Source organism: Macrosteles quadrilineatus, unplaced genomic scaffold (assembly GCF_028750875.1).
Source record: "Macrosteles quadrilineatus isolate MER2022 unplaced genomic scaffold, UCM_ALF_1.0 Scaffold_4__1_contigs__length_99947679, whole genome shotgun sequence".
NCBI lineage: Eukaryota > Metazoa > Arthropoda > Insecta > Hemiptera > Cicadellidae > Macrosteles > Macrosteles quadrilineatus.
The window spans coordinates 58,322,834-58,467,012 of NW_026542597.1; the positions used below are offsets into that span (position 1 = coordinate 58,322,834).

The 144,179-nt window shown below is 35.2% G+C and overlaps 5 protein-coding genes across 7 annotated transcripts; all 5 read right to left on the reverse strand.

The window, feature by feature from the left end:
• Positions 1-519: 519 nt before the first annotated feature.
• LOC128993624 (uncharacterized) lies at positions 520-36,365 on the reverse strand. Of its 2 annotated transcripts, XM_054417645.1 has the most exons (4): positions 36,292-36,365; positions 30,080-30,231; positions 15,584-15,806; positions 520-2,357 (listed from the first exon to the last, which is right to left on the reverse strand). In XM_054417645.1, exons 2-4 carry the CDS (start codon positions 30,227-30,229, stop codon positions 2,053-2,055), a joined length of 678 nt encoding a protein of 225 aa, XP_054273620.1. In that variant the 5' UTR covers positions 30,230-30,231; positions 36,292-36,365; the 3' UTR covers positions 520-2,052. The 2 variants fall into 2 exon arrangements, with proteins under 2 accessions (XP_054273620.1, XP_054273621.1); XM_054417646.1 differs by lacking the exons at positions 30,080-30,231; positions 36,292-36,365 and adding an exon at positions 25,604-25,916.
• Positions 36,366-41,838: 5,473 nt separating this feature from the next.
• On the reverse strand, positions 41,839-52,166 carry LOC128992219 (uncharacterized). Its single transcript, XM_054415685.1, has 5 exons — positions 51,847-52,166; positions 47,086-47,220; positions 44,895-45,030; positions 43,546-43,694; positions 41,839-42,076 (listed from the first exon to the last, which is right to left on the reverse strand). Exons 1-5 carry the CDS (start codon positions 52,105-52,107, stop codon positions 41,936-41,938), a joined length of 822 nt encoding a protein of 273 aa, XP_054271660.1. The 5' UTR covers positions 52,108-52,166; the 3' UTR covers positions 41,839-41,935.
• A 2,966-nt stretch (positions 52,167-55,132) lies between these two features.
• On the reverse strand, positions 55,133-66,992 carry LOC128993302 (uncharacterized). Its single transcript, XM_054417108.1, has 6 exons — positions 66,921-66,992; positions 65,370-65,537; positions 62,971-63,111; positions 61,657-61,759; positions 60,683-60,831; positions 55,133-55,576 (listed from the first exon to the last, which is right to left on the reverse strand). The coding sequence occupies exons 2-6, from the start codon at positions 65,523-65,525 to the stop codon at positions 55,430-55,432; spliced, it is 696 nt and encodes a 231-aa protein (XP_054273083.1). The 5' UTR covers positions 65,526-65,537; positions 66,921-66,992; the 3' UTR covers positions 55,133-55,429.
• Positions 66,993-75,093: 8,101 nt separating this feature from the next.
• LOC128992011 (uncharacterized) lies at positions 75,094-122,918 on the reverse strand. The gene is made up of 4 exons (XM_054415343.1): positions 122,754-122,918; positions 79,529-79,684; positions 76,847-77,069; positions 75,094-76,099 (listed from the first exon to the last, which is right to left on the reverse strand). Exons 2-4 carry the CDS (start codon positions 79,682-79,684, stop codon positions 75,783-75,785), a joined length of 696 nt encoding a protein of 231 aa, XP_054271318.1. The 5' UTR covers positions 122,754-122,918; the 3' UTR covers positions 75,094-75,782.
• A 4,331-nt stretch (positions 122,919-127,249) lies between these two features.
• LOC128993288 (ragulator complex protein LAMTOR4-like) lies at positions 127,250-143,494 on the reverse strand. Of its 2 annotated transcripts, none has more exons than XM_054417081.1 (4): positions 143,351-143,494; positions 141,325-141,422; positions 138,523-138,631; positions 127,250-127,502 (listed from the first exon to the last, which is right to left on the reverse strand). In XM_054417081.1, the coding sequence occupies exons 2-4, from the start codon at positions 141,394-141,396 to the stop codon at positions 127,348-127,350; spliced, it is 336 nt and encodes a 111-aa protein (XP_054273056.1). In that variant the 5' UTR covers positions 141,397-141,422; positions 143,351-143,494; the 3' UTR covers positions 127,250-127,347. The 2 variants fall into 2 exon arrangements, with proteins under 2 accessions (XP_054273056.1, XP_054273057.1); XM_054417082.1 differs by having other exon boundaries at positions 143,403-143,425.
• Positions 143,495-144,179: the final 685 nt, after the last annotated feature.

Sequence of the window (144,179 nt, forward strand, 5' to 3'; positions counted from 1 at the left end):
TCTTAGGGTGGTAGCTTTAGCAGGTCAGTTGTTTTTCTAACATGCAAACACACAGAAGGACATCATCAGATTTTATAATAATATAGATTATAGGACTACTTATGGCCATTGCAGTACATAAAGAGTAAAAACAGTCTCTCAAAACTTTCAAGTAGTTCTCAGTAACAAATTACCAAAAATAAAACATTTATCTTTTATGTTTGCAATAGTTGTTCCAAGCAGTTTAAAGCTTCCAGCATCAACTTTCTTGTTGGCAAAACCAAAATGGCGTATAATGGATAAGTCTCTTCTCTTCTTGTCTCTTCCTCATATAAGAGGGTTATCTTTATTTGTTTTTTATGTAGGTAACATCAGCTTAAGGTGAGCTTTGGACCACCATTCCAAAACGTTATACAATAGCCCAAAACATTGGCTAGTATTGATCACATGTATCCAGGGCTAAAGCCTTCCTACATCCTTAACACCAGCCAACCTTTGTTTTTAATAACGTTGAAGTACAAAGGACATGAAAAATACGTCTATCTAAAAAGTATAAGTTTATTTATAAAAAGCTGTTCGTACAACCTTTTAAGTTTTACATATACGTAAATGCTAATAAAACTTTTACTTATTTACATACAATGGTTTTGGTCCATCAACCACACTTTTAAGGTAGCATCACTCTAGATATAATATTTTAAGAAAATCCTTCATATTTTAAATATTTGAAAAGTGCAGGCAAACGGAATGGGTGTTCAAGCGTCCAAATCATTAATGCAAAGCGTTACATCTTACCAAAATAAGTATTTGATTGAACAAATTGATTGATTTAGTTCGAAGGAGAAAACAGTTTACATAAATAAATACATTTGTGCTTTAGTAGTTTCCAGTTATAAAAGCAATATAAATACATAACTGAAGGTGGGTCAAGCTTTAGTAACTATTAGCTTTTAGCTGCTAAGGCTCCCTGAAAGACTTCTGTAGCAGAGATATAACAAATCGGGCAATAACAATTAACATTATACAGGTAACTTTTACAACACTCAGTAACATTTCGTAAGGTATTCGTCTAAACAATATAAGTTTTACTTGATCTATAAACAGAATTAGAAATAATCAACAACGATGGTGGATGTTTTTTTTACACCACCATTCCTTTGGTAGCTATTTTGGCACATTTTTAACATTGGTTAGCAACATAACAAGATTATAATGTATTTTTGCAATATCTTAGCATTATTTAGTCCATTATTTTGGTTATTATAGTCGAAAGTTCCCTATAAGGTAAAAATTATCATTCATAGTTCAATTAACAAAACAAATAACATAATAAAATATAGAATTGTAGAAAATAGTAGCATACTAAATAAAACTTGTTATAATGTAAACATATAAGACTGAAACTCCCTTATATTGTCATGGGGGGTAATCTATACACTATATTTATTTTTTACATTCTTAAAATCATTAATTGAAATATTTTGAACATCTTATCGCTCTATACTCTATACTCGAAACTAGTTCAATTAAAGATCTAACAAAATATAAGAGATAATTTCATATTTAACTCCTAGTCTATAAGTTTAATTCTTCTATATACACAGTATAACTACATCAATAAATATAATTTTTTAGTCTTCAAATGCAAACGTCTAAATAATACGAGTAAAATGATTATTTAGTCCATAGACAGCCAAATGATTGTGTCCAAAACTTTGTGAGTAATTAATAAGTAAGTAATTGTGAAAAATAACAGTCTTTTTTGAATATTTTAAAAATTAGTTTTGTTTTTATAAAAAGGGTTCATCATCAAAAAGGGAGCTTACTCAAATGTTATCAATAAAATTAGTTATAAATTACTATTTGTTGGCTTATGTTTAATTTTGACACTTTCACATATATATGTCATGATGATTTAGTACAGTTAAAACTCCTTTCATAACATTCGCTTTCCTTACTGTTTTAGCAGTTTCAACCACACGTTATGACTATTCTCAGTACCTACCAACTTGGTCAATTCACGAGTTTACCAAATTGAACCTAAAACTTCACTTGCAACTAAGATTTCACACGTCAGTAGATACTCCGACTGATCAACATGACCACTCCCGACAACAACACAAGTACAACTGTAGGGCCAGCCAGAGGGGCGGAGTCCTTGCAGGTCTCTCGGATGCCAACCTGAGGCAGCCCCCGGCGTCCCAGGAGGTTCCTGACTCCTCTGATGTCCGCCATGCCCAGACGGTTGTTCCTGGCCAGGATGATGGTGTAGTGGCTCTGGTTGGGAGAGCAGAAGGTAAGCACCATGTGGGTTTGGACTGCCTTCATCACTTGAACAGTCCCTGCAAACTGCTGGTAGGGCTTGCTCAGCATGGAGCCTGGAACAATTACAGGGTCTTTTTACTATTTTAATGATTAAGCCATTGTATAATAAGATAAATAGGTATGACATAGGTATTCAAGATTGGCATTAAAAAATGTGGTGGGTTTGCTTCCTAAGCCTAAGCAATGGGGTTAAAAAGTGTGGTCAATGCGAAGAAATTATACGTGGTTTCGATAAGTTAGTTTCTAAATTTGGAAATATTTTGTAACTATAATCGAACTATTGGTTTGGAATAATGAAGTAGGTGGCCTCAGTCGAAGCACCAAATGTCTCAGATGAGTAATTTAGTTTTGGTGATTAACCTCATGACTCGAAATGTAAAGTCATTGAATGAGTCAATTTTAATTTGCTTAACATCTTTGTGGGAATATGGACATAGATGTCAATGGAAACAAATAGTTTACCATCGATTCTTGGTTATGCTGTAGTTACCGACTTTGTATGATAAAGGAAAGTTAGCATAAACGATAACTCTAACAAGTCTAAGAAACTTTCTAAAATAATCTTGATCACAAAGTAGGACGTAGGAGCAATAAAAAGTCTTCTGTAAGAAAATTGTTTGTCTTATAAATTTAGTTGGTGGTGGAATAGTTGTTTGTAAATATTATGAATTTTATATGTTCGAGTAATTACGTTTTAAATCAAGTTTCCATTAAATATCTTAAATTGAAAAATGAATTATTTTTGCAAATACTTGGTTAAACGTCAATTGTATTAAATCTCAATTATTAAGAAACTAAATAAAATCGACGTTTCCTTAAAACGATTTCAAATATTCCTTGGAAACTATTTAAATACTTGTATGGTTGCAGGAATTTGGAAATTTGGAAAGGTTTGGGAACATCTATCTATATCTAATCTAATATATAAAATTCTCGTGTCACAGTGTTTGTCTGCAAACTCCTCCGGAACGACTTCACCGATCGTTATGAAATTTGGTGTGTAAATTCTGTAGGTATGCGAATAGGAAGTAAACTATTTCCCGTTTCGAAATTCTTAAAAGGGCTCCGCCCCAGTGGCTCTGGAGTTTCCCATGTTAACCTTATGAGAAATGGAATTAATGAATCTTAACAGCTGTTTCAATTAAACAAGTTGGTTCTGTTCTATGATGTTCAATAGCATTAATGTTACAAGGATTACCAACAGGGTGCAGCACTATTATTTCTTGTTTGTATTCCACTATACAACAGCTAATTTGCAACCAAAAGGTGAGTGAGCGTAGCGAACGAACTTCAACCTGGAAGCGAGTTAGCGTAGCGAACGAGCTAACCTGAAGGCAAGTGAGCGCAGCGAACGAGCTCCAACCTAAAGGTGAGTGAGCGTAGCGAACGAGCTCCAACCCAAAGGTGAGTGAGCGTAGCGAACGAACTTCAACCAGGACGTGATTGAGCGATGCGAACATCTAACCTGAAGGCAAGTGAGCGCAGCGAACGAGCTCCAACCTAAAGGTGAGTGAGCGTAGCGAACGAGCTCCAACCCAAAGGTGAGTGAGCGTAGCGAACGAACTTCAACCAGGACGTGGTTGAGCGATGCGAACGAGATCATCTTGAAAATTAAACGTAACGGTACTTAAATTAAAAATAGTCAAAGGCAAGACAACAGACAACGTCTGCCGGGTTTTCCATCGGTCTGTCTTAGGGGAAACCTATAACTTAGGCGATACGAAGTTCGCCGGGTCAGCTAGTCTATATATATAATACGCTAAGCCGATTTTTGTGAACAGAACTCCTCCCTCATTTTTGGACCGATTTTGATGATTAAAGTGTCAAAAAAGTTGCCCTGATCTGTAGTTTTGCAAAGTGTTTTTCGTTTTTTGATATCTTTATTAGTTTGGGCAGGATCTTCCATCAAAGTTGGTTTTTCTCCCTATATATATAATACGCTAAGCCGATTTTTGTGAACAGAACTCCTCCCTCATTTTTGGACCGATTTTGATGATTAAAGTGTCAAAAAAGTTGCCCTGATCTGTAGTTTTGCAAAGTGTTTTTCGTTTTTTGATATCTTTATTAGTTTGGGCAGGATCTTCCATCAAAGTTGGTTTTTCTCCCATAAGATTAACATGGGGGAATCTATATATTAATTTGAAACTGTTTTTCTTTGTCACAGCTATTTTGAGAGAACGGCTTGGCGTAGAAACTCGGTAGAGGTGTCTAAAGAAAGGTCCTGGTCTGTAGATGAGCCATCAAAAGAGAAACATGGAGAATTCCCTCGGGGCTCTGCCCCAGTGGCCTTTAAATTCCCATCCCATGTTATTCTTATGGAGGAAAACGAGGTTTTTGTCACAGCTAATTTGAGAGAACGGCTGGCCGTAGAAGCTTGGTAGGGGTGTCTAAAGAAAGGTATTGGTCTGTAGATGAGCCATCAAAAGAGAAACAAGGTAAATTTCCTTGGGGCTCTGCCTCAGAGGCCTTTAAAGTTCACTCTGTAATTTTGTTTACATTTCGAGCATATGGATAATTTTACACTACTTTTAATGAACCAGCTGTTATATTTAAATTGTGATTTATTGAATTTGTCAAAATGAAGTACAGTATTTGCAATGGGTTTTTCTGATTTTAAAATTGATTTCCTTCTGCATCGTGTCATGTTTTGCATAATGTTCTATTACCAAATCAGTGGAAAATCCTAATATCACAGTAACTTTTAAAATGATTTCTTATGGAGTTAACTTATATCTATTGTATGGGTTGGTTTCTGCCTTTTTTACCACTTCTTGGAGATTGTACGTAGGTGATATTCTTTGGCATATTGCATATGTAGACAAAACTTGGGTTAATGTAATTATTACAATGGAAAAGAGCGAGAAATCCTGGACAGTTTGATATAGGCTAAAAATAAAACTGAATTAACACTGTGCTACATTTCTTGAGCAATCATTGAAATACCGATTTGCAAACAATGGAAACATAGAAAAAGTCATAGAACAGAACCAAGTAGAAGAAATAGAAATGTTATTTTTACACTAAAAACAATGAAAAAACAAGATCAGCTTTTTGAAAAAAGATAAGATATTTACAAAAGATTTTGATTATATCTAACTGTTGTGTAGATCGTGAGTATTTTCATAATCTTTGAGTCGCCTGTAATGCTTCGCAATTGCTCGAATTCGAGCAACAGGTACACTAGTACTTATTTAATACGCAAGCACGATTTTAGTGACAATTACTCCTCCGAAACTACTGAACCGATTGACGTGTTTTTGGTGTCATTGGAAAGACCGTAACGTGAAGTTGTGCAGGAAACTTTCTTTTTAGGGAAATAATAAGAGAGTGAGGCCCTGAAGCCCTTTAAAGTTTCGTATTTCTCCATAAGATTAACATGGGAACCAAAATTGTTATGAAACTCCAGCTGTTGTCAGAAATTAAAAGTGAGAAGAAGAACATATGTTAATTGTAAAAAGTCAATAAGTTTGTGAATTTAACAGTTTGCTACAAACATTTACTGACTTGCTTGAAATAAAATATTTACTATGTCAATTTGGGTTGGCGTAAGTATTACATTGGAAAAAAACGAAAGAGCCCAGATAATTTTATATACTAAAAAGAAAACTGAATTAACACTGTGCTGCATATCTTAGTAATCATTGAAAGAGCCGATTTGCAAACTATGGAAACATAGGAAAGTCATAGAACACACCCAAGGAGAAGAAATGAAAATAATATTTTTTTTATAATCATAATTATGGACAACCTAATGCGGCTATGAGTAAGGCTATTTGTAGAAAACACTAAAAAACAAGATCAGCTTTTGAAAAATAATAAGATATTTACAAGAAATGTTGATTATATCGATCTTTAATGTACATCTTGAGTATTTCCATAATCTTTGAGTCGATTTTTTTAGAGTCATCAGAAATTATGACTGTTATTCGTTTTATAATAACGCCTGTAGTACTTAGCAATTGCTCGAATTCGAGCAACAGGGACACTAGTACTTATTTAATACGCAAGCAGGTTTTTTGTGACAATTACTCCTCTGAAACTACTGAACCGATTGACATGTTTTTGGTGTCATTGGAAAGAGGGTAACGTGAAGTTGTGCAGGAAACTTTCTTTTTAGGGAAATAATGAGAGATTGAGGCCCTGGAGCCCTTTAAAGTTTTGTATTTCTCCATAAGGATAACCTGGGAGATAATTTTTATTTACAGAAACATATGTTTGTTACTTGAAAATAGTCAAAGTCTACTACATAATAATTTCTGTGTATTATGACTCTTAATGTATACCTACTACATTTCAATCAAGGATTGTGTACCTTAAGGTTTACCCATAATGGATCTTACTACTTTATTTTAATGCTGGGAATAGTAAAATTTAGTGGAGAATAAGTTACCATGATTTAGAAAACTTTACTATAATAATTTATGTATTTAAATCACAAATCTTTGACATTATTAATTAATTTGAAACTAAACAGCTGATCGACAAATCAAACAAATCATCTACTTCATGTGAATAATGTTATTACACAAACATAGTTTTTTTTTAACCAATATCTTGATTCTTTTTTACTTGTGGGTGTATTTTGAGTTTGCAGTTATGAAAGCACCAAGCCAAGTAACTTTTATCTCATTTTCTTTATAAACTAACAGTATTAATGAATTACTACATGAACTTGACAAGTCAGGTAATTAATTGTCAGTATACCAAGGGGAAGAAGAGTGGGTCCTTGAAAACAGACGAAGGCGGAGACACCCATCTAGAAAATCCAACTGAGTTTTTAAATATAGAGGTCAGTGGATTGCCAAGACACAGATTAGACTAATAAAAGGGGGCAGTGGTTTTATTGATGAGGAATATTAATACATCAAAAAGGGCCTTATTAATGGCACAAGGCTTCATGTGATCAGAATGGTAACAACTTAATAGAATGTAAAGTCTTAACCAGAACAAGTGAGTGGGGTCGTATTTTGATTTCGATGATAAAAATTTACCCGTCTGAAACAAACTTACCTTTTAAAATGGAAAGATGCTAATTTCTGTTACCTTTGGCATTTGCAGCGCTGTTCTTACCCAGACCAATTTCAGTCATGAGCAACTATATTATATGTTGTTTTAAGTAAGGCTACATCTTTTAATAGGATATACGCATATTCGTTACGGAAAACTCTGGCCAGGGTAATCTTCCTGAAGATAACTTTAAGGCTAAAATCGTAGTATTCATGGAAGTGCTTTTGTAATAGAAATATTGTTTTTTAGTGTTTATTTTTAAAAGTGTGTTTTCTTCAAGCAGCATTTTTATGACCCTCAAAATATGCTACATAGTCCTATGGTTTGATATGATAAAACGTTTTGTTAAATGTGTTTTAAAAATCTTTAAAAAATAACTACCCGATAACCTTGCTCACTGCCTATAACATACTTGAACTTGAACACTTATTAATTTACTAAATATAATACACATAACAGCTAGAAAATGGGTGGACTGCTTCCCTTCCAAGGCTTCATTATTAGGCTACTGTTTAATTTTCGTCGTCGAGACAATATATTATACGATGAATTTGTTTTATACATTCATATGTTATTTTGCGGGGCATTGAGCCGCACAGGTTCACTAGTTAAGATAATTACTTTTGAAAACACCATATTTTCTCCACGTGTTTTATTACGTCATCATTAAATAATAGGAACAGATTATAAGAAAGTTACTAAAATAGGCTATTTAATCTCCCAATGGATGCGAATGTACGCCCTCAAATTTTATTTTACCTAAACCTCAACGACAGGACTGTAAAAGATTTAACATCTCTCTCAACAACACCCGTTAAATCGTCCTACTTCTCACAAATAGTGGAACATAAATCTGTTTGTGCGACTCTAACGTTTAATACTTCAGGGAAATTTGATATGGGTTAAGCTCTCGTTAAGTACCGATTAACATATCTTCCAAGGTATGTACAATTAACATGTTTCAAGGGTTTTAAACACACAGAACCTCGCATAAAACGTTAAACTGGTAAAGTTTTTTTTTTATTTTGATAGAGCTCAAAATCCAATTGAAGTAGAAAGTGTGTTTTCTAAAGATAGTTTTCTAAAACATGTTTAGCCTTTTAGCGAATTTCCCTACCTATAGGGAATAAGCTATTACCGTAGTATTCATGGTAAGACCTGGACCCGGGACCGATTTATTTTTTTAGTTTTGAGGTCCCTAGAGGCCAAAAACACCATCCGTTCAAATTCATATATAGGCTATGTATGTATTTATATATGTGTCCGTTAGTGCGATAATTCAAGCAAAAATCATCTGATTTTGATGAAATTTGGTACAAACGTGTAAACCTACGTTTATTCAAACGAGTTCGCGAACCAGCATGATCAGACTATGGGAACAGGGGTTTATGGGGTAAACATTGGTTTTTCCCATTTTGACCCTAATAACTTAAAATTTAGCATTTTCTTTCCAAACTATTTTAAGTTTAAAAATTAAATTATCATTAAATTTAAAATTCCCATGTCATTCTTATGGAGAATAAGTAAACTGTTGTAGTTTGCTTGTTTATGAACATATTTTGATCAAATTTGGAAAATGCATTAATTTCATACTAAGCCATAACATTTTACAAAAAAAAAAAAAAAAAAAAAAAAAAAACACCCCTCTTTACCCTCCCTGTTGCAGCAAACCTAAGTACTTATTTAACTAATGTTATTTAAAAAGGGAATAAATGTGATATTTTAAAGGAGACATTTTAGTGCAAATCCAATCAGGCAAATAGAAATTCGCTTAGTCTGCAGGTTTGCTGCGGCGGGGGTATTTTTACATACTGTATCATAAAAAATCATGAGGAAAATGTTTACAGAATAGAGGGAAAGCAACAATAAAGTTAAACCGGCATTAATTGGTAAAACTGTTAATTGATAAAGCATGAACTGTTGCTGTTGTGTTTAATGAATACAGGATAATTTTGTTTATAGTTTAAGTAGCATATAAAAACACCAATTAAAAATATACCATACGTTTTTACTGTTATTGGTCAATACGTGTTTTGGTGATTACGTTTAAACCTGACTCAGCCACGATTCTAACACAAAGAAAGATTAAAATGCGATACACTGAGGAAGACAAAAGCCCCGCCAAAATGCCAATGAACTGAAAGCAGCGTTCTGCTCCAATCAAAATAAAAGCATCCTTTACGACGTAATCCATTCCAGAATGACGGACGGCTCGTCCTCGTCCACCGCTGTAAAACCGGGGTCTTCCGCAGATCGGGGCTAAGCTGGTCAACAAACATGCCACAGGGCAGCTGGCAACATCATGACTCTTACAACTAGGTCAGATAAATTAATTGAGAAAATAAACAGAAGTCGTACTAACCCTCGTATTTTCATTAGAACACATACTGGGGAGGTGTCAAGAATGTTAAATTTGACACGGTTTCGTCTTAGGGTAATATTAGACATACTATTTTTAATTTATATTGGTCTAAATACTTAATTTCGTAATTGATGTGCACATATTTACAGTGAGATTTCGTAAAAAAACCCCTTTCTTTCCGTACTAATCGGATAGCGGTGATCAAACGACGGAAGAAATATTGCTACTTGGAGAGCTAGTTCCTATTTATTTCTAATTAATTATGTATATGCAAATTTACACTCCAACATTATTGTATAAGTTTACCAACACCATTACCAGTGAAAAAACCTTTCGAGTTATATGTTTCAATAATCGCTATTTTAATCCAACCGTTCTTATGACCTTCTATTAAAGATTCTCAAACTAATAATTTTCGTCGATAATATCCTAGGCATATTCGTTAAGAACATAACCTTGACAAAGTCTGCAAGATGGACAATTTCCATAGAGTAAAGCGATAGTCTCGGATATGGAGTAAGTTGGGGGTTGGATATCGACTGTCCGATGTCCGTGTGTCATACAACAAACGTATTCCGCCTTATCAATCAGGGGGTAATCAGACCGTGACACGCCCCCCTTCCCCTTCTCCTCTTCTCACCCCTTACAACCCTCACAATCACAACAGTGGACAGAGAAGTACTGCAAAAACTACAAGAGATGAAATGTCCAAGCAATCCCGCTAAAATGTTTTGACCATTAGGCAAAAGAAATAACTATTTGAGCAGGAAAAGATAACTTCAGCTTTTATGGCGTTGGTCTAAATGCATTAGAGGCAATCATGTTTCATATTATAGTTTTGTTTAAATGAAGGAGGTTTTTTGTCTACAGGTAATGAAATCAGTATAGGAAGATTCCAACACAGGCATAAATTGTATCGGAAATGGTAATACACGATGACGCAAATCGGAACGTTAAGGGTCGAATAGTATCAATGTGTTGGGTAAGAACCCTTAAAAATTTTGTGTACAAACTACGACGCAATTCCAAGCGGTACTTTGGTATTGTACGGACCACACCGATGAATCGACTTCCAAATAAGATTTTAAATATTAGTTTAAAAATACAAATGCTCTAGGTTATAATTATTATTTATGGTTGGTACGAGTACCTTTTAAGCAATATAATATTGCACGATTTTTTTATTTTACCTCGTCAATAAGTTTTACCTGTTTTGCAAAGCACAATTGAAAGTTACCCCACTAGTAAACAACTACTTCCCTTACATTTAACGTTGAGCCCTTATGAGTAACCCCGAAGTTGATAAGGTTAGTAATTAACGTTGCATTGCAGCTGGTAGCGGACAGCCCAATTATAACTAGTAACAATCAAGTAGTTATTGTAGTTGCGTGAGACCCGGCCTCACCCACACACGAACAGAGGCAATTCAACTGGGACAATGGTACAATAGCCTGACTGTTGGCGCAGAAAACTAACCAGCCAGACAGGACTGTACTATTGACATTTGGAGAGGTACTGATGTATACTGTTTGGACCAGAGGTATTAAATTTTATATTCAAGAACATAATTGGATGGGCCATCCCATAGCTACCATAAAAAATTCGTTTGTTTCACTAAGGTGTTGTTACTGTGATAGTGGCATAGGATGCTACATTGTACAATAAATGCTGTACGTTTAGTTTGATTTGATAAAAAGTTGGCGTATTTGACATAAATCAGCAATTAACATATTGCTATTTTTTTGCTATTTTATTGGTATTTTTTTTTCTTAAGCTGGCCTCTAAGGCTGTAGTTCTAATTCTTGTTATGGTGCAATGTTTTTTTTAGGTATTATTTTTTAAATAGGAAGATACTCCTTTTAGGCGTATCGTCCTTATGTATAAGCTAAAGATAATCTGTCTAAGGCATGCTTCTCTCCGGGAAGGTATGGGGGTTTTAGTGAGTGGGAGAAAATTTCGCGCCGTTCCGGCCAAACCTCGCATGCGGGGTTGGTTCGGCAGATTGGCCACAACCTAAACCCCAACTCTCACTTGTTAGCTGCGGAGAGCTACCTTCTGCCACTGGGTGTTGGTCCACCTACAGAACCAAGTGAGGGGGGCCCTAGACTAAGGTGTAATGCGATCCGTGCCAAGAGTCTTGTGGCACTGGGGGCCTAATATTCAGTGTCTTAACGGAGCCTTCTGGGAACCAGGGGTAACCCAGTCGTACACACCCCTTACCTCTCTAATCGGGTCACTGGGGAGGTGGACTTAAATACCCGGTATTCGTGAGAACAATGTAGACAGTCTGACCCAAATGGAGGAGGAAGGTCTACTGAAATGTGACGATGACGACAAGCTCGCAGAAACCGGAAAGGAACGAAAAACGACTTTCCAGGGGCGAGTTGCAAAGATGGAGGATAGCGGATGCTTTAGCCAAAGGCGAAAAGGTGCTATCCAGAAGTGAGAGGAGTCTGGTGTGGGCTGCCAAGCACCCTAACTCTGCTGCCTGCAAAGCCAGTTCCTCCGGGAACTAGGATGCTGGGGAAAAGCAGAGTAAGGGTGGTATCCCCAAAGCTGACCCTAATGAAGTCTCCAGGAAGAAAGGTGGAGGCTGTGCTGACGCAGCCACAAAGGATTGGCTGGTCAAGCAAGTTCAGGAGCTGACACCTTTCAGGGAAATCTCGCTACGGCTTGCCCCAGCCAGAGACCTTGTGAAAGCTGTGAAGGTATATTTATGTGCCCAGCCCTACAAGGTCTGCGTATGAGATCCCTCGTACGAAAAACGACTTTCCAGGGGTGAGTTGCAAAGACGGAGGATAGCGGATGCTTTAGCCAAAGGCGAAAAGGTGCTATCCAGAAGTGAGAGGAGGCTGGTGTGGGCTGCCAAGCACCCTAACTCTGCTGCCTGCAAAGCCAGTTCCTCCGGGAACTAGGATGCTGGGGAAAAGCAGGGCAAGGGTGGTACCCCCAAAGCTGACTCTAATGAAGCCTCCAGGAAGAAGGTGGAGGCTGTGCTGACGCAGCCACAAAGGATTGGCTGGTCAAGCAAGTTCAGGAGCTGAGTCCTCTCAGGGAAATCTCGCTACGGCTTGCCCCAGCCAGAGACCTTGTGAAAGCTGTGAAGGTATATTTAGGTGCCCAGCCCTACAAGGTCTGCGTATGAGATCCCTTGGCCTATTGATGGGAGATCAAAGGGAAGAACAGGTCACCATAGTCAAGAGGCTCTCGCGGTTCACCAAGGACCTGGGATTTTACGGAGAATGAGGACCTGTGAACGAGGGTGCACAATAAGCTGTTCTAGCTGCGATGCAATCCCATGGTAGCTTGTAAGCCTGGCCCTCTGTTAAAAAAAAAAAAAAAAAAAAAATGCTTCTCTCCGGGTTATGTAGAATGCATTTTGATAATCGGCGTCCATCTAACTTTTCCCTAAGGGGGCTGGTGGATCTGGGAGTAAATAACTCCCAGTAAAGAGGGAGGTCCGGGCATAATAGTCCTCGCCCGAATAATGGTTAAAGGTACAAAATGTTTGATTTTACACATTTCTTACCTAAACTAACAGAATTACTTCTTCGTATGCGTGAATTACTAACTTTTATGTTTTCACTGTACAACCTAAAAAAAGGTAGTTAGCTAATTAACTTGATTACTTCTAGAGGGAGGTCGAGCCCTCACCAATTAATTGATGGATGCCCATGATTGTATGTTTATTTGTTGTTGTAGTAAACCTTAAGTTATTAATTACGAATAGAGTTGTTCATTTGACAACCGTGACTAGCAATCTGGTGTTATCATGAAAGAATAAAGAATCGCCATAAAATAGAGGCGACCCCTAAAATAGAGGCGACTTCATACTTTACAGGTTTCACCAAACTGTATTTTAATAAAATATATCGATCTCCTCTATTATTGCCTTTTCTCAGGCACTGTGGATGCGATACTCCCTGGTGTGGATTAACGTCCACACGAGTGAGTACTACGACTATCCGCAGTAATATCGTAATACTTAGACCAATTCGTATATGCCAAGACAAAAATGTGGTTCGGATTCCACTATAAACTGTAGGTCCCTTAGTTGCCATTAGCTGTATGTGCTATTAATTAACAGCTGTGTCTAAGGAATATGTCGGCCTTAGTCACTAACAAGACTACAAGATCGCGCCACTCATCCTACACTCATCTCCATTCATACTTGGCTTAAAATACCGACTTTGTATGGTCGACATTTCATTGAAAAATTAAAAGTAAAGTAATAGCTAACAAAAGGTCGACGATAAACAAGACCAGTGTTTGGACCGTTACTTTACAAAAACGTAAAAACATGTTGGGTTGGAAACACAAATAAAAGATGAAGCAATTTCTGTAAAAGAGTCTAGACTGAGACTGCACTTCGAGGATGCGAACTGTGAAGCTGCCAATTGTGGCAATAACCGCCTTCGTATGTCAGAGGATTGCCAACTTTAGCGGCCATACGTCATCCTACATTGCATCTAAACTGGTTGTCCTAGTCCTGGCCAACATTGTCTTGCCTTTCTATGTACGCCTCTGCAAATGTGAAAATTGCTTCAATGTTATGAGATAATAGGTTCAGTTGTGATTGTTTAGTTTGGTTCCATGTATATTTATAGAGAATCATGTTAAGATAGTGTTTAATAAATGAACAAGTGAATTTGGAATCCGGAATTCCGCTAACACTGCGAACTCTGATAATTCTGTTTCTCGGAGTTTTTTTTTAATGCTGGTGAAGAGCAAACAAGGACTATTAGTTATAACATTCTCTCTGTTGAAATTACACTTTATGATAAACAGTGTAACTGGTTGGAATCGATCACAATTATTGTAAAAGAGTTTTTATAAATATATCTATCGTCTTATTTTATAGTGTAAATACGAGTATATCGTGGTCGAAGATTTTTTTATTCCATTCGCCTTTAGCTAAGTTATAGCTGTAATAGTACATGTTGTTTGTTAGGTTTTCTTATAACCAACAATTTGTAATACTTTCTTTTACTCTTAACTTCCCAACATAGTCTACAGGCCTATAAGTTGATCTAAGAGAGTTTTGTATCTGGATATATCCATATACCCGGAAGGTCAGTGGTAAAATCTTGCCTTGAATAATCTAACACCAACAAGTTAAGTGAAAATTGTCAAAAGTCAGTCTTTTTATAACCGAAGTACCATTTTAAAGTAACATGTATGGTATATGTACTTACGTACACTTTGGCAAGTTAACAGAACATTGGTTTTGTTTGTCCACTTAAAGTAAATGGCGAAAACAATTTCATAACTCTTATGGTCTGTTTTCTTAATGCAAGGAGACAATTTATAACACTAACAAAAAGTCGGAAACGTTTTACGTATTTATATGTTATGTTATGTGTTGAAGACTTAGAATATGAGTGAACTGAGATGGGAAGAGGCATTAGTAGAATAGTTGGAAATCCATCCCTGCATATCATACGATATGATAATGGGCATGTAAGGTCTAAAATATTTTTGGCAGGTTGTTCTGTTGGTGAAGAAAATAGGAAATAGAAGACTTTCAAGTTAAGATGATTCAGAGGATACTATGACGTGTAACAGACGCTTTAATTTTGATCGTATTAAAAACTGACAAAACATGTAAAATGGAGGTTCACCTTTTGACCGACGAGCGAAAATGTCGGTCAAATGACCTGTCGACCAAGTGACTTTGACGGTCAAATGGTGGTCCTGTTAAAATAGTTATCATTATTCATAGTTATTTCATACATAAACCTTTGCTTGATTTTTTTAAAAGGTTGGATCAATGACTTCTATGGCAAATGAGACGACAACTTGACAAACGTATAAGTATAATAACTTAGAAAAGAGCCTTATTTTTTTAAAGAAATGCTCATCTACTCATTTTTTTACCTCAAAATGGAAAGGAAGATAACACACACTTACCATTCTGTGGACCCCACGACAGCCAGAAGCCAGGGTTTGACTCATCAGTGATCCTGAACCTGTACTCGACGTAGCCTGCAGGCTCGTGCCACAGCATCTTGAGATCAGTAGAGCTGGTCTGTGATAGATGGACCATGGGACAAGTGTCTGTCACCTGGACCCCTCTGAACCTCTGCTCGTCTCTGTGTTGTATGATCTCCACAGTGTGCCACAGTCCCATCAGCTGTAACAGAAACAAGGAATTGAAATATCAAGTAGAGGTAAATAAATATAAATATCTGCTTTTATTATTTGTTCCTTAAGTCTGACATTGGACCCCTTAAAATCCTCTGGGGTGGAGCCCTTTTGACGGATCTGCACCAAACTTCACACAAACTATCCTTGAATAATGCTTAATGCCTGAAAGTTTCATTACAATCTGTCAAGGGGTTTCGGAGTCCATAGGGCATATACATGCATGCATACATGCATACATGCTATCTACTTCTTCTTTATAGATGCATACGTCATCATAGAATAAAAATGTGAGTAACATTTCAATGTTTTTTTTCCATTTTTTAAATTTTTTATTTGCCTACATAGAATCGTATCATGAAGGAACGGTTATTGAGTCAGTCGCGGCTTTAACGTATTTTCCTCAGAATCAGCTAAGCTATGTCGTGTAATGCCAAGCGTAGTTCCCGTTTACACATGCAAAACCTATAAATATCAATGACTGGTTCGGCCTTACACATGTAAGGGAGCCTTCTGTTGCATAACATTGGTTTCTCTTATTGTAAGACTACTGTAGTGTGAGTACAATTATTGTTTGATTTTTACTAACTAGGTCTTAAGATATATGCCCTAAAAATATGTCCTAATATGTAGATGTAAAGCAAGAAACCCTATATCTAAATAATCGTTACCAAATGCGAGACAAACTTTAAGCTTTACAATAAAATGCAAGGTCTGCATGTACTACTTTAAGTACGATCTAATATTTTGGAATGCCCTAAGGGACGACAACAATATCATATCCACTCAGCAAATCATAAACAATTGACTTAACTAAAAATGTCTAGGCACCAACGATTTCTACATAGAAAGTCGTACAAGTACTGTATAAACAAGTTAATGTTCTTCTTTTTGATACATTAGGATTTAACGCGCTTCAACTTCTTTATGATCGCCATTACAACCCTCCGCGTCAACAGCCACGCGAGTTAGCAATCGCGCGTTTTTGCAAGCGTAACCCAGATAAGAGCTATTGACTCGGCCAGGGGCTGGGCCCAGTCGGGGCGGCGGGATCCAAATTCGGAAGTGTCGAATCGATGTGGCGGCGACCGACTGGCGGGCTCCTCCGCGGGCGATGCGCCAGGTGCCCCCCAAAAATACTCCCCTAAATCCCACCCCATGTAGTACACCCTTGTATATACCCCTCCCGATGAGGGTCACTAGAGTGGAAAATGGTATACATAGTATTCTCGAATGGGAATTGGTTGATTAACTTTAACTTGTGTTTTGGTAGAATTATTTCTGGGTTGTTGAATCCTCAACGTAAGAAACCTAATATACGATGCACAATGGACGTAGGAAACTAGGAATGTCATGTAGTTTATAATGGACGATAGATGTGTGAATAAAAATTGTGACCAATTAGTAAAAAAAATTGAATAAGTGACCATTGTTGCTGCAGAATGTCTGCATTGTAGTCGTCTCTTGTTATGTTTTTAGTGTCTTCTAGTACATGTACAATTGTATGAACAAATGTCAAGGCAGTATAAATTACATATATGCTTTGCAGCTGCCCTTTTTAAATTAAAACAGTTTAATCCTTGATGGTTTGTGAAATATATTTAGTGAGGTGACTGAGCTAACTCAAATATGAGTGAAAGACTACGTATAAATGGAATGAGATGTAGAAAGAAGTAGTAGAATGAGTGTGAACGATTTGCACATTTCCACAGGCTAATTAGGAGCTGTTCAATAAATGAGGTTTTTTCAGCAAAGAGATTAATTAAAAACCAAATTATTAAGGATGTCTGCTTGAACCATCAAAAAGCCATAGCCTTCAGGGTCCATCCGGTGACATTATCTTTTTAGGCGAGCCCTACAACCACTCAAATACCCAGTAAAATAGTATAAAGTTTCCTCAGTATTTACAAAACTGTGTGGGTTCTTCTGTCAACTACCATATTTAATCAAAAATTGCAAACAAACTCAAATGATCAATATTTATAGACTACTTATTTTTATGTTCGTTATCATCACCATATCAATTGTATATAAGTAATCCAGAGGCTAAAATGATTGTTCAAATTCTATTGCAAGTTAGTGCTATGTATCTTTAGTAAATAAGATAAGTTACTTTAATAATCCTATACGTTCAGTGGTATGTTTTGGATGTTATCATTAATCTGATTTAATCTGACATCTAACTAAGTCTAATATTGCAGTTTGGTTTATTTACTTAAATAATACATTTGGGTGATTAACAAAGTACTGTATGACCGAAGGAAGAGACTTTTCGCTCTAAGAGGTTTTAAGGCTGCAACTTCATAACTGGCTGCGCTACACTGCTTTCAGACGGAGCACATTGATCTCAAAACAATGCCATTGGTATGGAATTGTAAAAGGAAATTTAAAACAGTAAACAGGGCACACTTGTGTTAAATAAATTTAACTTAACGAAAGTAAACTTAATACGGTCTTCATAGATAGGCTCAGAACTTTGACTATATTATACTATCGTGCAGCAGCCATACCTTTTCCAGGATCAAGCTCTAGAAGTTCGTAAAAACTACTTCTTGTCACATTGTCCTTCAAAATTAAATAGCCAACCACCACAATCTTATGCAGAAGTGTGCACTGCGTTCGCCCAACCTCTATTGTATTAATTATTGTTTTTAATGTCAGACGACTTTGCAGTTCACTATTTGGTTTATTGTGATAATTTCCTGCTTTGACTTGGCTTGTGTTTTATTTATATTCTCACTTGATCACGAGATCAGAATCCAGTTAACGAATCATAAAAACTCATTTTCGTGGCAGTAAATTCCGAAACAATCCCTCAAACATAAACTTATCAAAACCAAAAACTTCAAAGGATTCCAGTGTGTTTGATAATGCGGTATTTGCAAAAATCCCGAACACATGTCACCGACTGTCCAGTGTCCGTGGTAATCTCTGGGACATTTGTCTCCCGTTGACAATGTTGGACCAGTCCCAAGCCAAGGGTGCCAAACAACACCCCCCCCCTCGGGGGACAGGGGTGTGACCACAGCCAGCCTTGGACACAGCTTAATGTGACCGATCAACACTTCTTTCATTGCCAGTGGAATACTTTTGTTTTCGATAATAATTGTTTTATCACTACATTGAATATAACTTTCGTGGTTTAGCCAGTAGCGAACTGTATGCAGTATTTGTGGTTATTACATAAATAAATAGATGTAGCATGGGTTGTACGCCTACTTTTACAAGTTTTGATTTGTAAATTAATTTTATGGTTAGCTAGCCATCTATGAAATGAAACTTTCAAAGTTTTGTAAATCAGAAATATGTATAAGTACTTTGTTTGAATTTAGTATTTGACGATGAGTTCCAGATCCCTCAACGTCGTGATATAGCTTGAACTTTAAACCTAAAAAACCAAAACCAATCATAACTTAATTTTAAAAGCGATTTTGAAACCAACAGCAAATAAACTAGCATAGAAGTAAAATCACCCAATGCGTTGAATTGCTTCTATGAAAACATTTCCGAAAAATACATTTGTATTTATTTATCTTTTTAAAAGAGCCACTATGACGAATATATTAAAATACATTTCACCACTACGGCGTAAAGTGACTCTTTTTGACCCGAGCTCAAGTTTTACGATCCAGCAAAGCAGAGGTCGGAAAATGAGTGAGGGTTGAAAAGAAACTTTTGTTCGTTATATTCCAACATGTTTTAATCAAACTTCGTTAAAAAATGACAATTCTACTTACTACTATTGAACTTCCCATGTAAAAGATAACCTCTTACAACTTCCAACTTGTTTTTTTTTATTTTTCAAATGTAAACAAGCAGCATTGTTTAAATTTTTTATACATTTAAGTATATTATTATTTTTATAAGTAAGTGATTTTTTTTCGTCTGTTACGTTTGTGTAAGTGTATATTATACTTTCGATATTTCGAGTCGAACTATTGACAAGAAGGCAGCAATAAAATACAATCTACTTAACAATCGATACCTACTTTTGATACATGCGATTCTTTACAATTCGAAATTTACATATGAGTTTACAACAGCTGTTTTTTACTCCCTAGGGGCTAAACACTATTTTTACACCCTAGAGAGTAAAATGCTACTTTAGGCCAGCAAAATATGCATTTAAAACGGCTGTTTTTGCTGCAATATGACAAAAATATTTTTCATCATATAAAATATTAAAAAATAGTTAAAATAGTTCTATATTAATTACTATTTCATCTTATATTATCTGGGACGAAACTTACTGTTTCATTTCGTCAAAAACGTCCAAGCTTTAGTGGTAAGCATGATGAATGGCCGAAATGTTACTTGAAATACCGTAAGATTTGAAGGCAAAATCTACAAAACAGCTGCAACCTGAAAGCTGTCTACCTACAGAACGCTTACAAATTAGTGACTTAGGTTTTTGTTTCTATCAGTAAAGGCAAAAACGTAACGTTAAACAGCGTAGCAAGAAGAATTTTGTCATGTTGGTCTGTCGTAAGTAAAACAAGTAAAGCTTGCGTGCAATCAGGACACGCAATTAGTAATTACTGTAAAAACACGCATATTGCAAACATAAGAACTCACGACTTGAGCGCGCAGTAAACCTGGAAAAATCATTCCTCTCTGCATCGACGATAAGGTTTGAACTGCAGGTTTGTTCCTTGGCGATTGCAAGTATCAGCTGTTATTTTGGCTCAAGAATAATGTAAATGAAAAATAGTGAAGACCTACCATCAAATAAGAAATTAGTTACGTTATTTTAAATCAATATATTTTCCATATAAAATTTCATTTAAACCGTCACTACGAGCTAAGATTTGAAATGTACTAAAAATATATCACGTATATTCATCGTATATATCACGTATCATTAAATCGTTTTAAAAATTGTCCCTGTAAAATTACATTTAAAATTTGTAACAGTATCAGGCATAGTTTATGGCCTAGAAAACAAAATGTAAAACGAAATAGAATGTTTGTAAAACAAAATGAAGTGTATGTATTTTAATTTTAATAATAACTAGCTGTGTATGTATTTTAATTTTAATGATAATTAATATAACAAAATATTGATAATGATTACCTTACAAATAAGGACATACACAATAAGCTACTGGAGATTTATGTAAAAGGTAGTGAAAAAATTTTAAATTCAAGAAGTTGAACACTAACGCTGCCCTACAACTCTCCATTGAACTCAACGAATGAGAGCTTAGCAGAGTACCATACGTTGTAGAGTCTACAAAGTACATTTTGGTACTCTACTATTTTTCTGTTATACAACGAAATAGGTTTATTTCAATTATAAGTCAGCCTGGTGCTAGCAAATAGATGCTAACTTGTTGGTTTTCATTTTGGAATAGGTGTACACACCACCGAAAGTTAAGATGCACATGGTTTTATTTAATTACTTGTGTTAATTACTTGAATTTAAAAATACCCCCGCCGCAGCAAACCTGCAGACTAAGCGAATTTCCAATTGCCTGATTGGATTTACACTAAATTGTCTCCTTAAAAATATTGCATTTATTCCCTATTTAAATAGAATCAGTTTAACACATACTTAGGTTTGCTGCAACAGGGGGGTAAAAGTGTTTTTTATGTATAATGTCAATAGTTAGTAAGAAATAAAAACATTTTCCAAATTTGGGCAAAATATGTCAATAAACAAGCAAACTACAACAGTTTACTTATTCTCCATAAGAATAACATGGGAATTTTAAATTTACAATTTTTTGGAATTTTCTCCGTAACCATTAGGCGCATTATTACGCTTCAATATACTAAATTATTTGTTTTTTTAAGCTCTACAAAATAGTTTAGAAAGAATTTGCAAAATTCTATGTTTTTTGGGTCAAAAATGGGAAAAACCCATTTTTACCCCATAAAAGCCCCCATAAACCCCCGTTCCCATGGTCCGATCATGCTGGTTCGCGAACTCGTTCGAATAAACGTAGGTTTACACGTTTGTACCAAATTTCATCGAAATCGGATCATTTTTGCTCGAGTTATCGCGTTAACGGACACATATATATATTTGATTATACATATATAACAATTCGACCTGTAGTAAACTTCATAAATTCACCTTCATACAAACTATCAAAATACTTAAACAACAAAATAAAAAATAATGTAAATTTAGAATCTGATTCTTCATTGAAAAACACCCAAGATCTTATCAACAAAATTAAAGATATAGATATTCCTAGCGATGTTTTACTCTTATCTTTCGATGTAAACAATATGTATACGAATATTCCAACCAAAGAAACATTATATATATTGAAAAGAAACATAATAAACCAAAACAAATTGAAAATAAATGAAATAAATGATATTATCAAACTTACAGAGGTAACTGTTAAGCAAAATTACTTTAGTTATGATTCGTCTTTCTATCTTCAAGAAGATGGTCTACCAATGGGATCTCCCCTTTCAGGACTTTTATCAGAAATCTTTATGACAGAAATGGAAAAATCCAAAATTATTAATATATATATATATATATAAATATATATATATATGAATTTGAACGGATGGTATTTTTGGCCTCTAGGGACTTCAAAACGAAAAAAAAAATTGGTCCCGTGTCCAGGTCTTACCATGAGTACTACGGTAATAGCTTATTCCCTATATGGGAAATTCGCTAAAATGAATTAACACAAAATCATCTTTAACCATTTTACATTAACATAGGCCTAGGTACTTTGAATATTTATGAGACGAACCCCTGAAGGTGTACAGCTAAAAATGGAACGTTAAGAAAGCAATGCGTTATTTCATTTTTAAGTCTCAATAAATTACTTAAATTACACAGATAGATATGGCATTCAAACTGAAAACAACTTAAAACCCAATAAATCATGTGAATAAACGAAACAAGTGACAGTTATGCCACGACTAGATATGTGTGACTGGGGGCGTAACCGGGATCGAGTTAAATAATAAAAATACTTTGGTGAGAGGAAATTTAAATCAGTTTGTATACATTTCAAGTCAAGTCTGGATTTTGTTGCTACAAAGCTAAAACGAAAAGGAGATGCACTGTGCAGAACATTGTTTTGTCTAATTAATTAACAGTTAATTGAGTTTCCCTACGTATTGGAGCGTTGTTGTGCCAGTGACCTGCTAGGAAGCAGATTATCCATGGGGTGCCAGGTGGTAATTAAAAGTGACTTAGGAGACAGCCTGGCCTAGATAACATGCGATATATTGCCCAACACAACCCTACTGCAGGGGTCTCCCTTATTGTTCTATAACTAGAGGCACTTTATGGCATATTTTACTGAACAATAGAACATCCTATATTGCTGTACTAGTGACGTTATTTGTGATAGGTTGAACTTTATGGTAGATGGTAAACATAGAGTAATTAGATGGAGGTATTTGAATTGAATTATGCTCTTGTAAGTATAGTCATCTCATGTAAGTTGATTTCTTTTAAAATTTTAAAAACTGTAAGTGTATTACTGAATTCATATCTCGGTTTTCCTAAATAGGCTTTCCTCTACCCTATTAGAGTGCTAGCTATATGATTGATGAAATGGAGCTCGTTAATGTGATAATAGGATAAGGATTAAAATATGAGAAAATTCCCAAAATACAAATTAATTACGATATGACTTTTTGTTGTTATTGATAACTTGATTAATTAATACTCTAATAATCCCAAATAGTCATTTCTGGTACCACTTATGATTTTTCTTCATTAAACGTGCGCTTTTAAAATTAATTTTTATAACAATTTCTAGATAATTACCATTCAAAAATATAACAACATGAAGCTGAAATTAATATTATTTGAGTCACAAATTAATGCTTACACTACAAGTGTACAAGCTGTCGCCCGTCGGCTTCGCCTGACATTCTTTTTTTACGGAGCGACTCTCTAGAACAACCTGCATAATGTTTTCCCTAAAAATGCTATCCCTGTTCCATCTCCTTTACTCATAATTATACCCTAAACCAAATTCACCAATGATACAGTTGGTTTTCTCACAACTTTATTAAAAAGTATCGGATAGTCTATCTTAAAGTAACATTAGGTAACACCATTGACTATGCATAGAAACACTGAAACTATATTGACATAATGTTCTCTGCCACGTTGTTCTTTATACATTTTTATATAATTTCAAATTTATATAAGTAGGTTTTCAGGAATTCATTCTATTTCATTTGTTTCAAACTCGCACCAGTATTGTATGAAATCATTGACTAAGGAAATAAAAGTTGTTTCCTTTGTTTCCCTTGTCTGTGATGAAATTTAATTTTACTTGTTGTAATGTTGTTTTCAAGATAGTAAGTACAATCTGATGTAAGTTCAATAAACACGTAAATATGGAGAATTGCATTTGCCATTAATTACCCAGTTTTATATGATATTCTGTAAATTTCCATAAAATACAAGACTTTTATAACTTTTATTGAGATTAAATAAAATTTTTGTGTAACTATGATTGCATCAAAACAAAGCACATATTTTTTGTATAATTGTCCGTGTTTCAAATCCAAACGATGAGCTCTCTTTATCATATTCCGGATTGATATCTGACTCAGTTTACTACTTAGGACTTAGTCCGCCTATTTAGAGATAAGTAGGAGAGATTTAACTTGCATCATAGTTTTATTTACTTTGAAGTATTGTTAGAGCCCAACCTAGAGTAATCGGTTTTACGAATGAATTCCATATTACTTACATAAATTGTTACTAACCATGAAACTTTTACCTACAGCAGTTTAAACAGTTGTTTCAAATTGTAGACCCCTAATTTCTCGCATGATTTTAGATTTGTGATATTAACTAAAAGAGCCCTTTAAAATGACACGTTAGCTATCTTTTATAGTGCATGTGCCAAATCTCGCTTAAATTTTTAGACTTGTCGTAATGGGTTGTTCGGTTGTTTTAGGATTTTAACCAAGGGGTCTGATATATACCTTATTGTTAGAGGCTAGTTTCGACAAACATTTACTGTTAGGGTATCCATATCATGTTTAGGAGTTCATGAACATTACAGTGAAGTAGGCCTAGGTACAGAAAAATAGATCTATAACGTCCTTGTAAGCAAATTTCTTTTAGGTTATAATAATTTTATTAAAATAATCATTGATATCATTTTCACCCACTGATTAGTGCGGAAAATGTTCGCAATAATTGTTTGGACATCATCCAACTGTATCTGCTATCAAAAATTTGAATTTCACAGAGTAACAATTGCATTTAGTTTTAGCCTTTTTTTCAAATAAAATGTCTCTTCTGCTTTAAAATCACCAGCATTCAAAACGGGTTCTAAAAATCAGAGGATATAGAAAAAAACTAAAAATACCGGTACATGGTACTAAACTATCATTTCATATGTTAGTACCATGAATAAAGAGGCCAGATTGAGCCCTTGTACCGCAGTTTAAGTTCTTCAAACGTCATTGGTCATGGGTCCATACTTGATTTATTGGGCTCAATCAATCAGTCATGCTCAATGAAATAAATAAGCAATGAAATAAATGAGCAATGTATGGAACTATCCCTTGAAAAAAATCGGAGAAATGTCAATTTCTGAAACACATACAAAATTAAATCGTGTCTTCCTACACTAAGTACTGAGACTCATCTCCTCATGTTTGTTATATTCTAAATTCTTTTGTAAATTTATTTTGAACACGGCATATTAATTGGTTTTTTTTTAGGTTAACCGAAAGAAAGGCCCACGAGGTTCACCTCATTATTGAAATTTTTCATATTATTTATCATTATTTTTCATTTAACATGCAAAAATTGATATCTGAATTCATTACCGATTCAATGCTCCCAATGACGTTGCGGGTAGGGTGCATGTTGCACACGTTGGGATCAACGGCACCCTTCTCCTCCGATCCATTCCACTCCTGGGCACCACAAGACACCACGAATAGCACAAACACCTTCCACCACATTCCGGACACACAACACACCACAAACACAAACACGCGTTTGTAACAATAGACGCTATCTCGCGGAGGTTATCTATGAATAACGACTTGTATGATTAGTTCGGTTGTTTTCAGGCCTCGAATGAAGATAATAGAATATTAGCTGAGAGCGGGAGGCGGTTCAAAGTCACTCCGAGCAGTCGGTCGCTTCTCAACTAAATTAAATCGACCTTAACCTCGCATTAACCAATGGACATCATTCCGTCTGATAGTGGGGAGGCGAATGGCCAAAATTCCAAAGTTGGCTCACCCCGAAAGGTAACCGGTGAACACTATGCTAGATGATATTGTATAGTAGTAGAGATGATATTTTGACCGGTGTTCACACTGTATGAGTGGGACTCTCTTTTCTGGACGCCTTTTTCCAAAATGGCGGATGTCAATGTTTCATCTTTGTATAACTCGAGCAAAAATTATCCGATTTTGATGAAATTTGGTATAAACGTTTAAAATGACATTTATTCAAACGAGTTCGGGAACCAGCGTGATCGGACCATGGAAGCGGGGGTTTATGGAGTGTTTATGGGGGGTTTTATGGGGTCAAAATGGGATTTTCTTATTTTTTGCCTCCAAAGCACAACATTTTCCAATTTCTCTCTAAACCATTTTAAAGAACTTAAAAAAACAAATAATTAAGTATATTAAAGTTTTTTTGTACCCTTATTGGTTACGGAGAAAATTCAAAAAGTGTTAATTTAAAATTCCCATGTTATTCTTATGGAGGATATTGTCAACTCTTGTTGTTTGTTTATGGATATATTTTGATCAAACTTGGTAAACTTTTTTATTTATACTAATCTAATAATATTCCTCAACATTAACACTTTATTAGCCTCCCTGTAGCAGCAAACCTAAGTACTCGTTAAACCTAATGTCATTTAAATTGAATTTATTTAAAAACAAATCAGAATTGATGTTGTCTTTGATAGCTATAAAAATAATTCAATTAAATCTGCGACTAGGACCAAACGTAAAATCAAGAGCAACCCCTTATAAGACGTGACATACGAGATAGAAACGTACCCTTGCCACAGAACTGGAATGGATTTATTAAATCTTCTTGAGAATAAAAAATCTTTAACTAACTTCCTCTAAAACAAATTTGCTGGATGTATCCTCTAAGAAAGTAAACCCAAGCAAGATTATAGTGACAGCTGGTGGCTACGAACAATGTGATAAGGCTACTTCCACATCTGGGGTTCCGTTAGATTCATTATTTTCAAACCACGAAAAAGCAGATACGAGGATCTTGCTCCATGAAAAATATGCCGCTAATAATAATGGTACAGTCGGATAGTTGTACAATGCAAAGATACAGGTTCGCTAGTTTTGCTATTGAGCATGTCTCAAGAAATTAACGTAGATGAAATATGGATGTCACAAGGAACATCATCTAACAAAATATTTGTCCCTGTGCATACAATATTCTCCAACTGATGTCCGAGAATCTATTATTGGTTTTCACTCGATAACTACTGGTTGTAACAAAACCAGTCAACCAAACGGCATAGGCAAGAATACTGCATGAGAGGTTTATCTGAAAAATCCTAAATTGCTTGCAGAAAATGGAGTTGGAACATTATCAGATAATATTATGTTATTAATCAATTTATGTTAATTGGTGTTATTAATGTTAAGATCAATTGACAATCAGATCGGCTGAAGATTTTTTTATTCAAATTTACTCACGTCCTCTCCATAATACAGAAACCTTTAAATCAATCAATGAACTTTGAAAATTACAGTTTGGAAAGAAAACACCAGCAATGCCCCCCCCCCCCCTACAAATGCTTCATTGAAGCTACACATCCAACGTGCACATGAGTGTGGAAGAAAGCACTGGAGGCTTAGCCTGTGTTGCCTGATGTACTTGATTGCGGATGGTACGACGATAATGGTGAACTAAAACCTTCCATTTACACCTAAAAGATCCGTTTACATCCACATACAAACAGCTCTTGCAGTGCGGATGTACTACAGATGGTTCTCGATCTAATTGTGTGTACAGTAAACAAGCTACCATTTCTCAAAGCAGGGTGACCACATTCTGGAAAGTCAGGGATAGTCATGGAAAAAAATTCTGGTCATTGAAAGTAATGGAAATAGGCAAAAGGTCATGGAAAGTCAGGGAAATCCCCAATGATGGATGGATTTGAGGGAACTTTTCAATGCTCCTGTCGGCCGTAACCCCAACTATTTCAGCATTTTTCAGGATTTCTCACAAATGTATGACAACTCAATTTATTACAGTTGTATTAGTTTATGCTTTTTGAAAAAATGACAAAGGATAGAGAACTTGGCCAGCTATGGGGACGGCGAAGTATGGGCTTTCTTTTTTCCTTCCATACTTTGAAGGCCATATTTTTAGCAAAATGTATTACTCCATTGCTTTCTGTTAATACATATTTCAGTATATTCTGTGAAATAGCTTGTTTAGTCAGTATTATTCGTGTGTGTATGAATATTATAATTTTCAAGTAAAGTTCGTGAGTTATGGAAATTGATGGTAAATAGTCATGGATAGTCATGGAAATGAATGACAAATTTTCTGTGGACACCCTGCAAAGTGTGTGGATGTTCTCTTGAGAAATGTAAGAACATATATTCAAACAAGGACGATGAGGAGGTAACAGTATAACTCTTGAATATATATTCTCTTGAATGTATACTAAAAGGTGAGTTAGACCGTGCACAAAGAACCTTTTACTAGTGTTTTTCATGTTTAATAAGAAGAAATATCATTATCTATGTTTAAAGAAATATTATTGTAAATAACTAATTATAATTTAAAAAAATTTATTTAATGTCACATTGTATTGGGGTCCATTATTTTAAAAATAGACGATACATTTGATATTATAGAAAAGTACAACGACCCAACGGGATACATTAGGGTGGCAGTTAAAACGGATTAATTTATTTGTCATGGAGAAAACCCCAACTTAAACTGCTTATATCTCCTGAACCACTAGGTTAAGGAAGAAATGTCAAGAATAAATACCCCCGTCACAGCAAACCTACAGACTAAGCGTATTTCCATTTGCCTGATTGGTTTTTAAATTAATTCAATTTAAATAACATTAGATTTAACGAGTACCTAGGTTTGCTGCTACAGGGAGGCTAATAAAGTGTGAATATTAATAGAACATTAATAGCTTAGTATAAATAAATAGGTTTGCCAAGTTTGATCAAAATATATCCATAAACAAGCAAACTACAAGAGTTGACAATATCCTCCATAAGAATAACATGGGAATTTTAAATTAACACTTTTTGAATTTTCTCCGTAACCAATAAGGGTACAAAAAAAATTTAATATACTTAATTATTTGTTTTTTTAAGTTCTTTAAAATGGTTTAGAGAGAAATGGAAATTTTTTTTGCTTTGGGGGCAAAAAATTTGAAATTCCCATTTTGACCCCATAAACCCCCCCTTAAACACCCCATAAACCCCGCTTCCATGGTCCGATCATGCTGGTTCCCGAACTCGTTTGAATAAATGTCATTTTACCACGTCATTTTAAACGTTTATACCAAATTTCATCAAAATCGGATAATTTTTGCTCGAGTTATACAAAGATCAAACATTGACATCCGCCATTTTGGAAAATGGCGTCCAGAAAAGAGAGTCCCACTCATACAGAGTGAACACCGGTCAAAATATCATCTCTACTACTATACAATATCATCTAGCATAGTGTTCACCGGTTACCTTTCGGGGTGAGCCAACTTTGTTATTTTACATATTTTACTAAACTTGCCTCCCCACTATGAGTCATAACGCTGCTGTTTCAGCGACAATTAACAAGGTGGCAGTGTTGTTTTTTAACCTAGAATCTATGGGGTGGGGACTCCTTCAACATGTGATATAGGGGTGTTCTCATTAGAAAAAAATACGTTATGGAGGCGTTATCCTTTGAAATATAAGCTACGGGGGCTCTCATATGAAAAAGTAGCCTTTAGTATGAGAATGAGCAATGGGAGTTTACGAAGGTGTTCTCCTTTGAAATCATCCCTAGCGGCTATGTGAAATCTGCCTCAGAGATTGACAAACCTTCTCAAAACTTGATCAAGAACGTGACTTAATCATTCTACTTAATGTAGGTTTTCCTTCGTAAATATTGGAAAAGTAAATACACACTCCATGGCGTTTACCGATTGGTACATATTTCACTACTTAATGATACATTTAAATTGTCACGTGGCTTTTACAGGAGTTCTTTGATACACACCTATTCATGCAGTTCAACATAAATTAAAGACATTCACGTGGACATGTCACGACATGCTCCATCATGTTTACCTGGTCAACGTCGAGGCTGCGCTGGGGCTGCATGTCCCGACAGTACTCCACAGAAGAGTCTAGGTGAGGGGCGGAGGCGAGGGTGGCGACGGTGAGCGCCGCGACGCAGCAGCAACATGCCGACGCCCAGGTCTGCCAAGGGACGGCCATGACTGTGAAGGAAGAGAAGTGATAACAGAGAAGGAAAATATTTTATCTGTGGAGGATTCTCCAGAGAGGAAGATTGCGCTGAATGTGATGTGGGTGCCGAGGAATCTAAAGGAGAGCAGCTAAGCTATGTGAACGGATCTCCTGTATCGACTCACAGATCTATAAACTCAATACAAAAAAGGTTTACTCGGTGCCGACCCATTAATAGCTGTCCTACTTCGATTTTTATGCTTTAGTTGTCTTGTTAAAGCCAATGATCCGGTGCAGCTGCGATTGCGAATGGTAACGAAAAAGATAATTCCCTTAAGGCATTCACCCCATTGCGTTTAGATTATTTCTAGTGTCCACTTTTAAATATACAGTTATGCTGACACACTTTCTTGATAAAGGTTAAATGAATCGTCATCTAACAGATGATTCTTCAGTTGAATGTTTAGCCAATGCCAGATGGTAAACAAGATACTGTAATACACAGCTTCATGGAAAATGAAACAATACATGGAAAATGGATTTTAAATCAGCTATTTTTTTGTAATTGCAACCTAAAAAGTAGAAGAGCATTGCATTACTATTTTTACCTCGTTATGATAGAAACAATTCAATACATGAAATTCGTATTTATGTTATATAAAATCAGGTTAGGCTAGGTAAACATTTTCCCCTGAATAACTTTGATTTTACTGAGCTATTTTTTTTTATGATTGGAAATATGAAAAACTGCCAAGGATTGGAAGTGTTATGGTGAAACCCATCTATACTTGGTAATCTATTATAGTTTCAAGTTAGAAATTTAAATATAATCAAAACTAGATTTCTAAGCAAACCTGTATTGTAGCCCTCAGTGATCTGAAACATGAGATACATTCAATTTAAAGACTCGTTCACAAAGCTTATCCACTCCACTTAGTTCACGCCCATTTTTGAGTGCATCTGTTCTGAACTAACACTTAATTGTATGTGTAAAGTGTTATTAGTTTTGTTGTCATCTCCTGCTAACACCAAACCAACATAACACAAACAGTTAAACAATTATTTGTCACACTGAAACGAAAACAGCTGTTTCAATACATGCGTTGCAGGTCTAACGTAGTAATTAGACCACTTTTATCCCTAGAGCAAAAGAATCACTACAGTATCATTTACCCTCTATTGAAAATATTGAAATAGTATTTGACAAGGGGACCCCTTGCACAAATTGCCCAATTCAATATGGTTCAAAACATGTTTCTGGTACAAAATATTCCAATGCAATACCCATTTGCCTTTTCAAGATTAATTTTTGTTTAGAACAGGACAAGATGGAATAGAACTACTAATTTACAATAAATTTGCAATATGCTGAATACGGTTTATCCAATACGATTTAAAATTTATATTTAATACAACATCTATATCAACATAATATCAGTGAGCTTTTTGGTAATTATGTCGACCTCCAGTCAACGCTCTAAAAATTATTTTTTTTTTTTTAATCTGTTCGTTTTTTTAATGCTGATTCCAAAAATGATATTCATTTTTTGCGGAAACGTCCCGTTTTCCCGGAAAATGGGAAAAACGGGAAAAATGTTTTTTTGGGCAAAACCCATGTTGTGGGTACTCAAATTGTGCGGAATTTCCTCCTGAACAAGAATATGTAAGTTTTATTACGATCGGACCACTATTAAGTAAAATATCACCGGAAAAGCAACCGCGCTGGCTACTTATGTACTGCCGCATGGCGCTAGCATTGCGGGTGACTCTAAACCCTTGTAGAATGCGGGCTTTATTTTGGGTTAGGTTAGGTTAAGTTTGGTTGGGTTAGGTTAAGTTAGGTTAGGTTAGGTTAGGTTAGGTTAGGTTAAGTTAGTTTAGGTTAGGTTAAGTTTGATTAAGTTAGGTTTGGTTAGGTTAGGTTAAGTTAGGTTAGGTTAGGTTAAGTTTGGTTAGGTTAGGTTAGTTTAGGTTAGGTTAGGTAAGTTTGGTTAGGTAAGGTTAGTATAGTTTAGGTTAGGTTAAGTTTGGTTAGGTTAAGTTAGTTTAAGTAGGTTTGGTTAGGTTAGGTTTGGTTAGGTTAGGTTTGGTTAGGTTAGTTTAGATTAGGTTAGTTTATCAATAACATGAGTATTGTAAGTAAACTAACCTAGCCAAACTCAACCTAACCTAAACTAACCTAACCTTAAATAAAGCCCGCATTCCACAATTTTAGGTCCATTTACTTACAAAACTCATGTTATTGATAAACTAACATAACCTAACCAAACTTAATTTAACCAAACTTAACCTAAACTAAACTAATTAACCTAACCTAACCAAACCTAACCTAACCTAACCAAACCTAACCTTACCTAACCTAAACAAACTTAACCTAACCTAACCAAACCTAACTTAACCTAACCTAACCAAACCAAACTTAACCTAACCTAACTTAATCAAACTTAACCTAACCTAAACTAACATAACCTAAACTAACTTAACCTAACCTAACCTAACTTAACCTAACCTAACCTAACCTAACCAATCCTAACCCAAAATAAAGCCCGCATTCTACAATGGCTTCGAGTCACCCGCAATGCTATCCCCACGCGGCAGTAGCCTACATAAGTAGCCAGCGCGGTCGCTTTTCCGGTGATATTTTACTTAATAGTGGTCCGATCGTAATAAAACTTACATATTCTTGTCCAGGAGGAAATTCCGCTCAATACTATTAAGTAAAATATCACCGGAAAAGCAACCGCGCTGGCTACTTATGTACTGCCGCATGGCGCTAGCATTGCGGGTGACTCTAAACCCTTGTAGAATGCGGGCTTTATTTTGGGTTAGGTTAGGTTAAGTTTGGTTGGGTTAGGTTAGGTTAAGTTAGGTTAGGTTAGGTTAGGTTAGGTTAGGTTAAGTTAGTTTAGGTTAGGTTAAGTTTGATTAAGTTAGGTTTGGTTAGGTTAGGTTAAGTTAGGTTAGGTTAGGTTAAGTTTGGTTAGGTTAGGTTAGTTTAGGTTAGGTTAGGTAAGTTTGGTTAGGTAAGGTTAGTATAGTTTAGGTTAGGTTAAGTTTGGTTAGGTTAAGTTAGTTTAAGTAGGTTTGGTTAGGTTAGGTTTGGTTAGGTTAGGTTTGGTTAGGTTAGTTTAGATTAGGTTAGTTTATCAATAACATGAGTATTGTAAGTAAACTAACCTAGCCAAACTCAACCTAACCTAAACTAACCTAACCTTAAATAAAGCCCGCATTCCACAATTTTAGGTCCATTTACTTACAAAACTCATGTTATTGATAAACTAACATAACCTAACCAAACTTAATTTAACCAAACTTAACCTAAACTAAACTAATTAACCTAACCTAACCAAACCTAACCTAACCTAACCAAACCTAACCTTACCTAACCTAAACAAACTTAACCTAACCTAACCAAACCTAACTTAACCTAACCTAACCAAACCAAACTTAACCTAACCTAACTTAATCAAACTTAACCTAACCTAAACTAACATAACCTAAACTAACTTAACCTAACCTAACCTAACTTAACCTAACCTAACCTAACCTAACCAATCCTAACCCAAAATAAAGCCCGCATTCTACAATAGCTTAGAGTCACCCGCAATGCTATCCCCACGCGGCAGTAGCCTACATAAGTAGCCAGCGCGGTCGCTTTTCCGGTGATATTTTACTTAATAGTGGTCCGATCGTAATAAAACTTACATATTCTTGTCCAGGAGGAAATTCCGCTCAATTTGAGTACCCACAACATGGGTTATGGGCAAAAAATTATTTTTCCCGTTTTTCCCATTTTCCGGGAAAACGGGACGTTTCCGCAAAAAATGAATATCATTTTTGGAATCAGCATTAAAAAACGAACAGATTAAAAAAAAAAATTAATTTTTAGAGCGTTGACTGGAGGTCGACATAATTACCAGCTTTTTGAGATTTTTAGTACAACGGTTAACCATTCTTTTCTTTTGCCAATTTTTACTTACCACTAATAAAGTTTTTTTTATTTCCCCTCCCGACATTACCAATCAATATTTTTATTCATGGATGGAAAAACTTGAATTTTTAATAACCATGTTAAAAATACAAACATAGCTGAATCTAAATGGTAAAACCGGAAGATCTCAATGGTGTGTTTTTAATCTGTTTATCTACTTAAATTTACATTTTGCCATTTCATTGGTACAACTAACCCGTAACCGAAGTAATTATTCAACTATTCACAAATGTTTACATTCGCGGGAAGATACGCTTTACACTATAGGTGACTTTTCAAGTCCTGTTACAATAATTGGAGCTAAAGAACGATATGTTAAGTCTTGTTTTACACAATGTAAATGTACAGATAAGTGTACAAGTAGCATCTCTTATCGTTATGTCAATATTGTTCAACTTTTGTTAAGAAAGCTGTCCATGAATGGAGTGTTGAGTTTGTAGATCAATTGACTCATTAATTTCTTTTCATGTTATAAACTATTTTCTACACGTAGGTTTTAGTAACATAATATATTTGTTTACAATAAAGTCAATAGGCCGAAGTAGCAAGGGGTAGATGAATGCCCTTTGAATACCCCTTTGGTCACATTGTATGAAGGAAAAGTAATTTTTATCAATGCAAGCGTTTAACAATTTAAAATGTCGAGTGTATCAGCAATATAATTAATTAATAATTATTAATTACGATAACATAAGTATCATTTTCCCTTATTTAATTAATTACATTTGAGGGTCGCCGGAATTTTTTCCCCCTGGAATTTTACCCCCTGGGCAAAGCTGACGTCACTATGACGTAGGAACCTGAGTGGCCAAAAGTTTGTTCGCGGCCGGAATTTTACCCCCGCGGATTTGGAAGTCTAATGAAAATAGCCAGAGCGTGATTAATTAGATTAGCGATAAAACCCGGAAACTCAAAAGTTCGCGGCCGGAATTTTGCCCCCTGGTTTGTGACGTCACGTTTGTCCAGGGGGTAAAATTCCAGGGGGATAAAAATCCGCTACCCACATTTGAAACCCAGTGCTAAATAGAGACAATTAATTCCTTTAATCGTTTTTATCCGTAAAAACGTAAAATGAACTCTTTACGCACCTATTTAATGGAAATGTTGTATTAAATAATGCTATTTTATGATGTTGTATTCTAATAAGCGATCAAAATACCCCTTACAGTTATGTTTATGGAAATGACATTTACAATATTAAATTGTGTTCATAAGCAGAATTATCACATTTATAAACATTTGTAAATTTGTAAGAGCAGTTTATAGGTATTAAAACAGTTATACGTAGCAGATTAGGCATATATATTGTGTGTTATGTCAACTACTGGTGAAGGTTTTTCATCTTTAGTAGTGCTCAGTAGCTATTTCAAGGATGATATTAGCATAAAATGCTCAAAACTGGATAGTCATTTTAGTTGGAATGCAAAATGTAAAAGTTTCATAGGATTTTGTGAACATGAAACATATAATAAAATGTTTGCCCTAATCCAAGACTTTAATGAGTTGAGTCATAAATGTAATGACATCATAAATGAACATAATATGTCTAAACGAAATCATTCAACTTTAACTTATTTCGAGTGCAAGTACTAAGCGGGGAGCTTATTTTTTGCCCTATGAATAAAATAATTATCATAACTTCATACAAAAGAAGCTGTGACTCAATGACAGCTTGCATCAAGAAATATAATGGTTTTCCAAGCACTAATTTAGAGCAAGGAAATCAATCAGCTGATTTCCCCTTGCTCTCCATTATTTGTCTGTTTTCCAGCATGCTCACTTGTGTTCCCTAACAATTTTTTATCATTAAAGTCAGCTGTTTTAATTGTTGAACATTTTCAGGAATTTGGTGTTCCTGTGTGAGGCAAAGCCGAATGACACTTGAGCTAGTACCGGTAAATTCTCGTCTCTGCATTAATAGAATTTACTATTTCTTTCATGAACCTAATACAAATTTAAAAAAAACCATCTAATTTAAAATACCGGTAATAAACATTACATTATACCTTTGATTATACATATACCGGTAAATTAATTAATATTTGGCAACATAAAAATAAAAAATATCATTAATAAGCACTTGACAAATTGCTTCACCAACCTGAGAGTTGAAATCCAGAAAGCACTGACAGCGCGTTGTACCGAGAACTGACTTAGTGATTAAGCGAAGCCCCCGCACGGGCAATTGGTCTGTTTAGGTCAATTGTATTTAGGGGGGAGGGGGACAATGGTGGGCGATAACGTATCAGAACTAACAAAAACCAGGATAGCGATGAAACTAGAGCCAGACCACCCTGTGACGTCAGCGATGCGCCGGTGTGGTCCGGGTCTGGGCCGAAGAAGATTCGGCAGTGCGAAAGACTTCCGCATTTTTACAGTGAATAGTACTCTGTACTATAGTAATTTTTCAGTGACAATTTAGATGGACTACTGCATATAATTGTTTAAAGCTGATGACTCGTGGATTCTTCAGTTTTAATGTTATCTCATTCTGTAGTTCTTTGGCCAACTATCAACAACTTGGGACCCTCTTGCCCCAAGAGAGCCAGACCATGATTATTAGTATTAATTAGTCTTTGTTTTGTTTATTGTTAAAAATTAAACTATACAGGCATAGCTACAAAAAATTGTCATTCTATAGTTCGGCCGCTTAGAAAGCGACCTCCTCTAGCATTGGTTTAGTTTTAGCGCGCAGGTCGTTTTCTAAGCGGCCGAACTATAGTGTGTAATCATGCTAAAATTACCAGTTTCCATGATAAATATACACACTTATTTAAATTTATATAAACAATCTATTTATAAAAGAATGTGTATTATTGCAGAGAATGTTATCGTGCACGGTTTTCAGTGTAGGAGTATAAGAAACTAAATATTGGATCTTACCCCCCCCCCCAGCACCGGTGAAGCAGAGGGCTAGGGGCGGGGACTTTTAGTATTTTTATCTTCTAACTAACCTGAACACATTCCCACAAATAAATTCCCCTCTACAACACCTTTATGAACTGGGCTATAACTGATCAAGATCAAAATTATTGTGCATTTTTTATTATAACTTTTTTTGCATCAATTGTTGTTTGTCATCCTTAGTGTTAAGCAGCTTGCTTGATGAAGCAAGAAGGATGTAATTTATTTAATAAATTATCTTTATATTTATATAATTTTCAAATAAAACCCCCGCATGTTTTATATAACGAAAGCATCCCACAATACACCGGAGAGCCAAGCATGGTTAATCTGTAGGTCAATAGCCACACAATATGCACGATGATTCACTTACACGTGCTCTCTCCCCCTTTCACCCCCCCCCCCTTCTTTCATTCCTTCCAGAGCAATTTGACGTGATGATCCACTTAATTCATAATTATCTCCACCACTTTGAACCACTTCAACCCGCGGAAATTTCAAATGCTATTTAAGTTTTATGACAGTTCAACTTGTACAACGGTTACAATTGGAAGACAAATTTAAACTATGTTTTGTGTTGATACGTCTTACCAAATTTGTGTTGTTGATATTTATTCTTGGAATGAATAGCGAGTTTTTTTTAATCAGCATAATATGTCAGATTCTATGGTTAAGTGAAGATATAAATCAAATCAAATCAAAAATCACTTTGTTCAACATAAAAATATATAGGTACAGGAAATACCCCGCGAATGGACTACAAGACAAGTACGTACTCGGAGGAAAGATGCTTTGTCGAAACTTGGTCTTTCTGGGACGAGCGTCGTCTGATTCAACTGAGTGGAATGGTAGCTTGCCCCAAGAGAGAATGCAGCAATGCGTATCTGCCATTTTTAAGCGGTAATAGATAGAAAAAAAACTCAAAAACGTAAAATATTTGTTTAAAAAGGACCTTTCACATTATATGAAATTTGTTATTTGTTGTTTAAGAATTTAGAGTTTTCAGCTTTCTTTTATTCTTCAAGATTGAGATTTTTTTAAATTGGGAAATAACAAGGAAAATGCCCTCAAACGTTTTAACTCACCATGTAAATACGGTTACAGATAATTAACTGTTTTGCACCAAAATGATCGGGGTGATTAGACCTTTAAATTTATGTATCACACAACCCATGTTTACATTTTGAACATTTCTCAAAAAGCACCCCTATCACCAACCCCCCAAATCGGGCCCTTTTGGGCCATTTTTAAAATTGAAAATTATTTGATTGGATTTGGCATGGCCAAATTAGAGGGAAATGAGAGCAAACAAGTGTTAAAAGCCTTACCTTTGTACACAACAAACATGGAAAGTTTTAAAATGAACATCCTGTATACAAAATGGATATTTTTTACACATTTTTTTTTTATTTCTGTAGGCCTAGTTGCCGACGTAATAAAAAAAATATTGGACCCATGTCACAACTACAGTAAGTGTGTACAGTTGGTGTATAGTGGTCAGTGGTCACGGGGGAGCTATGTAATATGCTTACAATACTCAATACAATTGCCATATAAAACAGGTTTCCATCATACAGTTGACAAACTTGCATTAACCTTAAAATGGTAACAGAAAAGATCTAAAATGAAAGAATAGAACTCTATTGAATAGGCATAATAGAAAAATATTCACTGTGCTAAGGCTAGATTCAAGTTGAAATGTTTAATCTCTCAAAAGGCGCTCAATGTTTGTTGAGAATCTACCTTGTTTGGACAATTCTCCAATACTCTGATCCAAACAACACTGTAGACATGGTAGCAGGAATCTGTTTGACTTTCAGATTAGTAAATAAAGTAATATAACACTTTTCAACTCATTCTGTAAATAATTGGTGGATAGTTAAAAGATATAGTTTTAGTATTATTTTCTCTATTACCAAACGGGGAGGCGAGGAGGAACTTCTACTCATTTTCTTGGAGAGAGTCTCTTGCATAAAACTATGATTTGGCAAAAGATTTTTGTGATCTAACATATATTTAATTAGTTAGATGAATATTTCTCTGATTTCATTAATGGCTGGATCGATATAGCTTATTATTATATACAAAAAACATTCATGTTCTGAGGTAAGTGAAAGTCTCTTATTTTATAAAAGATGGTAAACAAATTACTAAAAGCAGCAAATTTTAAAATCATATCTACTGTACTATCTAACTATACAGTATAAATAGTTATTTTCAGTGCTCTATTTGAAAAAAAATAGGTGCCGGAGCTCTAACCTATTTAATGTGATTTAAAACCTATTTATGTACACATTTATGCCAATATAATTATCTTTCTGAAACAGAGGTAGCGGAACTCCGATCTGCCGCGTCCCACCCCCAAATCAAGCACGGGTAATTTTTAACATAAAAGAGAAAATGTTAAGCAGTTTTAACTGGAATTTGTATTTTGCATACTAGTTTGTTTTTGCATTTCTTCACATGACACAGTATAGTTGTTAAGATTATTATATTTTTCTTACACTGCAGCATAAACCGATATCACAATGTAGTCATCACTGTATGTGATTCATGATTAATAGTGATATCAAGGACGATTTTGGTTGTAAATTAAATTCAGAAATGACAAAATACTAGATTAAATTTTAACAGAAGAAATCTGAGCTTGTGTTCAATGCTAAACAAAACAACAAACTAAAAATTTATTTACATTTTGAAACAATTCAAACATGTGACTATAAATTTAAATGAGACAATACAGTCTTTCAATAATAATTAAAAAACAGTCTTTCAACAAAGGTTAATTTAAAGAGATATTGAGGTTTATAAAACCAACGACCAGTTAATTAGGCATAACACAACAATTATGCCCCCTACAACCTTCAATATCGATTTGAAAAATATTCAACATAGACCGTTTTTACACTTGGTCTTCTTCTTCTGGGGACTTGTGTATTTATTCTTTATCTGTGTATTTCTCTGCAAAAGATTTGTCCATTAATCCCTCTACCTTTACCATTTCTCTCAGACTGGTTGATCCGCTGCCCTGTCTTCCAACTTCTGAGCTGTCTGAAAAGGTCTTCCATTTCTTCAGCTTTCTCTTCATATCTTACCTTTAGTCGGTTGTGGCCAGAAATCGTCTTACCCCAGTGCCTGATCTTCTCCTCTCCACTTTGCCTATCCTTAACCTTCTTGAAGCAAGCCCAGGGCGCAACATTTATTGCAGAAAGCAGTTCTTCACGCGGGGTGGTTGGCGTGTTCCCGGAAGTCTCCAACCGACAAGGGGACCTCTTCAACATCACATGTTGTCTCCTCGTCAGTATCCCCTTCGTCCACACCACATGTCGTCTCCTCGCCAGTATTCTTCTCGTCCATGAACAGTTTCTCAGCCATAATTCTGTACATCGCACTCACCTCCTTGTTGAAATGCACAGAACCAGAGATTGGCCCAATGTCCAACACGGTTTGTTCCGTGGAATCCATTCGGTGATCCACCAAGTGGTCCAAGACCATCCTGTCCTTCTCCAGGTCATCACGCCTGCTGCTAAGCTTCGTTTCAATGACATCGACTCTGATGTCCAAATCACTTGATTCATCAGTGTTAGTATTCACTCCATCTTCCAGCTTTGGATCTTTAAAAGTTTCAATGACAGCATCTGACTCTAATGGTCCAACTCTTGTATCTAATTTTGAATGTTTTTGCGTAATTTTCTTATAGAGGACGAAATTTTACTGTCAATATGTACCAAATAAGTATCCATTTTTTCTGACTGAGTCAGTACTTGTGCTAAAAAATTCTCTAGAAAGAAACTCACCCAGTCCCCTGCTCGTGGTTGCTGTACCAACTGCGTAGTTCCTTCTACCAGTGGTGGCAACCCGCAGGTGTCACGGTCTTCACCTTCTTCCTTAAGGTCCAGACGAAGGCGCCTCTCCAAGTCACCTCCGCCTCCCGAAGCCGTTAGCCTATGTCCCTCCAGAGCTTTCCCCTGCATTGCCGTTGAATCAGCTTCTAGTTTGGTCATTTCTGATGCCAGTCCTGTCACGGTCACCATTTGCAGTCGTCACTGTACGCGATTCACGGTTTATAGTGATACCACGGACGATTTCAGTAGTGAATTAAATTCAGAAACTAAATACCAGATTAAATTTTAACAGAAGAAAACTAAGCTTGTGTTCAAGGAAAAACAAAACAACAAACTAAAACTTTATTTACATTTTGAAACAATTCAACATATGACTATAAATTAAAATAAGATAAAACAGTCTTTCAGCAAAAGATTAATTTAAAGAGATATTGAGGTTTTTAAAACCAATAACCAGTTAGGTATAACACGATAACAAATACAAGCTTAGCGAAGCTAAATAAGCTCTTTTCCCCCCGAAGGAAAAATAAGTTGGGAGTCCAACCATCATCTGTAGGTACATTTAACCGCAAAATGTTCTGCTAATTTTTCCAATGAAAATATACTGAAATTTCATCGATAGGGCTTAAAGTAACCTCTTTTCGACATAAGCTCAAGTGGAAAATCACTGACGGCTGGAAAGACACTTTATGCCTAATGATAAACTATATTTTTTCATTTAACCGCAAAATGTTCTGCTAATTTTTCCAATGAAAATATACTGAAATTTCATCGATAGGGCTTAAAGTAACCTCTTTTCGACATAAGCTCAAGTGGAAAATCACTGACGGCTGGAAAGACACTTATGCCTAATGATAAACTATATTTTTTCATAATTTTGTTTCAGTAAAAATCAAATGTTATAAATAAACATTTAATTGAAACTTTCTTTTTACATGACTCTTGACACAATATTGTTTAACTGTTTATAAAACTGTTGGAAATGGATCCAAATATTTAAGACAGCCAAATTGGAAAGGAGGCAGCTACAACCAACATCAGTGTAAGGGAAGAAACATGGAATGCTGAGCTGCAATAATCTGAGAATTGATGCAGTTGCAAGTTGACCCCTTGTAGCTGATTATATACTTCGTGTTTCTGCAACAATAATTTCAAATTCAAGACATAACAGGTCAAGTAAAGAAGGTCCCCAGGCATTGTTGTTAGAGACACCTGATTGGTACTGTTTTTAAACTATACTGCCTTTGTGGCCAGCATAGACTTCCTGGTATGCAGATTTATTTGAAACATTTACTGTAATCGTTAAGTGGAGCATTGTTACAAGTCACCTTGGCAAAACATGGTAACATAGTGGCTAGGGTGGTCTTGAACCAGAAATATCTCTTTTCAATTCTTGGCTAACTGAGCTGCAGTGTTTGAAAAGCTCAGACACCAGTAAGACCTGTTTTAATAGGTCTCAAAAATCACCTTTAGGTAGTTGGAAGAAGTTGGAATCATCAATTTTTAATGGCTTGGAACTGGATCCAGCTGCCCTTGGTCGTCAGGCTTATATGATTCAGACTAAGGCCGTCGACACACGGGAAGACTGTTTTCCAACTGAAATCGGCAACTAGTTGGATAAACTAGTCGCCAGCGTCCCGACCAATGTAGTTAGGTGGGACAGTACACACGGTGCGACTGCGATGCGACCAGTTGAGGACCAGTCGGCGATCAGTCGTTAAGCAACCGGACCTGCCGGTTGCTAGGTGATTTCAGTCGCCTGGTTTGAACAACTTTTCGCATATTTGTATTGCGCTTTTCAAGGATCGGGCATACCAACTGCGATAACTCAGTACTTTTTGACATCAAGTACTTTTTGACATCCTGTTCATAGACTGAAATTTTGCGTCTGTATCTTTTAATGCAGCGGCAGCTACAAGGAGCCTACATTTAATATTTGTTTTAACATAAGGATGTACCCAATACCTTCTACGTTCTTGATTGTCTATAAAACACCAGGGCTTCTTAATCCCTACCACTCATTTCAAACACCATACACAGTACACAGTATCGTTATAACAAAATTAGAACTCATTTACTGTCTCAACTCAACTACAGTCGCGCCCGTGTGCGGATATAACCAACGCAACTGCAATCGTAATCGCGTCACAAAAAAGTTGGTTCAACTTTAGTTGGGTTTCAGTCTTCCCGTGTGTCGACCGCCTAAGAAACTGCTGATCTTTACATCTTAGTCAGTATAGCTACAACACTTCATTCTATATTTACCTAGCTATCATGTTCAACTTAGAAATACACACCAAAGTGTGTGCCACTGTCCAAAGAATTGATAATATTTATAATTGAATTAAAATCACTGATGGAGAGTACAGCTCAGATATCAATTATTCTTTGTCTGAAGAGTACAAAGTCCTAAAGCAGCCTCAGTCCAGTTGGGTTTCAGCTCACTAGACTGGAACATCATGAAGAAGAAGAAGATATTGACTGGTGATGAATTGTTTTGTTTGTGCATGGTTTTTTCGAAGAAGTTTTTATTTCACATTTCAAATTTCAGAAAATCACACACTAAGCAAATTTATTTATTTACCAAAAAAATTGTAATTCTTTACCTCTTTCTTAGTGAGGAAGTGTCGGGCCATGATAACGGTAAAATGTTTTTCTTCGGAAGAGCAAAATGTCAGTACTAGAAGAGACTTGTTGGACTTCATAACCAACACTGTGCCGTAGAATTGTTTGTAATTGTCATCCACCAAAGTACCTGTTACACAAACATTGGTAAAGTTGATAAACACTGGTATAGAAGGTCAATTAGATCTTGTCAATTAGGTGGTGTGGGTGTCCACATGCTACACGGCACTCCTAGCGGTGGACGCCAGAACTTATGCTAACCGCAGCACTGCTGTCGGTCTATATTTAATTCTACTTGTCCATGATACATGTACAGATGTTACAGGTAGTTAATTGTGTTGAGATTACTGTACAAAATATGAAAAGTATGACAGTGTTGGAGGATGGGATATCCGCATGCACATCCTGCTTGCCACTGCAATTGACAAGATCCATACAACTGCAGTTTGTCAAAATAATTTGAAGAAATCTACCAGGAGCTTGTCAGAACTTGAATGTTGAGAATTTGGAGATGTAATAATTGATCTTTATTCTGTTATTGGAATAGTAAAAAGAGAACAAAGACTACAATCATGAGCGCTAGGTTAAATCTTAGATAATCTTAGTTAAATCAGCACTTACCGTTACCGTTTAAAAAAAGATAAACCCTGAGATGACTTGAAAAATATTCCTTATACAGTAATACATGTTTATAATTTTGTATGTATAAAATATACACGCAGTTTGACAATAGCGCATGAGGAAATAAATTCTGTGCTAAAAACTTATGCGATAGGGCGCACGCGGAATAAACCTCCGCAAACTGACACCACGTTACTGAATTGCAACTGACAACAAAATGAGGAGGAATTTGGGGGTAAAAACAGCTTTGGGGCATTCCCAGGATGAGGCGTGTGAAATGTAGAGCCAGACATGACTGCCGACACCCATTATGCATATTTATATTAACAAAAACTACAACATAAAATGAGGTTACTAACCTGTCGTCAATCAATCCTCTATTGTCTTGGATGATTATAGTTTCGGGGTTAAAACCTCATTTTCAATTCTTCTCTTCAGTCGTCAAATGTCAGACATATTCTCTTGCACATTTGACGACTAAAGAGAAGATTTGAAAATGGGGTTTTAACCCCAAAACTATAGTCATCCAAGACAATAGGAGGTTTGATTGACGACAGGTTAGTAACCTCATTTTATGTCAATAGATTAATCCTGGAGGCAAATTATGTATAAAAACCTACAAGTGCAGAGGAAAACTCCGCAAGCGCCCGCTTAGAGAGGGTTAACCTGATCTGGCAAAAATATATATATTATACTGGGGCTTACTTACCAGTCTGCCATCCAACACACAACAAGAATCCAGGATTTTGTATGTTACTCATACGAAGATCAAACTGAACGTATTTGGAATCATCTCGTTTTTTGGATCCAACACCAGTGGATTTCTCGATCCATAGCATTCGGATCTGTTAAGCAATGTTTTGATAATTGTTAATATTCAATTGTTTGTGTATGACACTGTTTGTTTTTAGAGGAGGGAAATCTCCTCTGCCAGAGAGAGATGGTCCAACCACGGCTTAATATGAAGCTTTGAAACATAAGGACTTGGGATCATCACCTGGCTTAGGGTATTTGGATTTGGTGTTTGCCATGATTTTAAAACTAGGGCAAAAGTCCCTCACTCCAACCACTAGACTTCCAACACCTCATATTATTTTGTATGCTTAAGTAAAAAGGTTAGGAAAACATTATAAGTTTATCAATCCAATTATTCAATCATCAATAATTATCATTGAGACATTAGTGGCATATCCAGAGGGGGGGGGGGCAAAGGAGGCCTACATATATATTTTTTTTACTGCATGTAATACAGTAGTGCATACATATTGCGTAAAATAATTTGTCACACTAACTTTGGACAAAAAAATGGTATAAAACAACCATTTTGGAGACTTTTTGGAGACTCCCCGGTGTGCCCTCCCCCCTTGTGACTGTTCTAGATCCTCCACTGTGGGAACACCACCTAGGTGTGTATTTAAACCCAAATATGAGTAAATGGTAGCGTAGAGTGTTGTGTGATGATCTGTCTATCTTTGTTACTGACTATAAGATCAGCTGTTTCATCAGTCAGTATAATTTATTTAATGCCCAATGATCAGAGACAGCTGGGTCCTGTTTTGGAACCATCAAAAGCTACCAACTTTTCTCAAGATCAAACCCTGTTGGCTCGGCAGTCTGGTGGACCAAGGTAATGCAAACTACCGCTGTAAAGAGACTACAAAAGATCCAGCGAGTAGCATGCCTTAGCATCACAGGAGCCATGAGAGGCACTCCAACTGCAGATCTAGAAACAGTAGTGCTAAACCTGCCACCTCTCGACATTATTGTGAAAGGAGAGGCAAGGATGGCAGCCTACAGAATGGCTTGCAGTGGCAACTGGAAGTATAATGCCTCCAGTGAGCACACAAGAATTGTGGACAAGGTGCAGATGAACACCTTGGAAATGCTACCAGACAGGATGGTGAAGATCACAGACCAAAAAAAACCATACAAAAAACCATACAATGTCAACATTGTTGACAGGGATGCCTGGGGCATGGGTGAACCTGACTACATGAAAAGGGGGATCACTTGGTATACGGATGGCTTGAAAAAGCCAACGGGCACGGGGGCAGGAATATATGGAGTCAGACCCAAGGCGCATTTCTGCGTAAGCCTAGGAAAAATGGCCACTGTATTCCAGGCAGAAGTTGTTGCCCTGTGCGAGTGTGCAAGAGTGTGTTTGAAGCGTGGTCTTACAGGTCTTATATATTGCTGGCAATGAGGGAGCTGACAAGTGGGCAAACAAAGGAGCTGAAAGCCCGCTAATGGGTCCAGAGCCGACGTGTAGCATATTGCTTACAGCACAGCACGGAGAGCTGTTCGCCAGTGGATGGGCATAGAACATCGAAGGCAATGTACAATCAAAGAGAATGCTGCAGACACCTACTGGTGCGATAGCGGCAGATGCCCTTGGGCTGAGTAGGAAGACCATGCGGAAGGTGGTTGGCTTTATTAGCGGCCATTGGGTATTCCGTGGACATCTACACAAGATGGGAATTCAAGTTGAAAGCCTCTTATGTAGGAAATGTGGAGAGGAGGAGGAGACAGCATTCCACGTGATATTTATGTGCCCAGCCCTAAAAGGTCTGCGCATGAGATCCCTTGGCCTATCGACTGGAGATCAAAGGGAAGAACGGGTCACCATAGTCAAAAGGATCTCATGGATCACAAAGGACCTGGGATTTGACCATGAATGAGGACCTGTGAATGACCTGTGAATGAGGGTGCACAATAAGCTGTTCCAGCTGCGCTGCAATCCCATGGTTGCTTGTAAGCCTGGCCCTCTATAAAAAAAAAAAAAAATTAAAATTAAAAATCAAACCGGCGACCTTTTTATTGTTACACCTACGCGAGCACTTAAACAGATAACCCGAACAAAGCTTAAAGTGGGAAGCATTTAATTATTGAGGATACATTACCGTTTGATCGCCATCAGTGGCAAAGAGAACATTAGCACAAGACTCATGCTTTATTCTTGGTTTCAAGTATGTTGTCAAGACATCGCCGCTTTCACCGTGCTCAATTAACTGCTTAACTCTCCATAGACCAAGAATCTGTAAAATAATTATCATCACAGCTTTATATAAATATGTAGCGGGCCTACCTATGTTTTGAATACTAAGTGGTAGTCAATATTGTGCTTAATTATTTGTGAGATTTTAATGCCATTGGCATTTTTATTTTATTTTCAAAGGAACAGTCTACGTCTAGCCTGTACATTGAATTATTTAGGTACCTAGCTAATCTTTATCATTTATCATTATTATTATAATTATATTGGCTATCTCTTGCTGTTATCACAACAATTACAGAAACTCAGAAACAAAAAAACTTAAACTCACAGTGATAAGCCTCCCCCCCCCCCCTCCAACAGTTTCTTTTACAGTAAAACCCAGCTCATATCCTGCCAAAGTGGGACTGATCCCTTGGCCGAATAACATTTCGGCCGGATAAACCAACCTATTATTAAAACGATAATTTGTATCTAATAACATCTTGTCATTGGTTAAACATAGTGTTTAAGTCTCTTTTGGGAATCTACTAGCTCAACTGAGTAGTGAACTTTGCTAAAAATGTATGAACAGGAAACAGATACTGTAAACCGCGAGAACACTCAAAACATGGAGATCCACTCATAGATTTGTCCAGTTGGTTTACAGTAAATGGGCTTCAACTTAATAGTTCTAAAACACAGGTTATATTATTTCAAACAATCCAAAATAGAGAGAATCAAAATTTTGAATTACACTACCAAAGTGATACTTTACCTTTTGTTGAACATACAAAGTTCGTAGGCTTAATTATTGATAAAAATTTAACCTGGAAACCACACATAGACATGATACTAAAGAGGCTGAATACAGCCTGTTCTCAAATGTATGTTTTAAGGAATATAATTGATCTGAAAACTAAACTTACTGTATATGTTGTTCAAAGGTTTATTGCGGACATTTTCCATCACGAATGTAAAAAACAATACACAACTGACAAGGGGGGTGGGGTTACTGTATATTATGCAATGTTTTACTCCATCATGCAGTATGGAATTGAACTATGGGGCTCAACTTCATATGCCGACACAGTTTTTAAAAAACAAAAGAAGTATTTAAGAATCCTATCTTTTGCACCAAAAAGAGCATCATTTAAACCTATTTTTAAAAAATACGACACATTAACAATGCCTTCTCTATATATATTTAAAATGATGGTTTCTTTAAAAAGTAACTACCAATGATATGACAACAATCAATTCATCCATTAATATCCTACTCGTTTTAAAAATAATTTGAAATATCCAAAACATCGCCTCTGTCTGTATGAAAGATCACCATTTTATATGAGTCTCAGGCTTTACAACAGTCTACCTACCAAATTCAGACAAATTACCAGTATTTCAAAATTCAAATCGAGTTTAGAATGTATCTCTTACAAAAACAGTTTGAATCTGTTTCTGAATATTTGAATAACAGTTAAACATTTTTCTATTACATTTATTTAATTTATAGGAATGAATTGTAAATCTAGTTTTAATAATGGACAATGTCACCTTGTTTCATCAGCATTGCTGAAAAACTTGAAATGTAGGGGAGACCGGGGATACTTGATACAGTTTTATAACTTATATTTTTCTATTTTTTCCTATTTTCCCTAGAACCACCTAACCAGTTTTTTCTGTTAACAGAACATTTTGGTTAGCTAAACCCAAAGTTTCAAACATTAAAAATCATGTTATATATTTTTTTATTTTTATTTAATAAAAGCCTGCAAAGTGTATCAATTCTCCCCAGGGGTGGGATACTTGAGACAGCTTTGGGGACACTTGATACACAGGGTTAAATTGGTTATAATAGTAAGAACTCACAAGATATGTTTATGGTTTTATTCAAAAAGTATAAAAAACAGCTTACAGTTATATTAAAAATACAAGTCTAGGCTATAATTGAACTTTTAAAAGACAAAATTTAACCTTACAAATTGGTTTTCCTTCACAAAATAAACATTACTTTCGTTAACAATATAACTAGGCCACCTGAAGAACATTTATAGATATATTTAAATACATCGGATATTGGCCATGTTTCATAACAAAGTCAAGATAATTTTTGTCTTATTCGATACATAGTCCTTCAAATTTTTCATTGAAAAGAAAACGTCAATCTGTCATTTTTTTCTTGAAATTTGGGTGGTGACAGTTTTTTTTCAATTTGACCGTCATCGATACAGCTGATGTCTTCACAATCAGGCCACTTAAACTTACTGCCTTCGATGTGGCGAGCAAACTTAACGTTCCATTCATCAAAAGAAATTTTCTCCTTAAGGACTCCCACGAATCTACGAACCTTTTTCTTTGACCTATAGGCTACGAGCACCCAGTCTCCAACATTTATTGAATTATCTTCTTCTTCCGACAGTGGTTCTGGTTCAAAGTTACTGGAACTCCCACTTGACTCCCACTCTTCTTCTTCAGATGAGGGTTGCGTATGTTTTGTGCTTGATTTAAATTTTTTCACAGGCCTACTTTTTGATGTAAACAAATTTAATTTCACTTTCTTCTGATTCTTTTTTTCCTCCTTTTCCTTCACTTCTTTCTCAATTTGTAATTTAACAGGGGTGTCTGTTAAAATAAGAGTTTTGCCCTTTTTCTTCCCACCTTTTCTTTGGGCCTTCCTAGGACCTGCCTTCGGATATGGAGCTATGTCTTCAGGGGTAAGAATGTGGCGCTCCCCTTCTCTCTCTTTCAAGTTCTTAGAGACAGGAGTACTTGTTACTTCAATCTCTAGGCCTATTACAGGAGATAAATAATTGTCAGTTGGAATATCGCTTGACGTTCCTGGATTTGAACTCGTGTTATTAGGCCCGGTGGGTTGCTGGTCTGAGGAGTTTCCTTCAGAAGCCTCCGGGTTTGGTCTGTCTGTGGTTGAGGCTGGAAGAAAATCAAGCATGGTCTCCTCCTGTTTTGTAAAAACCTGTTGTTGATGGTAGTTTGGCTCAAATGTCATTGAAGATGGTTCTGCATTTTTTGACAAGAATTTTTTAACATACCGCTGAAGGGTCATTTTGTCGATATCATACTTAAGTGCTGTTCTCCGCAATCCTATTCCATCGTCAACAACTTCTCGTACAGCTGCCTCCATTGTTTCAGATGAGATTTTCTTTCGTACATTGGTAGTAGGCTTCGGTTTGTAAAACATCGGCATCTAAAAAAAAAGAAAAAAACACTTGTAGTAACAAGTTAGTCCAAAGGATTAGTGTTGTAACCTAGTTTTACCTAGGTTTAGGCCTAGGCTCATAAAGTCTGAGGTTATAAGTGGGCTAATTAAGTTAGACCTATTAGGCCGTAAATAACTACACAAATAAAAAATAAATGGCAAAATACCGGTAACTACAAACTCAAATCACACAAGCTAACATAGTTATAGGTTAAACTTAAAGTGGTCATTTTACAAGTTTAGCCAATAAAACCAACAGTATTTGACACAGATATATAAATATTTATAACAAACATTTATAAAAAATGGCTAAAGAAGATGAATTTGAATATAGGGAGACTTGATACAGTGTATCAAATATCCCTTTGAAAACTGTATCAAGTGTCCCTCTATGACCATTTTTCATAACAAGTTCCATATCTCCTTTGAGGTTAACTTAGAAGAGCTGAGGTTGATAGAGCATATATACTAAATATGTACCTTACAATGTAACATGTTATTTCAACTAAAAAATATAAATTATATGCGTGAGACACATTTATATAGATATAGGAAATACTTACTTTTAAGTGTGGAAATGAAATATTTCAAGACCATATGCAGATCATGTGCAGCAGATTATTCCAGACAACACAGGAAACTAGAAACAACCTAAAGAGTATCTGGTTTGATTTGCAGCTGATTCTAACCATAGAGTAATAAATTAGGTGGGGTGTATCAAGTCTCCCTATGTATCAAGTATCCCCGGTCTCCCCTATTGTGACAATAAAGGAATATTTCATTTCATTTCATGGAGACTACCTTTACAGCCGTGGGAAATATTTGTAGTATCTAGTCTCTAGGAAGTGACCAGATAAACCAAGGACCGGAATTCCGAGGCCGGATATTAGGGGTTCTACTGTAATACTGGTCATAAAACTATAATAGGCCTATATTGATATTTAAGATTTTATACAGTGATATTGGGTGTTTGTAGACATAATACGTCACTTAACTAACAAATAATACGTAGCTTGCCAAAAATTTTAATTATTTTCATTTTTTAAACTTAAATTACATCTTTAGTTCCAATAACTGTACATTGTAGTTTCACCCTAGGTGTCAAAAATAAGAATTATTGTAAAGTTTTTAAACTTTTTTAACGTTTTTTTTACGTTTTTAAACTTGACAATTGTCAAGTTTGGTAAGCACAAAGACTTCTTTTTAACTTTCATGAAATTGTATTATCCCTTCATGTGGCCAATATGAGAATGAGAATGAGATTTTATTTGCCAATTAATATTCCATACAATATAGAAATAAAATATTCCATTTATCAAGATACTGATTTCACTTTTCCCATTAAGTTGGTTCAAACAGTTTTAAATCTACTAACAAAAGTAAAAAATAGGGTAAAAAATGAAGATAGAAAACAAAATGTTATGTGTTAATAAATAGGAGAAAAAAGAAAAAAACTCTGATTTAGCCTACCTTATTTGTATCAAAATTTTTCTGTGCCTTTATGCATTTGAAGGTCAAATTTTTGGGAGTAATAACCCTCCCGAACTTTGGCACAGTTTCATTTACACTCTTGATTTCAACAGTTTCATTTACACTCTTGATTTCATCGTCTTGTGCTATTACTTGAGTTGCAATATATTGAAACAGTAAACCTATAATTGCAATGTTCATAATCACACAGCCCGTGGCCAGGAAAGAAGTTCCAGAACTCAATTTCATGCCAAGCATCATTAAAGTAGTAAGTTAATTGTCTTGTGCTTGAAATAAAGAAATATCTCTAGTTCAAAGACGCTAACATTAAAAACAAAATATAATAATTCTATTTGTTAACACAATAGACAATATTTTGATTTGATCCATCATCTGTGAGAGACAGTATATTATATCACAGAGAATAGACCATATGGTGGTCAATTGTCAGTGGTTATGTGCAATCTATAGGCAAGCATGTTTTTTGATAACCTTTTTTCTCAGCTTGTGTGCATCACAGGGAAAACCTACGCATACTATGAGAAAGACATATTACTAAGATGCGCAAAATCCCTTTAAAAATAAAATAGGCGCAAAAATAAGTACAAAACATGAATTAAAAATTTAAAAAAATATTATGGGTCTTATGGATTGACGATTGCCTTGCTGGTAATAAAATAACAATGATTCATAAACAGAAAATCAAAACAAATGGAAGACTGCTACACAATCATCACATGTTTTATTAACAGCAAGGAGTAAAAATACCCCCGTCGCAGCAAACCTACATACTAAGTGAATTTCCATTTACCCGGCTTGATTTCTACTAAAATATTCCCTATAAATTTTCAGATTTATTTCCTATTTAAATAACATTAATTTTAGTGAGTAGTTAGGTTTGCTGCTACGGGGAAGATGTTGAGGTGTGTTTTTTCAATTGAAATATTGATAGCTTAGTATGAAATAAGCCAAATTGCCAAATTTGATTAAAATATATCCATAAACAAGCAAACTAGAACAGTTTATTTATTCTCCATAAGAATAACATAGGAATTTTAAATTTACAATTTTTTTAATTTTCTCCGTAGTCAATGAACATTCAAAAAAACTTAAATATACTAAATTATTTGTTTTTTTAAGCTCTTCAAAATGGTCTAGAGAGAAATTTAGAAATTTAAAGTTTTTAGGGTCAAAAATGAGAAAAACCCATTTTTACCCCATAAAACCCCCCATAAACCCCTGATCCCATGGTCCGATTATGCTGGTTCGCGAACTCGTTTGAATAAATGTAGGTTTACACGTTTGTACCAAATTTCATCAAAATCGGATCAATTTTGCTCGAGTTATCGCGCTAACGGACACATATATAAATATATATATATATGAATTTGAACGGATGGTGTTTTTGGCCTCTGGGGACCTCAAAACGAAAAAGTAAATCGGTCCCGGGTCTAGGTCTTACCATGAGACCTACGGTAATAGCTTATTCCCTATATGGGAAATTCGCTAATATTCCCTATATGGGAAATTCGCTAATAAAGAAGTCTGTACATTACATATTTTTGGTCAAGTTTTAGACCACTGGACGACCTCTAGTTAGTACAAATACACATTGATTTTTTTACATCCTCTTATTGGTTTTTTTTTGGAGAGCCATTATATTATAGATTAAGGGTGTTTGGACGTAAATTTTCATGTCAGATTTTTTTGTTATGGTTCAATTTTACTAAAAATTAGAGATACAAATATATAAGAAAAAACTTTTTATTTTGAATACTAAGCGAGATATGGAGCTTGAAAGTAGTACATTTTTCATCTTTGGTACCAATTCACAGGGAGAATGAGTAATGCGGTTCTCACTAAATTTTAAATAGTTAGTGATTACTATCTTATTTTTCTACACCTGAATGCAAATTTTGGTGAGAATTGCATTACCCATTCTCCCTGTGAACTGGTACCAAAGATGAAAAATTTACTACTTTCAAGCTCCATATCTCGCTTAATATTCAAAATAAATAATTTTTTCTTATATATTTGTATCTCTAATTTTTTGGACAATTGAACAATAACAACAAATAAGACATAAAATTTATATAATTTCTTTGTTGACTCAATTTTTAATTATTATGTTTTTTAAGTAAGTAGGCCTAGGTCCTAGGTCTAGACATAGGTATAATTGAAATAACCTTAGTTTGTTGTTATAAGTCATGATAAAATTAATGATAAATCGAAAGAAAGGCTTTTTTATTGTATACTCTGCTATTAGAATACAGCTGGACTTGAGTAGCAAATACTGGTGTTTTGTCTTTTCCTGTTTAAAAAACTATTTCCGTTGTTCAAAAGATCAGACTATTTACTTTTATTTTTTAAGACTTTTCTATTTTGTATATTTCTTAGTTTCGACGCCAGTGGCATTTTTAGACATGGAACTTTTTCCCACTGCCAACGTTGGGAAAGGCCCTGCCTGGAGGCCCAACAGGGTAGGACTGCTGTCGGTACACACGGTCATACCGATGATGATGGAGGGTGAGGACAATTGGACCTGTGTGTCACATTACATCCAGGGTATTCTCCGCGCCAAGAAGCTCGACTTTGACCGGGATGCGGTGTAGTGTGTAGGTTATTAAGAATCTAAGCGAGCCCTGAGAGGGCTTAGGTCACATGTTGGCCTGACTTTAAGTAATATGACAAACAATTCCAGGTCTGTGTCCAACAGAGTAGAAGGGATTTTTAGTGAGTAGTCTGATAAATTCAGGAGTCTCACACTAGGCTGTTTACCTGTGTGCATTTTTAGAACAGAGACTGCGGTGTGTACTGAAATAAAGGTTTTAGGGAAAGTGGTCTAAAACCAAAATTTTATGTAAATTAAGTCAAGAATCACAATATTAAGTAGGCTATTTAGTATAATGTGTTTAAAAGACACTAATTTTGTTTTACAAATTTTGATTTGAAGAACTTATATTAAGTCTTTTATACATCTCTATTATTATACTTGAAATAAGTTATAATATATAATTCAAAATTAAGAGTGTAAAGGCTGTTCAGTTAAAAAATATTTACTGCAATGCCGACGAATTAATGTTTCACTCCCTCATTCTCAAAACTATATTTTAAACTAACTTAGAACGCTATTTGTGTTTCCCTTCTAGAAACAATCATGTTAGATTGAGATTACTTGACCAACCCTATATTTAATTAATTTCAAGTCTTTTATAGACTCCTTTTTCTTCCTCTTTTTGTTAATGATGGGAAAGTACAATAATCACACAAGAATTCAAAGCTTACAGATACATTTAATATTTACATAACCCTTTAAGGCTAAATATTTGTTAACTATGCTAAAGAAGCCATTATGGTAAAAAAATAACTTCTTGTTTTACACCACTCAATTATGGTAATAGGTCTAAATATTACTTAGTATTTTACAATAATCATGGACAAAAATATTTGTATGCTAACTAAAATCATTTCATACACTATACAACCTTTCCAACACAACTTTTTAATCCAAATGTTTATCATCACTGTTAAAAGTCAATGAGTAAGCATCCTTCAAAGACATTCCCAAGAATAACAATCTCACTTAAGCCATCCATTGCCTACAGGATATAGATATTGCCAACACTATGATCGTAAGAGACGATACATTCAGAACGCCAGAGTTGCAATAGCTCTGGATGTTGACCAGAGGCAGGTTGATTCTACTCAGCTGTTTGTGAACTCCACGGATCTGTAAAGTATAAAAAAATAAATTAAATCTTTTGTAGAATAACAGTCCTCTCTAAAACAAGGCTGCGGCGAGACAAAAGTGGCAATACCGCTGCCCCGTCAAACCAGAACAGCTGTTGCACCAATTTATAATGGACAGTATATAGAAAATATTTATGTTTACACTTTTGTTATTTCTGTTGTTACTATGGCAATAGCTATGACGTTGCGATGAACTTGTGTTAGAGGAGACTATGGTAGGAGACTATGGTAGAATAGCTTCAATAGAAGCTATGTGATACCAATTTTAAAATCGGGCGACAGGGATAACGTAAAGAACTACAGACCTATTGTGATACAGTCAACGATAGCAAAGGTTTTTGAAAGCATTGTCTTGGATTACCTTCAGTTTAATCTTAGTGCCCAGATTGAACCTGAACAACATGGTTTCTTCCAGGGACGCTCTACAGTTACCAATCTTCTCCATCTACAGGAGTACATAATGACTGCATTCCTTGAGACCAGATCGGTTGACTGTGTATACCTAGATTTTGCCAAAGCGTTTGACAGAGTCGACCATCGAATCTTGTTGGCTAAACTTCATGGCTTTGGTGACTGCGGTCCGTTACTTCAATGGTTAGCAAGCTATCTCAAGGGAAGATATCTCATTGTAAAATATGAGAACTCATCCTCTTTGCCTTTTCCTGTGCTTTCTGGTGTCCCTCAAGGTTCGCATTTGGGCCCGCTACTGTTTTGTATTTTTATCAACGACATTGTAGACTTCATTGAGACAGATTTCTTAATGTTTGCTGATGACATTAAAGTTTTCTGCAAGATCTCGTCATCCGTGGACCACCGTCTTCTTCAGCATACTCTCCAAAGAATAACTAGTTGGTGCAAGATCAATTCCATGGAATTAAATGTCACTAAGTGCCAGGTTATAACTTACACTAGCCATGAGGTGAGCTACTTTGACTACCAACTGAATGGTGTTAATCTGAAGCGAGTGCACAATGTGAAAGTCCTTGGTTTTATTATTTCCCCTAATCATAGCCCACAGGATCACATCAACCACTGTGTGTCAAGAGCTAGGGCACTCCTGGGGTTTATCCAAAATCTACCAGGGACTTCCACAACATCTCTGCTCTGATCACACTGTACAAATCTCTAGTTCGACCTATCCTTGAATACGGGTCCGTCATTTGGTCCCCATACCAAGTTGGCCATATTTCCGCCCTCGACAGTGTTCAAGTTCGTCTAGTCAGGCTAATTGGATTGAAGCTAGGGTATCCATATCTTCAAACTCCTGTTTCAATGTTGGAGACTCTATTTGATCTGCAACCTCTTAAGCACAGACGTAAAGTGTTGGATCTCACCTCCCTTTTTAAGCTGTTGAATGGTTACATTGATAGCCCGGCTCTGTTTGAGAAGATTGATATCAAGGTCCCTATAGGAACTCGATCCAGGTCAGCTCTCAGGAGAAAATACATGCCCGTGTACTATGCCTACAACAGTGGGATATCCAGACTTCTTCGGATTGGCGGGGACACAGCAACACTAGTACATTTTTTCGGAGCATCTGTCTCCAAATTCAGAAGAGAAATAGATAAAATGGATCCCGTAATAATCCCGTAATAGCTCATTTATGTATTTCTCTTTTTTTTACTCTCTGTATTCCTATTCTTTGCATTATCTTCATTTGCATTCATTGTCTCACCCTGCCATTGCATTACTTGTTCAAATGTTTGTTTGTATAACTTTTGTTTGTATAGTTGTATATTTTATTTTATATCTATTTGTATTGTCTCATTATATTAGTAGCATGTAACTTGATGATTGGAACTTATTATTGTCTCATGAATTTGTTGAATCTGTATTTAATGTATTTATTAAGAGCATTTTCATCATCTTTCGGCATCATTGTACTTGCATGTTAACGGATTATTAAGCTGCAAAATCTTTATTGTAAATAGATTATAGTTGCAAATTTGTTATTAATTGATTGTATATTATTGTTTGTTATTTATTTAAAATCTAGCTGTCTTGATTGTTATCATTACTTGCATTGTAAAAAATGGTGGAACCGTTGAAAATAAATAAATAAATAAAATTAATTAATTAATCGTTTTCTATCACAATATATATAACCTTGAGATTGGCATTATACTTTTAACTCCAAACTTGAGTAAAGGGTGGGTGTAGAATGGAGTGAGATAATTTCTGCCACGTAGATCAAAACCAGCTGCTTCTTTTTTTAACAGGGCTATTTATGTATTGAAAGACCTTAATGATCACAAACAGCTGGGTCAAGTCAAAAGTTCAGAAACAGCTTCTATTTAGAGAATATAAATTTAACATAAGCATACTCAACAAGAGCCTCACGAGAAGTCCTTTTTTTAATAAAATCTGGCTGCATCTATTTCATATAGGTGAGATATCTTCTTTGGTATTGAAAATTAAAATATGTTGGACCTTTTATGAATAAGATTAACCATTTCAATGGCAACTGCCGAAATACTAGACACAAGACAAACTAAGTCAAACTTCAAAGTACAACACACCAATAGGATTATAACTTGACAAAAACAGCTCTAAGCTGTACCGGGTACCGGACATGTCTTTCAACCTGGATGGAAGTCATGATCAGAACTACTTTGGTTGGGCCATTGGTTGACCAATCTTGTTTGTTCGGTCACAAAGACGTAAGGTGCAGAGGAAACATGCTATGGGACAGCCAAGTGCTTTCAGCTCTGGTATGTTGTGCCAGAAATATACAAGTGACGAGTAAGGAAGAGCCCTAACGGTGAGAACTGTTCAGAAAATTCCTATTGGACAGGGCACAGGATCTTCCTCCGCCTCCACCGTAAGCGTTGTAGTACTATGGCCAAGGGGGGGGGGGCGGTGTTGGACTTTGCCCCAGACACCACTTAAGTGTAACATTGAAGGTTTCCTCTGTACCTTACTTCTCTGTGGTGCAGTAAACTGTTAAATTCGGATCAATGGCCAAAGCAATCAATGACCTGAGATTACTTTTGTTGTTGCTTGTGTTCTTGAGGAGGTTTGTTTCACCCTATGCATTTCACCAACTTGTGTGGCATCTTCAGGTGTCTATTTAGAATAATATTTACACACAAGAGGTCACCAGTATCCTGGTTGGTTTGATTGGACACACGGCGGGAGGTCTGTAGTTGGAGGGAGGACTCCGCCGCCATCGTTTGTCCGATCAACCCGACAGAGAAGATGAAGAGTTAAACATAATGATGTATAACATATTGCATATTTAAAAATAAAATAAACTACAGTATGGAGCTATTGTGGAATCTATATATATAATACGTGAAGCCGTTTTTTGTTAACGCAACTTCTCCCTTATTTGTGGACCAATTTCAACGTTTAAGGTGTCAAAAGATTCGTCTCAACATGTAGTTTTGCAATAAGGTTTTAGAATTTTGAAATTCCTACTCTTAAGGGCGTGAGACCCTCTCAAAGGTTGGATTTTCCCCATAAGAAATACATAGAACAAATTAAAAAAACAAAAAACAGCTGTTTATAAAAAGAAACTCCTTAGCTTTTTGGGAGTAAATATTAATGTTTGTAATATTGAGTAGGTTAAGACCAAGTTAAACCGGTAATCAGTTTTGTAGGAAGAACAGAAAATACCCCAAGTTAAAAGAAGAAATATTGAAAACGTGAGTAGGAGACAATTAATAGATATCTTATGTGTATGAGGAGAGTAGAAATACAGAGGTCTGGTCTAACAGACACCCATCCAGATACACATTCACTTGGTGATATGAATAATATTTGCCAGTTTTGCTATACATCGATGGTTCTGCTATGCAACTCACTTTGGAAGTGAAAAAATATACAAAGCGCATAGTGTTGTCACGGTGGTAAAGTAAACTTGCCTAATGTCAGATCAAATGAATGCATGCAAGAAATGTTTACTTCTGACACTGACAAAACAAGATATTTCAAATCATTTAGTATAAACTATATTAATGCTTTGACTATGATTAGTTCAAGTAGTAAGATTAAACCAAATCTTGGCGGACCTTATGTTTTTATTGTAAACTTTTGTATTACTCGCTCCACTTCAATTAAGAAAAAACGCAAATGGATTGTTTACTTCTAGGTTATGTTGCCAGTTCCTCGGAAAAACTTATACAAGGTTTATTGACTGAATTTGCCAACACAATCCAGACATTTAAAGTCAAAAATAAGAAGTTTCAACAACTCATTTGCTATTGAAAGTTTTAGGGGCAATATTAGACCAAACATAAGTGAAGGAATTAGTGTTTATGTATTCAACGATCGAGTTGATAGGGTCAAGTTTATTTTTATGATTTAGGAAAGGCAAATAATATACGCTGTTCAAAAAGAGAATACAAAAATTGCTATCCAAATCGTATAGCTACAAGGGTTATCCAACCTATTTCGACAAATGAACCCATACTTTCAAAACGTTGGGACAGGTATTTAGAGAAACTCCACTGAAAAACGTGAGACTGACAGACAAAACGTTAAAATACGTTAACCAACTTTCAATGGTGTTGCTGCTTTAGCCTATTCAAAGGAGATTATGACAGTCCAGTTGGCAAAAAAAGGAGCACATGAAATGGTTGATATCACCTCACTTTTCAGGGTATCCACGAAGAAAATTCGTTTGATTAGGGGGATGTCTCAAATTAAAGAAATAAAATGACCCAACTTAAATTACTAAACACAGGTCAGTAGGCCTAAGGCAACAGTTTTCTTCAATTCTCAATGCTGGAAAAAACTTTGTTGCAACATGTTAACTCGAATTGAAGCAGATCGTTTAGCATTCATTAGATGTTATTAATTTAAACTGAGAGCAGAAATAATGTAGATGAACCTTGAAGACGCAAACAGAGATATTTAAAATTAGTTTCTAACAAGTGTTTAAACAACTCTAAGATGTAGCTACAATTACTCAAATTTAAGCATAAAGTTTTCTTTGGCGTTATGTTTCATACTATGCGGCTCATTGAGCCGCACGGGATCTCTAGTTTTCAATTATTTCTTGAAAAGTGTAGTGTGTACTATTTAAAAAAATTCAATGTTGTGTTTATAAATATAGTGCAATCCAGTGATGTTAGTTTATTACCTCTTCTTGACTGAGGTAGTTCCGTGCCAGGATGACGCTGAAGTGCTTCTCCTGTGGAGAGCAGAATGTCAACACCAGATGTGACTGGACAGCCTTCATCACTTGCACTGTGCCAGAGAAGTGGTTGTAACTGCTGTCCACCAATGTCCCTAAAACAAACCAAACAGTTTGGATTATTTATGATTAACACTTCTTATCTGCTACATCGAGATGAAGATTATCATACAAGAAAGGGCTCGTGTTTACTTTTTGGCGCCAACCACATCAGTAGGGATGAACATCAATAACCGATGTTTTTTCTATCGATGTTTCATGTTTTTTATTTTAGGTTACCGTACCCATGTTTTTGTTGAACATTGATGTTTTGGCCAACCAACTAAATATCCATACACGACCATGCAAATTACTTTTGTTTGTGTAAATAACCAAATTGTGAGAAAAAGGCGTAGCTACAGTACTGTATTTCCAAAGGTTATAGTCATTCATTTGTATTGTAATCAAAAGGGTTAATTATCTCTAATTATCATTTTGACTTAATTTTAAAATTATCTACAAACACTATTACATTATTGCTACCAGCAAAATAATATTTTAGTTTTTTTTTTTTAGAAAGGTAACATCTTGCTGTATTATGTCTGCCATTCTTACCATGTTATAGATACAGGTAAAATTTGACAGCCCTTTGATGAAGTCATTATTTTGGTCCTGTTCTTGGATCGAATAATCTGAATAAATTTGTTAATAGATAAACTAAAATTGAATAAATAGAATATGTCTAAGGTTTAGCATTTTGAAGTGATGCATCCTTTTAAAAGTTAGTCAACATGATACCAAGTTATATTTATGGTATGAATTATAAAAGTTAAATAATTTCCTAATGACTATAATTGAAACAGGCAAGCATTCTTTAACATTTAACTCAAAGTCATTGATCAAGTAGAAAAGAAGTATGAAGACTCCTATAAGGTATTTACCAGTTTGCCATTCATTGGACAGCCAGAATCCTGGATTGTTAATGTTTGTCATTCGGAACTCAAACTGAATGTAGCCTCCTTCTTCATTCCACAACATTCGGACCTACCAAGCAAAACATGTATGATCATTTTCAGTAAGTTAGCATAAATCTTAAACAAGTCACCAGAAATTTTCTTCGACTGTGAAACGTGCACTGTGCTGTAAAGCAAAAACTTTGCATGATTCTACGAAATGTAGAGACAGAATTGTAGTTTTATTTATAAATTATGTTGGCACTGTAAATTCTGAAGGTAGTGAAGGACAAACACATTTATAATCCACCTTGAAAAAACATTTTAGCTACAATACTCAGCTATTAGCCATGGATAACCTGCCCAAAGCATTACTACAGTATCACACGTGTAAAATGAGAGAGTGTAATCTTCAACAAGTTCCAGTTAGATGTACAGTTTATTTATCTATACTATATGAGAAACGCTTAAGTGCACAATAATTTCAAAAATGGCTCCTATGATTTCCTCCAAATTGTTAGAAATATTTTAGTTTTAGGCTAAACACAATATCCATGCTAGGCTCTGTTCTGGGATGATTTGTTTTTTGTTAAAAACTTAAAATTAAATTTTAATATTTTTAACATTAGTCTTATAGACTGTCAAGTAGCTAAGGCAGTTCTACAAAAATGTAAACAAATGAGTGACATGCTTGTAACAAATCATCTACAGTAAAGTAGCAAATTGCAAAATGGAAAGGGACATTCCTATGAATGCTATTGAGCATTGATTTGATTATATAATGCATTTGGGGTGTATGATGTATTACTAACCAAAGAGATAATTAGGATAGCCTATTGTTCAAAAACGTAAGATCATTTACCGCTAAACATTATACGCTAACATTGAACTAAAAGTCTGGAGGAAGTCTGGAGTCCAAGGACGTTTTGTTGTTTTCAATGATGCACCCTTGGAAGTGATGCGTTGTTCCCCGATCCTGTAATTAGTAGTTGCGACGTTCCGCAATCCCAGTGACTAACGCAATAACAGTCAACAGATGTTAAGTATCATGAATTTTGATTGAAGTTTTTTGTAGAAATTTTCAAGATACCGTAGACCGCTCGTCCTCGTGAAAAAGTTTTTTCAGGTAAATTAAGAATGAGTGATTTTCTACCAAAAAAGAATTGACTTAACTTAATTAATCGTAGCAAAACTGAACATATTTGTAGGCTTACAGGTTCTAATTTTTAAACCTCTTGTACAAATCAAACACCCCAAGAGGTCCCCTGGTACTTTATTTTATATCTTAAAGTGATACATTACCGTTCTTAATTCGTCATCCTTTTGCGCAAAGTGAACCCTAGGACAAGACTCGGATCCAGCCACTGTACGGAGGTAGTTGTGACGATCTGTGTATCTCTCACTGTGCTCAATCACTTCTACCACCTTCCACAGACCTAGAATCTGAAAACATCAGATTATGAAACACAAAATTAAGTTGTTCTATTGATACATTGAGATTTTATATTATTTTGAAAACATATTCAACTTTCTAATCAACAGATTCTAATTTGACAAGGATTAGTTTTCTGAAAGTTGACATGTCAACCAAACATATGCAACAATATTAACCCTAACATATTGTTGAATTTAATTTGTAAAGATTTCCAGGCTTTAAATTGATCAAGAAGACTTAAGCTGGGTTTTCTTGGGCGTTAGAGCAAACAGCAAAACACAGATACGGTTCTCTTCTGTGTTTGCCAAGAAGCAGAGCCAGCTGCTACAAGAAATCGCTCCTCTGCATCCCTCTGCTCCGAGAGCAGACGAGTCCGCTTTCAGCCGGAAAAGTGACTGTCAAGTTTGTGTGTAATTTATTCGGTTATGCCCCTTGTGCTGTTTAGTATAAAAAATGTGCTCCATGAGTATGTGTTCCAGGGATGAGCTCATTGAGTTTATTCATGTAGGCTATTATATGGAATCTAATAGAAAAAGAATATGAGAATAAATAAAAAAAAGTTGAATCTAAGTTTGTCATCAATTAGATTGGATGCTTGTAAAAAATATTCCTATTTATTTCTCAATTTTTCTTCCTCCCCCTCTTCCATGTGTAACAAAAAAGAGAATCTGTATTCCATATCCATATTGAGTGATTTTACCTTATGCTCAATGCCCCCAGTATACACATTATAAATTCAATCAATCAGCTCTCTGCAAGTGGACAAGTTCGTGTCTTGAAATCACATTTCCGTTAGCTGATGATTCAGTTGCAGAGAGCTATGACTCCGTTCTCCACATTCCGCTCCTCACGTCCGAACCAAAGAAAACCCATCTTCAACCTTTTTACGCTGTTACAACGGTATTTTGCTACCAATTGTTTGGTACTTAGAAGTTCATTCTTAGAGATGCATTACAAACAATAAAAACACATGTAATTAAATATGTACAACTGAATGTAAAAGCCAATACAGAACAAAGCCATATGATAGATGGATCATTCGTTACGGTATCCAAGAGACAGAGGAAGGTATAACACAGTATAGCAGTTCTAGGTGCTTTCAATCAATATGTTTTTAGAATTACGTATATTTACAGCAAACGACTTTAGCACACATTACAAGCAAGACTTTAGGTACATTTATTAGGCCCATATCTAAAAATATGATGAGAATGTTAATAAGAAACTGAAAAGGGTGGATTATTTGACTTTGATTACCTCATAGAAGTCAATATTGGACTGAGGTTGAGTGCATATTGTTGTGAAATTCCTTGCGAGTGCAAATCTGGTTCTTTGACCTCCTCTAGCTCCCTCAGTGTTTTGTGCTGTTACACAAGCAGCTAGGAACCCAAGCAGAAAGCCAATCTTTGTGTTCATCATCATAGTGCTGCCTATAAAGTGTTCATACTTAGCATTCAGTTTTAATACCAAGAATAAAGTTGGTGTTTTTTTTTTCATTTGTCCCCATTTGTATGTTTTTCATTTATTGATTTAAATTTGACTAGAAAGGTAATAACACGTGTTGCCAAAGTGGAATATGGTTTGTCATGTATGTTATGTCATGGGTTGCTTTTAGTTTTACAGAAAAGATTTTACCAGTCCACAGTCATATTGTGAAACTCTTGAAAGAGAATGTCAAGCATTCATGCCATAAATAGAATTCATTAGTGATGTTGTGGTTTCAGGTGACAAAATGGCTAGCGTAATGAGAAAATATCCAAGTGTATATTGTGCTCAGCAAGATCAGGGTCGTCTACCTGATCAACATAGATGATACGCTGATGGCCAGCTTCTACGCAGTTTGCTAAGTTTGCAGTTGTAAAATTGTGCCGATTGTGACCCTTGTGATGGTAGGCACTCACGGAAATGACACATATTGAGAAAAGAAATAAGGAAACCATCTTGGTCTGGGTCTTCCAAAATATTAGTGTTACTAGAAGAAAACAAATTAGTACACACAAAGATATGCGCATATTAACGTCTTTGAAGCACCAAATGCCTTGAGGGCGAGAATGAAATAATTGCAATGCTCACTAACCAGAAGGTAAAGGAGCCTAATTTAAAATTTTTTGTTTAACTTGATAAAATGTGTGTAGTCTCAAGACTCGTTTAAAACAAATAAATGTTTGAGTGATGCGAATCAACTTGTGCTGAATTAGCGATGCTATGATTCAACATGATTCAAGTGCGTTGCATTGTCCAACAAGATAGTTAACTGTGACTGTACCTCGAGAAAGTCGATGGCACGTTGGTGGCCAGTCTCCACGCAATTGTCAAGGACTCTATTGCGATACTTTATTGGATATGGTGTAGTGTAAGCACTCACAGAAAAAATGCTAACAAATATAGTCAATATGCTGATGCTCATCAGGATCTGGTACATTATATAGACTACCTTCAATAAACATAAAACATACTGTTAATGTTTGGAACTATGTACTTCCATTGCAGTTAAGTAACAATGCATACAGCCAAAAAATTGTTTAACATATTTTTTTCCTAATAAAAATAAGACTTAGTTGATTTCACAAAAGCGAGAAAAGTAGAAGAATGGAGTTCAAAAGTGACTGATGTTCCACAATGAGTTGAAGAATGTGTTAGAACAATGTGTTATAAATATATGTACTGTATTATCTTTTTACTATAGAATTAATTACAAGGTACACCTAGTGAAACTGGTCCTGATTTCTCACTTACAGATAATCTTTTACCCTATTTAACAATTAATTAACCCAATGATTTCTGGATGGTAGGATTTTCATGACTAGAATTGCATACAATAACTTTAAATTACATTACTTGACAAGTTTTTAAAGGAGACTATCTGTTAATATTTAATACTTCCAAGAAACCTAGCAAAAATCTCTGAGGCGAGAGGTGAAATATTTGATGGTAGTTTTTAAAGAGTTTACGACTAAAAAACTTTTAAAATCAGTCTCTATAAGATTATATTTAATTTTCTGTTTTTTCCCAGTCATATTTAGAAAATAAACCATAGAACCTGAAGATAAGGAGGAAGAAAATTATGATTCTTTGCTGTCAATAAACATATTGATGAGAAATTAAGACAAATTTTAGAACGATTAAAAAATATCATGTAAAATGTATTATATCTTTAAACATTAAGATGAAAACTGGAACCAATTTTTAAGTTGCAACCTTAAATAGAAACTGAGCTATAAGACAGATAGGTTAAGGGTTAACTGGTGTTTTTGGTAAATAACACTCTTGAATCATAATCAAAAGTGGCACACAAAAAATATGAATATTTAGACCCAGAGGTACAATGATTGGGGTTTCTTACTATCTCAAACCTAGAGGAAAAATCATTAACTGTGTCTAGGAAGTGTCTGCATGTTTTTATGTACCATGTATAGCAGTAAAAAATCAATCTAAATTGTTTCTTCTGTTAGGAAAAAATAGTTTAAGTATCACAAAAGAAGTTGCAAAAACCTCAACAGACCAAATTCGTACCACGACCTACTGATTTTCTATAACTCAACCATTAAAAAAGAACTAAAATACTTGATATAAAACTAGTAAAAATTATACTTTTTATAGTCTGAAATACCCTACTGATAGTATAGTCTAATACTTTATAGTTGTGTCCTTTGTAATACCAAAGTGGTAAATTGCACTTCAATTTAAATAATCAATTGTTTTTGTTTAACTGTACACAATTCAATAGTAATCACATGGGAGACAAAATAATGGTAAAATAATTCCAACACTAGCTTCCAAAATAAAAAAATGTATCAGATCCGAGGCAGAAAGTTACCAAAGTGTAGACTCCAAGACCACTCAAAAACCACACACACGAGATGCTCACCGACTCACTGACTGAAGTAGTACAAGGGACCACCAAAACTCGATGAGGGAGGAAAATACAAATGAAGACAAGACGTAGACCTGAATGAGAAGTTTAATGAGCATCGTGGGAGTCAATTGAGCCTATTACTCATGGGCAACTTCCTTCCCACTTATACCACTTGGCTGGCCAAAACTACCTTAGTATCTTAATATTCTAATGAAGATTGTAACTGACATGAAATTTAAGTATTAAATACTATTGCTACCAATAGGTGGTGAAACTGTTTCCTATGCCTTGGTAAGGCTTTAGTAATAGCAATAGGGTTTGCTCTTTGAAAGTGTATACAGTGTATTGCATTTACAGTTTTATGAAAGTAACTTAATAATAATTTATTTCTTTTAAAATTAGGAAATTGTCAACAAACCAGCTTTTTACAAGTTTTTCTTTATTTCTTTGTTACTGAAAAATTTTATAGGTATTTGTTTTAGTTTTCTTCTACACAAATAAGTTATGCAGTAGACAACTAATATATCTACAACTATTGGGGAGCGAGCTGATTACTGGTAGAGCGCGTGGAGCTTTGGTTCTTGAAGTCCCGGGTTCAAACGCTACCAATCACCAAAAAATTATTTTATCTAAGTGATGATACAGCAACGTCTAGGACTAGTGTGAAGTAATGTGAAAAACTGTCCCGGGCTAAAAACATCCTACAATGTAAAGGCGGGACTTGCAGTTCAACATGCTTTCCTGTACATAAACCAATTATCCATAGTTTTGCCACAGAGAAGTAATCTTCTCTGTGGTTTTGCACACAATAACAAATATTTCGATGAACATTTGAAGCGATGGGTAACTTGGTAGCTGTAAACAAGCTTGAGTGTTGATTCAAATGAGCTTATGAGTGACTTTAAAACTATTTTACATGTGTTGTGTTAGGGCATTGTATGTAATTTTTGGAACAGGCTTCGAGCAGGTCTAGCAAGTTGAAGGAAGAAGTGAGAAGTAATTGATAAGCTCACCCATTGAGGCGAGAAGCTGACAATTAAGAGTAGAGGGACCATGCAGCCCATCTCCGGTCTCCACAGTACCTCAATTACGACTAATTTGCACGATCCTCGTCTTAGAACACTGAACAGCACAGTATTTGTAACAGTTGGTGAAACACTGTTATGCTACAGGAGTATCCAGCCTACATCTAAAATTCCAATGTTATTCTAATGAAGAAAAAGTAAACTGTGTTGTAGTCCCTGTAGGAGCAAACATGGGTACTTGTTACACCTAATGTTATTTATATATGGGACGAATCTGACATAATTAAGGACAGCAAACATCCAATCAAACAGGATTTCCTTGTCTGTAGGTTTTCTGCAGCGGGGTATTTTTATATGTATGTAGCGTCAGCTGATGACGTTGTCATAGCAACGCATTATGATTTAGTCTGGTTTTTGTTTTTCTAGAGGATTGTACACAAAATTTAACTCTTTTATTAAAATACTTTTCTATTACTTATATGGTCGTAATTTATTTGATGTACAAACAACCACGACCAAAATGGTGACCCCGACTACAACCATTATCTAAAGACTGTTATTTTCTTTGAAGAGTTTAAACCTTTTGTATTTCCTCTAACAACGAACAATGTCATTAGAAGACCTGCAGACTCAACTCGCCGAACTTAGAACTGCGAATGAAGAACTGCGTCAACGGATTGGACAACCCAGCACTTCTCAAAACATGTCGGTCAACAAAGTAGCCGTCAAACTTCCGCCCTTTTGGCCTGAAAGACCAAGTCTGTGGTTCTGTCAAGTTGACTCGCAATTTCTTATATCTGGAGTTACCAAAGACGACACCAAGTTTCACTACGTGGTCTAGCAATTGGACACAGGAATTGCTGCTGAAGTCGAAGACATCATAACGAACCCTCCTCAAGGCGACAAATATGGACATCTAAAGAAGAAACTGATTGAACGCCTCTCTGCATCTGAAGAGCAACATCTGTGGCGGCTGCTGAGTGAAGAGGACCTTGGAGACTGCAAGCCTTCCCAGTTTTTGAGGCAGTTAGGTCTCTTGCGGGCTCGACTCCCTTCAAGACAACATGCTTCGTCAACTGTGGCTCAGACGACTCCCTCCTCATTCACAAGCCATATTGACTACGCAACTTGAGCTCTCCTTGGACAAACTGGCAGAACTGGCTGATAAGACCATGGAGGTGGCTGATATTCCTTCAACACCTGGTATTTGTGAAGTCTCTTCAGGTAATGCTTCTTTATTAAACACAATAGAATCCCTCTCTAAACAAGTTCAAGCATTATCAGAAACCAGAGTACGAGATACACAGGTGAGACCTAGGGGTTGTTCCCAGTCTCGTGGTGGATCAGGAAACGAGCCTAATCCCTTTAAGAACTGGTGCTGGTACCATAGAAAATTCAAAAACAATGCTACCAAATGTCTTTCTCCATTCTCTTTTCAGGGAAACCTCAGCAACAATCCGTAGAGGCCGCAACGGATTGTTCAAATGCTGGCGGCTGTCTCTTTGTGATGGACAGAAATTCACGAACTAGGTTCCTTATCGACACCAGGTCTGATGTGTCGTGTTTTCCTAAACGCCTTATCAAATATAAAAGTTTTCCTACTAGCTATTCACTAAGTGCTGCCAATAACAGTGAAATAAAGACTTATGGTACCATGCCTCTCAACCTTAATTTAGGCCTTAGACGTAATTTCCCTTGGAGTCTAGTGGTACCGGTAGCGGATGTTTCAATACCTATATTAGGTTCAGACTTCCTTTCACACTATCACTTATTACCCGATTGGAAAATGAAATGTTTGGTTGACAAGAAAACTGGATTGAATGCCGAGGGAATAGTTTCTAACAACAATCAAACTAGTTATTAAAGTTATATCTTTCTCCTCGCCATTGGCAGAAATTTTTGCTTAATTCCCTGATATCATTCGTCCTCCAGGCTTACCTCGTGCTGTAAAACATAAAACAGTCATCATATAAATGTGACACCTGGTCCTCCTGCTCACTGTCGACCACGTCGCTTACATCCTCAAAAATTGAAAGCTGCCCGGAAAGAATTTGAGGAGATGGTTAAGCTTGGTATTGCTCGACTCTCTGAAAGCCTCTGGTCCTCGCCTTTGCACATGGTGCCTAAAGGGGAAAATGGATGGTGTCCTTGCGGTGATTACCGCGCTGTAAATGCTCGTACTGTTCCTGACAGACACCCTGTACCACATATTCAGGATTTCTCGTTCAATTTAGCAGGCTGTACACATTTCTCTGCCGTTGATTTGACCAAGGCTTACCACCAAATTCCCGTCCACGAAGATGACATCCAAAAAACAGCAATCACCACTCCATTTGGGTTGTTTGAATTTCCATTCATGACTTTTGGATTGCGCAACGCGGGTCAAACATTTCAAAGATTCATAGATGAAGTTATTCACGGCCTTGATTTTTCTTGTGCATATATTGACGAAATTTTGGTATTTTCCCAGTCTGAAGAAATGCATAAAGAACACCTAAGAATGTTGTTTGAACGACTTTCTTGACCAGTTCCACAAATTGAGTCATCCTGTAATACATGCCACAACAAAACTTATCTGCGATCATTTTATCTGGCCTTCCATTCATAAGGATTGCCACAAATGGACTCAATCTTGCCTCTCATGCCAAAGATCTAAGATAACTAGACATGTTTCTACCCCTCTTGGTGATTTTCATACACCTACAGAACGTTTTTCTCATGTCCACATTGACTTAATTGGCCCACTTCCCTTATCAAAATCTTCCAGGTACTGTCTAACTATCATAGATAGATTTACTCGTTGAACTGGAATTTGTCCTATTGATCAAATAACTGCCCAATCTGTTACTCAAGCGTTTGTCTCTACTTGGATAGCTCGATTTTTGATGCCCACAAAAGTTGACATGTGATCGCGGATCCTAGTTCACATCGACTTTGTTTAAAGACCTAGCGCGACAGTTGGGCATAAGTAATATGTAGCTACAGTTCACTACCAGCTGGCATCCACAAGCCATCGGTATGATTGAAAGACTCCACCCCCAGTTGAAAGCTGCTATAACGGCTCACAGCAAATCAGACTGGACCGAAGTACTGCCCGTTGTCCTTCTCGGAATAAGATCTGCTTTCAAGGAGGACATCTCTGCTTCATCGGCTGAACTGGTGTACGGAGAACCACTGCGTCTTCCGGGAGAGTTTTTCGTAGTACCTTCCCACAAGAGTAACGAGCCGCAAGGATCGGTATCAGGGCTGCGTAAGCATATGAATCGACTAAGACCTACACCTGCATCATGCCACATCAAACCAGGATCGTTTGTGTTCATGAACCTCAGCACTTGTGACTTTGTATTTCTCCGACAAGACTGTTTAAGGAAATCTTTACAGGCCCCATATTCTGGCCCTTACAAGGTCATATGCCGTGACAAAAAGACAATTACCATCATTGTAAGAGGCCAAGAAACTAAGGTATTTTTGTACAGGGTCAAGCCAGCCTATATTGTTGCCGGTGAACATCCTATTCCTGAGCCCACGAAACGTTTGGTGCCAACTGGACAAACTGAGGAAACCTCCAACCTACCACCATCTTGTCAAACTCCATCTACAAAGTCTTATACAATTCGTTCTGGAAGACAAATCCGACCACGGGTTACTTTTCAGAATGTTGTATAGATTCCTTTTCTCCGTGGGGGGCTGGTGTAGCGTCAGCGCATTATGATTTAGTCTGGTTTTTGTTTTTCTAGAGGATTGTACACAAAATTTAACTCTTTATTAAAATACTTTTCTATTACTTATTTGGTCGTAATTTATTTGATGTACACAAACAACCACGATCAAATGTATTTTATTTTAACACAATACATCCATACTATCAAAAAAAGCCAAAAAAGACAAATCTCCCTTCTTTTATACTCGGGTTAAAAGAACCAAAACCATGGTGTTAAGTGGAATGGGTAACCTTCTATGTGTCACCCCGACAACCCATCACCTTGGTATTTTGGCCACAGGCGACAACCTGTTACCTCGTAAAAATATAACGATGCCGTCTACGTGTCACCTCGTCTAGTTGTCACCTCTTCTCTGGAGGTGATTGTTTGTCGGGTGTTGAGACAACAGCCTGTCACCTCGCACGCTTGCGTCAATGTGTCACCCCGACAACCCGTCACCTCTCTAGGCCCAGGTGACGATCTGTCGTTGCCGTTTACGACAAACCATCACCTCGCGACAAGGTATCACCCCGACTACCTGCCATCCCGCTCCATCTGTTTACGTTTTCTTATAACGCAAAAATAGGATATCTCCACTTGGTTTATCAGCGCTACCATGCTTAAAACAAATAATAAACGTATATAATAAAAAAATATATACATTTATTATTTAACCCTTGATCTGGCAAGGGTCGATTGTTAACCACTAAAACGTGAGTCCTCAGTGGCGCTGGTCGATTATCGACCAAGACGACATGGGACGTGTTTTTCTATTATTAAAATTTTAAAACCGTTTTAAATCACAATTAATCTGATACCATTAGTAAGATGAGATTCGGAGGATTCATTTTCATGCAAAAAACATTATTGAGCGAGTATTATGTAGTGAGAAACATAGTTTGAATAACTAGAGAGTTCAAAATATATTTTGGCAGTGGAAAGTTTTGGTCGTTAGTACTTGCCATTCATTTGTTCTGGTTATTATATCTCTGTTCTGTTATCACTATATCTCTTAAATGTTTGCGTTGATTGTTGGTATCAATCAAGAGTAACTAACAACTATAAAATATCTGAATGCCAAAAATAAATGTGGCTTTACAATAAAAAAAGTACAAATTTTTTTGTTGTGGAATCATTTTATTGAATGATTTTTTTTAACAAAGGACACAATACGTATAATTCTTATACACTATGAATTCTAACAAATAATTTAATTCACACAGTTAGTTATTTCAGGCTTTCAGCTAACACAACAATTTAACTGCATAAAAAGTTACAAGTTACAAAAATACTCTTTGTAAATGGGTATTAATAGTTCGAATCTCAATAGCAGGTGTAATAACTAGATTTGAAAGTAGCAAAATATAAGCTGTAATTTTTCATGAGACAAAATGTTAATCTGGTCGATTTAATGTAAATTGAATAAAAATTCTTGGTTACTATACTTATTTATATGTAAAAGACACAATTTATTTATTTCAGTCGATAGAGAATTCATAATAAGATTTTGTATTTGGAGTTCTAAATACCTACCTTTAATTTTTAGCTTAGCATTTTGTAATTTGAATAATCATTGATATTAAAAATAGCCTTTTATGGTATTATTTATTGAAATAATATCTATTTTACATATCAACATAACTATAAGAATAAAGTTTATGTCATAACAGAATTGCTTATGTTATATATTATGAATATCAAATGAATAATGTGACTTTTTTGAAGAATGAATGAGACTATGCAGTTATGAAAAAGAAAAATTATTATCAAAGCTAGACATCCTAAAGCTGGGAAATGGTTTGGTCATTTTTTTACAGACAGTTTCCATTACTTATCATACTAGTGATTTAGTTTTCATGGAAAGCCATTGATTATTTCTTTAAGATTGGCAGAGCTTTTTAAAAGTATAGCTTACTCTTTAAACTGAGTGTGTAGTGATTAAATATTCTACTTGATTACAATAGGAATTATAAATGTATGACTATGGTGTGGTACAAAAACTAAATAGAAAAACTATCTGCCTTAAGCTAATAATATAAATTTCCTTGATATAATTGTCGAGTTTTGTTAGTAGTATCTCTAAGTTCAATATTGAAATATGTTTTGAGAAACAACTATTTTGCATATTGACCTCTTTTTAATGTAGTTAGAAAAATCATATTCTGTTTTTGTACAAAACAATGCAATTATGCTGGAAGCTCTGAAAATTCACAGTTAAGTTATAGATAATGGTCGTTTGCTTTACCATCGACTAAAGATATACAGTCATCTAACTGTACAACACTTTTATTTGAGAATAGAACACTTATTTTAGTACATTATATAGTGTTAAATATTAGTGTGTTCAATATTGTAGTTTGAAATAAAATGATAGTTCAAAAACATTTATTATTTTCATAAGTTAACATTGATATCCCTGACATAGAGCAAGTTCCCTTGGTTTGAGAGACTTCTTTTTTTTCACATTTGGACATACAGCTTAAGGAGGGTTTGGAACGTACAGGCATAGACAAATAGAATCAAATATAGACTGTCAGCCGTGCTGAGGTTACTATAGGTTCTGGCGCACACCGCTGGGAGTGCCGTGTAGTTACGTAGCACGTACGGCGTAACTACATGGCACTCCGAGCGGTGTGTGCCAGAATCTATGGTAACCGCAGCACAGCTGACGGTCTATATTTAATTATTTTTGTCTATGGTACAGGTGACAGTATCTATTCAAAGTCAGTAACTTCGCTGATCTTTATCATTGGGATTCTAATCAATAATCCTAAACCATGAAACAGCTGAAGCTTCACATATCATCTCTCCACTCTACAATCACCTTGCATCCATTTCCAGCTGAAAACATGCACTCTTCAAAGAACTGATAACATTGCCAAAAACCAATGATGATTGGCAACATTTTAACCTTATTTCTCAGAACCAACGTCTGGCACTCCAACCGCTACACCAGCTGTATCCCCAATCGGTTGGGAATGTTAATGAATTAGTGATATTGAATATGGTTTTTTGCAAGCTATTGAAAGTAGTAACACTCTCGCTGTTCCTTTATTGAAAAGTGTTGTATGTTTAAATTCTGATTGTTATTTTAAAGGGGTTGCCTGATTGTTTGCACCTAACAAATAAAGGAAAATTAACAACTTACACAGAAGTTAGGATTCACTTCTAATAAAATTAAAGTATACAAATATTTTTATATAAAATATAATATTTAATGGAATGTGAAGTATAAACAAATTAAAACCTATGACTAATCTACAATACTAGAACATTACAGTTAAAGAACATACATATACTTAATCTAAGAAACTTTATCTTACATTTTATATTACATAGAAGCTATATTAGCATGTATAAACCCTACATAAGGTCTTGGTAAAAGAATTTTCAAAGTTACAGCTAAAAAGAGCATTTAAAACGCCACGTGACTTATGTAAAAAATGTTAGGGACACATTTTTAGGAGTAAATGATGATGTTAGTTTGTAAATATAACATATTTAATTGATTTAAATGCTAAAATTAAACATAAAGATTAATTTTAATGACATGAACAGCTTTTTGAAGCAAGTATATTTTTTTAGAATTAGGAGAATAACCACTATAAATATGCAAACAAATTTACCTTACTACTTTTTCTTCTTATGTACTTTCATGTTTTCAAAACTAAACACTTGATGCTGGTTGAGTTGAATCTAATCTTTGGTTACTCCTTTTCCACAGCCCTCGTCTGCCTTCATTTAAGCTTGCCACTTTGGTAATACAGGTTTCATTGAATATGACACCTAAAACTATTTACAACAGGATTGCATATCGTTTCTAATACGAGGAACCACAAACTGTTATATTGTGAACATCTTTGTTCTATTTACATCCAAATTTTTTATTTTAAGTCTCTTAATATAGACCATTCTATCCAAACTCATGAAAATCAACCTATATTACAATTTTCAAATCAACAAAAGTAAGAAATTGTAAAATCTAAACAACATAGCGAACATTAGAAGTCTTTGGGTGATGAATATTTACAAAAACAGAGACTAGGAAGTCCTGTTGATCAATAGAGGGCGAAACTTGAAGTGAAAGTTAATCGAGGTTAGATCAGTCTTGAGAGTAGCAGTAGCGCAGCCGGCAGTACGACCATGGCCGAGGACAACCGCAGAGACGCAGAGTCGGGTTCGGGCGGGTCACGACACGTCAGACGAGTCCCTACCTCGGGCAGTCTGTAGTTCTGCAGACTCCGGTGGATTTCTTGCGTGTCGTGGTGCACGGTGATGTTGCGTACCATCACGATGCTGTAGTGCGTCCTGTTGTTGGTGTTGGAACAGAACGTCAGAACCATTCTGTTTGGCTGCGCATCAATCACTTGCACGCTTCCAGCAAACTGCTTGTACGATTTGTTCAGCATTGAACCTGTTGAAATTGAATTTGATTACAATTGGATTTAATCCTGCGTTTTTATATGACAAAAATTGGGTATGTGAAATGCTTTTTCAAGAATATGTGTCGTGTTTTAGCACTAGTTTTTATTGTTTTTTTTTCATAGTTTTTCCAAGTTGTGCTCACTTCAGACCAAGGATTAAGGCAAAGGATTTATCCTTGTTGCTGCAGTTCATGTCCCCTACAAGACAATCTACATGGGGTGTATGGGGGGGGATAACTACATGGGCTTATCATATGAACTTACGCCCCTCCCTGCTCTTGCAAGTCTCGATAATATGCTCTAACCAGTGTGAAGCACAGAATCAGAGTAGACTCAGAAAATTGTGGTCCCTTTAACATCTTAACTCTTAAGCAGAAGTGGGTACTCTCGGCTCCAGTCCAGTATTCACTTTTGTTTCAATTTCTTCCCTACAGCTCCAACAAAGCTGCCCAATAGTAGCAAACTGCAGGTTAATGTTAAGGTTTCACAGATTAAGTAGAAGGCCATGTGGCCCTAGCTTTCCCTGTAGGCCTATAAATAAAGAATTTTCATTTTATTTCAAACCGGTCAACTGAATCCTGCTCAGCCGACATTGCTATCAAACTGAAAAAAATTTGAGAGATGTAATAAGCCCTTAGTGCTGCTTGGCACTTTCCAATCAGCGAGTGCTTACTGTAAAGTTATCCTCATAGAGTTAACCAGGAATTTCTTAATGGGTAGTAAATCATAACACAAACCGTTTTGCAAGCTCCATGTGATCCAGAATCCGCTGTTTTCTGGGTCCGTCAGCTGGAAGGTGTAGTGGACATCGCCTGCTCTCTCATGCCACACTAGCTTGATGTGCTTGGGAGATGTTTTGTAGAGAGAGATCTTCGGACAGATGTCTGAGACCATGGTGCCTCGGTTTTGTGGCTCGTCTTTGTGTTGAATTATCTCGATCACGTACCACAAGCCCATCAACTGTAAAACACAAAATGTTCATAATAGAAATATTCTTAAAATTAAACATGAAAAATCGGTGAACTGAATATATAGTTGTAATTCCTCACCTCAAAATCAGTATCTATACTTATTTAATACGCAAGCAGGTTTTTTGTGACAATTACTCCTCCGAAACTACTGAACGGATTGACATGTTTTTAACAAGAACATATGTTAATTGTAAACAGTCAATAAGTTTGCTATAAACATTTACTGGCTTGGTTGAAATGAAATATTTACTATTTGAATTTGGGTTGGCGTAAATATTGAAACAATGAAAAAAGTTAGATAGCCTGGATAATTTGATATACTAAAAAGAAAACTGAATTAAAACTGTGCTGCATTTCTTAATAATCATTGAAAGAAGCGATTTGCAGACTATGGAAACATAGGAAAGTCATATAGAACACCACCAAGGAGAAGAAATAGAAATACAGTAGAACCTTGATAACAAGACTCTCAAGGGGATTATTAAATGAGACTTGTTATCAAGGTATATGAAATTGAAATCAGCCAAACTATGGTGGGTAGATTAGGGAGAAGTGGAGAATGCATTCACAATCAAATACACAAGCAATTGGTATGTAATTGAATATGTTGAAGTTTAAAGTTTTAATTTCTTAGTACTGTTTTTGACACGGTTCTACTTTGAATGGGTCCCAAGAACTTTCCATATATTTCTGTGGAGTGTTTTCCAGTAAATGTATTTCCCTGCATGATGTCCTTATGCATCAATAACATCAGATACAACATAATGTAAAGTCTTCGTTACCCTTTATTTGTCGATTAGTCAAAGGGTAAGGGATAAGGTTATCCATGTAAATCCACGTAAGAACTAAGAAGTATGACAAGGTTGTATAAAGCTAATGTGCTGCCTGGAGTAGTTTGAAATTATTTAATTGAAAGCTTTTAAATCGTTCGTAGGTTTTCATCTTTAAAGAGGACTCAAGATTTGTATGGGGGAGAAAGACTACACTACAACTTATGAGAATACCACTTTTCTGTACAGTTATTTAGTATTTCCAGTATTTTCTCTGACAGCAACAAAAATATAAGACTCATAATATATTTATTTCTACAGTAAACAAATTGTGAATTCGTCTCACAAGCAGTTGAATAGATAGTAATGTAATGAATTGTCCTCACACTTGATTATCTGTCTGGTATATCTTGTCTGGTTTTTTTTTTTTTTTTTGTCCTAGTAGGCTAGGCACGAGTCCGGAATTGTTTTTCACATTAGGCTAGACCTAGGGGTTACGACAGTATCATACTTAGATCAAATCCATTGGAGATTTAGTGGGGTTTGAACCCGGGCCGGGACCTCAGAAACCGGAGTCCCGCGCTCTAACCACTAGACCAGCTCGCTCCCCAAAAGATAGATAGTAGATAGGAACACATTCATTGGGTATTTTTCTAGCTCATGTTATTCCAAAACAGATGCTCTGAAATAATAATGAGAAAGCAATTGCTCCACACCTGCAACGAAAACGGATCATTGTGGGACTCTCTACTACTAATATTGTGATCCTGATGAGAATTCTAAGAATGTTGCCGGAAAGTAGACGCAGATGCCTACAACAAAACTTATCAAAAATTCACATCACAACAAAGGGAGTCTGTAAAGATCTCCGCAGAACTAGATGCAACGCACTGTACGCTTGGAAATTTTCGGGTCCTAACTTCATCTTTCACTTCCAAAGAGAGTGGTAGACTTTGGTGAGAAGTAACTTCATAATTGTTTAAAGTATGTAATAAATACGGTATTCTATTCGATAAAAATCATTTTTATAACTGATGCGATGTACAAATGGGTAACAAATGTTAACAAATGGGATTCAAAATGGGTAGTACATGTATTGAAGGTCTGGGTCTATTCAAACAGTTTGTGGTTTGATGTTAAAGGCCAAAAATTATAAATGAAGGTTGTATCGTAAAATGAGGTCATGGTTTGAATCAGGAATTAGCATAAACAAAAAAAATTAGCATCCTCATAAACACTAGATTTAAAAACAATATAAAACCAGTTCAACACAGACTTAAAGTATTCCATTTATCTCCTCAGTACATGGGTCCAAAAATATACAACAAATTACCCTCTTCAATTAGGGACACTGATTCATTCCCTAAATTCAAAAAGAAGTTAAAAAACTTTCTATTGGAGAAGGCCTTCTTCTCATTGGAGGAATATATGGAAGCTGTGTAGATGTTAAGGCTCAGCATATGAAATTTATTTTAGTAATAGTTTTAGTATAGAGACTATAAATTATTGTAACAATGACGAATCACCTGTCTGAATATGATGTTATGTGATTATTGGAAAATAAATAAATAAATAAATAAAGGAAGTGATATATAATGGTAAGTGATTAGTTTTCCACATAGATTTCTTACAAACTACCAACGCTATTATAGTTCTTTATGGCAAAACCATGACTAACCGCAGAGTCAATATCCTGCTCCCTATGGTCCACTTGCAGACAGGGGTAGATGGAGAAGCCCTCCGGATGTATGATGATGGAGGTGGTGTTGAAGATGCCGTAGACTCCCTGGGAAGTCGACAACATCAGGGCAAACGCCACCAGTGGCCACGCCATCTGGAACATGAGAAAAACATCTTAGATGATCAGAATACATTTCAGCTTCGGCTGATCAATTAGATTCACTCATGTTTTGTCGAGAAAGATTAGCAATGGGTATAAGCCTATGACTGGGCTTAAAAGCCTGGGGTATAAAAGAAGCCTTCCTTGTCATTCTTGTCAATAATCCTTTATTTGTTACACTTTTGAACAATCGTTGCTCCATTCTCAAAATGTTGATTGTCTAGAAACATTTATCACAAGCAGTTCAAAATCACTGTACAACCTGATGATAATAGATATTACAATGGACAACATTGTGTTAATTGTGACAACATGTATTTGGACATAAGATTTGAGAATGGAACAAGGAAGGGGCTACTTTGTTCCACTACTCTAGTAGTAGCATACATAAAACATACTCCCTTAGTAGATTTCTCATCCTTATGGAACAGCTGAAGCCAATTTTATTGTTAGTTCTGTCGGAGAGGTCGTTTTGTTTACGATTCGTTTCTTGTTATTTCAGTCATTAAAAACCTTGTTTAACCATATAAAACTATCTAATCGTAAACAATTACTTGTCCCCTAGTTATATAGCCAAATAGTAAAGCACAAATCATGAAACTAACCCTAAATAATAGAAATAAAATTTCATCTACACTAGCGATCAGTGTCACCAGACATGAACTAGACACAAAAAATTTACAATTGGTTTAGAAGTCTACTAGTGTTGGTAACTTTAGTCTACGCTAGTAATTTGTCCTAATGAATTAATTGTGTGACAACAAAACAGTGCATAATAGATTTTATTGTTTCTAGGTTATACAACAGGCATTTTTAGGCAGGACAGACTAAATAAAGTATTGATATTCCAACTTGCAATGATTATAGAAATAAATTCAATTTATAATCTAAATAAATAGATTTATAATGCAACTAAAATCTTAAAAATAGAAATAGGACAAAGTGAAAAAATTAATTAACACCAAGTAGGAATTCCAAGGATGAGGAATCAGAAAGGAATTTCTGAGAAAATCATATTGGTTTCTTGACAGAATTTGTCTGGTCCAACTCAGCAACTTCTTGAGTGGGGTAGGCCTATCACTATTCAAACTAGAGTTGTCAACACCATCCAATACCTACTAGAATATGGTTTTTTTTCAAAGACGGTTTTACTAACTCTTCAATTTAGCATTTAAACTGCTTTGCCTGTTAGGATAAAGGATTTTAATTTATTTTAGTTTTAATTTAGAATTTATATACCAGAGCTTTAATTCTTTAAAAGGATTCACGTTTTTAACAATCGAACAGGTCAATGCATTTTTCAGTTGACTCTCCAAGTTAAAAATGTTGTCTTCAATCACAATTTGCTAATATTAGAGAACGCATAAACCAATTTTAAAACATTTCGTAACTAGGAGGGAAATAATTTGTACTTTCTCTATCTCCTAATAATTGCAATACTGTCCAAGAGTTTTATTCCTCCTAAAAAGGAGAACAATCAATTAATTATACTCTTTTATAACCTATCATTATGCTACAAACTATAGTCAATGCTTTAGGAACCTGAGAGCATTAGCGTTGCTCCTTCATCTTCTGAATATATCTTTAAAGGCGCTTGTGACTTGCAAATAGTGGTTGCAATTCTGAAGGCGCTTTACATTGACTGCTTCTGTAGTTAGTTGGTACTGAACACGATTTGCGTTATTATTTTTATTTTACCTTGAGTTTGAACTATATAAAAAATTAATTATAAATATTATTAGCTTATAAAGCTGTGGCTGATTATAAATTGAAAACTTAGCTTAGTAATTTAATCGCCTCAGAATCAAGAAACCCCCTAATTTATAAAGACATCTTAACTTTTTCAGTTGAAGGATTAGTTTGAGATATCTTCATTCAAATTCCGCCATCGCAACGCAACAGACCATCCGCAACAGAGACCATTGTGAACCGGCCGACGCTGACCAGGCCTGCATGTGAACAGAACAGGGCGTCAAGCTCTGATGCATCCAAGGTCTTCAAGTTGTAAACTTGTTGATTCTGTGGCTGTCCTGTGCTACTTCCTTGTTTTCGACAACTCGAGAGAAAAACCTCCGAAAAATCGTATCTGAAATCTATGTTAAATAATGTACGGAATGGTCGTTACCTACGGCAGCGAAAAGATCTTCAGAACAGTGTGAGAGAAAGTATGTGTTATATTGCTGATACCGTTTTTTTTTTGTTTTTTTTACTAGTATTATGCACCATCACAAAGCTGATTTAACTAGTCAAATCTATGGTGATGTAATTTATTTTTTTAATACCAATCAATCATTCGATAATCAATGATAATAATGGAAGTCTTTTACATGCACGGCCAATTTTATATTTTGGTCTACATTTTGAAGAATTTAAAATAGGTAAATTTTCTTTTATTTTTAGCTGCAAACTTGCATACAACAGCTAGTTTAAGCTATAAACTAAAAAAAAAACACAAAACTTAAGTTACTGTCTCTTTCAGTAAAGAATGTTTGTGATTACTTTGTAGATTCGCAAAATCCTTCGGCAGAGAACTTCCTTTCGCGAATTGTATAGATTTCTCTTTAATTTTGCGTCACAAGAGATGACGTAGGTTAGCGTTAGCACCTACGTCATCAATCATTCCCTGTCAAATACTGACGTAACACCCTTTTCTTTCCCTTTACCAACGTTTGGTAGATACTCCACGTTTATGTTTTCAGTTTAGTGTTTAAATTACAATTATTATCGTACTACGTCAATGCCAATTTTATGGAAAAGATTTTTAATGATGAAGGCAGATTTTATCCTATATTCTAATACGAGCTATGCCTGTATATGTCTGTCTGTCTGTAATATCCCTATCTCGAAATCCAGCGGAAGGATTTTGACTAAATTATGGAATTAGGTACTTATAGTCCTAAAAACGTGATTGGTGACAGTCATTACCCAAGGAAAATTCGTATTTCTCAACACAATTATTTGAACATTTAAAAATTTAACATTGGCCTTATGGGTAGCCAAGTAACTATGTTAATTGAACAAAATAACAAGGTCAAAGTAAACAAAAGAATTGTCACGTGGGTTTATAACAAGCCATCCACAGTACACCAGCAAATTACAAAATGCACTCAGTTGTAACTGTTGAGCAAAGATTACACTGAAGATTATTCTATATAGGGGAAAACAGTGTCGATCAAATACTGATTATTTTACTTAGCCGTATCCCACCAAAACTTAATCTCCGAAATACTGAGGCATTCCAAGTAAACTAATTACATCTGGTTCTTTCGTATTAACTATAATACGAAATGAATCCCAATGAAGAAAAAGGCAAAATCTAAATTTCTTTAGAAGTAAAAGAAAAACTAAGTAGAAATGTCTAAAAAAGAAACTCTGTGCTGTATACCAAACTCTAATTTGAGAAAATAAATTTATCTGAATTTGAGTAGTAGCGAAAAAGTGAAAAATAGTTGTCAGAAACCATTTTGAAACTAATATGATTTTGTTTATATCATATTTTTATCTGCTGTCAATCGCGAGCGTAAAAGTCCAACCACGGGTTTCAATGACTAGATGGGAGAACAATTATGTACAAGTAACTTAGGACTTAAACTTAAGCAAGATCATAAAAAGAGTATTTTATTTTTGTTTGATTACATACTTTTACCATAGATTAAACATGTTTTATCTATAGAGTTGTTATTATTTCAGCGATCAAATGCCTATGGTTTGTAATAAAAATGTTTTGTACATTATAAAATGTCTGTTTACGATATTGTTTTAACGATTAAACCCAATTAAATACAACCGAGGAAGGCTCGGTCTCCCGGTACTTTATCACTAAAAAAGCTTCATTATCGTTTTTGAAACAACTTGACTAATGGTTTAAATTCGTAAACAAATTGAAGAAATGTTAAACAAGCAAATATGTCAGACTAGTCACTCAATAGTGACTCAGATCAGTTATTAGTCATCAGTCATCAGTTATCAGTCATAGAGCACAATGTAGTTTATTGTGAACAATTGTATGTATAGATAGTAGAGATTCTATGCATACTTAGATGTATTTTATTTGTAGATCAGCAGTTCAAAGCTGTTAGCAAACTTGCTAACTTGCTTTTGATAGGTAACCTACCAGAAATTTAAAACACAAAATATATGAACTGTATAATTAAACATTAACTTTATAATAATTTATAATTGTTACTGTATCTGCTTATCAGTAAAATGGCCCCTATCAGGCCAACGTGGTAACTAAGCTCGGGGAGGGGGCAGAACCCTATAGGGATTAAAATAAGACAGGAACATTTCCTGGTTTATTTAGAACAATTTTCCTAGAACAGGTGCACGGCAATCATGTGGTTATGGTTCAGCAATAAATTACAAACATACACACAGAAAGTCAAAGATTTCATTTCATAATATAGTTAATATGTTAGTAACACGAAATCAACCTTTGAACTTGTTCCCATAACAATATATTTAATTTCTTGTGTAATGAACAAAACTTGCATTCACAGCAAACGGATTAGAATATTTTTTTAACAATATTAGGCTATAGCTGATTGGAATATGGAAATACGGAAAGAGCGTTTTGAAATAGCTGTAATAACATTAAATCCCAATGGATTCAAGTATAAAGAAAAATCTATGTTCAACAAATGTAAAACAAACAAATGTGACAGCTTCAGAAACAATGGTGATAATTTTACGGTCTGAGAGCTTGACCTCCAGGATCATATGACCGCTTCCACTGCCTAGCAATGGCATGACAACAGAGATAGCGATGGCAACAAAGCATCCATTGTAGCAGAACAGCTGTGTTTAAGTTAGGCTCAAAGCCTCTCATGAGTCATGAAATCATAAATATACAGTAGATGGTAACATTGACTTTGGATAGTGAACAACATATGCTTTAGCCAAATTTCTATGCAAATAAAACGTGATTGAATCACCCACAGAAAGTGCTGCAGCCAAACGCTCTATTTTGTCCCTAATGTGCCATACAGCTTTACAATAAGTTATTGGTATCCTTTCAGTTTAACTTGGCTACAAAGTTTCCATGTTCCAGACGAATTAGGTGCCTAATTCACATCAATGCACTCTCTCGATCGATCAATTAATTTACTATTTTACGTAGTTAATTATTTTAATTACGTTCATTTTTATTCTAAAACTGTCAACGGGAATGGAAAGTCTATGTTTTCTCAACTAAACCGTATTATAATGCTAATCTTATTCATGAAAGTGTAAATTTACCACGTATCAACCAAAAGTAAATAGCAAGTTAGTACCAAGTAAATTTATTAATTTCTCAGTACATAATATAATTTTTAATACTACTGATTGATCTTAAAATATATTCTTGCAATGTTCACACATGTATATCTCATTGTTAAGTTTGAACGTTTTTTGTTCGAAAATCAATACTGTAGCAACTAAAAATGTGTTGCCTCTTCTTGTTGTGTACATTACAACAATGCAGTTTTGACTTTGGTTGGTACAACAAACCATGTGAGAGTTGGTACAACAAACCATGTGAGAGTTGGTACAACACACCATGTGAGAGTTTGTGTTTGTGTTAGGGTTGACAGGCGAGGTCCGGACATTGTCGTTATTGGGACAGGAGACGCCTAATGGTTAATGGTTAGTCAACACAATGATATTGCGTCTAGGCTACTGTACACAACGATGTAAAGAATGTTTATATCGTTGACTGTACAATATCGCACTACAGCCAAGTATTGTGACAATGTGATACTACACTGTTCTACGCTATCTAATTGCTCAAATCGTTTTAACCCACTAACAGCATTAACAGAGTAAATTATATCCATTATGTTCTGATTTAAGTTGATTCTGATACACTATTTTGCTTTTCCGTTGTAATAGTTGTCATCTTACATTTGTATTTGGATTCCCAGCAGTAAAGGATGTAATAAAGAGGTTGTTAGTAAACGTTTAGCTTAGTGGCTTGTCTTGCGACTAGAAACCATCAATATATTAAAACTACATGCTATATCGATACCAGGGACCAAACTTCGCCAAACCGGTGTTTTTAGCTTTGTTGTGCTGTCGTGGCCCGGATAGATTCGTCGTTTCGCTCATAGTGTGTAAATTAAGTCTGGCACACATTTTTTATCTTTTTTTCTATAGTAGATAGAAGAAATCAATTTGCGTGACTGATTAATAACAAATGTTAGGCACTTTTAACAAATTTTTAAAATAAAAATTCCCTTAAGGGCAAGGGGGGGTGGGGGGTAACTAAAAAATTTCAAATGACAACCCCCATCTTGTGACCCCTCATTTTAAAGGTCATTGGAAGACAAATCTAAAGATGTGTCTGACAAATTTTTTTTTGCACCCTATCCAAGATGGCGGTTTAAAATGTACTTAGGGTTGAACGGGTAAATTAGGTATGGCAGACATTTCTTATCTTTTTTACTCTTTGTAGATAGAAGGAATTAATTTGCGGAACTGAGTAAGAACAAATGTTTGGCACTTTTTCATAATTTTGAAAAAAATTCCCCTTAAGGGTAAGGTGGGGGTGGGGGGTAACTAAAAGTTTCAAATAACAACCCCCATCTTGTGACCCCTCATTTAAAGGTATTTGGAAGACACATTTAACGATGTGTCCTAAAATTTTTTTTTTTTTTTCATCCTGTCCAAGATGGCGGCTTTAAATGTGCTTTGAGTTAAACGGGTGGGGTCTGGAACACAATTTTATCTTTTTTGCCATTAATAGATAGAACTTATCCACTTGTGGGACTGAGCCAAAATTAGGCACCTTTTTATTTATTTGAAAAAATCCCCAAAGGGTAAGGGGGGGGGGCAACTAAACATTTTCAAATGACAACCCCCATCTTGTGACCCCTCATTTTAAAGGTATTTGGGAGACCAATATAACAATGTGTCTAAAAATGTTTTTTAAGCACCCTGTCCAATATGGCGGCTTAAAATGTGCTTAGGGTTGAACAAGTAAATTAAGTCTGAATCACATTTTTATTTTTTACCAAAAATAAAGTTATACTAGATTTGATAGTTTATATCAGAAAAACTTGGACAATAGGACGAACTGCAATAAACAAATTTATGTAGCTCTTATCACTTAGTGAATAAATCTGATAATCGAGATTCCAGGTTTGGACGTTGCACTCACTTGGAATTCCTATCCTCTTTCTTAAGACTGCAGGCTAATCAGGTAGCAATCTTATAAGTTTTTCCTTATTCCCCTTCAGTCTGTGTAGGTAGTTTCTTTGGAGTAGTCGTAAGTACACCTTTTATTATTTTTATTTTAACATGGCTTTGTTAACAACAAAACAGAAAATTGAAATACTTGTCATTGTTGGCTATGGAGATAAAAAACGGACTCAACTTGAAGCGTGTGATATTTTTAACAACTTGTACCCTGATCGCCAAATTAATCGAGCTACAGTATCTAAGATATTTGGTATTCTATTTTATTGTATTAGTAGATATAATATGATGGTTTTACCTCACTTTCGGCGTTTTAGAGGCACTTTTAGGGCACTTTTTATAGGGGAAAAATGAGAAAAATTAGTGGCTCATTTTTTTGGCCACTTTTTTAAAGACCCAGCTCTCGACCTATACACCCCTATATAAACTTTCTACTTTTTTAATACTAAAAAACACGTCTGGAATATGGCTCATTTTTTTTGGCCACTTTTTTTAAGACCCGGCTCTCGTCCAATACAAGCCCATACAAATGTTCAAACTCCATTAACATTTCAAATCCACATCCATTCCTATGTATATTCTCAAAATCATGCGAGGTTTGTGCGTGAACTCGGGCACGCTTATGGCTATGCGTAAACTATGCCCGACTCAAATGAATGACTGTGAGTGTAACCTAATGACCCCAATCAAAACCAATTGTCAACATTCTCTGTCTGTCTGGCGCCAGTCTGTCTGGGGCAGGTTTAGACAATTACCAAATATGTTTGATTGATTGACCTCAATTATTCAATTGTTCAATTTCAGTTTGTTCAATTTCCATTGTTAAGTTCTAAATTAATTTAGACAATTTTGTGGTATATAAGGGGGGCATTCTATGGAATCATCACTCACTCTTCCACCTGGATCTTCTTGTTTTGGTAAGTCTTTGACATCTAAGCTAGACTATTGTAATATGTTGTCGCGTGTCGGGTCATGGGATCAATTGGTGACGTAATTGATGCTTGTACTCGTACTCTGTATTTCTTTTAACTTAGGAGTGTAGCTAATTTCCCGAGTCCATTTTTAAAAACTTAGCTGAATTGAGTCACTAAGGAACTTGTAAAAAATGTATATAAGTCTATTTTTAAACACTTAGAGTATTTTGAACAGTCACCAAGGAACTTAAAATGTATATAAATCTATTTTTAAACACTTAGAGTATTTTGAACAGTCACTAAGGAACTTAAAATGTATATAAGTCTATTTTTAAAAACTTAGCCAAATTCACTCACGGGGGGACTTTGAGTCAAAAGTTTGCACAAGTTATTATTTCAAAACTTAGCCAAACTTCACTCACCGGGGGACTTTGATTCAAAATGTGTACAAGTTATTATTTAAAAACTTAGCCGAATTATACTCACTATATAATTTTGTCAAGTCCCTTTTAACATAGGTAACATAGTCTTCTCTATAACTAACACTCACTCTGTATATATGTAGACTCAGCAATCTGAATTGCTAAAAATTATTTTTATTTAAGATTTTGGATTTAGTTTTGATTTAGAAAATTACAATTGCCAAATCTTATTGTACGAAATTGTTTTGAATATTAAAATTTAAAATTCTGATTTAAATTATTATTTCCCATTAATTGAAATTGTCTAAAATGTAATTTCCACCAATTGTTTTTTTAGTTACATGTCAACTGTGTGCTGCTTCTCTATCCAAAAAAGTAACTTATTTTGTTATTACTATTTTTAAGCGAGTCAAAAATATATACAAGTTATTATTTAAAAACTTAGCCAAATTCACTCACCGGGGGACTTTGAGTCAATAGTGTGCACAAGTTATTATTTAAAAACTTAGCCAAATTCACTCACGGGGGGACTTTGAGTCAATAGTGTGCACAAGTTATTATTTAAAAACTTAGCCAAATTCACTCACGAGGGGACTTCAAATCAAAAGTGTGTACATGTTATTTTTTTAAACTTAGCCAAATTTACTCACCGGGGGACTTTGAGTCAATAGTGTGCATAAGTTATTATTTAAAAACTTATCCAAATTCACTCACGGGGGGGACTTTGAGTCAAAAATGTACATACAAGTTATTATTTAAAAACTTAGCCGAATTATACTCACTATATAATTTTGTCAAGTCCCCTTTAAAATAGGTATTACTCACTCTGTATATATGTAGACTCAGCAATCTGAATTGCTAAAAAGTATTTTTTATTTAAGATTTTGGATTTAGTTTTGATTTAGAAAATTACAATTGCCAAATCTTATTGTATGAGATTGTTTTGAATATTAAAATATAAAATTCTGATTCAAATTATTATTTCTCATTAATTGAAATTGTCAAAATATAATTTCTACTGTATAGAAGATGCCAACCTAGTTTTTTAGTTACATATATAAAAATGAAGACTACATGTCAACATTGTTTCGCATCCCTCTCCAAAAAAAGCAACCTTATTCGCCACTACAATTTAAAACATCAAATGAAGGTATGTAAACTGTGTGATTTAATCTGTGATAATAATGTGGCTCTAAAATCTCATATATTACAAAGTCACAAGACTTGTAATTTCTGTAAAAGAAATGTTGTTGGCCATTTTAAAAGACATGTAAATTCTTGTAACAAATGTCCATATACAATGATTAAATTTGTTGGTGAATCGATTAAAACTGAACTTAAAAGTACTCTTCAGTCTTGTCCTCTACCGATAAAATGGACTTTAGTAAGGAGAATCAAATTTATAAAATATACAATAGATCAAAATGGAAAATTAGTTAATGAGAAAGAATGTATTGCAGATTTCAGAAGCCTTACTATCCTTACCATTGAGAAGAGAGATTTAAAGCCTCAAATTGAAAATGCTCTTTTAAAGATTGACGCTTCCATGCACAAATATCAAGCGGAAGGTAGTGGATGGATATATGACCACACTAAATATTGGCAGTTGCACGTTTACAAGTATAAGCCCCTAACTCCAACGTCATATATCCCCACACCAAAAAGTATTCAATCAAAACATGCAGTTTTAAATATAAAGAATTCTGACAATAAATGCTTCCTTTGGTCAATTTTAGCAGCTTTATATCCAAGGAATGCAAAAAATGCTGAAAGGGTATCGAAATATGCACCCTATGAAAATCAGTTAAATATGACAAACATAAAATATCCCGTAAAAATATCTGACATAGATCAATTTGAAAAAAAGAATAATATAAGTGTTAATGTATTTGGAGTTGAAGACCAACAATTTATATATCCATTAAAAACCACCAAACTAAATAGTAATACTCATATAGATTTATTATTATTACAAGAAGGTCGTAAATCACATTACTGTTTAATTCGTGATTTTGATAGGTTAATGTTTTACTCTACAAAACATAACAATAAGAAGTATTTTTGCAAGTTTTGTTTACAACATTTTTACACCAAAGATAAATTAGAACATCATATAACATATTGTAAAAACTTTGATGCACAAAGAGTGGAAATGTCTAAACAAGATACATTACAATTTAAAAACTATAAATATCAACTTAAAGCCCCATTTGTGATTTATGCAGATTTTGAGTGCTTTATAAACTCCAATATACATATTCCATCGGGATTTGCATTTGTAGTAGTAAAAGATTCTAAGATTATTTCTGAAGAGTTATATAGTGGTGCAAATGTTATGGATGTGTTTTTCGAAAGATTATTTGAGACTTATGATTTTATTAAAAGTCAAATGGCGATATATATTCCCCTTGTAATGACTCCTGAGCAAGAGGCATCTTTCCAAAATTCAACACATTGTCACATTTGCGAAAAGCCCCTATATTTTGATAGGGTACGGGAACATTGTCATTCAAATGGCCGATACCGTGGAGCTGCCCATAATGATTGTAATTTAAACTATAAAGTAACAAAGAAAATACCAGTATTCTTCCATAACTTGAAAAATTACGATGGACATTTAATAATGCAACACTTAGGAAAATATAATCGTAAATTAAATTGCATAGCCAAGGATATGGAAAAGTATATTTCATTCTCTGTTGATGATTTAGTATTTTTGGATTCCTATAACTTTCTGTCCCTTCCATTATACAAATTAGCTTCCAATTTAAATACATTTAGATTCATAGACAATCCACTACTACAACACAAAGGCGTATTTCCCTATGAATATATGACAGGACCAGATAAGTTTACAGAGTCTCTACCTCCAATTGAAAAATTTTACAGTACTTTAACTAAAGAACATATCTCTCCCAATGAATATGAACATGCTAAAAATGTCTGGACCCATTTTAATATAGACAATTTACAAGAATATCATGATTTATATCTTAAAACCGATGTATTGCTACTGGCTGATGTGTTTGAGACATTTAGAGACCTGTGTTTAAAAGATTACAAACTTGACCCCGTACATATGTATTCACTTCCAGGACTAACATGGGAAGCCTGTCTTAGAATGACTGGTATAAAATTACAATTATTTCAAGATATTGACATGCATTTGTTCATAGAAAGTGCAATCAGAGGAGGAGTCAGTATGATTTCCACACGTTACGCTAAAGCCAATAATAGATATATGGGCGAACATTATGATCCCAATCAAGAAAGTGTGTATTTAATATATTTAGATTGTAACTCGCTATACTCCACAGCTATGTGTGAGACACTACCCGTGGATGGATTTCGTTGGACGAATGAGATAGACTACAAAAACAATCAAAATGATGAGTTTGGATATATTTTAGAAGTTGATTTAAAATATGATAAAAGCTTACACGATTTACATAATGACTATCCATTAGCACCTGAGAAAATGAATGGCAAATTAATACCTAATTTAAATGACAAAACTAAATATATTTTACATTATAAAGCATTAAAAAAATATGAGGAATTGGGTTTAGTTGCTACAAAATACCATAGAATTTTAAATTTTAGACAGTCCAAATGGCTTGCACCCTATATTAATTTTAATATTGAAAAACGCAAATGTGCTAAAAATGATTTTGAAAAAGACTTTTATAAACTGTTAAATAATAGTCTTTTTGGTCGAACAATTATGAACCAACGCAAGTTTCGTGATATATATCTCAAGGATGAGTCACTATTAACTAAATATGTCACTAATCCAAGGTTTGACTGTAGCAAAAGGTTCGATAACAATTTACATGCTATTCATTTAAATAAATTAGTTGTAAAGTTTAATAAACCTATATATTTGGGAATGACCATTTTGGATATTAGTAAAGTAATAATGTATGATTTCCACTATAATTATATGTCAAAATTTAAGAATAAAAGATTTCTAATGACAGATACAGATTCTTTAATGTATTCTATAGTTACAGAGGATTTTTACAAGGAAATAGAATGTGACTTACACTATTTTGATACCTCTGGATATAGTAAAGACCATTTCTTATACTCTGATAAAAATAAAAAAGTCACAGGCAAGTTTAAAGACGAATTAGATGGTCATATTATGTATGAATATTGTGGTTTAAGACCAAAGTTATATTCTTATATTCCTCTAAAATGGTTATATGAAGAAGACAAACAAGCTTTAGAGGTGAAGAAAGCTAAAGGAGCTGATGGTGCTACAGTTAAACATCTCCTTAGACATCAACATTATTTGAACTGTCTTGCCACTGGGCAAGATTACTATGAGAATGTGACAAGAATTAAATCTACAAATCATCATCTTCAAACCTTAACTATGAATAAGAAAGTACTATCGTTTGACGATGACAAGAGGTTTATTCTGGAAGATGGTATCAATACTCTTGCACTTGGTCATTATAAAATTGATCAAACATAAATCTATATTTGCCATTATTCTTTAACCTTTCTTTGTCTATTACAAAAAAGCCATATTTAGTTTTATCCCAACATTGATGACAGAGATTTCTAAATTGGTTAAATGAAAAATCATTACCAACATGATTGTTATATACATGTTTTAAATTTAAATCATCTTGTTTAAATAATATTAGGAAATTTACATTATCACGTAAATGTTTATGTACTTTGCTGTAAGATTGACACAGGTAAAAACAGTTAATATTTTTATGTCGACCCATTGAGAAAAATTGTGTAATATTTGGACTATTTATGTCATCAAATACAACAACTGACTGTGATTCGACATCATTTGGTGTGATTTCACAGTCAGTAAACGTGTGTAATTTCACTTCATCACACAAACTAAATATTTCAATTATTTTTTTATATTTTTCTTGTTCTAAAGATTTTGATATTAAATATAAGTTTGTAAATTTTAATCCTTCCTTTTTCACAATTAAATTGTAAATTACAACCGTCTTCCCACTTCCACTTGGACCACAAATAACACATCGAATATTGGTAGGAAATAGACCCAACTTCTTTGGTATATACTCCTTAGTATGTGATATTTTAAATTTTTGTTTTTGTTGAATAAAAGACATTTTTTATATAATAAAAATGGTAAAAAATGTTAATAAGAAAACATGTAAAAAGGGCAAAGGTTTATTCTTAAAGCCTTACAGGGGTCGAGGGTTATTGAATACTCTTATAAATAATCTTCCATTTCCACTTCACATACCATCATATCGGTACTGTGGACCTGGAACGAATATACGTCAAAATTTAGCCAAAAATGTACCTCCAAAAAATAAGCTAGACTCTTATTGTAAAGAGCATGACATATTCTACATGAATAATCCCGATACTGCTGCTCGGAACAAAGCAGACATGAGATTAGCAGACTTAGCTTGGACTAGAGTAACGGCAAATGACGCAAATCTTGCTGAAAGAGCTGCAGCTTATGCGGTGACAAATTTGATGAAGGCAAAAGCAAAAATGGGAATGGGATTAAAATTTAATAAAAAAGATGGACAACTACCAGCTGTTAGAGGCCGCAAAAGACGTGCCTCACTTCCGGGGGGTGTACCTAAAAAACGAGCTAAAAAATCTAACACCAAAAGTAAAAGAGTGCGGAATAGTTAATTTAGACAGTTCATCTGGCACACATTGGACAGCATATCGTAAAAATAAAGATATTGTAATTTATTTTGACCCATTTGGAATCCAACCTCCAAAAGAAGTAATTAAATATTTTGAGGGACATAAAATATTCTATACAACCGATCAAATACAAGATTTAAATAGTTCTATTTGTGGAATTTTATGTTTATCATTCATAAAAAATTTTTGTTTATAAAAATGGATTCATTTACTATAACATTTTCGGGTACAGAGCCAGAGCTAAAGTCAGTGTTCTTTCCTCCCATAGAATTAAATGATGATTATGTAATTGGATTAGTAGATTTTCAAAGTTATAATTCTATATTTAATGTAAAAAAACCACTTAATACTTTAACATATTACAAAGTAGAGAAAAAAACATTACCAAAGGGAGAGATCTTAGTTGATGATTTAAACCAGTTATTAGATGGTAAACTTAAAGTTATAATAGATAAAAATGGAGAAGCATTAATTAATACTAAAGTCAAACTTTTATTCAAAGGGCTTATTCCAAAATTAAATCAACTTAAAGGCAACAAATTAACCATTGGAGAAGGTGATGATGTTTTCTATTATGACCACAAAGCTCCAGTTACAATAGAAATTTCTGAAGGAACATATGAGGTGGTTGAGCTTGCAAAGGAAATTCAAAAGCAAATCCCAGACTTTTTCCTTACAGCTAATAATAAAACTATGAAAGCGACATTACTTTCTAGCCACGTGTTTGATTTTACAAAACCATGTTTAGGGTCTGTTTTATTGGGATTTAAAGGGGTTTCTACTCCTGGTGTTCAGTTTGAATCTACAAATAAAATAAACATTAATAATGTAAATGTGATTAGAGTAAAATGTAATATTGCAAACGGGTCCTATTTAAATGGAAACAAATCACACACCATACATAGCTTTTATCCAGAAGCTCCTCCTGGCTACAAAATTATTGAAGTTCCAAGAAATATTATATATTTTCCTGTAAATAAGAGAAGTTTAGATGTTGTCAGTATTACATTTGCCAATCAGCATGACAAGGCAATTGACTTTAATGGAGAAGAAACTACAATTACTTGTCATATAAAAAAGATATGAGAATTTATAAGAATTTATCTATAAGTGTACAAAATGCTAGGTTCCTACGATCAATAGGACTAAAGTTAAAATTTTCTATTAATAAAAATGGAAGATTTTCTAGACGTTACAGGGAAATCCCAATTCGACGATAGTGTGGTTAAAATTACAAATCACTCCTATGTTCCCCACAACACTTTGGCAATAAATAATTCTGATGAAATTCGAATATGTATTAATAATCAAGATTTGCTAACTCTCCCATGTAGGAGTTATCTGTATATTAAGGGAGAAATTGAAAATCATGATAAAGGTCATTTTATAAATAATGCATTTGCGTTCTTATTTGATGAAATTAGATATGAAGTCGCAGGTAAAGAAATAGACATTGTAAGAAACCCAGGAATTTCTAGTCTTATGAAAATATTGAGCTCTTACAATAAAACTACTAAATTGTCAAATGTGGCATTTGATTCTGACACGAATTTAAAAGAGTTCCATAAAGGTGGTAAGTTTAGTACATGTTTGCCATTAGAGCTGTTAATGGGTGTGTTCGAGGATTTTAATAAGGTATTAGTAAATGTCAAACAAGAATTGGTGTTGAAAAGATCCAAAAATGATTTGAATTGTATATTAACAACCACTAGTGCTCCAGCCAGTGGCACTGCTGATACGATTCCTAAAATTACACTTAACTCAATTCAATGGGTGATGCCACATGTGATACCATCAGATGGAGAGAAGTTACAATTACAAAAGATGTTACTGCAAAATAAAAATTTGCAAATTGCATTTAGAAGCTTAGAGTTGCATGAACTTCCATCATATCCCAATACTACAAGACATACATGGTCAGTAAAGACATCTTCAAGTTTGGAGAAGCCTAGGTATATTATATTTGGTTTCCAAACAGCTAGGGATAATAGTGCACGAAAAAGAACTGATGAATTTGATCACTGTAAGTTAAAAAATCTCAAAGTATTTCTAAACTCTGAATATTATCCTTATAGTGATTTAAATCTCGACTTTGAAAATGGAGATGTCTCTAAAGCTTATGAGATGTTTATGAGGTTTAGAGAGACTTACTATAATACTATCCCAGATCCTATGATTAGTAGGGCTGAGTTTATGAAGAAATATCCACTAATTGTAATAGACTGTTCTAGACAGAATGAAACAGTGAAGGAAGGAATTGTTGATATTAAATTAGAGATTGAAACTGCAGAAAATGTACCAGCAAATACATCTGCATATTGTTTGATAATACATGATAAAGTGTTTGAGTACAATCCTTTGTCAAATGAGATAAATAAAATGTAAATAAAAGATGAAAAACATTCAACAAGAATTGGTTGACTCTGCAAATCAAATACGAGAGAAATATAGAGCTTTAAAACGTGGCAAGTTTCTAGAGGCTGAAGAGAGGTTCCAAACATTCCAACCTTTAATAGAGCCATTACAAGAATTAAAGAAAATCACATCAGAGAGGCCTCGAATGGAGATACTCCCAATGACTCCATCTAGAATATCAATGATACCAAGATTACAACCATTACAACCATCCACCCCACAGAAATTAGATTTTGGTCTTTTAGCATCAGACTATTTAGGAAATTACCTCAGTAAAAGTAGTATGACAGACACTACATATGGTATTAGACGAGAAGCAAATAAATTTTTTATTGGAAATAAGGAAGTTGATATTGCCAATGATGATGTTACAATTGCAAATAAAACCTACAAGGGGACAAAAGGTTTGTGGCAATTGTTAACTTTAAAAGAACCTGAGGATTATACTCCGGCTGATTTGCAAAATTATAAAGAAATTTTGGAAGCTACAAATGGACATTTAAAGAGTTACAAAGATGGTGCACCAATTTCAAGTAATAGACATACTAAATATCTTAATATAATTAAACCTCTATTTAAGTCTGTTGGTGAAGGTTTGAGACAAGTGACTGGTAATAAAATAGACTATATTTATTGGGATGATCCTAATGAGCTTGTAGATAGGTTAAGACTTCTTTGGCTAAGTCGCCAAGCCGGTAACTCAGGAGTGGATAATGAAATAGATTCCATTATTGAGGAATTGAGAGAAAGTGGAATTATTTACTAAATAAAAATATGTTTATAGATAAATTTTATCGTTTATATAATCCATATAATAAGCCTGCAGAACCCAGGGCTAGTAGTGAACCTACTTTAAATTTACAAGACGATAGTTGGAATGGTTTAAACCGTAAAATTGGTAATGTTAAAGATGGGGAGTTTGTAGATGATGTATCAACTTTGGGACAGACATTAACTAGAAAAGGTGATGTCTTTTTACAAGGTAAAACTAAATATGAGTTTTTAGAATCTAAGAATAAAAATTGGAATGCTAAAAAACAGAAAATTACTAATGTGGGAAAGGGTGAAAGTTTAGATGATGTGCCCACTTTACAACAGACTTTAATACGAAAAAAAGATGGTACATTTGTACAAGACAATAATAATTATGAATTTTTAGAATCAGAGAATGGTGTTTGGAATGCTAAGAAACGGAAAATTACTAATGTAGAAAAGGGTGAAAGTTTAGATGATGTGCCCACTTTACAACAGACTTTAATACGAAAAGAAGATGGTAAATTTATACAAGACGATAATAATTATGAATTTTTAGAATCAGAGAATGGTGTTTGGAATGCAAAGAAACAGAAAATTAGTAATTTGATGGAAGGTACAGATAGTAAAGATGCTGTGAATGTTTCACAAGTTCCAAAAATGGAAGCAGGCTATTGGAGTTTTAATAGTAAAAGGTTAGTACGTGTTAAACCTGCCATTGATGACACTGACTGTGTTATAAAAGAACAGACTATAACTTTTGATAAAAAAGAAAAATGTTGGAATGCCAAAAAACAATTTATAAGAAATCTACCAGAGGGGAAACATTTGGATGATATTTGTCTAATGTCACAAGCTATGCGTTATGATGGATCGAAATTTGTGTATGGAGAAAAAAATTTTAATTTGATGGAATACAATCCTGATTTATTAGTTGCTGACCCCACATCTTTGAGTGGATTTAAGTATATAGATAATAGACCATATATACCAGAAAACTATGTATTTAAAAGAATGGAAGATAATCTATTGATTGGGGCTAATGGTGATGTATTTAGAGTTACAGGAAAGGATGATGTTATAAAAAATGAATGAAATTGCATACGAGCTTCATAAGCCTGCAAGAAAGAATTTCATTAGAAGGTCTTTTAAAGTATTGGGTATAAACGAAACCATACAAATAGATTTAATTGATATGCAAAACTATGCTAGAGAAAATTCTGGCAATAAATATATTTTAACTTTAATAGATACATTTTCTAAAAAAGCTTATGCTGCTCCACTAAAGAATAAGACAGGGCTAGTGGTTACAGAAGCCATTAAAACCATTCTACCAAAGGGGGTTAAAAACATTCAATCTGACAATGGAAAAGAATTTTTTAATCAATATTTTAACAAACTAATGAAAAAATTAAATATTAATCACTATCACACATTTTCTACAACTAAGGCTGCAATTGTGGAGAGGTTTCAGAGAACTTTAAAGAATTGGTTATATAGGGAATTTAGTGCTCAGGGGAGTTATAAATGGTTGGATTTACTTCCAAAGTTAATTCGAAAATATAATAATAAAGTGCATAGATCTATAGGAATGAAGCCTAACCAAGTGAATGTTAAGAATAGTAAATATGTGCATGAGAGGTTGACTTCTAAAGTAGAGCAAGTTAAAAAGCCAAGATATAAGGTAGGTGATAGCGTAAGGATTTCCAAGTATAAACATGTTTTTAGTAAAGGTTATACTCCAAATTGGACAGGGGAACTATTTACAATAGCAGAAGTTAAGAATACAAAGCCTGTGACTTATATCTTGAAAGATGAAAATGGCAATATAATCAGGGGAGGCTTCTATACAGAGGAGTTGTTAAAGACAAAGTATAAGGACATGTATTTGGTAGAGAAGATAATTAGGAGAAAGGGTGATTCGTTGTATGTCAAATGGCTTGGATTCCCAAGTAGCCAGAACTCATGGATTTCCACTAAGGATGTCCAAGGGAGCATGTCATAAGCCATAAGCGTGCCCGAGTTCACGCACAAACCTCGCATGATTTTGAGAATATACATAGGAATGGATGTGGATTTGAAATGTTAATGGAGTTTGAACATTTGTATGGGCTTGTATTGGACGAGAGCCGGGTCTTAAAAAAAGTGGCCAAAAAAAAATGAGCCATATTCCAGACGTGTTTTTTAGTATTAAAAAAGTAGAAAGTTTATATAGGGGTGTATAGGTCGAGAGCTGGGTCTTTAAAAAAGTGGCCAAAAAAATGAGCCACTAATTTTTCTCATTTTTCCCCTATAAAAAGTGCCCTAAAAGTGCCTCTAAAACGCCAAAAGTGAGGTAAAACCATCATATTATATCTACTTGTATTATTTGGTATTCTATTTTATTGTATTGGTTATCAATTTTTACACTATCAAACATTAGAGTATAAAGGAAAAAAGGTGTTCCAGACTTAATTCACCCGTTCAACCCTAAGTACATTTTAAACCGCCATATTAGACAGGATGCAAAAAAATTTTTCAGACACATCGTTAAATTTGTCTTCCAAATACCTTTAAAATGAGGGGTCACAAGATGGGGGTTGTCATTTGAAAATTTTTAGTTACCCCCCACCCCCACCTTACCCTCAAGGGGAATTTTTTTCAAAATTATGAAAAAGTGCCAAACATTTGTTCTTACTCAGTCCCGCAAATTAATTCCTTTGTAAAGAAAAAAAAGATTCTTTACTTGTTACTTCATTTCATCAAGCAAAATCACCTCACACCTTTATGTAATGCAATTTGGCTATTCCATACAGGTGTGAGTATAACAAAAAGTTGCTCCCTGGTGGGGTTTTAATGAATTTAATTTACACTTTTAATTGAACTACTGAGGACATTACAATCACAGAGCTGCGCAGTGGAAATAAAGATGTTAAGTGTGGGCCCTGTAATTAAATATCCCAGAAGTCCGATTTATGGACCGTGAGAGGTCTGATATGTTGTCCTCCTTCACACCTTCTTCAGCTTAATTCTAACACTTCTTAAAACTAATAGATGTGTCTATTTGAACACTCCATGAATTAAAATGTGCTGTTCTGATGAAAGATTGTGATATGAATTGATACTCTGTAAAACTGTAAAATTGCAAATAATAATATTGAAATATTGATTGAAAATATTTGTGAAACTGTTTGTTCAGGAAATATTTATCAAAAGTATGACTTCAAGATGTTTATATATACTGGATTCGGTTAAGCCGATTGCTCATGAATTCACCAATTTAACATTAAACATTATGAACTGAACTTATAAAAATTGCACTGTCAAAATATATTTACAAAATGTGATCATCAACACTCATTGTGAATACTTTGTATACCTCTTTCAGTTAAGCCATATACCTCGTTACTTTACCAGTTTTATACTAATGATACTAACAGCTGAAACACAGGATAATGAAAAGATGGTGATTTGTAAAAATACTGTATAATGAGTCGAATTGAGCTGTGATACAAATAACAAATATAAACAATGTAATAACCTTTTTTGTGCACAATTTAACAATATTTTGAAAGAGAGAGTGAGAGAGTTGATTGTAAGATTGAATGTTCAAATTGGCGGTTTGTTCATTTTTTAAAACTGCAAAGTCTCGGGAAAACCTAGCCTTGATGATTTTATTTATTTGTTTTGGATCACCAGACTCCCCAAAGATGTTCGTAATTATCAAACTGGCCAGTTTACAATTTAATCAAACAGGGACTATTATGTAGGTTTGTGATCTACATCACTCCTTGCTGATCAGTGCAACGGGGCCAATCGACTGCTGAGTCGATTATTTGATAATTTTTATTAAGTATTTAATATTTATGAATTTAATGGGAGTCTATCCTCATGACCCTTTATCAACCCTAGCCTTCGACCGAGCACTCTGTTACCCCCATTTACGTTACACAATCAAACTCTCACTATTTAAAAATGTAATACTGTTCAAAAATTATTCTACACATGAAATACAAACGTTTTAAATAATAATACTGATGATGATAGAATCTGACTTTACATAGAATACAAAAATAATAATATCACAGATAAACATTGCTCTTTGAATTAATACACCATTTCAATTCAATTTAAGAAATAATTTTCATTTGACTAGGTTCACTATTATAACTTAAATCCTTTGTATGACATGACCAAATTTAATAAAACATTTTATCCTGAATCGTGACCATGTGCTCTAAGTAGACCAAATGAAACATGAAAATCTCAGACCAAACAAAACATGATTCATAACTTGTAAAACGAGTGGTACATGTGAAAAAATGTGGCAGATTGGCAAGACTATTTTAATACTAAAACACAAATAACACAAACATTTACTTACGTACACATGTCGACACATTAACATTCATTCCGACGAAGATTCACGCGTACCGAACATTTAAAAACTGACTCGTGGTAATTTTGACTTTTTGTCTGACCGAGCGGAATATCACGACACGGTTTTTTCTGGTGTAGGACTTATTAATTCTTGTTTTTTCGAGCTGGCGTTTAATGATTCAATTGAAAATACCGTCACGACGACCCGCGATTCGCTAGAAACTGACATTTGCTATCGATATGATGCATGTACGAATTTTCATCACGAACGCGAACAATCAATCCGGCATCTCAACTGTCTCGACTTAATACTAATAAAACACACCCCCAAATGCAATTCGGCGAAATTTTGACAATTGCGATCGTTTGATGCACGTACAATTTCCGCCCGAACGCTAATTTCCGAGCTACGAATTAAGATATTAATAAATTCGTCCTACACCAGCGACAAAACGCGACTTCACATGTTGACTACGCGATTACTGAGCCACGAGTGACGAGACGACGAGACGACGAGACGCTTTGCAGACGACGCGGTTCCCAACGGTCTTCGTATCCTTCCGCGTTACGTCATGTTGGACTGACTTGTCCATTGCCTGTCGCGGATTTTAAATCTTTTGATTTGAAAATCGGCACACCTTCTATCTACAAAGGGTAAGCAAGATAAGAAATGTCTGCCATACCTAATTTACCCGTTCAACCCTAAGTAAATTTTAAACCGCCATCTTGGATAGGGAGCAAAAAAAATTTTTTCAGACACATCTTTGGATTTGTCTTCCAATGACCTTTAAAATGAGGGGTCACAAGATGGGGGTTGTCATTTGAAATTTTTTAGTTACCCCCCACCCCCCCTTGCCCTTAAGGGAATTTTTATTTTAAAAATTTGTTAAAAGTGCCTAACATTTGTTATTAATCAGTCACGCAAATTGATTTCTTCTATCTACTATAGAAAAAAAGATAAAAAATGTGTGCCAGACTTAATTTACACACTGTATACAAAACACAAGGCGCGTTCTGTCCCCTTGTGGACAACCTTTTTCTGTTTGTGATTTATTCCTACTATTAAAATAAACTCGATAATTATACTGTAATTCAAGTGGTTTCAGGAACCGAATAACATGCATTTACCACTACAAGGTAACATGTGTTGGCCTGCTCTTTGCCACAAAAAGTCACCACGGAATTAAAAATTTTTAAAAATCTTCGTTATTGCCTCCTTTTCTAAAAATCTTCAAAACCTATCACCATCGTTGTAATGCCACTATGTTATCGAACATTTATATACGACCAGTTCGTATACAAATCTGCACCTCTTGTCCCATAAAAACTCTGTTGAGCCCACTAACATCGTATCCACACAGCCCGTCATGGCAGTTGACGATGTTCCAGTGTTCCACTGACCCAGAGGCTAGTGCTGGACCACTGCCGACGCTCTACGTCGCCTCCCTCGGCGCCACGACGCCTCCCTGCACGCTCGATACTGCGCCCTCGCCCTCGCCCTGCCCTACTGGCAAGCTGGGGTGGGGTTGGCCTACTTCCAGATCATTTGGCTCCGGGATAAATGCGGCCAAAACACCATCAATCTTGCTTCAACCCGTCCGACATCCAAGCTTTTCAAAGAAAGGTTTTGGATAAAAATTGTATTTTTAAACGATTTTGTATAGTAATAATGTGCGTATTGTTATGAATCAAGGTTTCTGTTTTTTACAGGTGTTTGTAATTTCCACGTATCAATATACTTAAACAATGACCATGGTATCAAAACAACTCTAAAAATAGTGTAAACAATTTTTAAATTTTAGACAAATTTTACTAATAATCGCAAGAGTTCACAAGTTTAAAATAGTTAATTTATTACACAGTATATAGAGATCAACCTCCACAATGATATGCAATGTTATACATTTTATCTTCCATTATATATTTATTGAGAGTGTATAATTCAAGCGTCATCTTTCACGGAAAACTAAAAAGTATGGTGAAAAGGATGCCTATTTAATAATTCTTAAAAAATACTTATAAACAAAGAATTTTAACTTAACCATTTATATGACAACTGATAGTGTAGGCTACAAACTGATTGAGTTGATTGCCAACATGTCATTAAATTTGCCGCTCATTTGGTGCGACCTATATTTTACCCTCTGTTTATTCTATGCTTCTGTTACAGCAAACTGAAACCAATGCCAAAACAAAGAGAGTTAAGTGTTGTGGTAAATGTAACTGTTGAGGCAATAGAATTAGCTTGGCATAGTTAGTGCAGTGGCTCTTAGTATTTGGTAGTAAAGTATTTGTCAAAACCATTTATCACAAAAATTGGGTAAAAATCGAATTTTACTTTTAATTGCCTCCGTTGCAGCAAACCTGAGAACTCCAACTAGGCAAGTTTATAATTATTTTTTTCTTTTATATTTGAATTCAAGTTGTTGAACGATAACACTTGATTTATTAAATCAACGCCCAGTATAAATATAACAAATCCAATGTTCATAAATTGGTTCAATGCTACAAACGCATACGTTTTTGTATAAAGTAATGAAATATCAGTAATTTCGTAAACATACATCTGTAGATAAGAAATCTACAGTTATTACAGCAAGTTTGTGTCCATAATCATAACAATGAAGACAATTTACTGTGTTGACGCCGTTTGGTATCTCGTTAATGAATAACCGTAGAATAATAATCTATCGAACATATCTGTCAAATTTTTATAAGTAAAACAATTTTTGTAATTTTCCCAAAAGAAAAAAAATATTTGTGAGAATCCTTTACAATTAGCGGTCTGGTTATAAAACTCACTCAACTATAATTAGTTCACAAAGCTACAAACTGTTCATTCTCGTAGATCATGTTTAAACAATTGTTAATTTGTAATACTACCTGATATTTAGATTGGAGTTAGATTTGTCCAGTGAAATGTGTAGGTTTACCGTAGGCCTACGTAATCATACTTTCACACTTAAAAAATGCGATTACGATATCAAGTTTATTTCAAGCTAAAAACACCACAGATATCTGTACATCGATATAATAAACCTACACCTAGACCTACGATATGCACCATGTGTAGAACCACTAATGTGTTGACATATCGCCAGAACACCTTCAGCAGATGCCAAAACAACAAACCCAGCACGTGTATTGCATTTAACAACACAACACCTCAGACAATGTATAGTTAATGGTAGGTTTGTTGGTTTAATTTTAGTTTAGTTCTTAAACTTTTATTTAAAAAATAACAATTTGTATTTATGCTAACTTTTTCTTCATTCATACTTTTTCCCCATTAAAAAAGGTTTCATTGAGTTTTAAATCTATAGTTAAATTAATATTTTGATTAGTTATACTAACAATGTAAAACATGAACGTGATATGACTTCTTTAAGCAAATAACCAATACGTCAGTTAGGTGTAATAAATTATCGCTGTGTAGTACATAAATTGAATCTTTCTCTAAGAGTGAACTGAATTACAGAAATCACTTAGGCCCCGGCCACACGAGGCGAATTTAAGCCGCGCGGCTTATCTTCGCGCGAAGTTAAGCCGCGCGAAGTACCTGGCCACACGGGGCGGATGAACCGCTTCCTGTTGGGTTTTCCCAGTATCAGTACTCTATTAAAACATAGTTCAGTTCACTCTTTTTAGTCATGGGCGAAACACTAAGGCCCCGGCCACACGAGGCGGTTTAACCGCGCGAAGTTAAGCCGCGCGAAGTTAAGGGGCTCGACAACACATTGAATCAAATGAGAGTGGCCACACGAGGCGAAGTTTAGCCGCATGTGCGGTTGAGCCGCGCCATGTCGTCCCCCAACCGCGCGCCGCGTTGGGGGGGATGACACACGTAGTCTTATGAGAGTGGCCACACGATACGGTTCGACCGCGCGGCAGCCGCGCTTAGAGATATTCTTCGGACACTTCCAGTGCTTTTTTAGTTTGTTTTGTGTTTTTGTTACCGGTTGTGTGGTGTTAAAAAACTGTTTGATGTTATTGTCAGACGTTCCTCAGCACTAATTGAACTTCTCATGAGTGTATCTTCTTTAGCTATATGTGGTTGGCGCAATTCAAGCAACTTGCCGAACGATGCAGTAACACTAAACACATACATACGGTAATAACCAAAATAACTCCAAACTATGGTTTCGCATGTGCTCGTAAAAAGTTTGGAACACAAATGGTTTTTACGTTAGGAAAGGATGAACCCAATGATTTCTGTTAACATTTGGTTCAAGATCACCATCACACGCTTCTAATGCACAAACTAACATAATGTTTCGTCCACGACTAAAAAGAGTGAACTGAACTATGTTTTAATAGAGTACTGATACTGGGAAAACCCAACAGGAAGCGGTTCATCCGCCCCGTGTGGCCAGGCACTTTGCGCGGCTTAACTTCGCGCGAAGATAAGCCGCGCGGCTTAAATTCGCCTCGTGTGGCCGGGGCCTTAGACAATTGACTACTTCAGAACAAACTAACCTCAAGCTACGCGCGCACTACGGCGGCACGGCACGGACGGGCGGTACGGCACGGACGGCATTTTTAAGAGGGGGTGCGCGCACTAGGGTGGCACGGCACGGACGGACGGGACGGGACATCCGCACACCCGCAATTTAGGACAGTTGACAGTCTGCGAGCTAAAAACTGTGAGTAAAGATGGATGTAGATAAAGTGGTGATAGTAGGTTTAATTTTAGCAGAGGAAGAGGAGACAAGAAGGTGCAGGCAAAGATTTTAGATACACCACATAAACAGGAAAAGACTAAGTTTTGGAGAGTTCCACACCTTGTTTCCTTATCTTGTAGAAGGATTATGTGTAAAACTTACCTGATTGTTTCATAATAGATCATATTTCTGCCCATATATTGTCACGTCGGACGTTATTAAAATATTCCGGATGTCGCATGTTGTACAGTTTCGGGTATTTCTCAACGAGAAAAATCAACTTACTAACATCTATGTTTACAACATACGAAAACACTGCTACTTTGACAGAGATCAGTTGAGAATGGCGGATGTCCCGTGCCGCCCGCCCGGTCGGTGTGCAGTACTCCCGGTCGGTACGGGCGGTACGGGCGTCACGGCAGCTCGGAAATGTCCTGGAGTTCTGTCTCCCGGACTTTTTAACAAACGGCGGAAGCTGCCGAACGTCCGTTGCCGGCCGTACCGCCGTAGTGGGCGCACTCATATGACTTTCAATGTTATCTACTTTTAAAAATTGCCGTGCCGCCCGCCCGTCCGTGCCGTGCCGCCGTAGTGCGCGCGCAGCTTTAGAGAAATGAAAACCCATGTGTTTATTGCGTAGTTGTGTTGAGGCTGAAGGTATTGTAAGTAAAATTTTATCGCCCGGTTTTAGTGGTAGTTCGTTCTCTGATGCAGTAAAATTTCGCTTAAATTAGGAGATCCTTTTATTTTCTAAAGGAATGGACCAATTTAAGTTCTGAATCATCAGGATATTGATAATTAGGCCTAGTATGACACACCTGTAAGAAATTAACGATCTTATGCTCGATTTGAATTTGGGCCTCCGGTAGAGGTCCTGTGGACTCCTAACCCTAACCACTAAAGCTCGGAATTATCGGAGCTAAAATACATCGGCGGTCGACAGGATTTGAACACCTAACTTCGGGACAGAACTCTCACGCTAACCACTGCACCAGCCTCGCCCCAGAAATGATAATTGAGAAAACAGAGGAAAACAATTAATCGATTGAATGCACTCAACAGTGTTGCTCCCTTATCACTAATACGGAGAATGAAAACAAAGGGATGTTATTGCATAACACTTTGGCGCTAGCACGTGTGAGGAGGGGTTGTTTTGAGTCCGTTGACCCACTGACAGACTGGGAGGGGTTTGGCGCCACACAGGGGGGTAAACAAGGGGGGTATTAGGGGGGTCTCCGAGGTACATTGAAGGAAAAGTTCACTGCGGTTTCATTTACGTCACATAAAAGGGTGTCTGAACTTTACTTTTATTATTTTTCAGACACGTGTTTTCTTTTGTCCTTTATTCATAGGGATGAAGAGAATCTAAGATGGTAGTCCCTGGTGAAGTGATTACATTTTAAAGCATCCACGTATGATTATGCGAGCGTGATGAAATAGAATATCTGTTAACAATGCTATGAAAGCTGTACTGATACAGTGGCCTTTCTATTCAATTGCGCATAAGTCGCTCTGTTACGAATGCTACTTCCTTTATACTTTGTATACTTTATGTACCGATAAAGTGGAAAAGTGGAACCAACTAGATGCTTACTCTACCCTACAACCTTTCTAACGGGGTTTACGATGCTATAAAAGGACGATAAAACAGTGTGGACGGTTATCTCGTTAAGTTCGACTGCTCCTTGCATTTGCGATATATTTGTATGTTTCGCAGTTTAAAAAGGGTTTAACTTTGTGTTTAACTACTGTTATTCTCCAGTAGTTAAAAGTAGACTAAATCAAAATTTGCAACCGCACTAAAATTACTAAGAAAGATATGTTGCTATGTTGCAAGAATGTTGAATGTTCCGAATGGTTTTCTATAAAATGTTATCATTACGGTAGCATTTAAATGAAGTTGTGAACGATTGCAGTTTCTAAAACAATTTGTGTTATGTGCAAAATATGTCCTCTAACATAATAGACGTTAACTGCTAAACATGTAAAAAGTAGACGTCTAGACTCTTCGAATTAATAATTTTGATAGGCCTAATGCGAGTAGCTTGTATAGCCCACGAATACAACAACATAATATGCAATAACGAAACAAATATTTATTGCACTAATAGAATATAGGCCTAAATGTTAAATCACACTCGTTTGACGTAAATATTCGTTTTGATGATCTATTTAAGACTTCGTACATATTGGGCATTATATACAGCTATTGCACCCTTCCGTTCAGTACGTATTTCTCCATCAACATCGCTTTTTGATTGGCACCAAGGGAATAAGTACTTATTCCCTTGATGTGTTGATACTAAATCAGTCAATGTATAAGCTAAAGAATTGTCAACAATAAAAATTATAGAAATGCGTTATAAAACCCTACGGGTAAGGACGTTAACACAAAAATCAATTTTTTTAAATAAATCTGTTTGCGCCAGGAAACGGAAATGATGAACTTGATATCTCAAACCGCAACGAGAGAAGCTTAGCAACATCAACCCACTCAACCTACTTGTATCATGTATCTACAGCAGATGGTGTCTCGTGTAGCCTGCTGGGGAAATCACGAACCCATGTCTTAGTATTATACATTATCTTCATACAACGTAGAATATTGAAAAAATCGGCGCACGAAAAAACTATCGCGTTTCCTTGTAAAATCACAACATACTGATGAGTTATTTTAACTGAGACACCTCTTAAAGACTGTTCATTTTTGTGGCAATAGTAATAATAATAAACAACTGGAAAGTAGTACAAGATGAAGTTCCTTGATGGTATAAGGACAGGTGGTATAAAGTATTATTAGGCTATTTATTTGCTGCACATCTATTCTTCAACTTTTTTACCATTCCTGAGAGTTAAAATTTTATTTGAAAAGTATGCAAATCATCTTAAGTCAACGGGTTGACAGACAACTGCCATCTTCAAGTGCAATGAAACTGGATTTCTGAATAGATATAGAGCTAGCCTACTAACCAGAAGGTCACCGGTTCGATCCCGAGGAAATACAAAAAAAAGTATTAATGGATCGACACTGGACCCAATTGTCTTTCATCATTGGGCTTTAGTTGCATGGTTTGGGCGAAAAACAGCTGATCTTGGTTAGAAACAAAGATGTCATCCCTCTCTCGAGCTTCACTCAACTCATCTTCCCCCATGGTGCGGCGGTGTCGTAAAAATATAATGTTATCTAAATAAGAACTGAAAATTACACCATTTCATTTAATTACAAACAACCTATCTAACAATTCACGATCGTATTCTCCATCCTTCTAGAGCCAGTGTATGTATGGTGGCTTTAGTGGGCAGTTAGTAAATTATTTTACGCCACACTATACTGTTTTAACGAACTTCCCGCTCAAGGATTTAGCCAGAAAACAGCTGTTCGTCACCAGATTAATCAAATGGGGGTTCATTACATACTGCTGTACTGTAATGAGTTTTTACCGGACACCAACCAGCTGATTATATTGACAATGAGCCGTTATTAACAAAAACATAACCTCTCTTTTAGAGGTCAGTAGTGATTGTTAATGGTCCCATAGTCAGTGGAAAAATTAAGGATTTGTACAGATTTGTATTGTTAAGTTAGCTTTATGGCGTAATATGTCGTACCGTACGCCACTCGTCCAAAATGTGTTTACCGGACTCGTATGGTAATCCCGTACTCGACTTATTCTCGCACGGGAACGACCACACTCGTTCGGTAAACACCTATTTTCAGGACTAGTAAAGTAACATACTATTTAAAAAAAAAAAATACTTTTTAATGTATGTGAAGAACGATTTGGCAGTAATATCAATTTGAAATTGTTTCATATTACACACAGATATTTGTACGAAAATTGCTTACCGGTAGATTAATTTGACTTTTGTCATAATATTATGCAATAGTACAAAATATTGTTTGAAGAACGTTTTCATCACAAACTACTTTACAAACAATTAACATGTTGATTTCTAAAATAAACTCGTCGACTATTGAGGACACTTTTACTTTACTACGTCGCCAACTAAATGCTGAATATACAGTAGAGTAGGGAAGTAGGGCTAGGGAAAGTGCACTAATGAGAGTGCTGAACCGTTGGATGGGCCTGTAGTCTGCGCATCAGTTATGCCATTAAACTATATACACTTCTGTAGTCAATTCCTATACCTAAACATGAATGGAAAATTGTGATAAATACAAAACTACAACCAACTATTTGATTTTATACTGTAAGATTACACCTACTTGATAGCTAAATTAATTTAATTAATTATTTAAATTGGTATGTACCGTTGGAAGAACGAATAAATAAATAGCTGAGGCATTCATTAGATTCTTGGAACTTTACCCCAATGTAATATTGCTTTTCAGTTAACTGTTTTATACTTGTATGCAACAAAATCTCTAAAAAATTAAAAACTGTGTTAAATTCTGATAAACGTTTAAAATCAAGTAGTGTATACTGAATCGTTAACTACTAATATTTAAATTATTTATAGTTTTCTTTTCAACATAGACATTAGAAATAAGTGTTCAAAATCATACCATATTGTATTGATAATGCAAATTAGTAAATAGTAGGTAGATTTACATATAATTTCAAATCTCCAATTATAATGTCCCATGTAAAAGGATGATTTTAAAATACGCTCGTCTTCAATGAGTCGTGCCCCTATGATTATTTCTTCGTACCTTTAAACTTGAACAAAGACGATAACTTTAATGTTCCAATTACAATCGGCTTGTTGTGTTAACAAACAGTAAATGATAACTTCAACTTTTGTGTTAATGAAAAATGTAAAATTTCTATTTTGTTAAGGCTTTATTAAATAGCTAAATGGAAACATTGCGTCATGAATACTTAAAGAGGTGTAAAATTAGAGCTAAGTAAAGAACATCTTCATCATAAATTTATAGATATCAATATAATCGATGCCGATGATATTGAAATGGTCATGACGTCATTTGCAATTTGCATAGCTGAGTCTCTCAATCGCAGGCGACAGCTGGGTTCAACATGTTATAGCAGATCAAAATTATAGGATTCATTTTTCCTACACGTTTTAATGTATAGACGTGGTAGTTTATAGTTTCCGATGAATTACGAAATTTAAAAAGATTGTAACGCATTATTGAAAATCATATGAACACGTTTGATTACAAAGTCATGTAGTTAGTTACCAATGAAATTATAACTTATGAAATTTGAATTTACCTACCTATAGTGTACATGAATTACACCGAATGCTTAGTATGACAAGTGTTAAATCATCACTGTATAGTACCATGATTTTTACAGCGAATAAAAGAGTATGCAAATCTTTACTGTACGATTCATCACTTAAATGTTGAATAGATAGTCTGTATTTTGTGGCGATATAAAAACATTATTCATAAGAATACAAAAATTCCTTTAAACATATTTATCCAAACCCTCTCTACTATACAATTTGCTTCCTGCAACTTATTAAATAAGTAAAGGATGAGTGTATAGTTCGGCCGCTTTGAAAGCGACCTCCTCCAGCATTGGATTAGCATTAGCGCGCAGGTCGTTTTCTAAGCGGCCGAACTATAGTATGAACATACCTTGTGTAGCTTTGTTACTGACTAAGGCCAGCTGTTTCATTAGTCAGGACCATGCCTAATGATCAAGGACAGCTTGGTCCAGTCTCGAACCATAAAAAGCTACATAATTTTCTCAGGATCGAACCGGCAACTTTTTGATTGCCAGGAGAGAGCTTTATTGATGAGTGGTTTGATTCTCAATTTATCTATCTATTCCTTTGATAAAACAGTTTCTAACTGATCATAAATGTTAACCTCGCTTATCAGCTGACGTGACAAGACCCACATTAGGTAGTTACCCGCTTCATGTTTGCGACCTTTGCTCATACAACAGACCTATGTCACGCGACTCCCTTTTGACCTCACACATTATCGATTGAGAGACCTGTTGACTATAGCATACGTTATGTGATCAGGTGTAGGCGTAGATCTTGAACTATATTGTACTCTAAATGTATCATTATGTTAGCGTTGAACGCTTTTTTTTATTCATAATGTACAACTTTAACATGAAATATGCAACATTAAAAATAGTGTCGACATTCTACAGTACGGTATAAGAAAATTTTAAGTGTAAAAAATGACAATGATAAACGCTTAATGTCCCCCACAAGATTGCATCTGAGCTTGAGGAAGATCTTCCAAAGGCGCTAATAGACGTAACTTTCATAATGTTTTCACTTTAAAAATATAACCTAAAATAAAATGATTGAGGAAACAAAACGACGTATTGTTTATTCTTGTCTGAAAAGACGTGAGATATGGGCAAGATCTTGTTTGAATTTGTTTTACGATCATCAATTTCCGGGTAAAATTAAAATAGTAAGTATTGTATTAACTATGAGACGGACAGACAATTAAAACAATGATAGTCGTATTGACTAAGTACCTAAATAACAATGACATTGCAATCACGTTGAAATAAAAAGTGTGTAACAATTACGTGGAATATAATATTATATAGAACCGGCAAAATATTGTTATGGGTAATGCAAATCAATGCCGTTAACTACGAATAAATGGCGATGCAAGAAATATTCATAAATAGAGAAAACAAAGGCAGATGTATAGTAGTATGTAATTTTACACTGTCGCACTGATTGTAGTAGACGTGCGTGCTCGTATAGTGGTCGATGATTATAAATAGTTTACTGTTGTTGGATTTCCAACGAGTGTTCTTGATTCACTAAATCTTTATCATTTTTTGTGCCACTGACCTCGAACACAAATATTCGGTCTAAATTACCTGGTATTAGCGTTTTTATCAATCATATCACATTGTTTTTGAGCATATGTCAAGTGAAAATTATGATAGGTAACAACAGTATGACATACTTCTTGTGAACAAGAAAATACTTTGTTGAACATTTTACTTCACCTTGGTTACAACAAAACATAGCAGTAACAGATAACGTTTGGACAAAAAATCATAAATAAGTTACCTAGCAACAAAATTCATATTTAAAATGAATTTCAAACAAGTCACAAGCTCTCTGTATCATGAGTAATATAATAAGGAATTGAAGAGTAAAACTGTAAACTAGAAACATGTAGATAAGTTTAATCATATCCTTAGCTTTGCATTAATTAATTGTGAGAACGTGTATATTATTTTGGACATGATTAAAAGTATCTTAATCGTATTTCTAGTTAAGCTTTGTTAAACTCATCCCATTTCTATGTTAGTAGTTTGATTAGCCATAGCCTAAGTTTGAAAATGAAAATTTGAAAGTTTTGAAATGTAATTAAAAAATGTACAAGACGTCAAATTGATTCATAAGGGAAAACAATTACCTTCTGGTCCATTTTAGGTTTATTATTGAGCAATATTGGTTCTTTCATGACTTTAAGATCCAAGAATCACTAAACTTGCAAACGAACACGTTTCAAAATTAGATGAAGTAATGTAGTTTGTACTGCATTTCATCAACACTCCAATTTGAAAACTACTATATATAAGTAAGATTTGAAGAGGTCTTCTATTATATTGATAAAAAATAGTGAATTTGAAATTGTAACTACACAGTTATCAATAGCTAAATAATTTTGATTTACTATGGAAAACCATATGTTTTATTTGTTGTTTGTTTACATAAATAAAATAAAAATACTTAAGCCTAATGGCAGACTTTATTTTGAATGGACAGTTATAGATATAACCTTTAGTATCCAATGATTTAACTGGATTTGATGAGAAATGTTTTGCTAATAAAAATCAAAATTGAAACTTCTTTAATGCTGTTAACTCTAATTTATATATTTCTAAAATGAAATTATGTTGAATTAAATTAACACAATGTTACAAGTTTTTAATACCTTCTAACTAGTTTTTAAGAAGCTCAGTGTGTCTGATGAAAGAAAACAGCAATAAGACAAAGCTGTTTGATTATTCATAGGTCAATTTTATGATGCAAAAATTGTTAGAAGGTATCTATTATTACTTTATTGTTTTTACACATAAAACAACAATATCAAGAATAATCTACTAGCTGTTGAAGTGTAAATTTTATTTTTATATTGACTAGGATGGTCTTTATGTTTTGAATATGCTTAGATACTATTTTCACGAGCAATAACAAAATTAAAAGAGACAAGCTTTGAAACATAATCGAGAAATAAACAAAATATTGCCAGTAAATGTTGGTTATGAGGTTTAACCTTTCAAGGTAGTCAGAATTTTAATAACTGCAAACACAGGAACACTAACTTCAAACTATTTCGGTTAAAATATGCACATAGGTTGCATCCCCATCTCAATAATTGATACCTAATACAAGATAACACACATCAAGATGTATTCAAATTACACAGGGGTATATTTGATGGAGCATGTTGTCAAATTAAAATCTAGGGTCTCTATTTGAAGAAAACATTTTTAAATCTCATATTTGATCGGAGATAAAATAAAATAATGAAGTATACAATATTGCTGCTTTTGGTTGTTCAATGACACAAAATCCTTGAAGGAGCAGTAAAAAGAGGGACCGTAAATAACAATATTTCTCACATGTTTCAGTTCCGATACGTCAAATATTACAAATCACTATTAAAAACACATTTATCAATTTAACACGTGTTTTCATTGAAACTATATTCTTTTCACAACAACTTTACCTCAGCAAGTATTTAGCCTATGCAAGTGGCAGAAATTATGTTACAAAATGAAGGAAAATACTTGAAAATATTTTTTTTAACTCCTTAATGTACCTTTAATGACATAATACTTTGAAATAAAATACCTAATAAAGTAGCTAGTGTTATCTTGTTGCAAACAATACTATCATGTTTCTTTTTATCTTGTGTTTCAGATTGTTTTGGAGGATACGTACAAATTACAAGCCATGTTAGATACCTTTTAGCAACTGTTCAAAAATCTTCGAAAGACTCCCGACACACACACAAACTACACCAGGGTGGTCCAAAGGACATTTTGCCGGTTTCCTCTTTGAGTCTTTTATAGGACTCATTGGAGACCTGTGACGTGTCGGCCTTTCCCATGCGATTACTTCTTCTGACAAAGTCTAAACGTTTTCAATGCAATCATCTCATATCCCTGAAAACTTCTGAATTAGTTACTGTATGAATATTCTCTGATTTTCTTCACATGTTATTTTGCGACTCGCTTGTCTTGACCTGTAGGGTTCAGACCACCTTGCAACCTCCCTGTATCCCTCCCTGTGACATCTATCACCGCGACAAACTACACATAGTTGGGTGAAGGAGTTACCCGCTTATGAGCCTGGTCAACATACTTCGAGACCCATTACACCTCAGAATAGTAGTTTGTTCACTCTTTGTGGACCAGAAATGTTCTAGGTGTCAGACGAGGCGACTCACTCAGTTCACACTCCGCTTAAACAAAGTAAACTTATTTATTTCTACATGGCTGCCGATTTATAAAGGCCTTATCACTCTGAATTGAGTCAGAAGACTGAAAGGGAAACTTTGGACACAATCCTACAACAGGTAGATTTCCATGTTTATTTTGGTAGCGTTGGTGTTTAAGGAATGTTACATTTATAGGTAGAAATATAAATGTTAAAAGGTAAAAACTACACATAATCAATCAGTAAAAATTTATGAAAAGTCTTTCTACATACAGTCTTTAATAAAAATGGGTGAAACGTGAAACCTAAAGCAATGTTCTTTCTCAAGAAATAATTCCTTCCTAAAGACAAGTAAAATTGAACTTGGCAATAGGAAAATATCCTTAATGACTACCCTACGATAACAACTCTGATACTAATTGATAAAACATATCCCTCACTTCAACGTGTTTTTTTTTTCTTTCAGACAAGCAACAAGAATCATCTTTCAACTCCTTTGCAACTTCTGAGGAAACTGTCAGAGAATAACTCATCCAGTTCATCTCCATAGGATTCTAAATTAATTCAGGTAAATATTCTACACAAAAATACCTTAGTTTTGTTATGTATCAGTCTCTATTTCATTCTGAGGTGATGGGTAAGTAGCAATATTTCTAATATATAGTTAACCAGCATAAAAACTTGTAACATTGTGATTCATCTTAAAGAATATATTTTAAGGATTTAAATAATCCTTATTAGTCAAAATTAATCAAGATTTTAGTTTAGAGTTTTCTTTATGTCCAAAATGCGTTTGCACATAAAGAAAACTCTCTCTTCCTTGTATTGGAAGAGGGAAGAATGAACGCAGCCTGAGGGGATAAGATGACGGACGTACCTACTGTACTGACCACCTGCAGTCTGGACTTAAAACTCCATCGGGTTAGCGGCGTCTGTTACTGATCAATTCCACACGTCTCAATAATACAAAAACTTCACATTATTTAAGTAAAATACCCCCGTCGCAGCAAACCTGCATACTAAGCGAATTTCCATTTACCCGGCTTGATTTCTACTAAAATATTCCCTATAAATTTTCAGATTTATTTCCTATTTAAATAACATTAATTTTGGTGAGTAGTTAGGTTTGCTGCTACAGGGAAGATGTTGAGATGTGTTTTTTTTCAATTGAAATATTGATAGCTTAGTATGAAATAAACCAAATTGCCAAATTTGATTAAAATATATCCATAAACAAGCAAACTAGAACAGTTTATTTATTCTCCATAAGAATAACATGGGAATTTTAAATTTTCTCCGTAGTCAATGAACATTCAAAAACACTTCAATATATCAAATTATTTGTTTTTTTTAAGCTCTTCAAATTGGTCTAGTGAGAAATTTAGAAATTTTAAGTTTTTAGGGTCAAAAATGAGAAAACCCCATTTTTACCCCATAAAACCCCCCATAAACCCCTGATCCCATGGTCCGATTATGCTGGTTCGCGAACTCGTTCGAATAAATGTAGGTTTACACGTTTGTACCAAATTTCATCAAAATCGGATCAATTTTGCTCGAGTTATCGCGCTAACGGACACATATATAAATATATATATATATATATATATATATATATATATATATAAATATATATATATATATATATATATATATATATATATATATTAAAATTAAAACATATATAACAAAGTACCCTTTTCGTAATTATTTTATTTTTCATGACGACATGTTTCGGAACTAAGTCCATTGTCAAGTCATTTTTACCATAACCTCATTCTTTAAACTCTAAAGTTTAAAGAATGAGGTTATGGTAAAAATGACTTGACAATGGACTTAGTTCCGAAACATTTCGTCATGAAAAATAAAATAATTACAAAAAGGGTACTTTGTTATATATGTTTTAATTTTAATATATATATATATATATATATATGAATTTGAACGGATGGTGTTTTTGGCCTCTGGGGACCTCAAAACGAAAAAGAAAATCGGTCCCGGGTCTAGGTCTTACCATGAGACCTACGGTAATAGCCTATTCCCTATATGGGAAATTCGCTAAAAGAAAAAAATAATAATAAATAAAAAAAACTGCCTGAACCTTACGGTACTTTCAAATATAACATAATATTTAAATAATCATATGATGTATATTAAAGACAGATCAAGAGACCAGCACGCGCCACCCTCCTTTGCGTATAGAATAACCCCCCAGGTGACCCCCCCCCCCCCCAGAATATAGGTCTAGGACCGCCCTTAATAAGTCTGTTTGATGTGATTTGAGCACTTATGTAATAAGCCTCCAGCTTGTATTTTACATCGTTTGTTGTATTACGGTGTATGGGCCAGGTATACATTTTAATGTCTTTCTTCTCTATTCGTTGTATGGTTTAATTTGACATTTTATGTTTATTTAATGTGTTGGTTAATATCGTCATTATGGTCCTTTCAACAGTACAAACAAATATGACATAAATGTCTTTGCCGTATGAACATTGGGATTGGAATAAATAACCAGACACTCCTGTATGAGAAATGTTCACTGGAGATATAAGATACTCGTATTCAATATAATCGGCTGAATAGTACACATCTGCAACAAAAGTGAGATGAGTATAAACGGTATTTTAAAAGAGAATAACGTGACATGGATGTAGGTAGAGAATGCAATATCTGGCATAAGAACTTAGGCAATCTGTGCTATGAAAGTTTGAAGCAATGGAAATCTCGATACGATGAAGATGAAAAATACAGTGTAATCCCGCTTTCATGACCGTGTTGTCGGGGAAATGTTAAAACCGTTGTCTTAGAGAACACTAAACCTTTTTTTGTTTGTTTTGTTGGTTTTTATTATGATTCAGGAAAGCTTATACACAAAATTCTCCACAGTATTTGGTTGTAAATGATTAAATGATTCCTTTGACATGCAATTACCATTGATTGACTATATATAGTCAATGATATTACACTTATACTTTGAATCAAGTATAACCTATAAATAAGCTTTATAACTTATGAGAATCAATTTCGTTAATTTGTAGCCCTGTAATTTAATATTCAACACAAGGCTACTCTTGGACACAGCAACAATCCAAAAGTTCATTTGTTTACATTTTATTATTAATGACCACGCACAATACGAAATTGATCTATAGATTATAGGCCTATAGATGTTATAAATATATGTTATAAATTGTATAACATATAAATACATTTCATAAAGTCTGTCAGTGGTTTTCCAGCTTGTTTTTCTTCGGACGCTTGCACTTTGATCATTTAAGCTGACACACAAATTTTTACGATCGTTGGAAAATTTTTGTCTTTCGATTAGTGAGTAAATAATCCAGAAACAACTTTCCCAGGCATGTTTGTTTTGTATTTATTCCATATCAATAAGAATTAAGGCTTTACTTTTAATCCAATAGGTACGTACTACCATAGATTAAACATACTCCCGAGTATGTTTAATCTATGGTACTACATACATTTTCCAAATGTTTCCTCCATCCTGTCCAACAATGAACTTTACAGGTAGCCTATTCCATTTTTATTTGATTCGAGGACAAGTGAATTAACGTATGGCAAAGATCAAAAGTGAAAGAAAATATAAAAGTAGATTGAGCAAAAAGATTCTCAACTCCGAACTTTTGTAGTGATGAATTAAAGACTCAAGTTCAAAGCACTCAGCAAAATTTATTCTACCTACTTAAAATAACGACTCCATGATGACGAAATTATTTTTGTGTGATGATGCAGTACAAGAAAAAGTAAGATTGTGGATATGAAACTACATGATTCACTTACTTGATAGTGTGCACTGCACAATAACTTGGACACTGACGCATTGTCTCGAGGAAATTGAGTAATAGCCCTGGAAATTACTTCAGTCATTTTCCATCAATTAGAATTAATCGCTCCGTATCTATATGGCTAGCGATGCGATCACGGTTATGAAAATGAATTGTTTTCCAGCATTTAGTATGCAATATTTTACACTAATATCATTCATACCACACAGATTGAACAGATTGAAGCTATGAATGATTACAGTAATACTCAGGATCTGTTAAAATACCTTTAAAATGCCAATGACGTTGAAACTAGAAACGAAATTTTAATTAACCACATCATTGGACTTATGGAAAGTGGAACTATGTATGAAAGTGGAGTATAGATTGAGAACAAGTATTTTGCTATAGCTGAAATTATGCTGTAGGCTTTGTCTTTTTGTCAAGACCGCGAAGCCTATCAACTGCCCAATCTCGTTACGCAGAGAAGATTTGTTTGAAAATAGCTTCTCTCCCCCACCTCCCCTCCTATAACAATCTCCATTCGAATGTTGCAAATCCTTTCCATGATGCGTCTGTTGATAACGATTTGTCGAATCTCGTATTTTTATTTTTTGGGGTATCATTGTGTAGAATTATTATTGAAATTTGCTGACTGTAACTGCTGTAATTTATGTACCTACGACCTACGTTGACGAAAGGTATAAATGTCTCATGTTTGCAATATTTTACCAACTAACAAGTGTGTCCAAAGAATACAAATCTAAATACCATATATATATATATATATATATATATATATATATATGAATTTATGTACCTGTTATAGAAAATAAGAAAACCGTTTGTGCTTATAAATAGGATGGACTACTAAAACATGCTCCAAAACAGTTCTTGGTTTCTTATACTGTAATACAGTAGAATCGCTGTGTATGTATTCGTATCACAATCACAGTAAGATTAAGGTTAAACAAATAAATCTGTAAACGAATGTTTAAAAAAAATTATTTCATCAATCGGCAGAAGACCATCAATTGACAGCAAATTAGAGATTTGTGTAACATTGCTTATGCTATTACGACAACGCGATCTTCAAACTATATAAACTGAATAACAATTTACTAAAAATTTATGTTCTACAACAAGTTATACAATTTTATATTCGGCGTAAGTTTCTAGTTATTTTTTTTTTTTTGTACTTTCTGATGAGTTTGGCATTTCCTTCAGCTGAGAAATTCCATATTACTTTTATTGCATGAGAATTAGTTTGTCAACCTTGGAGAACCTTTTAGAACCTTTTCAACTTCATGAGAAATAAAATTGGAAACAGTTTGACTGTTGGTAACGTGCATTGTCAACGAGATAATTTTACTTTTTAACAAGAATCGGAAAAAAATACTAAATCCGTGTCGCATAGTATGTGTTTTGGTATACGCCAAATTAATCGTCCTAATATGACTCGTCGGAACAGAAACAATTACGCAGCCATTGTTACAAGTACAGTTACTCTACTGACATTCATTGAATCGATTATTAACTTACTACCATCTTGATTAACGGCAATCATTACCGGTAAGATAAGATTTATAAAAATATTCTACACACATATTGCCTGCCATTTCAACGGTCAACCCACATCGCATTACAAGTTATGACGCAGTAATAACATATTGCACAGTCGACAAACTAATTAATTTATGCAATGAGTCAATCACGTGACACAATAGCAATATTGTAGACGTTTGGGGGAGGGTGGGTTGTTGAACAATCCATGTTCATGTAAATTATCAGCTTCCGATGCATCTACCCTTGCATTGAGCATGAACAGAGACGACTTAAGATTGGAAATACACACAGGGTATACACAAAACAAGAATACATATTTTATAGTACAAGAATACGACAAGGACTACCACATATTTACCTGTACCAATAACCAAACGGGTATAAGGTATTTGCAATAGAGTTTTCAAATGGATTTAGTAATATGTAATATTTTATGTTAGTTCATAACTAGCTGTGTACCTGTGTACCTACGGTCTTGTGTTTTTTCTTGTATTTAATACTAGCTGTGTACCCGTTCTACGCACGGGGATCTTATAATATTCAGTTGAAACCTTCTTATATAACGAACAGCAGTTGGTTTGCATATTTTAAGATATGCTGGCCAAACTATTATACATAGCTTCATTTTATGTTGTTTTTTGTTGTTCCGGATCGGTATGACAATCAATAAAAGGTTAAATTACCTCTGTGTCTGCCGGTCGATCCTATAACGGTAGGCTTACTTTTATTTTTACTATCTGATCTCGTTTGCATGGCTCAATCACGTCCTGGTTGAAGTTCGTTCGCTACGCTCACTCACCTGTATGTTGGAGCTCGTTCGCTGCGCTCACTTTCCTTCAGGTTAGCTCGTTCGCTACGCTCACTTGCCTTCAGGTTAGCTCGTTCGCTACGCTCACTCGCCTCCAGGTTGCAAATTAGCTGTTGTCATAAATGTAAAAGAAATAATAGTGCTAGTGCTGCACCCTGTTGGTAATCCTTGTAACTTTAATGCTATTGAACATCACAGAACAGAACCAACTTGTTTAATTGAAACAGCTGTTAAGATTCAATAATTTCATTTCTCATAAGGTTAACATGGGCTTCCAGAAATTCCACGTCAAAAATCGACAAAAACTTGATTTTCAAGGGTTTACTGTTAAATATCTAACTGTCTCATATTCGATGAAATACGTCTAAAACCATCTCATATATGTATAGTATTTGGAAAATAAGTTTCAGGCGGGACAGTGCTATAGTTATTGAGGAGTAGTTGTAATAAAGTGCGTATTTTAGCGTTACCAAGAGAATGACAGATAGACAGACAGACAGACAGACAGACAGACAGACAGAAATTGAGATAAGGTTTGATTCGGTTTCTCTGACCTATGAAATGTAAAAATAACCAAAAAGTTCATTATTCTAAGCAATGTACAGACAAAACTCTAATTTTATTTATATAGATACAGTTTATTTGAACATATGAAACAGAATAGATCTAAGTAAGAGTGTTTCAAAGTTTAAAAGAATCCCTAGTATAGAGTTAAAAACTAACTTTTAAACAGTTAGTGATAGCTAAACCGATATTGGATGCAATTATCGATGAGTCAAGATAATAACGTGTCGGATCGGAACGAGGATGTTTGTTGTTAAACGTAAACAACTTTTACAAACATTAGGGTTACAAATTGTATTTATTCTTGATGTTTGCAAGATACTTTCTCGTTGATATATTGTTATTTTATTATTAAAACTAGGCGATATGTAAGTAATTTTCCCTACCAAAAAATTAACAGGATGTTGTGCGAATATATTTACTTCATACAATTGGACCTAAAGATACGGCTAATTCCAAACTTCACATTCCACGACAAGAGCACACCTCAAACGTTGAGGTAGGTCCAGAAGTTGAGCAATTCGCAAAACGAACCCGCCAACGAATCACAATGGAGGACGCCATCAAACAATTCTACGTAGAATGAAAAACTTACGTTTTACTGTGTAATCCTGCAATCTACGAGGTCCAGTACGAGATTAGATTGTGACACAACAGCGACAGAAGGGCCCGGCTAAATGAAGGGCAGCACGGGCGTGCGCGTGCGCTAACTGTACACCCACACAGACACACACACTGACACGACTACACCGGCCGAGCGTCACTCTCACACTGATAGCAGTGTTTCCACACGACCAAAAAAATAATCCCGCTTACTGGGTCCAGAAATCCCGTTTTATCCCGCTTTTAAATTGTGAAAAATCCCGGTTTATCCCGCATGATTTTTTTGTACAATACCTAGTATTATACTTGACGTATCATGTTTAAAAAGTTGTTTAAACATCACTATTATATTTTGCTACAGTATTTTAACAATTTGAGTTAGTTTTTCTCTAAAATTAAATAGGAAAAATTAAAAATAGTCGTCACAGCCGAAAATCCCGTTTTATCCCGCATCCCGTTTTAATCCCGCTCAAGGTCCAAATATCCCGTTTTCGGGATAATAATCCCGCGAATGGAAACACTGACTGATAGATAGATAGAGGAGAGGGGAGGGGCAGATGGGCAGTGTAGCGTAAACAGTGCCACTACTGTCCGGTCTACTTGTGGATGGGCAAGGTAGCGTGGAAAATAAAAGTGTCACTACTGTCCGATCATTGTCTGGCTGGTGGAGAAATAATGGGATACCGTGTGAAATGGTGTAGAGTGATTATTTTTGTGGTTTATGTTATTTGAGACTCTTGGGTATTGCGTACATTAACATTGTGATTAGTAACAATCAGTTTTCATGACGTTTCGAGACTTTGATTTGGAATCTGACTCAAGAGATAACCTAAAAGTTCACCTATAAGCTGAACAAGATTATTGCAAAACACGGCCAAAGGCAAAGCTGTAAAACCACATAAGATAGGTTCGTAGAGATTAGAGAACTGTAAACAAATCAAAACAATATAAAAACAATGTAGAAAAAATATAGAGGGTAGGCTGACTATCACAAACACTGAAACACGTTTTCACGAGGATATGCTGTCTTTGTTGAAAAAAATCAAAACCACGAAGTATTAGAACATAGAAACTGTATGGTATGGATCATAGGCCTAAGCATAAGCAAATGACGTCACCGACCTGATTGTCTACACTAGTAACACTAATAGCCGTAACAACTAGCTGCAGTTGAATAATCATAAACTCCCGGGTATTTATGAAATATGGGTATTTTACTTTACCCCGGTAAATTCACCCGCAGTCATAAAAACCCAGGTATTTTACATCTACTATAAGAAAAGAACCGGAATGCATGAAAACGAAAGCGCCGCGACGAAGCGAAACAGAGGGAGAAGTTTACAGTTTGTAAACAGATATTTATAGCTCATTAGCTTTATGAGTTTGCATACAACTTAAGTGATAGCTCAGTTCTTATCTCCAGGCTGTAGCCTATGAAACAACTTGGAAAATCTTACAACACAGAGGTTATTGTAAGTCGCCACGGTACAATATTTATTTAGCTAATTATACAATAAAGCACACCGAACCGAAAAAAAACATATTATATATTAGCCTATACCATCTAACAATAGTTTAATAAAACTACCACCCACGGGCTTCACCCCATTTGACTTCATATCATAAGTATTAATAAAACTATTGTTTGGTTAAGTTAAGCGGAAATAAACAAACCATAATACAGTAATACAAACAAATAATCAAACCTGATTTTAATAATGTAATAAATTGAAAGAATAAAAAAAAATGGTACAGCTGAGTTCAAACAATACTTGAAAATGGTCGGAGACGTTATTCCTCTTAGAAGTCTTGGGAGATCCAGGGACGGGAACCAGTGCAGGCATTGTCCTGTATCTGAGAAATTTATTCTTAAAACTCTTGCTTTTGTCCTTGGAAAGTGCCCATAGTCTTCTACGGAATACCCGCCACCATACGATCAGAAAGATCATAGCTGATCAATTCAGAAAGAAAAGTTACGAGGTATATGAAGAGGTCACAGCTATAGAAGAAGAGGGCTCTGTGAGGCGGAGTGACATCATTGTTATAGACAAGGGGAAAGATTTCGGTCTCATTATAGACCCAACAGTTCGTCATGAGACAAATGAAAATCAGCCACAGGAAGTCCATGAAGAAAAAGTAAATATTTATAAAAAAACTATCCCCTATTATTCGGAAAAATATAAAATATCTAAATTTTAAGTTATGGACTACTTATTGGATCAAGAGGAACAATTCCTCAACAAGTTGAGAAATTTGGGAAGAAATTCAATTTGGAAAATCAAGTGCTATATTTAATATCTTTAACAGCCATAACATTTTCTATTAATATTATAAGAAACCACCTATTATATAACAATGATCATAATTAGGTTTAAACAAACTTGCAAAATTTGATTTAATATTATTCTTTGTTCTAAAGCAGACTTCAATGTGTAGTAAGATTTCAATTTTTAAAATAAATTTGAATTTATATAACATTAGGTGTATGGAAAGTTCCCTTTAGAAAGGAATTACGACTTTAATAGGACAATTTATGAAATAATGGATAGTTTTGCGCAGTTGACTGGCGTGCTATGCGTAGCGTGGCTTGTCGTGTCCGTTGAGGTATTCAAGGTCGTCCACTCAAGTGGACAATGTTGCCAAAGCCAAACAGAGCTGCAGATTCATTGTGGAGGATAATATTGGACATTCTCATTTTACTCACTTTGTTTTGACATTTTGTACTAATTGTTAAAAAATACATAAGTGGTTTAGGGTCAAGGCGTATTAGGGTATTGCAATTCAATATGCTACCAATCATAATTCTTTCTTTTATCAAGTTAAGAGAGCTGGCTTGGTTTGCAAAAATGCAGCCATCAATATTTTAATATAACCTCCCCCAGCAAACCTGCAGTGCAGACTAAGCGAATTTCCATTTACCTGGCTGGATTTCTACTAAAATATTCCCTGAAAATTGTTAGATTTATTTCCTGTTTAAATAACATTAATTTTAATGAGTACCTAGGTTTGCTGCTACAGGGAAGGTATTGAGGGGTGTTTTTTATTGAAATGTTGATAGCTTAGAATGAAATAAACAAAATTGCCAAATTTGATCAAAATATATCCATAAACAAGCAAACTACAATAGTTTATTATTCTCCATAAGAATAACATGTGAGTTTTTAATTTAAAGTTTTTAAAATTATCTCCGTAACCGTTAGGCATACAACAACACTTCAACATACAAAATTATTTCTTTTTTAGCTCTACAAAATGGTCTGGAAAGAAATTGTGAAATTTTATGTTTTTAGAGTCAAAAATGGGATAAACTCGTTCGAATAAACGTGTTTACTTGTTTGTACCAAATTTCATCAAAATCGGATCATTTTTGCCCGAGTTATTGCTTTAACGGACACACATATATAATATATATATGAATTTGAACGGAGGGTGTTTTTGGCCTATGGGGACCTCAAAACAAAAAAGTAAATCGGTCCCAGGTCTAGGTCTTACCATGAGACCCAGCTTATTCCTTATATGGGAAATTCGCTAATAACCAGTCTAATAGCCAGTAACAGTACTGATATTGGCTAATGTGCCAATATCTCCTCGTCCTCAACATTCAATCATCCTATATACTCTAAAATAAGCGCTGTACGGGCAAAGTTTTATTTTTGTTTTGTATTTTTGTGGGGTAGCCTATTTCGCCTCAAGAAATCGATGGGAGTTGGTCCCAAGGCTGGGAAAAATCCTGTTTTCGACCTACAACCCTTGAAAGTGCCCATGTTAATTTCAATACGTTTTTGTAGCTACATTAACAAAAACAGCTGATACAGGTTATTTATTTTCATAATTTGATTTGACTTGAAAACAAAAATAAGTGTGTTGGTTATTTTGGGCTAAATATTTGTGAGAATAGTTATTTTAGTTTGGTTTATTAGTACAAGTGTTAAATGTTTTCAAGGATAATTTTCAAGATTAAGAATGAAGCGTGGAAGGCCTCCAAAGCGAAAATATATACAAAATCTGCAAAGGAGAGAAGCTACAATCGATCGTCAGGAAACAAATTTTAACAACTGAACCAGTTCCAACCAACTCATACATGTCTCAGAACCTTAGCCAAGTAGCGCATCGAAGAATAAAACTAGAGAAATAATTTCAAAAACGTTTTGAGACCTAATAATTCTCTATTTCCTACCCATGCTGTAAATAAAACATGTGATTGTAATTTCTTCCTTTTGTTTTGATTTTCTGTTTTATATTTCGTCACCAGCATGGCAACCCATGAGGCCCATGTGAATTTTTTTTTAGTTTTGAATTAATTTGTTGTCTTTATTTTTAACCTATTTTAATTTATAAAGGGATTCTGTACATCTACAGGAATATATCTTTCCAACAGTATTTGTAGATTTTCCCTCTGATGCACACAAGCTGAGAAAAAAGGTTTTAAAGAAACATGCTTGCCTATTAATATATAGATATAGATAGATAACACAATAAAGCTCAATATAAGATCAACAATTTATTATATACAAAAATATATCACAATTCATTACAAAGTATATAGGTGATTAGATACAAAGTATAACAGAAGGGAAGTGCTGTATTCAGGCGATGGCTGGTCCATTATCCAAGTCCACGAGATTGCCAATGTTGGCCATGTTGTCGGGTGGAGGAGGGGGAGACCAACTGTGCCTCTTCTTGACCACATAAACTTTCTTGTTGGACAAACAGATCACGTAACTGAAGTTCTCATAGGTCACTGCAATAAAAAAATGAACATCAGATTAAATATGTTTCTTTGTGTTCATTATAAGTGATGTTATTAATCTATATAATTAATAAACCATATAAAACAGAGATGTACACTTGGGTGAGTTTATTTAAGCTGAATATGCAGGGTGAGTGTAGAATCAAGGCCCCACTAGAATAACAGGCCATGCTGCAGGATCCATGACGTCACACTAGTGGATAGATTCACTGCCATATCCCATAAGTAAATAAGCTGGCTGTTTACTTCTGGCAAACTTTAGTACAACTATCCACCACTGTGACGTAGTACAGGGTGTCCACAAAAAAACTGAAACATTTAAAAGGCAAATACTGATACCAAATTAGAGACTATGTTTAATAATTTATATTTGTATTTAAAGCTAAAATTCTCAAGTTTTATTAGAAACTTATTATAACCAACTCAATTTGAGCACCATTAGTGGCCCGGCATAAATCTAAGCGAGATTTTACCCCTTCCCAGGTTTTAATCAGGGGATATAAATGGTGACATTTATTGTGACATGTTTTCCTACAGTTGGATGAAATTAAGATGGAGAATGGCCTTGCTATTTTCAACAGGATGGAGCGCCACCACACTATAGTTTGCGTGGGCAAGAAGCGCTAGATACTCGTTTCGACGATCTGTGGATTGACACCTCCTAGGAGTCCAGATATGACTCCTCTGGACTTTTTCCTTTGAAGGCAGTAAAGAATTACATCTATTTGGTCCCGATTCTGGATCTGAATCAACTCCGGCAGAGAATAGTTGCACGTTTTGGTGCAAAATCCTTTGAAGTACTGACCAAAACCTGGGAAGAGGTCAAATTTCCCTTAGATTTATGCGGGGCCACTAATGGTGCTAATATCGAGCTATAGTAAGTTTCTAATAAAATTTGAGAATTTTATCTTTTAATACATGTATACAACATTACACATAGTCTCTTATTTGGTATCAGTATTTGCCATTTAAATGTTTCGGTTCTTTTGTGAACAACCTGTATTGCGCTGCCCACGCTGCAGCATGGCATTTTTTTCTAGTGGGGCCTTAGTTGAATGGAGTGAGATAACCAGTACGAAGATCAGCTGTTTATTTAGCTACGACTGAGCCCAGTTTCAACCACCAGACAAAGCTAAAATACCCCTGTCGCAGCAAACCTGCAGACTAAGCGAATTTCAACTTGTCTCATAAATTTTTAGTAAAATATTTCCAAAAATAAGACATATTTATTCCCAATTTAAATAACATTAGATTTAACAAGTGCTTAGGTTTGCTGCTACGGGGAAGGTAAAAAGTGTTTTAAGACCATACGTCAATAGTATAGGATGAAATAAATAAATTTGCCAAATTTGATCAATATACATCCATAAACAAGTAAACTACAACAGTTTTAATTTTCTCCATAAAAATAACATGGGAAATTTAAATTACACTATTTTTGAATTTTCTTCGCGACCGTTAGGCATACAAGAGCATTTCAATATACTAAATTATTTCTTTTTTTAAGCTCTACAAAACGGTTTAAAAATAAATTGCAAAAATTTTTGTTTTTAGGGTTAAAAATGAGAAAACCCCATTTTTACCCCATAAAACCCCCCATAAACCCCCGTTCCCATGGTCCGATTATGCTCGTTCGCGAACTCGTTTGAATAAACCTAGGTTTACACGTTTCTACCAAATTTAATCAAAATTGGATCATTTTTGCTTGAGTTATCGCGCTAACGGACACACACATATATATATATGAATTTGAACGGATGGTGTTTTTGGCCTCTAGGGACCTCAAAAGGAAAAAGTAAATCGGTCCCGGGTCCAGGTCTTACCATGAGTACTCCGGTAATAGCTTAGTCCCTATATGGGAAATTCGCTAAAAACCACTCATCAACACCCAGCCTGTTGATAGGTTTAATGGGTGATAGCATATATTTTTGAGCGGGACCGCGCCGAACTTGGACAACGACACACGCGGACAACGTTAAAGTTGGACAGATTAAGTTTCCAGGGTTGTCGTTTGCGTGCAACGTTACCCTTGGACACATTTGAACGTGTCCAGATTCGTCGTGTCGTGCAACGCCACCCCTGGACAACTTATAAATGTGTCCAGGTTCGTCGTTTGCGTGCAACGTTAAGCTTGGACACATTTGAATGTGTCCATGGTCGTCGTGTCGTGCAACGACGAATCTGGACATTTGTCTTAAGTCTCTTGTTTTGGGACCTGACTGTACATTCTACCTGTCAAAGTTCATTGTTTGGGATTTCGACCAAGGCCCCACTAGAAAAACACGCCATGCTGAAGGTTCATGTGTTCACTAGTGGATAGATTCACTGCAATATCCCATATGTTTTAGGTAATAAAGCTGGCTGTTTTCAGATTTTACGGTTACATTTTCGTACAACTATCCACCACTGTGACGTAGTGTTGCACATAGTCGGTATTTTTGCATACATAAAAGTAAACGAATATTTTCTGTTCCCTACGGACGGAAAAACTAACACTTGCTCGGAAAACAACACATGTGTGTAGTATAAGTCTACTTTTTAATCGGTGAATAGCAAGACAACTAAATCACTGAATGTTAATATTTCGTGCTTGGTGACTGGCGCATGTCTGGAACCGCCTTTAGGAAATTAGGATAAAGAAAATGCATCCCTCAGGCTTTTGTTTTGCGTTGTCCATGTTTGTCGCCAATCTTTCAGATCAGTTGAACTATACTTTTTCTGTTTTCATAGCTTAGTATTATTTTTAATTTTCCGGAAATTATGGATTAAAAGAATGAAATAATCATGACAGTATTAATAAGATTACAAATACGTCTAACGTTGCCAATCGTAATATAGTTTCGGGCGACTATTTAAAAATATCTGTTTGGTTTTCAAGCCTCTTCATTTCACATAAAATTATTTTTGATTGGAATGTGTGTATAAAGAACAGACTTTCTTATTATTAGCATGTAAATATTGTATATGTTGTCCATACATAACTAATATGAAAAGTAGATTTCTATCTTCAAACGTGACTTAATAAAAAATAAATAGTAGTTCAGGTTTATTTAAAAAGTATCGGTGCTATTTGCACATTTTCACACATTTTGTGTGACTGCACAAAAACGAGTCATTCGTATTTCGTTCATCTCAAGTAATTGAAAACCATTGTAGGCCTAAATAAACTCGCATTATTGACACAGTAAAAATTACCAACATAAAAATTCTGCATTTAAAAATGGTATCATTACAGTATTATCATTTTTAAAGCTGCACCATATTATAGGCCTAAGAGTTGATGTTGTAACGGTTAATCACATATTTTTTAGTTTATTGGCCTATATTTAACATCGGATTTCCTCTACAAATTAGACGCATCATACAGTTTTGTGTTAGGCCAAAAAAGGTTACGTTCATTCAAAACTAATGAATTCCACTGATAATAAATCGACTGTCAAAAATAAGTATTTTTGTATACATAAAACTGCAAATAAACACTCCGAAGACTCTAAGATGTGATTTTCAGCTGTATAATGTATTTTCTAATGCTGATTTTAAGGACTTGCAAAAAAAATGTCATGGTCTTTACTTTATGCTCTTGAGTCTGGAGCATATTTATACAAGTGTTAAGAGGTTAGTTTTCTTACTGAATCTCATAAAAAATATGTCTAACGAAAATAAAACAATCATGTTTAAGGTAAACTAAACTATTAATCTGGAACTCTAGTTAACTTATAAAACATATACCTTGCTTTACGTGTAAATCATGTTTATTTAAAACTAGCTAAGTACCCGTTCTACGCACGGCGATAGTGTGGTCCTCACCATTGAACACTTTATCCAATTTGACATTTCCATTAACAAAAGTGCTCTTGACTTTTTCGTGAAACACTGAGTAATAAAGACATTAATGCGTCACAAACAGACATACACACGAAAATTCAGAATTTAATTAGTTAAGGAATTTGCTACAATTTAACCATAGCAAAGTACATATAAAATCAGTAAGCGCCGTCAATGAGTGGGAACCTAATTTGTGTAAGCTAGTGACGACGATGATTTAAAAAAATGTAAGTTTCCCAGCCCTAAACAGCACTGATTCAAGGTTTTTCCCGGTTATCAAAAATCAGGAACAATTTGATACACAAAGAATCTCCGGTTCCTGACCTGGATGATGCCAAGTTATTTAATTTCATTTGCGGTTACACGTTATTGCACTTGCGATTAATTAAATCCGTTATGTAAGGACAATTTTTTTTTTATGTCACTTTGTTTGGCTTTTATTTCAAAACGTGATTGAAATTGTTGCGGTATTTGTAAACAACATAATGTAAACATATCAGTGACAGCTATATTTTTTTTCAAAGTAGTGAGGCCATATTGTAATGGCTAAAGACACTCCTGCCAACCCCGTGAATATATAAAAATGATTTAAAGTAGTGAGGCTATATTTTATTGGCTAAAGACACTCATGCTAACCCCGTGAATACATTAAAATGATTTAAAGTAGTGAGGCTATATTTTATTGGCTTAAGACACTCATGCTAACCCCGTGAATACATTAAAATGATTTAAAGTAGTGAGGCTATATTTTATTGGCTAATGACACTCATGCTAACCCCGTGAATACATAAAAATGATTTAAAGTAGTGAGGCTATATTTTATTGGCTAAAGACACTCATGCTAACCCCGTGAATACATTAAAATGATTTGAATCTTGATTTTATGTACTCTCGTTTTTCCGGAGATGGCCGCGTAAAATGCCTTCTGGGCCGTGACAGACAGATAGAAATTTAGATAAGACTTGTTTCGGCTAGTTTAATGTATAACACGTAAAAGTAACCAAAAAAATATATAATTCAGAGAAAACTATAATTTTATTTATATCGATTTGTCAGTATTATTTTATCTGTGATCATCAGACGAATGTCTGTCCTCTCTACTATGTTTATTTAGTATATTGGCTCGATTGTAAAGGTATGGTATGATTAATAGTTTTATTTACTTTTACGTCATTTTGTAACCATCATGGCTACCCACAAGGTCAATGTTACAATTTAAAAAATTTGAGTTACTTTTACATTATATAGGCATTATTAGAAATTGAGATAGAAAATTCTAATAACCAAAAAGCTTTTAGTATTTTGTTAGCCATTTCATGACTGACACTTTTGTATGATGAGGTGGCTTTTGTATGATGGTTATACTAGAGATGGCTATGGGTGGCCACTTGGCAATGGTAGGTTTAAACTACTAGGTGGCGTTTGCAGAAGCATCCACAAAATTGAGCGGAATCATCAAGGGTTCATAATATATTGTTTTTGTCATACTACATAAAACAGTCGTTTTTAATGCATGCGTTGCGGGTCTTAAGTAGCATTTTTACTCTTTAGGGAGTAAGAATCATTTTTAGGCCTCTATGGAGTAAAAATCAGCTGTTGTCAACTCAGTTGTAAATTTCTATCGTAAACGATTGCATATATCGAAAATATCAATATGTATCGATTCGTGCTTCGTAACCATTTTAACCTACAGTCTACAGTCTCTTCCCATAACATTTTAGCATTGCAGATACATTAATCAATTCCCACACTCAACACTGCTCACCTTTATTACTTCCTTCACCACCCCCTACGTCCGTGCTGTATCCGTGATTCGCAACGAGAGAGAATATGTTCCATAGATATACTGGATGAAAAGAACCAACGAATAAATGAACAAAATTTCAATAGATCAGCAGCCTGATCATTTTCAAATTACTGTTTGTATAAATTTATACGATATAATGAAATAAATTACGTTATGCATTTGAAAATTCCAATATTAAGTGTATTCATAAGAATAACGTAGAAACTTTTAAGGCAGGCAGGGCAGAGCCCTAGGAGAGTACTCTTATGGAGAATAAGTGAACTGTTGTTGTTTGCTTGTTTTTAAACAAAATATGATCAAATTTGGAAAATGTATTTATTTATACTATACTGTCAACATTGAACTATAAAAACACCTTACAGCCTTCCCTGTAGCAACATACACAAAAACTCGTTAAACTAATGTTATAGTAATAGGGAATAAATATTTCATTTTTAAGGAGATATTTTATTGACAACACAGTCACACTAAAGTAAAGTAGCTTTTAGTCTGCAGGTTCGTTGTGGCGGGTGTAGTTATAGTTCCGTAACGGTTTTGCAAAGTATTACCCGTAGTGGATTCACTAACGATCTCAAATACACGCCTGATATGTTGTCATTGTGTATCACCGCTATTTTGCTGCTTTGTTCAAATAATCCTCAAACGAATCAGTTTTATTATTCAACCTATGTAGGTACGATATGTGATCGTAGGACTGCATCGTAAGACTGATCGTATTGACTGCACATTGTGAAACAGGTTTAGTCGAGCAGGATCCATTTACAAATACCGTAATTAAATAATCCATAACAATTTGACTGCTCTATTGCAGTTGTTTCGCCACGAAAACGTTAAAATCTAAGGCATCTGTTTGCTTCATTTTGTTAGTTTATCCATGTTAGAGGTTGACGACTGATACGTTCAATCATTGAAAAACCAAGGACAAACCCCCAGACAAAAACACTCCACATATTTCGTTTCTATAAACCATTAACAAAATTTGATTTCAGCCGCAGGTCCATATTGCAAATGTATGTTTTGAAGATTCAAATGTGCCAAAAACAATGGACAGCTAATTACTATTGAAGGGCACTAAAAATCACTTAAATATGGCAGTTTTAAAATGAGACTTAATTAACTTTTCTACGACACTAAGCAACACGTATATTGAACAAAAGCTGTAGATTTGAACCGTCCGTTTGGGACACGGTGTATCCAGGTCCCGTAGGTTTTAATTTTTTATTAATATCCAGCAAACATTTACAACGACCAAATACACATGCAATTAAATTTCCGAATTTATAATGTACAATGTGTTTCGTGGACTATGAGTCACTACAACACGGTGTATTAGTAACAGTGTGTTAGAAAGAAGCCTTGTAACAATAAGGCGTATTCACGGCATTTCTGTTTTAGGAAGCTCATTCAGAGTTTACCAACCGAGCGAGACTGAGAATTTGATGAGCCTGGTGTACAGTCTATTCAAAAACTAAAAGTGTCCAGGTTCGTCGTTTGCGTGCAACGTTACCCTTGGACACTTTTGAATGTGTCCAGTTTCGTCGTGTCGTGCAACGCCACCCCTGGACAACTTAAAAACTTGTCCAGGTTCGTCGTTTGCATGCAACGTTAAACTTGGACACATTTGAATGTGTCCAAGGGTAACGTTGCACGCAAACGACAACCCTGGACAACTTGAAAACTTGTCCAGGTTCGTCGTTTGCATGCAACGTTAAACTTGGACACATTTGAATGTGTCCATATTCGTCGTGTCGTGCAACGCCACCCCTGGACAACTTATAAATGTGTCCAGGCTCGTCGTTTGCGTGCAACGTTAAGCTTGGACACATTTGAATGTGTCCATGTTCGTCGTTGTCTGCTTTTATCGTTGTCTGATGGAGGCGGTGTCTGCTTTTAACGTAGTCCGCGTTTAACGTTGTCCAACTTCGACATCGTCCCTTTTTGAGCTAAGCTCTTATACGTCGACTCTTATGCATTTCGTAATACGCAAACTCCTCCTAGACGGCTGAATCAATTGTTTTCAAATTTTGCATGGTGATAAAGACCATATTGGTGAGTGCCAACATCTATATGGCGTTAAAAAAGTCTCTCAGGAATCCGCCCCACTGGTAGTCAAAGTTTCAATGTAATCCTTATGGAAGCAGTATTTGACACATAAACAAAGACATATGATCAGCTGTTGACTTTTGAATGCAGTAGATAAAGAAATAGCTGATAGCATTATTCCACAGATATTGGAACAGAAACGGTATGGATCATAAATATAATCAAATGACGACACTAGCTTGAGGTCCGTGACGTAGGAAGTGATGAAGTAGTAAAGGTAAGCAGTCTGGAGTGTGGAAACTGTTTATGACGATTAGATTTAGGTATCTGCATCATTAAAATTCTATAGGAAGGGAGGAAAACGGGTCCGCGACGTAGGAAGTGGTGGAGGAAGTAGTCAAGGCGAGCTGTCTGGAGTGTGGGAACGGTTTATGACGATTAGATTAAGATATTTGCAATCCTATGATGCTATGGAAAGGGAGGTAAACAGGTCCGTGACGTAGGAAGTGGTGAAGGAAGTAGTAAAGGCAAACTGTTTGAGACGATTAGATTAAGGTATCTACAATCTTAAAAAGTTCAAATGCTATGGGAAGGGAGGGAAACAGGTCCGGGGCGTAGGAAGTGGTGAATGAAGTAGTCAAGGCGAGCTGTCCGGAGTGTGGGAACTGTTTATGACGATTAGATTAAGGTATCTGCAATCCTAAAATGCTATGGGAAGGGAGGGAAACAGGTCCGAGACGTAGGAAGCGGTGAAGAAAGTAGTAAGGCTAGCAGTGCTGAGTGTGGGAACTGTCTTGGCAATTAAATTAATTTATCTGCAATCCTAAAATGCTCAGGTCCACGACGTAGGGGGTGGTGAAGGAAGTAGTAAGGTGAGCAGTTTTGAGTGTGGGAATGGATTAATGTATCTGCAATGCTAAAATGCTATGTGAAGAGACTGTAGACTGTAGGTTAAAATGATTACCAAGCATGAATCCATACATATTTCGATACATGCAATCGTTTACAATATAAATTTACAACTGAGTTGACAACAGCTGATTTTTACTCCATAGCGGCTAAAAACGATTTTTACTCCCTAAAGAGTAAAAATGCTACATTAGACCCGCAATGCATGCATTAAAAACGATTGTTTTTACTGCAGTAGGACAAAAACGATATAATATGAACCCTTGATCACTCCGCTCAATTTTGTGGATGCCTCTGAAAATGCCACCTAGTTTATCATCCTTACACTAAGACAGCACAGTTGAGATTACGTTAAAGTGTTGATTACCTAATATTTTATCATGTTCCGTGAAGTTTTTTAAGTGACTCTTTTTGATCCGAGGTTTTACGATCGAGGCGAAGCCGAAGTTGGAAAATGAGCGAGGGTTAAAAGCTCACTTTTTGCCCGTGTGGTAAACTATATTTTTTGTCATATTGCATCATTAATTAACAAACAAAGCAAGAAAACAAAAATCATTTTTATGTAAAGATAACCTCTCAAAACGACTTCCAGTACAATATACCATCGATATGTCAAGCAATCGAAAAGTATAGGCTAAAACCTTACCTAACAAATCAATCGATGAATAAGTTCGATCGATACGATTTCCACAATCAAAATTTACAACTGTTTACAAACAGCTGATTTTTACTCCCTAGAGAGTAAAAATGCTAATTCAGATCCGAAACGCATGTATTAAAAACGGCTATTTTTGCTGCATTATGACGAATCTGTACATTACTTATGTTATGTACTATCCACATTCTGAAACAACATGTAGTAGTAGCCTATGCTGACTACGGTAGCAGTAGCTTGCAGTACTAGACTTTCTATTGTTCTGTTCTTTACGTGATTAATTGCTGTACGTACAGTGTTGTGTAATTTTTATTTTGCTTGAGTAAGAGTGATTTTAAACGTTAGGTACCGTTTTATTACTGAACCAAGGTTAGTGACTTAACATATCACGATTGTGCAATACTACCTATTATTTGTATTTAGATTATGTAAAATGCAAATAAATTATCACATTAACGTCCATTTTATACAGTATTAGTTGTTTTATGGGTATGTAATATATGTTTATGCCATGTTGGATTAACCGTGGTTTTCAGTTATCCGTGGTCCCCCCCCCTCCATTACCCTGGATAATTTTGTATGGTCGCCATTTCATTGGAAAGTATTTAAGTATTATTAAAGTAGGGTATTGAGCTTATACAACATCCGGTTAGTCTGGCCGTTTTGTAGTCCGGTCCTGAGGTGGCCGAACTAGAGGGAGCCTACTGTAGTTTTTGGGGACGTCGGTTTAACAGGAAAAAAACTTTATCCGGACTGGCCTTGATCCCGAGGAGTACGGATAAGAGGGAGTCTACTTTAATTGAAATTTTTATATTAAATACAAGAAAAAACACAAGACCATTTATACAACATGATTAACAAAATGAAGCTAGGGTTGCTTTCAGACAGGTGAAAGCCAGTTGAGCGGAACAAACGTGATTTGATATTTGTATAAGTAACTAAATGTAAAAAAGTCAATAGATGTACTAATGCTGGCTAACACCTGTCAAATTCAACCAGGACGTGATTGAGCCATGCAAACGAGATCAGATAGTAAAAATAAAAGTAAGCCTACCGTTATAGGATCGACCGGCAGACACAGAGGTAATTTAACCTTTTATTGATTGTCATACCGATCCGGAACAACAAAAAACAACATAAAATGAAGCTATGTATAATAGTTTGGCCAGCATATCTTAAAATATGCAAACCAACTGCTGTTCTTTATATAAGAAGGTTTCAACTGAATATTATAAGATCCCCGTGCGTAGAACGGGTACACAGCTAGTATTAAATACAAGAAAAAACACAAGACCGTAGGTTACATTGTGGTTATAGTGTTTTTTCAAAAGGGATAGAGTTTAGGTCACAACATTTTTGACCCGACTCAAAGTAAAAAGTCAGGTCCGTAGACAAGTTTGTTATTAAAAAATCTTAGAAATTATCCACGGATAGACTTCAGAAAACACCATTATTCTAACGTAGGTATTAGCCATTTTGGTATTACACAGAAGTGGGCAAAACTATAGACATCCCAAGAACAAAACAACCTGCGCAGAAACAAAAAGATCACGTGGTTCGCGCTGGTATGTGTGGCGTTCCCTTCAAACCTGCACGGCTCGAAATGGCCCAGGGTTCTTTTGTTTCTGGGATGTCTATAGAGCTTTCATCTTGGTATACTTTTCGTGAGTACTGATCTAGCTAATTGGTTTGACTAAAAAAAATAAATCTTGAAACTGTTCAGTCTCATTTGATGATGTTTTCAGTTAAATAAGTTGTTGTTTTATAATAACCTGAGATTTTCTTGTACCCTTCTTCATCTGGTTGAATGTTGTCTGCAAGGGAGATAAGGCCAGTCACCACGTCTGCGACATGTTCGTTGTTTTCCAATTCACCTCCCGACTAAAAAAAAAATACATTACAATAATAAAACATAACTAAGATTTTCTGTTACAATCTGCTTTGAAACTGATAGTTGAGTTGTAAAAATAGATTTGCCAAGCTGTTCTAAGAACTTATATAAAACAAGGTCAAAAAGCACCTTTCTACAAGTTAAATGTGTTTAAAAACTGTTATGAAAGAACTATCTATAAATTTCCATTATTGCATAGACAATATAAGATCACATCCACAAAAAATAAGGAACACAATAGGTGATCAGCTACATACTTAAGGATTCTGATCACTCTCAAGTTTCTGGATACATCACGTGATATAAGCATTTAAATGTTATCGTAGGATTTTTATAAAACGCAAGACAACAAAGTCCTGTGCCATGTGGTAAGGAACACTGTTTAATCAAAACTAGGACCTAGGCCTGAGGTTTCATAAATCTCACAAAACAATCAAAGTACCTTGATCTAATCTGGCTGGGGCAGGCCGAAGCCACACAAATTTCATTCAAATTTGTTGAATTATTGTTCATCCCGTTGAGTTGTTTTATTGAGAAACCTTAAATATCCAAGCACTTGATAGATACATGTAATCTGCCAATCAGCTCTTCCTCAAGAGGATGCACCTCTTACCAAGAGTTGTCCTTACCTCAGAGTCAAAGAGCAGCTGATCAGCTGTTTTCTCTGACCTACCGTATATCCTACAAAGTGCACCCTTTTAGAAACCCATACACGTTGCAGATGTTTTCTGAACTGACTGTTTCTGATTCTCAGTTCTACTGTTTATCTAATTCTTCACCTATCCAGCCTCAAATGTCCGTCACAACCAGCTTTGAAGGCATGTGAAGAGTGAACTTACTTACTCTTAGAAGGAGCACTACATCCCATCGTCTTTGGCGTGTTTCAATGGCCCATGACACAATGGAGGTGCAGGCATAGGTCTACTTATGTGAGATGCCACAGAAAAGTTGTGGACCAAACAGTGTTGAAGCCGAAGCAATAGCAGTTTTGTTACCGTCAATGCCTTAGTATCCAGGCACTCAACAAAGTGTACGATCATTTCTCCTACCCAATTCCAACATGGAAGCAAAGCTAACACACAAGCTTAGAGTTTTATAAATTTGTCCAAGTTAAGATATTTCTAAGTTGCTTGACTGTCAGTATACGTACTAATTATTTTGTCTCTGATCTTACTAAGATTTTCTGGAGTGCAAACCAAAATGGCGGTTACCTCCGGTTGGAATACTGTTGCGTGCGCTCCCATAGAAGGCTGAAGCCAGTCCCTTCCAGTTTCCATAGCACACCTGCACCAGTACCCCTAGTCTTATCTTAGAACCATCAGTATAGCATTCTTCATCACTTGCGATGACGCACCCAACAATTCTTCCCTAGTTGGAATATATACAAAGAAGCTTCTTTGGCTTGCCAAAGAAGTAGGCCTACCTTTTTTTGAACACGGCATGTTGAACACTTCATTAGGTACCACCTAAACCATTTTAGAATTACCCCCGATAATGCCTGATGTTAGACTGCCTTCTCACGAGGTCACAGCCACCTGTCAGCCACTATAGTCGTAAAATAACATTGAGACTAGCGGGTTGGAGCTACCCACCTTGGTGGCAGCAACCCGGTCGCAAAAGAATTGCGTTTCACGTCGGTGGCTGCCACTATGCACACTCGGGATGCGCCGCACAGCTTGTTTTGTTGTTTGACTGCCTTCCATGTACATGCGTCTGCCACAGATGTCCACTTGTGAAGCCGAACACAAACCTGTGATACTCTCTTAATTTGCAGAGCTGTTTGTTTTATTTGTCAAAGTTACTTATAGCTTTACTTTAAGCTTGGTTTACTTTTATTGCTTGTTACCGGTATGAATGAATAGGGTGTTCCAAAATCAAATACATTTTTTTTATAGGGAAAGTTTTTTTTTTAGCAGCAGATCTACCCTACTGAATGTATTGGCAAAAACCAAAGAAGAAAGGAAGAGACACTCGATTCAATCTTGACAAAAGAATCATATTACATGAAACATACTTTTTGAGAAGATCGCAGCCACTACATGTGAAGGCTGAAGGGACAAGGGCTGTGACTTGGTAACTATGGATAGGTAGTTAGCAGGTCAAATGAACAGTCAAGAGCTGCTCCGGACAGCTATTTATGACCCTTGTAAAATAAGACCAATAAGTCAATCTGCAATCCCGCTAAACCTTTAACCGCAGCAGCAGATTTCATCGTAGGCCACCATATAAGCAAACTATATGTCATGGTAGGTTGGACTACCGATGTGTACCACCAGTACAGGAGTCTAGGCTGCAGCCCCCATGTTCCGTCCACCAGTCGCCTGCATACCATGAGGGACTGCTTACCTCTACCTCGGTCAATGTCTTTTTGAAGATGCGGTCAACCAATTATTATGTGATCCGCCTAATATAACTCCAAGATACCTCATTCTGCAGCGTAATTTCCGTGCCTTGATCCCTTAGTTGGCCAATCCCTTCCAGTCTCCTCAATTTTGTGAATTAAAATACTTGTTTTTAAAATGTTTAAAAATCTTTTTTTTTAGCTTTATAATTTTTTTCTGGGTTGATAGTGTAGCTTTTATTGTGCTTTTTTGTGTTACGGTACTGATAAAGTTGGTAGACTCGTTTTTGCTGTTGGTCTGACATACAGTTTATGAGTGTAAGTTGATTTGTTGAAACTTACCGCAATAACCGCTCCATCTTCATTTAAAACCAAGTAACCAATTTGATCCTGTATTCTTTCAAGGGACATCATGATCAAAAGGAGACTTGGACCTTACTCTGCAAAAATATATTAACCATTTTAACTTATCAATTGATTAACATACAATACACCCATAATATAAATAGCCTCATCAAACTTAGGCTATTGTGTAGCAATGCACACCATGAAGATGTTTATTAGTATGCCAAGCTCAGGTTGGCTGTACTCCGGTTTCGGTGAGTTTAATCATTGACTATATAACACTACTAAATTATAGGCCTATAAATATTTGAAAATAGCCACTTTGTTCTAAATTTTATGAGGATTACAAATATATAATAATATAAGGAAGTAGATTTGCAAATAAATAAGTTATGGGCAAAAAACAGATTTCAGTACATAGCGTTTAGCTAAGAATGCATAGCCTAACCATAGCTAGGAATCTGGCTGATAATTTACCTACATCAATATCACTACCTACTTCTTCAGGATCATCAACCAGCCCTTCAAAATCACTTAAATCTTCTTATAATGCACCATGTATATCACTACTTTTGATTTTTAACACTAAAACAATGATAAACGTAATAAAACACATCAGTATCGGTCCGAGGGTAACCTAGCTGTTTACAAATACGCACGTCAGCTGTCTGCTACAATTACGATCGGCTCGGAGAACATAAAGCGCTTAGAGACAGACCTCTGGAGAAAGCTTAGAATCTAACGAAAAGAACGATACCATAGACTAACCAACACAAGTAGACTTCTCATCCCATTGTAAATTTTGAAGCACGTTTTTCGTGTCTAGTTCATGTACGTGACACATGGGCACTAGTGTCGACGAAACTTTGTTTCTATTATTTTAGGGTTAATTTCTTGATTTGTGCTTTACTGTTTGGTTATATAACTAGGGAACAGGTTATTGTTTATGATTAGATCGTATTATTTGGTTAAACGAGGTTTTAAATGGCTGTAATAACGGGAAACAAATTGTAAACAAAACACGACCTCTACAGAAAACCGTACAGAACTAACAATAAAATTGTCTTCAGCTGTTCCATAAGGATGAGAAATCTACTAAGGGAGTATGTTTTATCTATGACGATACCTAACTCGATCCAGTTCAATCCGATTCAGTCAGTCATAGAGCCTTCGCCGTAAATGATGTTCGTGCGTCGAAAAATCGACGCGTGACACTACACAAAGTGTGTCGTGCGTCGATTTTTTGACGAGTGACGCTCGGAGGGTTATACAATTTAATTGAGCGCGAACTTAATTTTTTTTTGAAAATTTTCCAAAATATTTTTTTTTCCTAAAAAATTTTTTTTTAACAAATGTTCCTTATGTTTTATATAGGCTATAATATTGAAGCCCATGATTTTCCTAACAAAATGGTATATAGAACAGTATAATTAACATTGTTTTTAAGCTTCTCAGATCCGTTTTAATAAAACCTTGCAAATGAGCTAAAAATAGGCAGACATTAAGGCCAAAACAAGGGACACTCGGAGGGTTAAGTTTACTTAGGCCTACCAGTAACTGTACTTTTTGGCTGCACTTTACTTTACATCCTACACTCATTCGAATGAAAATATCGATCGATATATCGATTGTTGGAAAAGCTATATTGTTTGGTTAATTAGGTAAGGTTAACCAAACCTAACTAACCAAGCGATATATCGAATGAAACAATCGAACAATCGATAGTTGAAGGGCGTAAAGTGCAGCCTACTTTTTTAACATTCTGACTATCCTGAGCATTGGGCTGATTGTAAGTTACTAAGTAACTTAGGCTTAGCCAAATGTGGGCAGTCTTAAGTGTTGGCTAAACCTAAGCTTAGTCTAACTTTTATTTGGACTTTCACAACAAACTCAAAAACTTAACTTAGGGTAAGTTAGGCCTAGGCCTAAGTCAAATTATAAACTAAGTGCATAAACGGTAATACATTTTACTAATAAAGTTAATTCTGGGATTCCACGTAAGCAATTAACTCAATTAACTTACCGAAATTAAGATTAATAGATTAAGTTAGATGACTTCCCTAAACAAACCTAACCTCTGTTCTGTTCCTGCCTGTCACTTTCCATCCATTCCAATTCAACTCAATCCAGTTCAAGTCAATGTCATGTCAGTGTCAGTCAGTCAGTCTAGCCTCCACTCCAGTCTCGCCTCAGTCCAATCCATCTAATCCTCCGATCCAATCTATCCAATGATAAATTCAGCTGATTCACCATTCACTAAAAAAGGAGTAATCCAGTAATCAGTGTTTGTTTAGTACCTGCAATAGCGTTAAGAGAGCAGCACTGACCATACCGCTACACTTGGCGCCCCTGTCAGTGATTGTCGGAACTACCAGCACCGATATGACGTGATAACGTAAATAATGTTTGGGATTAAATAATGTTTTGAAGCTATTTAAGTTGTAAGTGCAATAATTTTAACTTGACAAAATTATTTCATTTAATTTAGAAATAAATAATTAAAGTAAAATTACGAATCAAAATTATTTAGCATGAAGTTTAAATAGCACATATTTTCATTGGTACCTCGACTGGGAGTCGTGGCGTACTCCTGTAATCCAGCTACTTGGAAGTCGGGTGTTGTGGATGGTTTGAGGCGGGGGGTTCTGGACTTAGTCATCCCATGTTGACTGGACGTCCGCACTAAGCTCGCCATCAACATGGGTACCCGGGAGGAGTCCTGGGTGTCCAGGTTGGCTAAGGAGGGGCGAACCGGGCCAGGGGGGAAACTCAGCAGCCAAAAGTCCCCGTGGTGAGCAGTAGTGGGATAGCGACCGGGAGTGGGAACTGGGTTTCAGCCTCGCCAATACAAT

What these genes read in the sequence shown, in the direction of transcription:
- LOC128993624 (XM_054417645.1), bottom strand. Translation starts at nt 30,229, where the DNA reads ATGGCCGTCCCTTGGCAGACCTGGGCGTCGGCATGTTGCTGCTGCGTC. An exon ending in GCAGCCTCGACGTTGACCAG is followed by an intron (nt 15,807 to 30,079) that starts GTAAACATGATG and finishes TTTCTGTTACAG; the next exon opens with CTGATGGGACTGTGGCACAC. An exon ending in GTCGTGGGGTCCACAGAATG is followed by an intron (nt 2,358 to 15,583) that starts GTAAGTGTGTGT and finishes TAATTGTTCCAG; the next exon opens with GCTCCATGCTGAGCAAGCCC.
- LOC128992219 (XM_054415685.1), bottom strand. Translation starts at nt 52,107, where the DNA reads ATGATGCTTGGCATGAAATTGAGTTCTGGAACTTCTTTCCTGGCCACG. An exon ending in GTGTGTTGGATGGCAGACTG is followed by an intron (nt 43,695 to 44,894) that starts GTAAGTAAGCCC and finishes TTTGTGTAACAG; the next exon opens with GTACTTTGGTGGATGACAAT. An exon ending in ACTTCCTCACTAAGAAAGAG is followed by an intron (nt 42,077 to 43,545) that starts GTAAAGAATTAC and finishes TTATTGTTGCAG; the next exon opens with AAACACGAAGTATATAATCA.
- LOC128993302 (XM_054417108.1), bottom strand. Translation starts at nt 65,525, where the DNA reads ATGTACCAGATCCTGATGAGCATCAGCATATTGACTATATTTGTTAGC. An exon ending in GTGCCATCGACTTTCTCGAG is followed by an intron (nt 63,112 to 65,369) that starts GTACAGTCACAG and finishes TGATGTTTTCAG; the next exon opens with ATTCTAGGTCTGTGGAAGGT. An exon ending in GTCCAATGAATGGCAAACTG is followed by an intron (nt 60,832 to 61,656) that starts GTAAATACCTTA and finishes GGTTTGTTTTAG; the next exon opens with GGACATTGGTGGACAGCAGT.
- LOC128992011 (XM_054415343.1), bottom strand. Translation starts at nt 79,684, where the DNA reads ATGGCGTGGCCACTGGTGGCGTTTGCCCTGATGTTGTCGACTTCCCAG. An exon ending in AGCAGGATATTGACTCTGCG is followed by an intron (nt 77,070 to 79,528) that starts GTTAGTCATGGT and finishes TGTGTTTTACAG; the next exon opens with TTGATGGGCTTGTGGTACGT. An exon ending in CACATGGAGCTTGCAAAACG is followed by an intron (nt 76,100 to 76,846) that starts GTTTGTGTTATG and finishes CAATTTCAACAG; the next exon opens with GTTCAATGCTGAACAAATCG.
- LOC128993288 (XM_054417081.1), bottom strand. Translation starts at nt 141,396, where the DNA reads ATGATGTCCCTTGAAAGAATACAGGATCAAATTGGTTACTTGGTTTTA. An exon ending in AAGATGGAGCGGTTATTGCG is followed by an intron (nt 138,632 to 141,324) that starts GTAAGTTTCAAC and finishes TTTTTTTTTTAG; the next exon opens with TCGGGAGGTGAATTGGAAAA. An exon ending in AGGGTACAAGAAAATCTCAG is followed by an intron (nt 127,503 to 138,522) that starts GTTATTATAAAA and finishes TTTTTATTGCAG; the next exon opens with TGACCTATGAGAACTTCAGT.